The following is a 144,179-nucleotide window of genomic DNA, read 5'->3' as shown; positions in this document are numbered from 1 at the left end:
CCAATGTATTTCATTTAAACATACCTGAGAACCTGGAGATCCAGTACCAATCAGAGCAGATAATATTGACTTGATGGGCCAATGGTCCTCAACACCACAATGATCTATTCTGAATGGGCTGCAGCTCAGGGATAGTGCATACACTTTGCATGCAGAATATACAATGGCACTCAGGGGAAAGGGTATGGGCCCAGGGAAAGTGCAATGGCCATCCGGGGAGTCTCTGGAACTCCAGGCAGGCCAGATTTGGCCCACAGGGCTGAAGTCCAGCATCTCTAAGCTACATGGACCCATTTTCTGACATGGCATAAGGCAGTAGAGGCTGGTGGCTCTAATGTCAGTGGGGCAGTGAATCCAGTCCAGTCCTCAGTAGGAACACTAAAGGAGCTATCTAAGGTGTGGAGCACCTTGGATAGCTCCTTTACAGTTCTGACTAAAGCCTGGAGTGGATTCACTGCCCTACTGACATCTGAGCCACCAGCCGTCACTGAAATAAGGCAGCTTCCTATGTTGTCTAACCATTACCAGTGGAAGAATAAAGAGGCATCAGCAACACCTCTACACAGCTTGAGTTCTTGGAAGGGAATAACAAGTCAAAATAAGACAGAGCAGTCCTTACAGAATAACCTTTTTGTAAAACTTGGACGGGAAAATGATTCCGTAACACACTCCAGTCACATGCCATTAATCAGGAATGACAGTCTTTATTCATGTATATTTGACTGAAGATGCATAATTTTAGACTCCGCTGGGCCTGGATAAATGACCCTAAGTATGGTACTTTTTCAAAATTGACAATGATTGATGTTCGAGCAGGAAATTATGAACACAGAAACAGCCGATTGGAGTAAACATGAAAAATAGACAAGCCCTTTAGTATTGAAAAAGATGGCTCGTTTTCACTTTTCAAACTATTTGCATCTCATTTTTTATCTCCGTCATTCTGTTCATCATGTTTTGATTTCCTCCTCCTCCTCCTCCTCCTCCTCCTCCTCCTCCTCCTCCTCCTTCTCCTCTTCCTCCTCCTCCTCCCCCTCCTCCTTCTCCTCCTCCTCCTCCTCCTTTTAATGCAGCTATATTGGTTACATTCTGCCTCAAGTACTCTCATCATAAACTTGGAGACAGCTGAAAGATCCATTCACATAAATGGAATTGATTTCATATTTGCTTGTTAACAAAAAATGGGGACTTGGGAGTGCATCTTCAATTCAGCAGCAGGAAAGAGAACTTCTCAGGCAAAAAAAAAAAGTGTTGGAGAGAAAACAGGAAGATTTGGTTGCATAAATAAGAAATGCAGCAATAGTTTGCATGAGAGAAAAAGTACCAGACTAAATAGCTCACCCAGGTCAAGACTTTTCTCTTCTCCCAGGCATTTTAACAGCATTTAACGTTAAGTTTGTTTTTAATGGACCCCAGAATTGTTGTTTTTAAATGGATACTGATGTTTTTATACTGTTTTTATGTTTTTTTTAAAATTTTTGTATACTTTTAATGTTTACTATTTTTAATTGTTGTAAACTGCCCAGAGAGCTTCAGCTGTGGGGTGGTATATAAATGTAATTAAATAAATAAATAAATAAATTTATGGCCTCATTAAGAGACTGCAAAAAAGAAATATTCAACTTGGAAAGGGGAATAAGATTCAACTGCCAGTTCAGTAAGTTTCTGAACATGGACTGGAGAGGAGTGCCATCGTGTCTTTCACCTCAGGCAGTAAAATAGGCTGGCCCTGTCACCCACCCCTGGCCACCCCCCAAAGGCCTCTCTCATGGGCTTCTGAGGGAAATGATAACAAACCCACTTCTCCAAGAGAACTTCTAGCAGCACGGTTGCTTCCCCTCCCTAAAAAAAATCTCTCTCCAGCCCTGAAATTTTCCATGATGTTCAGTCACTCCTCTATCCCATGGCCCCAAAATTTGAGACAAAAGTTCTCTGAGGAGAATGTATCAGTCAGCCTTACCAATACTCACTCTAAAGGTGAGAGTGTGTAAGATTTTTCTGTATTTTTATAGGGGGGGACATTTGGGCATCCCTCCCCCATACACACACACCCATTTCCCCCCCCCAAGGAAAAAAAAACAAGTTTTAAGAAAATAAGGTGGGTGGGGATGGGTGGGTGTTTCTCCCCAGTCCTTCAGATCTCTCGTGGGGTGTGTGCCTCTAGTTTTAGTTCAGAGGAAAAGTGTGTTTGTCAATGAAAACTTTGGGAACCACTGACAGAAATCATAACCCTAACGCCGCTTTTACTGGGATTTGATTGGGATTGGTCCCATACACTAAGTTAAAGATGACTGCATGAGTAATCTCTATCTGTGCCTTCTAGAAGATTGCAAAACCGAGGCCTTGAGTGTTCTACATTCGAATCACCTTGTTGACCAGTGGATAAATAAGGCTTTCAAAGACTAAGAATTACTATTGATCTTTTTGACAAACCATTGTGTGCTTACTGTAATGGATGAGCTAGGCCACGAAAATGGAGCCATTACTGGGAGAGAGTGAGGGAAAATATGCCTTAAGTGGTCCTTTCCTCCTTTGTATCCTGTGCCAGAAAATAAAAGCCATCCAAATTTTAACCAGCAGGTCTGTTTGCAAGGGTCATAACAAGCAGAATAACTAGGTGCAAAGTTAATGGGGAAAATGCAAGGTTCGTCTTTGAAAGAAGGGCAGTTTATCTCCATTTTCCCCCCTCCAGGTTTCTGTTGTTCTCAAATCCCCTGAAGTTTTGTAGCTATAAGAAACAAAGAGAATTGCAAAAGAAGCCAAACGTTTCCTTGTCTTCCTTCAGTGGGGAAATAAGTCGTCATAATGCCGTGAGTTGTGCTCTTTGGTTATGCAAAATAGCTCTCTCTTTAGTTGTGGGTGTCAGCTATAGGAAGCACAATGGGCAGCATGCAGCGCTCCAGATGCTTCAGTCTTCCACTCCCAGAAGCCCCTGCCAGAATGGCCAAAAGTCAGGATTGCGGGAAGATGAGGTTTAAAACATTTGGGGCTTCTCCCAATGATAGCATATTCGTGACTGGTCACTCACAGAAGTTTGCGGGTCATTTTGACGATGACGTTAACCTCCTGCACATCTTGTGCTCCTTCCTCCCAGTTATTCCCTTTACAAATAAAAAAAAACTAACCTTGGATATCCAGATTCTTCTGAAATATCTTGGGATTTTGTGAAATATCTCGGGATTTCTCATGTGCTGCCAAAGTTGCGCTACAAAACACGCACTAGAGGGTGCTGTTCCATTCAATGCTATGAGCACCGAGAGGAGGGGAAGTTTTCCATTACAGACCACGTGGTCGCCCCATGTAAATCAGTTCATTACAATTACACAAGAGAAGCAGAAAGCAAAGCACCAATAAGCGGGTGTGTTTTCCCTTTAATCTGAAGAAGCCCTTGGAGATCTGCCTTCTGCCCACCCCCAATACAGAGTGATACACATGTATGAACCAGCCTCTAGTATGGAAGCAATGTGGCAACATTAGGTTCTTCTAGACAGGCTCTCTTCTGGATTTCACCAGCTTCTGATTCCATTTAATCAGGAGAGTTCCTTGTCTGTGGCCAAACCTATGCTATTGCACCTATGCGGTGGAACCTCCTTCCTGGGGATGTACATCTTACCCCTTCTCTGGTGGCTTTCCATCGTAGTGTAAAGACCTTTCTCCCCTCTTTTTTAGCCACAAGCATTTAATTTGTTAGGAACCTGGTACATTAATCCAAATCCATTTTTATCTTATATTATTGCTATTAATTTAAGTGTGTTTTATTCTCTTGTAAACCACCTTGGGCATTTTGTACTTGGAGAGGTGGTATAAATATGATTTATAAAAAGGAAATAAAATAAAACATAAGTGTTGCCTCCCTCAACCCCCTCCCACAATAAACAAGAATTGCAGTAAGACAGAAAACAAGTTAACTACCGAAATCTGACACCATGACAAGCTTGAGTATCAGAAACATGTTAAAAGCAGCCATAACCTGTTCAAATCTGCAAAAGTTAGAAGGAAGGAATGATAATCAGCAGATATTTCACATCGACTCAGTATATTCAACTAAAGCCACATTTTGTCCTATGGTGAATAAAGGAGTTACTGTTCCAATTATGCTGAAAATAGCTTTTGTCTTTCTGCAATTTTTGCTTGATTGCCTTTGTTAATGAATGAAGCCTTTTAATGTAATTAAATTACACGCACAAAAAAATGCTTGGTTCGTAGTATGCAGCATCTGGTTTTCAGCAAATACCAGCTTTCGAACCGAGTGTCATGCCCAGGTCACACGGCTTCCAGTGCTATCAAACATCCTTCTGTTCATGAGTAACTCTGAGAGATCATCCACCTGCTTGCTTCTTGAGATAAAGATAACAGCATTGTTTATCTAATCTTTGACCCTCTAATTGTTCAGAACATCCAGTCCAGGGCTTAGAGAAAGATTCCTCCTAGGAAGCCACGGCTGTTATCTACAGCAGTCAGTGCTGGCTCCAGGATTTTGAGGGCCTCAGGCAAGACACCCTCAATGGACCCCTTCCCTCCATGAGACCACCTACTCATCACCATTGTTATCAGCTGCTGTAGCTCATCCTTTTTCTTATCATTGCTACCACTTGCTTGCATGATGGTCAGTGGGTAAATAGATACTGGTGTGCACTGCCCTTCCTTCTCACCATGACCTTGTCTGGGCCAGAGCAAAAGGCAAGTGAACAAGCAGCAAGTCCAGGGAACTCTGCTGGAATGTGGACCTCTGGCAGCTGCTCAGCTATACCTATCCTTGATGCTGGTCCTGGTGGAAGGGATTCTTCACTCCATAAAGTCCCCTAAGCAATTTAAATCTTTTACAAGGCCTCAAACTCCTGGCTGGCATCAGTTCATGCTCAGCTTACACTGACTAAGGATCTGCTCAGACTAAGGAACCAGGAAGGAAATCACCCTTATAAGAGCCAGATGGGACCTGATTGAGTTCTGGGATCACCTGTTCCTGCTGAACTGAAAACTATCTGAAGGAATGCCTCCTCCCATATGTACCTGCCTGGACCCTAAGGTTATCCTCAGGGGTCCTTCTCCATGAGCCCCTGCCAAAAGAAATGAGCTAGGTGGCTACCAGAAGGAGGGCCTTCTCTGCTGTGGCATCCCAGCTGACGAATGAGCTCCCTAAGAAGGTTTGCCTGGCACCTACACTATATTCTTTCAGATGCCGGGTGAAGACCTTTTTTATTCTCTCCTCATTTTAATAGTCTACAAATTTAATTTTAACTTGGCTGTTTTAAATTTGTATTTTACATTTGTATTTCTGCACCGCTGCTGATTTTATCCTAGTTGTGCTTTTATATTGTATTTTATATCATGTTTTCGTACTGTTTGTTTTATACTTCGAATGGTTTTAATTTTTGTGTACTGCCCAGAGAGTTTCGGCTATTGGGCGGTATAAAAACGCAATAAATAAATAAATAAATAAATAAATAAATAAATAATGTATTCTACCATTTAGCCATCAACAGGGTGGCGCTGTAGAGCAGCAGAGATCAGGTGAGCATTGCCCTTTTCCTGCTGGAGGCCCTGGCATCTCCAGATAAATACAAATTTCTCCTTGGCCAGGTCTACCTTGTCACTGCTCAGAAATGGTGGACCAGTTCTATGATGCTCTCAGGAGTGTTGTTTTTTTTGTTTTGTTTTTAAGTGCAATCATACACAAAATGTGAAGTTCCAGGAAGAAATATGCAATTCCAAAAGAACGCTGCTGCAGTTCAAAATTCAAGCCATGCAAAAGTTGTGTTGTTAGCTGGTGTAAAAAGTGGCAGATAACAACGTGACAAGTGAAGTGAGTAGTCCAGGCTCCTCTAGAAACCTAAACCCTGATTAAGCATATCCATTTTTCTTCCCACTGTTAAAGACATTCCCTACAGACTTCTTCTGCTACTTCTTATAGTCACCTCCCCCAACCTGCTGTCCTACAGATGCTTTGGACTTCAACTCCCATCTGCCCCAGCCAGCATGGCAATGATCAGTAAAGATGGGTGTTGTCACTGAAAACATCTGGAGGGCACCATGTTGGAGAAGGCTGCTCTTGAGAGTATTCAAAAATGCTTCCAACATGAAGGAACTCATTCCAGGATGAGTCACGTGAAGTTGTCAATGTTATGATAAGGGCAGCGGTACCGTATGATATCCAATATTCTTAAGATAGCTGTATTGTGTTTGTGCATTTAGGGTTTTTTTCTCTTGTTCTTTGGTGGGTATGTGTGTGTGTTTCCCTCACTATAAATAAACCTTTGTTGGAGTTCATGAGTGAATATGTGTGGAATCATGAGTGCTATATTCCTGTGATGGAGGTGGGGGAGTGTCAGGGCCCTGGACCAATGTACCCATCAGGTTCTTCTCTTGATGTTTGAGAAGTAGGCCATCACCACTACCACCAGCCTTCAAATGAGTAGGGGAAACACACAAGACCTCATATCTCATTTCTTTTGGATTATACTGTGTCACCTCACATTACTTCTCTTGGGAAACTAAACAGGCCTGGCACAACGTAACTCAAAGTAGCCTGATGTGAAATGGCATTACATGATGCAGCGTGTCAGCCATTCAAACATGGTGTCCCTGAATGAACTGCACATGATCAGTTCCAGAGCGGAATAGATCATTTCTCCCTGTCATTGGCCTGGCCCCTTTTAGTCATTACCAATTAGTAAATTGCCAATATTTACAGAAGATAAGGGACACTTGTTCAATGTTTCTTTCTCTTTCCCCTTCCTATAAGATGTTGATATGGAGATTTAAGCCAAAATGTTTTCCAGTTTTATCTAATATAAGCATCTTCCAAAGCTGCTGCTCTCCAGATGTTTTGGTCCAGAATTTTCATGATCCTGGGGTGATGAGGGTTGTAGTCCAACACACCCACCTGGCATCCTTTGGGTTCCCAGTTCAAGACCTCATGTGGGTTTATGCACAGAGAATACGGTTCCATCTCCAACAGGGATGGGGAGCCTCTCCCTGTGGGCCAATTGTCCAGCCCAGCCCATCTGGTTCATGAGGCCTCTGGTGAAACTCCTTCCTTTCCCTCAAGCCCAACCCCTTCAGAAGGGGGCTGTAGGGCGATTACGTCACAACTCTGTCCTCTGGGCTCCTCTTTCAAAAGGCGAGAGAGGAAAGAAGGTGATTAAACAAGCCCATCGTCACTACTACCATGAAGGGAACTCAAGGGAGGAGTGAAGAAGGCTCCAGCAGAAAGAGGCAGCAGCAGCAGCAATCTCCTGCCTCCCTCTGTATAGAGTTTAAATTCTCAGTGTGGAAGGAGGCATCGAGTAACTGTGGCAGGATCTACACTTCTGCTTTAAAACAGTTCATAATAGTAGTGACAACTGTTGGGGCCCAAGACACACTCCATATGCAGTTTCCAACCCATTTTCAAAGTGTCACATCTTGCTTGGTGTAGATCTGGCCTGATTCTCCTCACTCTGCACAGAGAACTTAAATCCATGCAAAGTGTGGGACAGAGCAATCACTCCTGTCTCCTGTCTTATGATGTCAGGAAGGGGGTGGGGTTTGAGGTGGAAGGATCCACCTCCTGAGGTTGTCCAGCCACTGGGAGCTGAGCTGGATGGCAATCCAGCCCCAGGTGCTAAACTGTTCTCTACTTCTCCTCCGAAGAAGAATTTGGGTGTTAATGAATTGATTCACCACCCTGTAACAACTATATTGCCTTTGTGGCCTTTGTGGACTGAAAAAAAATTTGTGAACCGCCCAGAGAGCTTCGGCTATTGGGCGGTATAAAAATGTAATAAATAAATAAATAAATAAATAAAAAACAAAATGTATGGGTAAATCAGTGTGTGTGTGTGTGTGTGTTTTCACTAAACTTAGGCTTTCAGGGATATCGTCATCAAGTTCTGATGAGCTAGGTTCAGCCTTGAGACTAGTCTGGGAAGCATTGCCTTCACTTTAAATCATCTCATTTGCAATCAGAATCATCCATTCTGGTTGGCTATGTTGCATCATCAGTGATCCCTGATTGCCTGGGATCATTATCTGAAGGGCAAGGAAGCCCTAACATGGAAAAAATGGGACAAAAGTAGCAATATATAAAGAAACAATGGCATAGTGCATGCTAGGAAAAGGTGAACATTCTCAGTACTTAACAGTGCAATACTACGCATGTCTACTCAGAAATAAACCTCACTGAATTCAATGGGAGTTATATGCAGGTAAGTGAATATAGGATTGCAGCCTAAGGGATTCTCAAGGACTACTTCTCAAAAGCCAACAGGACAGTTTAGTAAAGTCCTAGTAAAAGTGCCAACTCTAGATTAGTCTTGACAGGTCTGGCCTTTTATATGCATCTAAGCTGGTGCTGGTGCTGCTGCTGCTGCACCTCCTTCCCCATTTTTGTTTTTTAAATGTGGAATCTTATGTTCGTTCTCCACCCCTATTTAAGTGGGTTTGAGAGTACTTTAAAGAATGGGTTTAATTTTAATTAACGCAGCATTACAGTGAACATTTTATAGATGCACTTAGCGAAATGGGAGGAATATCAGATGAATTGATCTTCATTCATTTCATTATAATCAACAGCAAATGAATAATAATCAGGATCCTATCCACCAGCACCATCAAGCCAAAAAACCCTTTCTATTGATATTTATTTATAACTTTATTGTGGTCCTTGTTAAGGTAAGGGATAGCCAATGCAGGAGACCTTGTGTGATAGATGGATAAACAGATTTAATTAAAAACACATGAGTATAAGAGCAGGGAAGTACATTCAGTACATACATGGATCCACGGTACACTACCAGAATGAAGCCTACAAGCTCTGTATGATAGCCCAGGTCTACACCAAGCAAGATATATCACTTTGATAGTGGTTTGAAAATGGTATATGGAATGTGTCATGGGCCCCAACTGTTGCCAATGCCATTATGAACCAATATAAACCATTAAGTGTAGGTCATGCCATGGTGAACAATCACATCCTGCACAAATTGTTCTTTTGTTGTTTTTTGGGAATTGCAAAATGGAGCTTCCTTGGTGAACACCTGTATAACAGTGTATATGCCTACATCCCCAAGCCCTCATTACATCCAGATTAGATTATTGGAGTGTGGTCTACATGGGGCTGCCTTTGAGGAGTCTCCAGACATTTCCATTGGTTCAGAATGCAGCAGCAAGGGTCTTGGCAGGTGCTCACCTTTGGGAGCATGTGAGACCTATTTTGCCAGAGCTGAATTGGTTCCCTGTTCAATGTGAGCTCTGTATCATTCCCTTTAAAATTCTAGATGGTTTTAAAGTTCTAAGAGGACCATCTCCTTCCATATGAGAACACCTATAAGGAAGGCTCTTTCCAGTTGGCCTGCTAAGGTGTGGTTCCTCAGCAGGTTCCTGATCAGGCCTATCCGGTTTGAGTGTCAAAGAGTCACAGCTAGAGGTGTGAGTCAACACACTTTGCTGTATATTTCCTCAGTTGATTTCATGGTCCTACAGAAGCTTTGCTTCTGGGTTACAAAGGACCCATCAGTGTGGTCCACATTGAGCCTTTTCCATCTTCCAACGCACCCAATAAATTAAGAGAGAGGTGGGCAGCATCTATATTCTCAGAAGCCATTCCATTTCAATTATAGGGCATTTTAATAAAAGGAGCATACTCCCATTCTTCAAGGCCTTGTACCACAGCCAAATCTGAGCGTAAACACAATAAAATCAACCGTGTGGCTGTTTACAACAACCCCCTCATTGTTAATCGGTGAGTTTCAAGTGTAACTGCAAGACTAATTCCATAAAATGTTTTATATAACAGCTGAAGCTCTCCCATTATACAATGGGAATTGTGACTAATTATATATTTTAAAAAGCCTTTTAATGACACTCTCTAACCCTCCGCTCATGTACACTATATAAACACCATCTGTAGAAAGCATAAGACTTTCGGCTACTGTGTGACGCCGGCTTTTCTAAAATGGAAAACTGATACACACACGCACATATATCTTTTCCAAGCCCGTTTAAGACCTACAAGCTAGTAACTGCGATTAAGTGAATCATTTACTTGGTTCAATTTACATTCCTTCTTTATCGCTTGACCGAACACAGGTCTTGTTCGATGCGTTACTTATCGCAAGAAACCTCTAGGCCCGTTTCTTGAAACAGTTGCTCAACCTCTCGCAGTGCCTTTATTTTCCCCCTACATTAAACCTTCTTAATTCACAACTGTGTATTCTGTTCCACACCTTCCATAAGCTTAACTATGATTAAGTAAGCACACGAGAACGGGAGCACAAGGAGCAACGGGCCTCACATTTCCATGCTGAGAATTCTGGGGAGGTGGTTTCATAAGCAGCTGCTATTGGAGAATTCCACGGCACTGCCATTCCCTCATCAGAAGGCCACGTTGCTTAGTATGAAGCATAAACAGTGAAACTGAAAAGCGCTAAAAGGGGAGGGGAGAGGAGGCGATGGACAGTCTTGGAGCACCAAGGCTTTTTAGAGTCAAGCACTCCAACCTCTTCTGACAGTTATACAATGCGGGCGTGTTCTCCTCAGGAGAGTTTGGACTCAAGGGAAGAATTGAACAAAGTGTGTATTTTGCTTATTGTTCAACAAACCCATTGTTCCAGAATACACAAACACACACACACACACACACACCACCAGTTTTAAATGAACACTATACAGACATTTAAAGTCCAGTTCAGCAGGCCCCAGTTTTGCACACTAACACGCACCACTCCTAAAGAAGTAAATAAATGTTTTGCGTGCATTTGACTTCATAGCCTGCAGCAAAAGGCTAATCAAACAGGAACACTGGTGTTAAGCCTAGGTTATTGATTACCAAATGCCAAATCATATTATCTTCTGACATAACGTATTCAGTCATGAATATTTCCCCAGATGTCTTCACGTGTCATTCCCCCCGTGCGCATGCATGCACGCACGCACGTGCGCGCGCACACACACACACAACCTTCATTATGATTTTATTGGGTTTGGTAACCATCCTTTCAATGCAAAACCCACACTATAAAATGACCCCCACACACACTACTAAAATGTGGTAAAAACAAAGTAGGGTGGCCATATAACTTCTTTTACAGAGGGCAGTCCTCTCTTGGAAGAACTGCATCATTCTGGTGGCATCTTCTGTTTGATGGGCTGTCCTGACCAATTCCAGTTTATAAAAGAAAGAAACACAAAACCTGTTTCCTAAGAGTTAGCACCTGTAGACTGAACAGGAGGCATGCAGGTAACTGGTCAAAGTCTTCCACACTATGGTGAAATTTACTGTATTTCTATTCAGTTTTTAATAAGGACTTACTTATCTACAGTATTTATATTTACAATATTTATATACCACTCCCTAACCGAAGATTCTGAAGCAGTAAACAAATAGGATAAAACAGTAAAAACAGAATATAAACATCATTAAATTATATTTGTATCTGTATATATACATTAGCATATGCAAGTTCTGTGCAAATTTGTATCCTCATTCCCCTTCCTTTTTTTGGGGGGGGGGTAATGCATTTCCTCTCTTTTGGCAAATTTATAGGTGGCCACGCAAGCATTTTTGCAATTTTGCCTAATATATACACACAATTTTCCTATTATAATGCATTTTAACATCTTTTCCCTTACACATGGATTTCTTGATTGGATAATTCCATTGCAAAATTTGGAGAAGTGCAAATGTTGAAGGATAAATAATTTTAGTTCACATAAAGGTTCAGCAGCGGGAAATTTGGTCACAAATTTGGAACACATTTCTCCCCCATTCCTCTTTGTTTTTCATGATTTGTCAACCAATGATACTAAGTCTTTACTTGCTTAATCCAGTTGGCCTAATCCAGCAAAAGAGATTTGCAAGAGATCTTCAAAACTGATCTACAAAAAAGAGGCTTCTGGGCACACATCGCCTATTGGATTCACATCTACATTTTTGGTGTAAGTAGTCACGTGTAAATGTCTTTTCAAAGCACATCCACAGCTGGATCAGGGTGGATATTTTTACATATCGTTATTTTTTTTCCATTTTCTTAAAATCCCTATCTCTTTACTGTATCGAATTTGTAGATGTTAAATTGAACGTTCTGCAAGCCGATTTGAGGTTAGCAGGATCTGCTTGAAAATATGCTCCCAACACCACCTCCACTGTTCATTTCAGAATGTACATGTGAGAGAGAAGGTGTGTACATCTTGAAGATATTGGTTTCCCTCCTCTTTGCTCTGCTGCTCTGATTTGGTCAACAGTGTTGTTTACAGTGGTGTGGTAGTGACAGGGCGCACAGGGATGGAGCACCAGCACATTTTTATTAGCAGGGACACTGACGTCTCCTGCCACCCCACCCCTCAAAGTTCCCTGTTCCCTCTGAGCTTAGCTGCAGTCCTCACAGTCACAGAGGCAGGGGGTTGGAATGAATTTTCCAAGCAACAACATATTGTGACTTATTGTAACACACAGTATTTTGTGGTGGCTCAGTCTTGAATGGGCAAATAAGAACCACACGCTTGACCAAAGACCTGCTTCTTCTGGAGATGAAAATGGCTCAAATGGAATTGTTGATGGGGATCAACTGAGCTGCCTGCAGGTTTGGACTTTTCTTACGCCTTTGCTAGACCTACCTTAAAATGTTGTAAACCGCCCAGAGAGCTTCGGCTGTGGGGCGGTATATAAATGTAATTAAATAAATAAAATAAATAAATAAAATACGGGCGAGAGGAGGGGAGAGCCCGCGATGCAACTATCGTGGGCTGTCACCCTAGTCTACACATGAGGCGAGACGAGCTAAAGGAAAGACCCATCATGTCTGCCATTATTATTATTTTAGATTTAAAGGGCCGGTTGCGCAGCAGCGCACAAACAAAAAAAGGTAAGGTTGCTTTTTAAAAAGAGATTTCCTTGCTCCCCCACACACACATCCTGCCCCCCGATGGGTGCAGCTTCTCCCAGTTACGCGTGAGTAATTGTGCAGAGCAGGGGAAAGCCGTGGAACGGGCTACATGCTCACGGTCTCGGGCTCAGCCTGAGACGGTGGGAAAAATTGGGCTTAAAGGGGTAGGCTTTATCCCGGGGCCAGGGTGGGTTGATCCCTCCGTGAGCCTGGGATCCCCTGTGTGTCATCTGGATGCAAAGGGGCAATCCCGGGTATCAGCCCAGGATATAGCCTGGTCTAGCAAAGGCCTTAGAGGCATGGCTACAGGGATGAGTGCCTAGTGCATTTTAAAATTTACTACTACACCACTGGTTGTTTAATCATTTTGTGTGTTTTTTTAAAAGTTTTCCATTCTTTTTATTGCTTATTTGTAATTGTTGTTGCACACTGTTATGTAGGTCCTTCGGATTGGGGGACGGACAGTTTTTGTTGTTGTTTTAAAAAAGCCCAATATGAATATGTGTATAAAAATGTGTAAGGGATAGATGGAAAAGGCATTTTCTGAAACCAACATTCTCTCGCTTTGCTCCTGTCTACTTAGCTAGTTAATGTGCATTGTTACAGATTCCCATGTTCCTGTGATGAGGAGAGGGGAGGGGAGGGAATCTCATAATGTACCAGACGACTACAGTGATAGATTACATGTACATCCTGTGTCATATCCAATTAATTCAAATTGACTGTGCACTGCATTATGTTGTTAGTGCTTGGAAGATCAATAAATATGGAGAGAATCCAACAAGGCCGTCTCCTTTTCCCCCTCTGATTCGGGTTGGTCTGAGACAGATCAGGCTACTGTGATCTGCGCTGCTGCCGCTGAAGGGGGCAGGTGGTACATAGACACCATTCAAACTTGGCCTATTCAATGCAAGCTCCTCTAACTCGCCATTCATGCATCGCAAAACACCATCTGGTCCTCTTTTGCCTCCAGCAATCACAGCTGACCAAAAAACGATAATAACAGCTGTTGTGAAACAAAAGACAAACAAAGCAGGGAGGGAAAAGGTTAGAATGAAGTCCGGAGCTGCAAAATATTCCGTGAAGTGAAAAATGGGGGAAAGGGATCTATTCATACATCTTTAAAAAAAAAAAAAAAGGAGGAGGAGGAGAAGAAATAACCCACATCCATTGTATGGAATCTCCCTGGTTAAACTTGAAATATTTAATCCATCTGTCTCAAAGAAAGAAAGAAAGAAAGAAAGAAAGAAAGAAAGAAAGAAAGAAAGAAAGAAAGAAAGAAAAGGAGGGGGAATACCCTTCAAGCCACAATGGTCAGGTGATAATATATCATGGAAACTCTGCCCCATAAAGGTATTTAAAGCTTTGGTTTGTAGTTAGAAACTAATGACCCTGTTTCAGCTAAAAATTAAAACTCCTTATGTTCTTTCATCATATGTCAGCCTAGGTTAATGTGAGAGCAGAACGTAGTTAACTGGGGTGATAAAGTGGGGGAACCTTGGCAACAGGAGGGGGAGGAAAGTACTTATTAATGATAGGAGGAAAACATTATTTAACAGGTGTTGGACAGAGAGAGAGAGAGAGAGTGAAATCACACACTATACCATTCCAGTGGAGGTGGTATTTAAGGCAATGTTATTATCTTTCTATGGAGTTATAAATACCTATGGCTAGTGGACCCAGTGATAGATTGTACAAACTGCGTGCAGGATTGTACCCCCAATTAAGGAGAGCATTTCTGATCTCTGGCAGGCAAGGAAATTCTAGCGAAATGCAAGCGCAAGGATGTGCATCACTGTGTTTGTGTATACACACACACACACACACACACACACACAGAGAGAGAGAGAGAGAGAGAGAGAGAGAGAGAGAGAGAGAGAGAGAGAGAGAGAGAGAGAGAGAGAGAGAGAGAGAGAATGAAATAATATATTCCAAAGAAGGAAGGACGGACAGAATAGATAGATTTAAATGTATAGGTTTACTTTGTTATTTACTTCTTTAACAGTACAATCCGCTGTGTGGATACACAGAACTAGGTCCCATTGAACCCATTGCGTTCAATGGGTTTTGTTCCCTTATAAATATCATTAGGATTGCTGGGGAACATGGGTGGGAGGGTGCTGTTGCACCATGTCCTGCTTGTTCATCCCTGGCCGGTGGCTGGTTGGCCACTGTGTGAACAGAGTGCTGGACTAGATGGACCCTTGGTCTGATCCAGCATCAGGGCACTTCTCATGTTCTAACCCTAAATGCAGTTGTTTCAATCATGCCTACTCCTGTCCCCACCCAGAACTGCCTGTCAATGGATCTTCAGCCCGTCATGGCACGTGATAAAACTCAGGGTTTATGAAATCCTTTAATGAGTGGAATGGCAGCTGCTTCTTGTTCCAAACTGTGGAAAATAGACTTCCTTTGGCATTAACCCATATCACTTGTGACATTTTCCGAAAGATGCATCCTGGCTCTTCGAGACCACAATTACAAGCTGTAGACACAATTACTGTCACATGCGTTTTAGCCTTCCTTTCTTGAAGGCATTGGTTAAGAAATTCTGAATCTCCAAAAAGGGCTCTGATTGCTGCATTAAGGTAGTTGAAACTGACATATAGGCAAAAGAAAAAAAGAAAAGAAAAAGAAACCTAATTATATTGGACACAATCCCCTGGGAAGTTCTTTCATGCAAGTCCCATTGAAATGAATGGGAACTGCACAATAGCAGTGGTTGTACTTCTGGGTTACTCTCTGTCATTTCGATTTGTCTGCTTAACTCAAACATTTTTCTCGTTTATTTAAATATTGTCCTGCTGCAGATTTATCATGTAGCATATGAAAGCTGTAAATCCTATACACACATTCATGGAAGTAAAGCTCATTAAAAACAGTGGGACTTAGTTCTGAATAAACATTCATTGGATTGCACTGTAGCACTATTACCATCATTGGTGCTCGTCTCATAATTCAGTGTGCTGATTTGCAGCTTTAAATCTCTATGCAGGACAGGCTCAGTGTACCTCTAGAACCTGGGTCTCATTGAAATCAATTGGGCAATTTAATTATGACTGAAATCCCGACGGTCTTAAGAGGAACGAAATATAACTAACTCAGACCAGAATAAACCCTGTATAAATTTGAGGGTCAAATTCATGATGGCAAAATACACACAATATATATTTTCTTGCCTCTGGGCAACGTCCATCAAGCACATTCCATTGAAGTGAATGGTGGGACATGTGATACGTCGTTGCTTGGTAGATTGCAGCTTTATATGCAAAATGGTGTGGCTTTATATTTCACTTTTTTCCAGTTTGTGTGCCTCGTGAACAGTAGCCATGGACAACCCCTCTGCTCATCTTCTTTCAGATTAGGATTCCACTCAGGCTTCTCGCTTGCTGTTTTTAATTTTCATTTTATCATAAGCAGTTTAAGATTGTTGCCAGTGGTAATTTGCAATTTTTATCAAGACCTCTTCATTATCGCTTCTGACAGGACAGATGCTGTAATTAATCATGCAAGACAACTGGGGATAGTGGTCAAACTGCTCTCCTAGTACAGAGGAAAGGGAGGGGGAGGAAGAAGGGGGAGAAAGGCTGTGAATATAACACAGAATCCTCGAGATCGTTTACAACATGAACGTATAATCCATGCTGCCCTGTCGGCAGCAAGGGAACAGTCCATGAAGCATTGGTAGGAAATATTTATTCTCACTTCACTTTGATCAATGATGGCATGTTAAAATAAGCAAGCATGTTGGTGCCCTGAATAGAATCATAGAATCATAGAATAGCAGAGTTGGAAGGGGCCTACAAGGCCATTGAGTCAAACTCCCTGTTCAATGCAGGAATCCACCTTAAAGGATCCCTGACAGATGGTTGTCCAGCTGCCTCTTGAATGCCTCTAGTGTGGGAGAGCCCACAACCTCCCTAGGTGACTGATTCCATTGTCGTACTGCTCTAACAGTCAGGAAGTTTTTTCTGATGTCCAGCTGGAATCTGGCTTCCTGTAACTTGAGCCTGTTATTCCGTGTCCTGCACTCTGGGAGGATCGAGAAGAGATCCTGGCCCTCCTCTGTGTGACAACCTTTCAGGTATTCAAATAGTGCTGTCATGTCTCCCCTCAATCTTCTCTTCTCCAGGCTAAACCTGCCCAGTTCTTTCAGACTCTCTTCATAGGGCTTTGTTTCCAGACCCCTGATAATCCTGGTTGCCTTCCTCTGAACACGCTCCAGCTTGTCTGCGCCCTTCTTGAATCGTGGAGCCCAGAACTGGACACAATACTCTAGATGAGGCCTAACCAGGGCCGAATAGAGAGGAACCGATGATGATGATGATGATGATGATGATGATGATGATGATAGGTTAGATCCAGATTTACACTGGATCCACCATGCTGATGGAAAGTGGACTTCTACACCCCTTCCTTCCCATGGCATCCCCTCCAGCCCCTATACTAGAGAGTCAGGACACCTTGCTGAATGGGGGTGGGAGATGGAGGGACTTGGGAACAGGCCCTTCCTCTTATGGAAGGCAGGTCCTGGACCCAACCCAGTATGTCAGACTGAGACTAAAAGCTCCATCACATTGGGGATTAACATGCTCCTTACCTTCACTTCTCTGCCCGTGTTTTCGTTCCTCAGCATAGAACGAGCATGAGGCCCATTGAGTCTGCTGTTCTAATGGCGCTGCTTCTCCTGCACACAGCTTAAAGAGGGGGGGTGTTGTCATGCGAGGAAGTCCAGAAGGTGCAGAAGGGGCGTAGGAGGCAGACAACTTCATGTGTGGGACCCGAGCAAACTCCATGAGTGCCCAGTAATGAGCATGCAACAAAACACTCATCGGATGGAGCTCTAAGGCTGCAAAGTTATACACACAACCTTGGGAGTAAGCCAACTTGAACTTAATGAAATATGAGGCAACATGGTGTACCGGTTAGACTAGGGCTCAGGAAATCCAGGTTTGAATGCCTACTCAACCATGAAACTCATTGGCAAGTCACCATCTCTCAATCTAACCTAGTCTTTCCCAAACTGATGCCCTCCAGATGTTTGGGCCACCTTGAACCCTAAAGATATTTTGTCAAGGGTGAAGGGAAATGGGAGTTCTAGGTCAAAACATCTGAAGAGCCATGAGTTGCCCACCCGTTTCAGAGGACAGGTGAAATACAAATGTAATTAATGAATAAAGGGCACTTACATATGAATAGACATGTGTTGGACCGCACAGACCCAGGTTCAAATCCAAACTTAACTATGGAAGTCACAGCATGGCCCAGGGTCAACCACACTCTCATCCTAACCTACAGCCCTATAGCTATTGTGAGCGTAAAGGAGGCATAACCCATCTTCTCTCATCACTTCCTAGAACTCCTTGGAAACAAGGTGGAAAGCAAATGTAATAAATAGCTCTGTACTGTCATGGATGGTGCAATCAGACTTCAGTCAGCTTAACATAGCTTCAAGTGTAGCTCATTCAAGGTGTAATTCATACACAACCAGGCTTTTTATAAGGACCTGACATTTACCCAGTCACCCAATTGCAGAAATTCATATGGAGCCCATTCTTCTGAATAACTTAATGGCTTGCTTAGTCAACATGTTAAAGACAAGGTGCAAAAATAAGGCACGCTGGTCATGGTTGTCCCACATGGTGGCCCACATGACAATCTCATGGCAAAATTGAGTCCCATAAGTATGGATCCTCTCAACATCATAATGTGCTTCCCCTGTTTGTTGGAAAATCAAGGCTTAGAGGCAGATAACTAGGGATGTCCATCACTGGGAAATCTCTTTTCTTTTTTAGCTCAATGATTTGTAGTTCCCCGAACTTCAGGATTATTATTTTTTGCACTTTGGAAAGCAGGGGGAAGGGTTAGATTCCACAAGTTGCACGGAGTACGGCCAAATTCATGCAAATTATGCAATTTCAGCCATAATTCGCATAAATTCAGCTGTAATTCACACAAATTGCTTGGAAATTTGTACAACTTGAATAACCATGGGGGGGGGGGGGGGAAAGGTGCAACGTTCTCAGAAAATCTGTGAACTGGCCCAATTCGCTGCAGATGGAGTCAGGTGTTGCAGCGGGAACCAAAACAAAGTCCGGGGGGAGGGCAAAGCTACGACTCATTGAACTCCACCCCCAACCCCAAATGGATTTCTCTGACATCCCTACAAATATCTAGCTGGTGGGTAGCTGAGCATGAGTAGAGGTACGTGGGGGGCGGGGGAGATAACTGAGAGTTATCCCTCATGTTACCGAAATACCAGGGCTCAATAGCGGATTCAGGACAGGCAGAAAGATCCCTTCTTCAAAGTTTGGACACTATCTCCTGTACGTTTAGTTATAGTATCCTTGGTGGGGGCCTGGAACCTTCAGCTTATAAGCCTCAGTCCTAAGGATGGAGGGCTGCTGGAACACTTTTATTTCAGCTCCTAATACCTTGAAACTGTGCTTCTTTGAGCTCCCTCGACAACAGCAGAGTGTTCAATCAGCAAGGCTGTCCCATTGGTGGTGCTCACTAGTGGCAAGGACAAACATGATCTCTGTGTGTGTGTGTGTGTGTGCGCGCGCGCGCATTAAAGGTAGATTGGGAGAGGCTTTGGATCCATTAGATCCAAGACCTCCTTATTCTCCAGAAATACCCCTAGAATGTGGAGGGTGGAAGCTACACCAGCTCTGGAGCGGGCACATCGATCTGCTTCTCTGCTCATTTTGACCTGTGGCTAGTGTGAGCCGGGCAGGACCAAGAAGTGGTGGGTTTCCCCATTTTCTATAGTATTACCCAGCTGCAATCATATGCAATAATGTAATGCATAATGCAATTAATAATGCAAAAGTACAAAAATAATTCATAGACCCACACACCTGGAAGTAAGCACCATTGAGTTGTTATTATTTATTCCATTTATATACTGCCCCATAGCTGAAGCTCTCTGGGCAGTTTACAAAACTCAAGTGGGACTTAGTTCATATATATATGTGCTGTGAACTGTTTTTAATGAATCTAATTAAATAGCCTTCTGTGTCGCAACACACACCAAATCAGGCAAAGGGATTCATATATCTCAGGATATCTGAGAGTGCCTCCTCTTCTAACAGCCTGCCTGGTCCCTGAGGTCATCAGACGAGGTGCTCCTGGTAGTTCCACATGGATCTGGAGTCCGCCTGGAGTCCACTCGGAGTAAAGCCTTCAGCATATTGGCCCTCTCCCTGTGAAAGTCGCTGCCCTCATGGGCAACCTATTTCTGAAAAGCTTGCAGGCTAGAAAGATCCTGATGGCCTCATCCTCCTTCTAAAGCCGGATGGGCAAGCAGAAAAAAAATGACATCCATGAGTAGAAAAGTAGGGTGACCATATTTTGGAAACCAAAAAGGAGGACAACATGGTCGGCCCCCAAGGGGGCGTGTCCACCCGAACATAGCCTTGGTCACGTCTGATTTTACAGCACACATTTAAGACAAATCTGTTCTACATAACATCTTACTGTTAAAATCACTGAAATAAAGAACAAGTGAGAGATTCAATGTATCTGAAATTAACTTCACTCACTCCTACTTTTGTAGGTTTTGCTGTACTTTGACGCTTTTGCTATACTCTGTGTGTTACATTCTCCCCTTCCCTCAAATATCTTTTCTGACTCATTGCAAGCTGCTGTTGTTGTTAACAGGGTTTGCTACTGCCCCCAGATCTGTTTCAAATTTGGTACGGCTAAAGCTCTACCTAAAAGCTATCATGGTGCCAACTTTCAGCTCTTTATCTTTAAAAATGACAATTTTAAAAATAATAATTTTAAAACCTCAATTTTTAAAAAATTCCTAAAAAATCAATGGATGAACGGATCTGTTTCAAATTTGGTGTTGCTAAAGCTCTACCTAAATCCTTTCATGGTGCAAAGTTTCATCTCTTTATCTTTAAAAACGACGATTTAAAAAATAATAATTTTAAAACCTCAATTTTTAAAAAAATTAAAACTTGATGTTGTGCAGACTTCTACTGTTACTTTCTACTGTTAGTTTTACCCTACCCTGTGCCTGCTTACCCTACCCTGTACCTGTTTGCATTCTCTTCCCCTCCTTATTGTTTTACTATGATTTTATTAGATTGTAAGCCTATGCGGCAGGGTCTTGCTATTTACTGTTTTACTCTGTACAGCACCATGTACATTGATGGTGCTATATAAATAATAATAATAATAATAATAATAATAATAATAATAATAATAATAATAAAGTACTGACAACCTGTCCAGATGCATTCATGGGAAATTAAGATGGAAGCAGCTACAGCACTCACTTCAGTTTGAAGCAATCTCAGCTAACAGTAAGAAAATACATACATACATACATACATACATACATACATGTTACCTTTACACTTCTTTTATCACTATGGAAGATGTTATTTTGTATACCTCCCCTCCACCAGCCACCACCCTCACTATCAGACCCTTTGAAGAAGTCGCTTTTCTTTTTTGCTATTCCTTACTTTTCCCCAAGATTATTCTATCTTTTTATTATTATTATTTTTAGCCAAGCTGCATAAAAACACTCATTCTGCCTAGTCTAGCTGAATGCTCATTATTCAAACTTCAAGCATCGAAAATGCCTAGCTCTTCGTTTTCACCTCTGGATCTCTCTTATAATGCCACACTAAAGCATGAGAAAGAAAGAAAGAAAGAAAGAAAGAGAGAGAGAGAGAGAGAGAGAGAGAGAGAGAGAGAGAGAGAGAGAGAGAGATCAGGGAGAAAAAAAGATCGCCCATTTAGTTGAACTATTGGGAAAGATGAGCATTCTCTTGAATTTATGTACGCAGCCGTTTCTAAAAGTGCCCCCCTGGTTTGCCAATGCCCCATTCCATGCAGGGAGCAGTTATTGTGTAAGACATATAAATGGACAGGGCTGATGTTGCACTGTTGCAATCAATGGGAGTTAAGCAGAAGCAGTGCTTGATGGGAATGTTCTCAGTGTGCTTTGGGTAACTTAATAATGATGAAAAAGGTTGCTATTACTAAGACTGCAATCCTATACACATTTGATCTAGTAGTAGACATGAGTAGGATTGCATTGTAAATTAAATTATTTTTTTTAAAAAAAAAATACTTCAGATTGTAATATACCTTAAACTCACTTTCTAAATATTTGTGACAAGAGTTCTGCTTGCAATGGATATACAGTTTATGTGAAGCCAGCTAGTGGCTTAGGAAAAATATACTGAAACAACACGTTTTCCGAAGCAAATTCCAAATGCGGCAGTTCTTATGGGCTATCCTGACCATACAGTTGATCAGGTGCCAGTGGAATTTCTTTTCAACTAGTGACGTGTGGATGCTGTACACTCAGTCATAATACCCCATATGCCCAATGTATTCCGCTGCCACCGGGACTCTTTTAGGGTGACCTTTTGGGGAGGACTGTCCTCTATTTGAAGGATGGTGCAATCCAAGTTGAAGATGCATAAGAGAGAGCAGAGGGGGACCTGAAGTTCTCCATCCATAGTGAGCACCTGGGCAACAGGTGTTGCAGGCACATAGATCTCCTGGCCACAGTCTTCCCCACTATGGTGAGATGTATTGTATTTGTGTTTAAAGTATAGTAATTCTTCATAAATTTGCACCTGTAGATATATGTTTGTAAATGCAAATCTGTACTGTTTTTTGGCCTCTTTTGGGATGATGTATTTTCTCTCTCTTTATTTCCTGAGAGCAGCTGTTAGTAGCTCTTTAGTTCATGGAGCACATGAACTAAGGTGACAATGGGAAGGATTTTCTGTCCTATGTGCTGCTGGTAACATGTTGGATCAGACTAAGGCTCCATCTAGTCCAGAATTCTGTTCACACAGTGGCCAAGCAGCTGTCTGTGGAAACCCATAAGTAGGACATTAGTGAAATAGCACCCTCCTGCTCATGTTCTCCAGTAATGTAGGCATACTCCTTTGTTACTGGAGATAGCTTATAGCCATCAAGACCAGTAGCTTCATCCTTCCTGAAAATTGCTACTCTACACCAACCATCTTGGATTGACTAAGAGCCCCTCAAATTCTGAAGACCACATTCAACTTCTGGTATTCTATAAGTGCCTGTAACTTCATCAAAGGCTTTTCTCCTAGTAGGCTGTTGGAAGATGACTGCATGCAACATCGACATGGATTCTGAAATTTGGATGGCTGGAGTGACCCCTTCAACCCAGAAAAGGATAACTGTACCAACTTTTAATGATGTGAAAAACTAGATACCACCTTGTTCTTACCCTTAACCTTCCAAGCTGAACCTGCCACGTGGAAGGCCCATAGTAGTGAGGTAAACCCTCGACATTGTGGTCTGGACAATCATGGTAAAAGTCATGATTTGAGCAGGCATCCCGTCCTAAGAATTTAGGACTGGCCGTTTATAGTTTTGCAAAGCACTAAGGGGGATTTTCCTTGGGTTTTTTTTTTTTTTACTGAAATGTTTTTATTTTATAGCAAGATAAAAGCATTTGTTTTAGATAAGCAAAATACAAACAACTTAATTTCTGCTATCATAACTCATAAAAAAGTATGAAACAGCATAAAAACACAATAAGCAATGTTGCAATTAAATCATTCGTGTTACCAGTGTTTACATTAAAGCCTCATTTATGAAAACTTTACAACACATGATATGAAAAACTTACATCTTTTTAAAGAAAATATTTACATTGATTATTCAGATGTGGCAATCCTCTTAAATATACTACTGGTATTACAGCATTTTTTAAAAAAACACCTCACATTGTTTTGCCTTCTTACTTTTTTTTGTAATAACAGTTTTATTTAAGTGCATTTCCTTTTTTAAAAAATACAGTGTATTAAATCTGAAAATTGTCACCCAAACACAATAGAATATTCACATTTTTTTTAAAACTGGAATGAGCAGAACAGGGTAAGAATATATTTTATTACAAAGTAGTGTTGTATTTGGAGAAATTATACCTAAGGTGATAAGATGGTCTTTGACATTTAAGAACTTTCAGTTGCATTTTTTCCCTTCAGAAGACATTTTAAAAAGAAAAAAAAAGAGCTTTGGCAAAAGTCTGATTTTTACATTATTATTATTATTATTATTATTATTATTATTATTATTTTCTTTTATGACAGAGAAAAACACCGTCAACTACTCATGTCACACAAGTGTGATTGCATGAAATCCAATCAACATTTTACAGGTAGTTACAACTGTGCTTTTAAGGGTTTAATGAGTTCAAATGAACAAAAAACCCAAAACCAACGGGTTTTGAAGTGCATCAACTAATGTTGCAAGAATGAACAGTTTTAATCTGAAACTGCAAAAAGGCCATTATTATTTTTTCAGTCTTAATGCCCAGGCATATCCAAGACTATCTGATTCACATATTGTAGGTAAAGCTCAAAATAAATTAAAAAAAGGCATCGTATGAAGAAATAAAAGAAGAGCACAGCTTTTTTTCTTAACAAAACAAAAGCAAAAGAACCAAACTGGAAAGAAACCAGAAAACAAATATTTATAGTCAGCTAAAAGATTATACACAGCTACATTGTAGATCTTTATTGCCTATCTAATAGACAGTTTAGAGGCTCATTTTATCTGTTATGCATCCCTGCATAACTACCACCGGCAACGCACAGTTTTCAGCCGGAAATGCTTCGCCTTTGCTTAATGGGGAAGGCAAAGCAGTTTTGCAATGTGTGTCTTCAGAAAATACTGGCCTGTGATAACAGCTGAGTCTGTGTCTGGCTTTGTATTTGGGACTGGTGCTGCTGGGCGGCTGGCGGCGGGCTGCCGATGGCCGGGATGGGGGAGGTGATCTGTGAGGCCACGGGGGAGTGCTGCTGAGGAGAAGGCTGAGACTGATGCTGCATGTGCTGCAGCTGCTGCTGTTGCATTTGCTGGAGCTGCATATGCTGCAGCTGCTGCTGCAGCTGCTGCTGGCTCAGCTGCTGCTGCAGGTGCTGCTGCTGCTGCAGGTGCTGCTGCATGTGGTGCTGGAAATGCTGCTGCTGCATCTGCTGCTGGATCTGCTGGTGCATGTGCTGCTGGTGGAGCTGCTGCTGCTGCATCTGCTGCTGCTGCATCTGCTGCTGCTGCATCTGCTGCAGCAGCTGCTGCTGCTGGCTCTGCAAGGTGGGGCTGGCTTGGGAGGACGCCGGCGTGCCCGCCATGTTGCTTCCCATGGAGCTGATCAGCGAGGTGGAAATGTTTGTGGGCAGGTTGGGGGCAATGGTGACCGAGGCAACAATCTGGTTCATGGGCAGCCTCATTGCCAAAGGCTTGGGGGCGATGGCCCTGGGCAGGGATTGCTGGAGAGTCTGCGGCGACGCGGCCACCGTCGCGTGTTGGGAAAGCGGGCTGTTCAGGAGAAGGGAGGAGGACAGATTTGTAGACGCCAGGGTCTGCTGAACGGAACGGATCGTCTGGGCTTCAGCGGACTCAGCAGCCGCCTGTGGTGGTGGTGGTTTTAAAGACAGAGAAGTTAAGTTAATAGCAGCTGATACAGGGAGAGGGCTTCTATTATTAATCGTATATTGATATCCATTCACCACGGTTGCTTCCCACTTACTTCCACAAAATGCAACGGTAGCACCCAGGAAGTTTCCTCTGTGTTCTCCACTATGAAACGTTCAGGGGGAGAGGCAGGGAGCCTGTTGCAACGATGCCATTCCCCGACCCACGTCACGATCATTCATTGAATGATCAGAAGAGCCCTCTGACGTTTCAAAGAGGCTCTGCTCAGCAGCGATTTGAACCCACCTTTCTGCAGGCAAAGTCCAGCGCAAACTACCCATCGCACCACTACAAACTCTCTCTGCACGAGCTTCTGATACTTCCATCTATAGGAAAATTCCCAATAGCCTGTTCCTGTTCTGTTTATTATAAGGTCTTTTACGAGAGCTGCATCCACTAAATAATGCAGTGTATACAACCTTGGCTTCGCCCGTTGATATTAGAGCTTCTCATAATATTTTCTACACCGCCGCAATGCTTTAGGCAAAACCAGTTGCTTTTGTTTTGCGAACAGGCAGAACTCCCTGACCAATTTATATAGCACTTCTCAGTATATACAGTTCATCCTTCTCATCCTTCTGTGAAATAGTAATCTCAACAGGTCTACTACTGTACCTGCAGCTACTTTTAGAGTGCACTGAGATCTCCTTTACACATACCCCAAGTGGGCAGGTCGCTACCACCTTCATGGTTGCTTCCACACAGGTAAGGGTCCATGTGAAGGTTTGTAGCTTTCTTTCTTCTTTTTTTTATCTTGGCAGGTGCTCCGTATTTTGTATGTCATGATTCCCTTGTTATTTGTATTGTCCAGCTGCCTTGAGTGCATTTTGCTATCTATAGCAGGGGGAGGCAACCTTTTTGAGCCATGGGCACTTTTGGCAATTTGATAAACTGCCCGGGGTACTGCCACAAAATGGCTGCCAATGGAGGCATGACAAAGGACAAGTAACCTGCCCAAAAGACTGAGCACAAGGCAGAGGTGGGGTCCAAGCCCCAATGCACTAAACTCCTTCGAACTCACAGTTTTCAGCACAAACAGAAACCAATTTCACAGCAATCTCAACCACAAGTAAGAAAATGTGTTAATAATAAAAAAAGTGGGAGGGATAGGTCTACCCCTGATCTATACAATACAAGCACACATTTTTGTAGGAAGCTAGGAAAATGCCTTATACTAGGTCAGACCATCAATCTATTTATCTCAGTATTGTCTACACAGCAGGTTTATAGGGACTCAGGGTCAAACTAGGTTAGATATATTGCGTGCCCCTCCAAATGGATATTTAGTTTACTTAAAAGTAAGTATGACAGTCCCAATCCCAATCAGGATCACAGCATTCGGGGGGAGAGGGTTAATCCTTTCTTCCCCCCAGTGCTCTCCTCCCCACAAAAATCCCCATTCATCCCAAATACCAATAGTAGTTATTATTTATTTATTTATTTATTTATTTATTTATATAGCACCATCAATGTACATGGTGCTGTACAGAGTAAAACAATAAAATAGCAAAACCCTGCTGCACAGGCTTACATTCTAATAAAATCATAATAAAACAATAAGAAGGGGAAGAGAATGCACCAAACAGGCACAGGGTAGAGTAAAACTAACAGTATAAAAGTCAGATCAAAATCAAGTTTTAAAAGCTTTAGAAAAAAGAAAAGGTTTTAGCTGAGCTTTAAAAGCTGCGATTGAACTTGTAGTTCGCAAATGTTCTGGAAGAGCGTTCCAGGCGTAAGGGGCAGCGGAAGAAAATGGACGAAGCCGAGCAAGGCTAGTGCCAATGGGATACTTTTATTTTATTTTACGACCACTATTGGGCATGGGCATGAGGGGAGGGGGGGTTTCCCCCACAAGAGCAACGAAGCTCCCGTTCCAATGCCCTGTGCTCCCAGTCCAGATTGGGCCCCCATGCCTCAAAATACCCATAAAGATCTGCAGGCTATGCATTTAACATAATGTGTAGTTTGACCATCAAGCGGAAGTCTTTCTCATCGCTTGCTCTCCCATTCTTTTAAATGGAGATCCCAGGAAAGCAGGTGCTCCACAACTGCGTTATGGTTCCCTCCTTCTGCTAATTTCTTTTTAATTAGGTGACAAAAATCCACATTGAAAGCACTGCTCCTGTACCTTAACCTAAGTCAGAATTATGCTTACCTTGGAAACCAAACTTGCTCTGTAAGCAGCGAGTGCCTTAAGGTATTCCTTCTTGGCAGCTTCGGTTTTCCTTTTATATACCTGTTGTTGTTGTTTTAAAAACACACATTATAATTAGTACCACCTCCAGCATATCAACTTCACCCCATGAAGTAATGCTTGCCTGAAGAGAGACATTAAGATCCCATAAAGTTAAGAATGTCAAAAGGGGCAATACCAGCACCAACTATGCAAAGAAATATCTCCCAGCCTTTATGACTCCCTCCTCCCTCCTCTCCTTCAAAATCCTCATTTTAAGGATGGGGTTGGGTCAAGCATTCTATTGTAAGCATTTATTTATTTATTTCATTTATATTTCACCCAGCTGGCTGATGCCCTCAAAAAGAAAAACACCCTGAAACGATACAATAACAACCAAAACAATAAATACAACAACAAAATATTAAAAAACCAAATAAATAAAAAAAGTTAAGCATTATTAAAGAGCCATCAGCAATGTTAATAATCAGAAGAATGGATTAAAGATCCCATGCCTTCTGGAAGAGGAAGATCTAAATGTATACAGCTCTTCCAAGGGAGATATGCTTAACATCTCAATATATACACTGAGTATGTCAGGTAAATCACCCTAGAAAGGGGATTCCACAGATGGTGGAGGGCTCTTACCCTGGTATCTACCTGTAGGGAAAGGTGAACAAGTGGTTTTTGAGATTGCTTGGAATTTCGAAATGTCCCCTCGCTGCTCATCTGGTTCGCGATCACTGCTTGCTTCATGCAAATGAAAATTTGCGCAAACCGAGCCATGATCGAATGAATGATTTGTGCAAATCTCATAAAATGTGCGCAAATCACTTCAATTTGCAGAAATTTGCTCAATGGACTAAAGCGGGGCTGAATCAATCTACATGGTTCACAGAGGAGGGAACATTAACCCCTCCCTTTCCAGCTCCAATCCACCTTGAAAATTGCTCACTGCATGGCAGTTAAGCAGAGAGAGAGACAGAGAGACAGAGAGAGAGAAAACTCCCATTCACACCAATGGACAATTAGGGCACTGGAAAATAGATCTGGGGCCATGAGAATTCGGCTTGGGCTACGTCCCCATAGATCCAGGCCTAGCAATGCCCTGTACTACTTCAGACTTGGGCTTGTATTCCTGACTGCTTCTCCATGCAGAATTTGTTTTCCCCATGGCATAACATTTCCTCGTGTGACAGGCGAAGACCTGTTTTAAGAAGGTGCTTCTCATCTGCATTTTGTATAAGAGATATTACAGTGATATTTTGCAATGCAAAAGTCCACAGCCCAAGTAACCGGTACATGTTCCCAGTAAATCAAAAGTGCATTTAATCAATGCATCGATCTATCAATAAAAATATCAGAGCCCTACTACTACCTCAATTTGAGAAAGAGAGGCTGATTTTGGAGCCAGCTTCTCAGGTGGAATGACAGCCAGCATTCCTGTGCTACCAACCGGGCTGCATTTCTAATTAATGAAGTCAAAAGGATCAGCCCACTGGTGTTTAATTAGATGAACTGTAAACTTTGGCATCTTTCCATTCCTGACATCATCATCATCCCTGTCTCCCCCAAACTCCAAAGATTCCCTCGGTTACCTGTTTCTGCTCTTCTCCTAAGCTATCCCACATAGACGCTACAATTTTTGACACCTCTCCAAAGGTAGCATTGGGGTTCTGCCCTTTAATTGCCGCTTGTGTGTCCCTGAAGAAGAGGGCATATGCTGAAACTGGCTTTTGTGGTTCATTGGGATCTTTCTTTTTCTTCTTCTTCGGAGTCTTGGGCTTCTTGCCAGAATCTGGGGCAGCCCTCTTTTCTCCTGCAGTCTAATAAAAAGCAACAACAACAAAATCAGTGTCTTATTTCCAGCACGAGAAGTTATAAAATTGACTATACATAGACGAGGCTATTTGCCAAGAGAAGCCAAAATAAAGGAAGACAAACCAAGACAGGTTTTCAAAAATCAAATATTTGAAAAAATAAAATGATAATAATTCTAGCAGACTTGGACACAAAATATATTTCTGATCATAAGGGCTAGAAAATTTCATTTTAAAATTATGAACGTTGGTTTATTTGGAAAGGGCATCCCATTGGGGGCATCAGATTAGTTGTGTGTTTGCATTTTCCTTCTGGTCATGAACTGTAATAAACAGATCTGTATTTGGATCAGATACAGGGAGAGATTCAGGACAGATAAAAGGAAGGACTTCTTCACACAGCGCGTAGTTAAACTATGGAATTCACTACCGCAAAATGAAGTGATGGCCACCAATTTGGGTGGCTTTAAAAAGGGATTAGACAAATTCATGAAGGATAAGGCTATAAGTGGATAAGGCCATCAGTCATGATGGCTATATATTATCCAGTATTGGAGGCAGTAAACATCTGTATACTAATTACTGGGGATCATGAGCAGAAGAGTGCTACTGTACTTGTGACCTCTTTGTTACCCTACAGGCAACTGGTTGGCCTCTGTGTGAACCACTGGAGGCTGGTGGCTCTGATGTCAGTTGGGGTGTGCACACTAGGTTCAGCACCTTGGATAGCTCCTTTAGAGTTATGGCTTATTTTGAAAGAAACTTGGAATGGATTCACTGCCCCACCGAAATCAGAATCCCCAACCTCTGCCTTGTGCTGAGATCTACTGTGTTTCTATTTAAGTTATAATAATTACATTTAAATTTGCATAATATATATGCAAATTTGCATAAAATTTGCATATGCCTGTGTGTGTGCGTGCAAATTTGCACATGCAAATTCTTTTTTGGGCGATAGATTTCCTCTTTCTTGGTGATTCCTAAATGGCTACCCTATCCCTTTTAGACTTCACTGGCATATAAGATAAGTTAAAGAACTAAGATACTTTGTATGAAAGCAGGCAAAAGCAACTCGTTGTTATTATTTCAGCTTTTCTTTTCTTTTTTCTCTCTCTCTCTCTCTTTTTTTTTTTTTGGTTGTTAGGCCTCTTACTATGGCTTTGTTCCTTTTTCCAGGTCACAGAACAATTAATAGAGTCATTCTTCAATCACTACTGAGCTTCAATGAATCCCTCTGCAGCTGCCCTCCATAGCCTGTAGGCAGAGTTCTGGTAGAAAAGGCATAGGATGGATCCATGAGATTAATTTCAGGCCTTTCACATGTGCAACTCCTATGGTCTTCATCAGGAATTCTGCATATATAACCTGCACATCCAATCTCTTTATTTAGCATTCTATTACCTGCTCTAACCCTCAGGCTTAAGGCTAATAACTGCAAAGTTAAAAAAAGGAGCAAAAATGCAGGTGAAAATGTGCAATGCTTAAAACACACACACAGAGGATATATAGATATATACCAGCCACCAAACACCTGCTATTTGTTTACATCTCCAAAATAGATTGCCATTATTGGGAGATATTTCTCAGTTTGCCATCTTTTCTTCGCATGCCCATTTAATCTCAGATGAAAATGAATTTGAGAGCCTACGCAAGACTTCCACGAAGAGGTAAAGGTCAATTTTTATATCTAGACAAATGTATCTTTTGTAAAAATAAAATAAAATACAACAGCAAGGAATGTTAAAATGTCAGAAGCGTTGCAAGCAGATATGGCAAACAGAATTATTGCCTCTATAAAATATGAAAGTTGTCATAAGGAACCTTATGCTAGCAATGTCTTCTTTAAAAAAACCTCTCAGAATAGCAGCAACTTATCTTGATGATTAGCAAATATCATTCAGCCAGATAAAGATTTTCCCTATTTGCCATATTCAAGCACTCTTTTTTTAAAAAAAGTAAACACACACATACCAACCTGACTACGGTAGCAGAAAGCATTTTCCTCTAGTCTAGTACACCCAATAACTTACTCTGTTTGAGTCATCGGCATCTTCTTCATTTATAGAACTTGATGGTGAGGGTGTCGCAGATTTGCTTGCAGGAGGGGAAGGAGAAGTGTGGGGCAAGTTGGCACCGCCTAAATTCAACCCAAGTTGAGCACTCAGCTGGGATTGGTTAATGGTGGTCAGCTGGTTAGGAGGCATAATTCCTGAACGAGTGGCATCTGCCATGTGGACAATGGATCTCATAATCAAAGAGTGGTCCTGGCGATACTGTGGCACGTCTGTGTGACTATGATCCTGAAAAACATACAGGGGGGAAACGTTACTATGGAGGTACTAGAATTATTAAGTCGGTCAGTAGTGCAGATGTTTTAGATAGTCACATAGATGATAGAGTGGCAAAATTAGGATGAGCATATGGAAAAGAGGACAGGGCTCTTGTATCTTTGCCAGTAGTATAGCAAAGAGAATTTTAGCAAGTGTCATTTGTACGCATGCAGCACATGGTGAAATTCCCTCTTCATCACAGTAGTTAAAACCACAGGAGTCCTGTCCTCTTTTGTATCTAGACAAGAGGACTGGGCTCCTACAAATTTCCCAAATTGTACAAATTTGGGAAATTTGAAAAAACAATGGGAAATTTGATGAAAATTGGGAAATTTGTTGAAAATTGGGAAATTTGATGAAAATTTCTGATTACACAGAATGAAAGACACCTCACAATCTGTGAAACAAAGATGGAACAGATTATGTAAAATCCCTACACCCAACAACCCTACCGCCAAAAGTACAGCAGCTTGGAGCTGTCACATTTATTATATTTTATTCCCATTTGTGTCAATGGGAAGGAAATTATTTTAAAAGGCTGAATAGGGTAGGATTGAAAAACACCCTTCCTTGTGATCTAGCTGGCATGAGCCTGCTGGGCCTGGGACATGACAGTTCCTCTGCCATGAAATCCACCCAGCCACCCACACATACTATACACACAGAGAGACGTTAAATGTACAACTGGCAGCTACTTTTTGTTTTCATTTTTACTCTACAGAAGGCACACACCCCCATCTGGAGTTGGGCCATAGCATAGGGGGTGGGTGGGTTGGTGGGCTTTTAAGATCTGGATCAGGGATCCTACTCCTACTGTAGAGTAAAAATGAAAAGAAGACATAGCTGCTATACACACATTTAAAGTCATGTCTATTTTTGGCTTCCACACATCATCTTTGGACTGCTTTGCCATTTGCTGAGGTTTGCCTCTTTCTTTTGTGTGAATTGTTCTGTTGCTCACTATAAGGGACCCCTAATCTAGAATTATTTATTTTTTTATTTTTATTTTTTTATTTAAGGATTTTTATGCCGCCATTCAGCCAAAAAAGGCTCTCACGGCGGCTTACAAAAGTATTTCTTGACAGTCCCTGCCCACAGGCTTACAATCTAAAAGACATGACACAAAAGGAAAGGGGATTGGGAGGGAGGAGGAGGAGGAGGAGGGCTCCTCCTTATATTGAATTATATTGGCAGGGCATCTGGAAGTCATTCAGAATATTATTAGTTTTTGTTATGGGGGGAAGGGATGTTACTTTCTGCATATTAAGTCAGCCCATTTTGCTTTGTTGTCACTGCATTATTGCCTTCAGGAAGAATTGTTAACGTAAAAAACAAAACAAAACAAATGATGAAGAGAATCATAATTTAGTGTGTAGGTATTCAGAGGCCTGTTTCTCACCTATAAAAGGCTGTTTTTTACGCTTACCAATTAAACCAGAACATAAACACATGAATTAACTAATGCTTTACTCTAAGTCTTGTCATTTTGGCTCAATCTGAGATTTTTATTGAAGCTAAATTTTCCTGATTTAAACAGAACCAGAATTCCAATTTCATAGGGAAGCCTATGAATTCTTAACGATTTCATCTTCCAAGATGGTTGCACAGTGATGCTTTCTCCACCAAGACCCTTCTGTTCATTCTTCCCCTTCTATGTAGGAATTCTACATAAGAATTTTAATCTTATATCAATTTTGCTGTGTGGTTTTATCCTGGTCGTGCTTTCTATACTGTATTTTGTATTTCTGCTTTTAACCTGTTGGTTGTTTTATTACGGTTTTAATTTTTGTGAACCGCCCAGAGAGCTTCAGCTATTGGGCGGTATAAAAATGTAATAAATAAATAAAATAAATAAATGAATAAAATGTATTTTGGTAGAATGAGAAGGCATGTCCCGTTAATGGTATTTTCTGCTTACTGAACTCAACAGGTGCCAATGCGTTTACCATGATGATATAGTAACACAACCATCACTAGCCCAATGAAATTATTCTGCTGTATCAGTAGATGATGTTTTTAAGATGCATTTGTCTGCTTTCGCAGAGAGATCAATGGAGTCTCCCCCCCCTTTTTTTTCTTTTTTAATTCTCACAACGTCCCTGTAAAGCAGGGTAGGTGAGAGTTGGTGACTTGCACAAGTCACTCAATGAGCTTCATGGCTGGGAATGGAAGCAGGAGCTGCCATAAATGTGACTCCTCCTCTGGCCATAGCAACCAATAAACAAAAATGTATAGGATCTGCTTTATATAAGTCCAGAACATTGTTTCATCTTGCTCAATTCTGTCTGCACAACGGTTCTCCAGAGATTCAGACAGGAGTCTTCTGCCAGGGAAAACCTACAGAACCTGTGAACCGCCCAGAGAGCTTCAGCTATTGGGCGGTATTAAAATGTAATAAATAAATAAATAAATAAATAAATGTAACACTGAGTCTCCAGCCTTCCTTCTAAGATATGACTTGATGTCTTCTGAGTCTCCTCAGCCCTGCTCCACTTAATTGGCTGGTGCGTCAGCTTTGGGGGTTCTTTGGGGGGGATTACAATTACACGCACGCACACACACACACACATCCCCTCTCTGCTAGAATATGATGCATTACAACAGTGCTTATTAGAAAATATCTGAAATTTTGTTTAGCCAATCACTATAACAACTGGGTAACAACTGTTACCCAGAGGACCTTTTCTTCTGCTGCCCCCAGATTGTGGAATAGCCTGCCAGAGGAGATTCATCAACTTGACAATTTTTTTAAAAGTTTAAAAAAGCAATAGAGACTGATCTATTCCGGCAGGCCTATATCCAGTGAAATTTTAGAACGTTTTAACGATGTTTTAAAGATGTTTTAATCATGTGTGGTATGTTTTTAATCACTTTTTAACATGTATTTTATATCATGTTTTCGTACTGTTTGTTTTATACTTTGAATGGTTTTAGTTTTCGTGAACCGCCCAGGGAGCTTTGGCTGTTCAGCGGTATAAAAATGCAATAAATAAATAATAAATAATAAATATAAATTGGGTCTACTCTGGAACCCTTCAGCAGGTTACTGTAAACTGCATCTACTCTGGATGTTTGGGATCAATCATCTACACTAAAAATGCAAGAATACATATTACATATGTACCAGAATAAAATGTATCATAGTGTAGCCATGGGCCCTCTTTTACAGCTACCATCTAGACAGCACACTTAATAGGTAGGCACACACGTTGTCTGCACCATGATGAGATTTATTGTGCTTCTATTTAAATAGGGTGACCATATGAAAAGGAGGACAGGGCTCATATATATTTAACAGTTGAACAGAAAAGGGAATTTCAGCTGGTGTCATTTGTATGCATGCAGCACCTGGTGAAATATCCTCTTCATCACAACAATTAAAGCTGCATGAGCCCTGCCCTCTTTTGTATCTGGCCACTCTAGCTATACTCCTGCAGCTTGAACTGTTGTGATGAAGAGGGAATTTCACCAGGTGCTGCATGCATACAAATGACACCGGCAGAAATTCCCTTTGGAATACAACTGTTAAAGATACAAGATTGGGGGTGCTCTTCGATCCAGAACTGTCACTTGAGGCACAGGTGAACTCAGTGGCAAAGAGCACCTTTTATCAGCTTAGGCTGATATACCAACTGCGCCCTTATCTGGACAGTGATAGCCTAGCTACAGTTATCCATCCTCTGATAACCTCTCGTTTGGATTACTGCAATGCATTATACGTGGGGCTGCCTTTGAAAACGGTCCGGAAGCTTCAGCTGGTACAAAACAGGGCAGCCCGTTTACTAACGGGGACTGGCCGGCGAGATCACATTACGCCAGTCCTTTTACAACTTCATTGGCTGCCAGTCTAGGTCCGGGCCTGATTCAAAGTGCTGGTAATGACATTTAAAGCCCTAAACGGTTTGGGGCCAGGTTATTTGAAGGAATGCCTCCTCCCATAAGTACCTACCCGGACCTTAAGATCATCTACAGGGGCCCTTCTCCATGAGCCCCTGCCAAAGGAAGTGAGGCAGGTGGCTACTAGGAGGAGGGCTTTCTCCACTGTGGCACCCCGGTTGTGGAACGAGCTCCCCAGAGAGGTCTGCCTGGTGCCTACACTGTACTCCTTTTGTCACCAGCTGAAGACCTTTTTATTCACTCAGTATTTTAACACTTAATTTTAACTTAAATTTAAATTATACTGTTTTAACTCTGTATTTTAACCTTATATCAACTTTGCTGCATGGTTTTTATCCTGGTTGTACTTTTTACACTGTATTTTGTATTTGTGTTTTTAACTTGCTGGTTGTTTTATGATGGTTTTAATTTTTGTGAACCGCCCAGAGAGCTTCGGCTATTGGGCGGTATAAAAATGTAATAAATAAATAAATAAATAAATAAATTACAATTTAAATTGTAATTTCTAAATTTGCACCTATACATATAAATTAACATATGCAGATTTATGCGTATGTGTATCCTCTCTTGTCTTTTAGCTGAAAGCAGTTTCTTTGGTGCCAGTCTACATATGTACCAGAATATGTACAATCTACTGTATTTTTGTAACAGTGTGGATTGGCTTTGTATAAACTGTTTTATTTCTGGGTGTGGATACTACACAAATTGTTGTTTTTATTCCGGGCACCTGGCAAAATCGAATAGTAATGCTACTCTATTCAGCTGGACTACCACCCAGAAAACAATGACGAAAGCTAGAAGACACATGTGCATCTGTAGCCAAAAAGGAAAATACCCTTCTGAACTCAATGTATGCATCTCGGCAGGTTCTCAATGCTCTGAGATTGTTTTAACTCTCATGTGGTCCTGCAGAAAGAATCAGCAATTGTTTTCCCTTGACCCTTTCAAGTGCACCTCTGAGTGGGGCAAACCAATATTTGGCCCTGAATAAAATTGCCTATAAGGCTCTCACCTCTCCAAATGTCAGCATGATATTTTGGGAATGGCTCACTGTGTGTGCATATCTAAGGGTCAATGCTTTTTTTAAAGCCATACAACATTGAAGATTGAAATTGCTGCATAATACATAGGTGGCAGAAATGAGAGTAACCTCAAGGAACTGGAGCCATTGGAATTACTTGCTGATTTTCCGACTCGTATTTCATAGCTTTCTTTTGTAGGCTTTCTGTCTGAAATTATTACCCAGTTAAACTTCCACTTGCCATTCTGCTTAAAGAGCAGAATCCTGTTGCCAAGAGACTACTAAGAGACTACTTTTTTAAGAACCAGAGTAACCACACCATCCAGCAAAACACTGCAACCAAGGCCTTAGCTAGACCTAAGGTTTATCCCGGGATCGTCCCGGAGTCATCCCTGTTCATGTAAATGACACACAGGATATCCCAGAAGCAGGCAGGGACGACCCTGGGACGATCCTGGGATAAACCTTAGGTCTAGCTATGGCCCAAGTCAACACCAAACATTAGGAGTCAGCCTCTGCAATTGAGGAAGGCATACTGTGCCATCTCTAAAGACAGTAACTCTCCTTTGGAGATGGTTGTGATGAGAGGCCTTCTTTTAACCCCAGGGAAACACTAAAAATCTATAGCCATTTGACGACTGATGGTCGCACATTATGGCATGTAAAGCAGATACAAGTGCTCTTCACTTCCTCTGTGCCTATCCCCACCACCCTCCATGCATTGGGATAATGGGAGTTGTAGTCTACCACATCTGGAGTGCACCGGGTTGGGGAAGGTGAATGAACAGCTGTTACAAATGTATGTTTTTTGGTGTGCTGAATGTCAAATCAAAGCCTTCCTGAACAATCTGTTTGATGTGGAGACCACTTTTCATGGCTTGTTATGTTCATGAAATTAATACAGGTGACATCTCCAGCTTTCTGAGACTACCCCAATCAAGTGACTAAAAACCACTTTCTTCTAGGTCTCTTGTTTTTGTTTTGTTTTTGGAAATGTCACAGTGGATGGTGACACTAAGTGAGACTTCAGTCTTAAAAGCTTCTCCTACGATACAGCCAAAGAAGTAGGTGTTCAGCAAAGCCCTCAGGGAAAAATAACTTATGGCTGGCACCTGATCAGTCAAATAATGGTTAAATAGTACAAGCATTTTTAAAAGCATTAATATTCTCAGAACAAAGAAGAGGTTTGAGACTTGTGTGATTTGAAAAGCTGTGATTGTGAAGCAATGATATTGACTTTAAAAGACTATTTTGTTACATTTGTATTCCACCTTTCGCTCAAGGAACTGTGGGCAGCATACATAATATTCCCCTTCATGTAATCCTCACCACAACCCTGTGAAATAGATTAGGTTGAGAATTTTTGACTCGCCAAGCATCACCTAATGAGTTCCATGCATGCATGCATGAGGATGTGAACAGGGATCTCCTGGTCCTAATCCAACACTCTGCCCACTAGTTGATGACTTGTATTACTGTTATGCCTGCAGTTATAGCAAGAAGCCGGTTGGTGCTAGGTTCCAAAGCTGCTAGGTTTGCTTCTGGCTGCTGCAGGGCTAGGGAGCAAGCTGTCCTCACTCCTTCACTTGCTAAAGGAAAAGGAACACCATAATGAAGTCTTTTTTTAAAAAAAAAAAAAAAAGGTAAGCTGCCATTTATACCATGGAATAGTTGAATGTGGTCAAAAGGAGGGCAACCAGGATGATCAGGGGTCTAGAAACAAAGCCCTATGAAGAGAGACTTAAACAACTGGGCATGTTTAGCCTGGAGAAGAGAAGATTGAGGGGAGACACGATAGCCCTCTTCAAATACTTGAAGGGTTGTCACACAGAGTAGGGCCAGGATCTCGTCTCGATCATCTCAGAGTGCAGGACAGGAAGTCAGATTCCGACTGGACATCAGGAAAAACTTCCTGACTGTTAAAGCAGTATGACAATGGAACCAGTTACCTAGGGAGGTTGTGGGCTCTCCCACACTAGAGGCATTCAAGAGGAAGCTGGACAACCATCTGTCTGGTATGCTTTAGGGTGGATTTCTGCACTGAGCAGGGCGGTTGGACTCAATGGCCTTATAGGCCCCTTCCAAATCTGCTATTCTATGATTCTATGGAAATAGCAGATTGTCAATGGACAACATTTGGTTGTCCTGGCAACATAATGGAAATAAGTCACCACTCCTGCTCTGATGCCACCCCAAGAAAACTTAATATCCAAGATCTTCTTTGGGTTGGAATTCTCTATCTTTTAACTATCCTAGACAATCTCTCTTGACAAGGAAGAAGTGTCTGGAATGTCATATGTACAGAAAATGAAGGTCCATTGGTAAGGTCAATTTAGCCATAGGAAGCCCACGATTTTAACCTAAAGCTTGCAAACTGGTGGTGGTTGGGATGGGAGAGTGTGAAGACATATCAGAAGTTCCTGCCATATACCCATGTGACCCACAAGTCAGGAAACAACACAGAAGCTAGGAATGGCTGAAACATTGGTGAGTGAATCAAGGAGGGTTATAGAAAATTAGACCTAAAATGGATAAAACAAGCCCTTCTGTAGTTCAGGATGGGGCATACAATCCTATGCATTTTTAGACAGAAAAATGTCCTACAACTTCCAGCATTCCCCAGCCAGCCATGCTGTCTAAACATGCATAGGTTTGCACCCTAAATGTAACTGATCAATGTCTGACAATAAAAGTCTATGCTAAGTTAATAAGCACCTCTCAGGTGAGAAACCACCATTCTTATAAATGAACAAATGATTGCATTCAGTAATTAGTTGGGTTCCCCCTCACTTAACGATGACAATAAACATGTTCATAACAACAACAAAGGCTTCTTTTAATAAAGAGTTCCAGACACTAAACACATTAATGAACCATGAAATAACTTTTTTATTTGTAATATATTAAACAACATTGCTGTAACAATGTTGTAATCACAACCTCACGCTTTCCCCGTACCCATATCAAGATCGTAAACTGGATATTAAAAATAAATTGTGGAAGTTTCTTTCTAAAAGAAAATTAGATTCATACCGGAGGCACAATTTTATGCAGGAGAATAACCTGAAACCATACCCATTTGCCAGTTTTGAAATAACCTGTTGGTAATTTCAAACTCATTTCTTTGCTAAAATGTTAAAATAGTAACTTTGAAGACAATAAATGTCTAGATTGAAAATGCGATTTTAAAATAAACTTTAAAATAGCTGCTTCATTTGTTCATATATCTGTGAAACAATAAAAGTTCTTGGTACGTCACTGATGCTAGTTATTGTTAATCTTACCTAGTATCTAAAATTAGCAACTCGGGTTCCATAACTTAATTAAAATTGTGATAAGCACATTGGGCAGGACCCAAAGGGCCGTGGAACTATGAGCCCAAGGACGTGTCAGACTTGTTGGGTTCATAGTTCTAAAACAGTAGAAGTCAGAATTCACAAATATATTTAAAATACTTAAAAGGTCTAGAAAAATAAAACAAGTATTTGTCTGGAACCTAACAGATAACAAAGAAGACATCAGTTGAACTTGAGAAGAGTTCCCAGGGATATCACAGCCACCATAAGAACATAAGAAGAGCCTTGCTGGATCAGACCAAGGGTCCATCTAGTCCAGCACTCTGTGGCCAACCAGCTGTCTACCAGGGACCAACAAAGCAGGACATGGGTGCAATAGCACCCTCCCATCCACGTTCCTTCAGCAATTAGCTTACTGCCTCTGATAATGGAAGGCCTTTCCCCGGCCATCATTTGCCCTTACTCCTGATGGGGGAGGGCATCAAGAAGTGACTAGAAGGACCACACAGCTTGATATAGGAGAAGGCAGTTTGTGATATAACACAAGACACAGTCATTCCAAGTGGGAAGTGGATGGGTGGGTTATGGCAGTGCAAGATCCCAGCTGGTTATTCCTCCCAAAAGAACCAAATCCCATCTAAACAAGATTTTACCCATATATATATATATATATATGTTACAAAAATCACATTTTCATGTAGGAAAAACCTGACATTCATACACACTGCAAGAATGATGTGTATACAGTTTACTCTATTTTTAAAAAACCCAGAGGTATTTTTTTTAATAAGAGAGAGAGAGAGAGAGAGAGAGAGAGAGAGAGAAAATAAATGCAGGCTGAAAAGAGGCAATTATTTTACCGTCTGTTTCTTAGATATCAGAAAAGGAATTTCGAAATTCATCAAAGCTAACCTTCTGTTATGTACAACAGGCTAAGCTGAAAAGAATGTTAACAAGTTCAATTTTCATTCAATCAGCACCACTGCTCCTTGAAATGTTTCATTGCAGGAAAGAAATAAAAAATAATCTATATGGTAATTATTAGGATGAATCCCCCAGTAACTTTCAGCAACATAAAAGGTCAGTTCTATTCAAGATATTTTATCAGTCCCTTGCACATACTCCTGTCCTGTCATTTTAAATCTGAACAGCATTTTATTTTCCCATTTACAGCTACCTGCAGAATTAAGTACTTAAGCCAAATAAGAAAAAAAAGAGAGAGAAGAAAATGTTGAACGTTGGCAAAGGCTATAATAGCATGGAGATAAATCGTTCAGCTGCTCCCGCTCAAGCCTCTAGGGCTGCAGATTTTTCTTCTCCTGGTGCACTGTGGGTATTCAAAACTTGTTCAACATGATTTCATTTCATTTCAGGCAGTGCCTGAGAAAACTAAATTACAGAATCAATCATACAGAAGGTCAGAGTGAGACTTCATTACAAGTATTGCATGCTTGCATGAATATCTTTCATTTATGACTGACCCAATATGTCACAATAGCTGTCTAGTAAAAATAATCCACTTTCTGAAATTGATGTACTACTGATGTCAGTGCTACTCAGCAGGCCGGGCAGATTATAGAGAGATGTTTAAAGGGGGGGAAAGAATAAAAAGACGGAACCCTATGGAGCACAAGTAGCAGCTCTATAGAATTGCCATCCTTTGTAGATTAAAATAATTTCTCAGGTGATCATCTAAACAGTCAACGGTACTTTAGTCTATAATGACTTTCGATGGCATATGGCAATTGATTTCCATCTATTTATGTGTGCGTGTGTGTGTGCTTATATATATTCCACATCATGTTAAGTCCCAGGTGTTTTTCTGTACTCAAGCTAGAATTCATTCAATTTTTCCTCAAGTAATTCATTTACGAATGTTGATTTTTTTTTTGTATTAGCATATTATTAAAATGCAAATGCTAATCATCCTGAATTCCTTTTATCTCTCCTTTTCTGTTGTACTTCTCAATATTTGCAGGGGGAGGGAGGGAATCCCAATGTAATAGCATGCATTTAAACTAAGATAAATGTGCCTTTGTTTCCTGTCAATAATAATGAAACTAATCAGCAATATGACAAATTGTCACTCTCACTACATACAAAAGCGATAACAGGCTGGGTAGGGAATCCAAGCCAATACATCAAGCCACCTTTTTTCCCCCTTTAACTAGTAGGGAAAAAATTAATCCATCGACACAGTCATTTTTAATAACTGCTAGGCCATATTCGCTTTGGTAATAAAACAGTTTGCTTGCACTTAAAATGGATTGGAGGATATAGAAACCCTAAGTCAGTAATGGAATGTAAAGTATTATTTATTATTCCGGTGGTCTTCCTGCAGCAAATCTAAGAGAAGCCTGCAAAAGTACTATTATGTAGCTAGCCAACTCTGCACCCTGAGGGAAACATACGAGAACCTTGACATAACCTATTTTTACCCGTGCCTCTGGCGATTTTGCATTCAAGTTTATAGGTGAACATGTCAGGTAGTAGTCAGAATAAAGCCAGAGACGCACTGTATTAATCATAGCTCATGCCCAACCACATTTCATTTCTTCTCTGTTTGTGCTTGAAAATTTCATGACATTTCTTCAAGGTGAAATTCTACTGGACATTTCAACAGGGTCAATCTATAAATCCAATTAAAATAGCTATCATTTGCAGTGGAGCTGTCTAACACGATAATGTTTCCAAAAGTGGCCAGGACTTTACATGGTAACAAAAAAGCAGAAGAAGAACTTTATGTTACTCTAATGGTTTCAGTTTGGATAAAGTATTGTTTGTCTCTTTAAATATGTAGGACCTGTCTATCAATACTGATTAGCAACTTGTGAACAAGGATGTAATAAAATATGACGAGCTGAATGCTGATGCATGTGGGCATTGTTCTGTGAGTGTAGACGAATACCATAATTATTTTATGGTTCCTTATTTAGTTCGTTCAGATACAGTAAGCCCAATTGACCATGAAATGAAATTTCATAGTTAAAATGCCTCTTTTACATGCTTTTTTATTGCTGTAATATATTTTTTTATGGCTCTAAGGAAAGGTAATTCGTGAAATATACAATTTAAAGATGAATTCAATTATTAATAAATATTTATCAGTTTAATAAAGTGCACATTTTCAATAAATAATGACAGACATTTATCACCACATCTTTGGAATGTAAATTAGATATTCAGAATGGAGCAGTCTGGAGAAGAAAACTGAACTCAATGGAGAATTTAGGAGACATTTTTGGATCATGCGTGACCAGCTGGTTGGCCATTGTGTGAGCAGAATGCTGGATTAGATGGACCATTGGTCTGAGCCAGCATGGTATTTCTTATGTTCTTAAAGTAGAGTATTTTCGAGTGACCTAAGCTTGAATGAGATCCATTAGTATTTCAGGAGACCTGCACCCTGGCAGAGATGAAAACTGCTAGAAGTGGTTTGTTGAAATGGATCAATATTGCTACCTGCATTTTTGGACTCTCCTTGGGTGGGGTGGCTATGGAGACTGTCATCCTGTGCATCATTACTTCAATATTTACCACTACACCGCTGGTTAATAGCCACCATAGTACATCTATGCTGAAGGAACTCCACTAGTTGCTTATGCTATTGGGCCAGGTTTGAGATTTTGGTAATTGCTTTCAAATTCCCAAATAACTCAGAACTAGATTACTGAAGTCATCGTCCTGACCCCCCCCCTAACTCAGTTCCTGGCGGTGCCCAAGATTTCAGGTGTCTGGTCCATGATGTCTCAGAATACAGCCTGTAGAGAATTATCCAATTATGACAACTGCGCAAATGACACAGCTTTCAGAAACTAGGGCTAGATGTACACTACTGCTTTACAGTGGTATTGAAGCAGTATTAAAGTGCACTAATAACTGCTTTCATAGTGCTATTTTATTCCACATTATCCCAAATACCGCAACAAATGTCATTATGGCCTTTGCTAGACCTACCTTAAAATCCGCGACGGAGGAGGGGAGAGCCCGTGATGCAAGTATCGCGGGTTGTCACCCTAGTCTAGACGTCAGACGTGACGAGCTAAAGGAAAGACCCATCGCGTCCGCCATTTTTTTATTTTCTAAAAGGGGTGATGCGCACGAATGCTCGTGCACTCAGGTAAGATTTTTTAAAAAATAATAATTTGATTTTCCCACTCCCCCCACCCTGTCCGTGATGGGCACAGCTTCTCTCAGCTATGCGCGAGTAATTGCGCGAAGCCGGGAAAAGCCATGGAACGGGCTACACGCTCACGGTCGTGGGCTCAGCCCGAGACTGTGGGAAAAATCAGGCTGAAAGGGGTTGTCTATATCCCGGGGCCAGGGAGGGTCCCATATGTACCTGCCCGGACCTTAAGATCATCTACAGGGGCCCTTCTCCGTGAGCCCCTGCCAAAGGAAGTGAGGCAGGTGGCTACTAGGAGGAGGGCTTTCTCAGCTGTGGCACCCCGGTTGTGGAATGAGCTCCCCAGAGAGGTCTGCCTGGTGCCTACACTGTACTCCTTTCGTCGCCAGCTGAAGACCTTTTTATTCTCCCAGTATTTTAACACTTAATTTTAACTTAAATTTAAATTTTACTGTTTTAACTCTGTATTTTAATTTTATATCATTTTTGCTGCGTGGTTTTTATTCTGGTTGTGCTTTTTATATTGTATTGTGTATTTGTGCTTTTAACCTGTTGATTGTCTTACTATGATTTTAATTTTTGTGAACCGCCCGGAGAGCTTTGGCTATTGGGCGGTATAGAAATGTAATAAATAAATAAATAAATAAATATGTGTCCCATGAGGAATAATTCCACAAAAGAGATATAGTGTTACCATGATGGGATCATAATGATTTGACACAAGGTGTAAATCTGGCCTAGGTTCTGACTATGCACAAAAAAAGAATCCAGCTAAAGTTATGGTTGTGCAAGCATGGTTGTGCAAACGGTTGCGCATTATGCGTGTTGCGTGTTCCACTTATGCAACCTGTCTTGCAACTGGCTGCCCAACCGCTGGCAGAACCAGTGGAGGAAGCGTAATGGGCTACCACTTGCACAACAGAAAGAATCAGCGGAGCTCCGCTAATGTTATCTGAGTTTGCAAAACGGCATCACTGGACATTGTCCTGAGTATTGTAGCACTCACTTTCTGGAATTCCCTACCGTACAATTTAGACAGGTGACAACGCTTCTGGTTTTTTGGTGCCTACTGAAAATGTACTTTTTCCAACAAACATTCCCAGGAAGATAATGTTGTGTTCTGTACACTGAAATAATATATACTATTTCATTTATGATCTTATACTGGATTGTTTCGTACATCCCTTCATAAACAATGTTAAATAAATAAATAAAATTAACTGTCAGGATCCTTGTGGAAATAATGCTATAAAGTAGGTGTCATCTCAGGTGTTCATACAACTAAATTCACAGTTATACCATACTTTCCAAATGTGTTAAATATACGACACACTGTACAGGTAAAACATAACACATCAAAAGTATTCAAATATGATATCTGCATTTGATTCGCACAGTAATGCAATTGTAGACATTCACCTTGTGGTGGAAAAAGACAACTTTTGTGAATCTCCCTTAAGGCAGCTCCACAAAAGCAATGGTCTCAGAAAGGAACCATATAGATTAGAGAAGCATACAATGGCAAGTTGAGTCAACTGAGTTGAAATCCACGGGCTGGTTGAACAGGAACAGGAACACCTCCTGATTCTTGCAATGTCTGCAAGTTTCCTTTCCTGAGCACCATTTTCAGCAGCTCAACTTTCAAAACAAATGGAAAGGGTTTCTAAAAACAGTCCATTGCAATCCATGTTTTGGTCACCTGCTGCTAGATAACATGTTTCAGTTATGCCTTCCTTTTGCCACTAGCTCATGACTTGAAATTCCATAATTTATATGTCAACCATGGTTCCTGAATCTACAACCTTCCTTGCATCTGAAGAACACCTCTCCAAGCTGTTCATCATATTCTGGCCTGATAAAATTGGTTTTGAATTTGGACTAACTTTCAACATTTTTTTAGGTAGCTTACTATACCTCGTACAATATTTTTTAAAAACAACAACAGCAGAATCCATACCCATCTCATTTGGGAAATTTCACTGCAAGGTAAAGTGGTTGGCTTCAGAAATTGAAATTAGTCCCACTGAACTCTATGGGACATACTTCTGAATAAGATGGAATTTCACTGAAAACAGAATAAGTGAATATTCATTATGGTGCACACACTCAAAATTTCAAGAAGAAGAAGAAGAAGAAGAAGAAGAAGAAGAAGAAGAAGAAGAAGAAGAAGAAGAAGAAGAAGAAGAAGAAGAAGAAGAAGAAAAATCAATTATGTTGATTTCCCTTCAACGTAATCAATTATGTTTGATCAATTAGGGAAATCAATTATGTTTCATTGAATAAATGACTGAGGGTTGGATCCAGATTTCTCTGGATCAACTGTGCAGACAAAAATGGACTTTCCCACCCCCTACTCCCCACAACAGCCATTCCAGTTCTCTGCAAATGTCATGCAGGGAGTCAGGAGATGCTGCTGAACTGGGTGACCTGCAGTGTATGTGGGGATGCCCCATAATTGGGCAGAGGGACCTTCCATGGGCAAAGAATCTAACAGAAAGCAGATCCTGCATCCAGTGCCTAATAGCCTAGGAGTACTACTACTTTATACTGCCTGGTGGTTGTTTTCTCCTGTATACTAGATAGTTATTGGGGGTGGGGGTAGTTCACAATCTTATAGTTCTTTGGCACAATAAGGTACAGTTTGGCCGTCAAAAGAAAGAGCAATTCCTACCATATGTAATCCATTGCTTTGGATGACGCCATCTTGCTCTACGAGGTTTCGAGATATTGTAATGGAAGGAAGATCCAAGCTCTGCGGTGGAAACTGGGGTGTAAATTCATTTCCTTGAGCAGCCAACTGATCAGTTAGGCCTTGGAAGGGCAAGAGTATATCTGCCATCCCTAGGTTGGTGGGATCCAGTTCAGGCGGCGGCGTAATTGGTGGGATCTCAAACTCTTCATCACCAAGACTTGGAGTATGGAATGTTTGCTAAAAGAAAAGAAAAAAAGAAATGTTTCACTGCAATGAAACACTGTTAAATATTGCAAGCTGCCCAGTAAAAGGGACTCCTGTACAACTTAGCTCACAAGCAAACGTTTTGTTTTTTCATTTTGTTTTGGGGAACCACGAGTGTAGCAAGATTCACATATGCCCAATTTTATGGATCCTTCAGATTAAAGATTTAAGTCTCATTATCATATGGCTTTAATGGTGTATCAGTATTAACTGTTTTTTAATGCACACTTAATTAGCAACATCTGTCTTTGTTGTTGGAATGAACATCAGCGACATTGGGTTGTGTTTTTGGAATTTTCTTTTTTCAGGGCTGTATAACAAATTGCTAGTTTATTGATATGTTAGTAAAATAGCACAAAGAACTTACACATTATTCTGGGGCTTCGATAAAATGCTGACAATTTTGGTAGTACACACACAACATTAATCTGGCAGTGAATACTTCAAAACCCTTTTACAACCCATAAATGTGAAATATTAGAATCCTGCTTCAAGTTCCCTCCTATTTCCCTTATGGAGCATAATGGACTCTTTGAGATGAAGGCGGTTGTTAGGGACCCAGGTATTTATGGAGAGCAACAGCTTATAAATGGAGGAGCTTTTGTTGCGTGGTGTTTTACTTGGAGCAAGGAGTATGTGTGTGAATGGCAGGTTTGTTCTGAAAAGCACACATGCCCCGGCCCGAGAGATTTTTACTTTGAGTTATCTTCAGGGTTTTTAAATGCATGTTTAAAGTTACATTTTATTCTAGATCAGGTAATGCTGAAATGGTGCTCTTCTTTGACTGAAATGCTGCTTTTATTTGGAACAGACACATGCGTACAGATGGAGGATGTCTTATTAAACCATCTCTCCTACCAAACAATGAGCCAGGCCTGTGATTCTCAAATTCTTGATATCAGGAGTACAGCTATTTCTGAATTAAAAATGGAGGCATGTTTAATCTTACACTCAAAAGTGTATGTGCGTAGCAGTATTTAAAGGATACCCCTCCACGTGTTCAATGAACTCATGAGGCTGCAGAGGGATCATTCTCACTGGCCATGCTCCCTTTACAATAGTGTACAAACTGGCCATACATTCTCTGATGGGGTCCTACAGATGTATATATGTAGGGTTCCTCTATGCTAACAAGACAGCATAGCCAATCAGGGATCTGCTTGTGTGGAGGGTCCGTATGTGTGAACATCTGTACATGTATAGGCAGTGTGTCAGAATGAAGGGAGTATGCCTAGCAGACAGAAGTCTGCTATCCTATCACACATTCATTGAACATGTTGGTCGGGGGGAGATATCTTCTGGAAAAAAAACCTTGTGTGTATATGACTTTCTCCCAGAAGAATGCAAAGGCATCTTCCTTACAACTTAGAGCTGAGTTAATATTGCCTTCCGGCAACCTATTGTGTTCAACATGTGGGTTTCCCATTGGCAGCTGGTTGGCCACTATACTGGATTAGACCAGTATACTGGATTAGACCATGTGATTCGGCATTGCTCTTCTTGGGTTCTTATGTTGGCTGGAGCAGGTGAACATTGGATTTCAAGAACATCTGAAGGGCTGCTGGTTCCCCCTGCCCTAGAGTAAAGAGAACTCAATGGATCTTCCTTTTAAGTACAAATTCATAGGATCGGGGTCCATACTGCTTCCTATAGAAGGGACTAGGAAGGGCTGACTGGCCATGTGTAGGGGTCAGGATGAGTGTTAAAGGCAGGCATTGTTGGGCACTTGCTGAGGACTCATATTCCAGCAGGGGGCCACTGACAAGAGCCCCCCGGAATTTCTCCTCCTCATTACCATTGCATCCCACTTGCTCACCTGCCTTTCACACTGACCCAAACAAAGATGGTGGTGAGAAGGAGGAGGAGGAGATACCACTGCCTAGTTGCTCATTGGCTTTCAGCATCTCAAGGAAGCAAATGGCAGCAATGCTGAGGGAAAGGATAAGGAACAATAATAGATATTGTCAATGATGGTAAGAAAGAGTCAATGAGGGCTTCTTGAGGGCATCTTGCCCAAGGACCCTCAAAAACCAGGAGTCAGTACTGCTAGTACCACACAGCCAATCACCTGCTGCTGCTTCTGAACTTCCCCATCCATCCATCCATCCATCCACACCAACAACCACCACCAATAACAACTTGGGCCATGGCTAGACCAGGCCTATATCCTGGGATCATCCCAGGATCATCCCTGTGCATCCAAATGACACACAGGGGATCCCGGGAGCAGGTAGGGACGATCCCTCCATTTGCCTGGGATAATCCTTAGGTCTAGCTAAGGCCTTGCTTTCCAAGCAGTACTACTGTGTAGCCAAACACTGTACTGTAAACCTTGTTATAGTGCAAGGGGGAAACTCAGAACTTAAGACGGATGCTTTGGGCTGCAGCCAGTGTGTTGTTTACAGGCATATACTGTTACTTTGGGGGGGGGGGGTTTGCCTACATTAGCTTTTTTTTTTTCCTGCAAAGGTGGATCAGTGAGGTACGGGAGAAGGCGAAAGGAATCTTCCTTTATGTATTATTTACCCTGTCTGAAAGAATGACTTAATGCCAGTTAATTTAAAAATGATATGTTCAGTGAAAGATCTCATTAAGTGCTGGAAATTGTCATCCTTCAAACTGTTAATGATGATATAAATTAATAACCGCTTGAGAGAAAATGGAAACTGAAACACATGAAAAGGGAGGGGGGGAATCCTTTAGTTGCATATAAAACCTGTCAGCTGTCATTATTGGTCTCACACCAGAAATGATGAGGTAGCAGACAGTTAACAGTCTGTAGGAGTAGCACTGTCTTTAGAGATTCAAACAGACTTGGTACACAACACACACACACACACACAAACACACACACAAGTACAGACACTGTAACTTAGTACCAGTTCTGAAAGCTTTGTCCAAATTTACAGAGCATTTTAGAAGGAGGAGGAGGAGGAAGAGGAGGAGGAGGGTACATTTTCATATGGGGGAGACTTGAAGTTCACCAAAACAAAAGGATGGATTGGCCATGGAAGGCGGATGGCTAATGAACATAACCCTATGGCAACATTTGCAGTTTGGTTTGGCACTAATGTGGTCGAGTAACAGATGCAATGGTAATTTGCAACTCATTTGCTACCCCATTACTGCTTAATGAAATCTAACATATCACATTAACAATATGGATAAACACTCATTCCTGATATGTGGCATTTGGCTGTTTTCATTACCACAGTAATTAACACTTGAAATATTATTTCAATAAATATTTAAGGTGCTTCAGGAATTAAAAGGGGGGAAAATGGGTCACTGCCATCACGACATGGAAGAAAGTTACAACACAAAGGCGTCATGTCAATTTTTCAGCTTGGATGGCGTTCTAATGCTAATGCCACAATAATCACTATGGGGCATGATATTAAAAGAAGTAAAATGGCTTTCTGATACGATGTGTCCACACCCAAAATACTGATGTTCACTTAAGAGTTGAGTAATTGAATTTACTTGTAGGGAAGTAATTGCAAAGTTATATGCAAACTGCAGTGCAAATATGAACACTCAAATATATTCTACTTCAGTGCAAACAAAGCAATAGTATTTATGCATTTTATCGATTTATTTATACATTTTCTAGGCTACCTTTCAGGGCAGGAGCCTCTTAAAGTATAAGCTTTAAGCATAATATCGAGGAGACAGTAGAGTTGACTTTGAGAAAGTATTCCATGTAAAAGAAAAAAGAAAAAGAAAGAAACCCATCATGCTTCTGGACATATGCAACAGAACTGTATGATATTGCAACATCTTCTCCAGAAATGATATTTATCATGGTAGTAATATTTTCCTACAAACATGTGGTGGTGGAGTAGAATCGTGTGTGCCCATGGATGTTTTTCAAAGAGATAGAGAGAAAGAGCCAGTGTGGTGTAGTGGCTAAAGTGTTGGACTGGGAGTTGGGAGATCTGGGTTCTAGTCCCCACTCAGCCATGGAAACCCACTGGGTGACTTTGGGCCAGTCACAGACTCTCAGCCTAGCCTAACTCATGGGGTTGTTGTTGTGAGGATAAAATGGAGAGGAGGAGGAGGGTTATGTATACTGTCTTGTGTTCCTTGGAGGAAAAAAGGCGAGATATAAATGCAATAATAAATAAATAAAATAAAGAAAGAAAGAATGTGATGCATCACACTGTATCTCATGCCATGACATCTATAAGTAATGTATGGATAAGTGGATAAAATGAATGTAATCTAAATGGGGAGAAAGCCTCATGTTGAAATAAAATACTCTTATTCCAAATCACTGGGACTATTCACATTGTAAAAAGTAAATGCCTCGATGTCATGCAAATTGGTGGTGGAGAAAGGTACTGATATGTCCAGAACAGTATCATGGTTTTAAAGGGTTATGTTACCAATCACAATTTTAAGAGCTATTAACTTTTCATACATTTCTCTCTTGGATTTCTTTAGGGGGTAAAAACAAAACAAAACAGAAATTCCACCAACCCTCAACAAAAACTGTGTGTGCGGTTAAATGCCATCTGCACTGAAATGTTCAAAACATTTGTTCCTTTTGATAAAAATGCAAATCTGGAGAGCTGTTGTATCAACATATAACAGCCAATGTCTGACACGGTGAATTATCACAGCTGGAATTAAATTGTCTTTGAACAGCTGCTGGCAGTAGAGCTTTCATCAATGTTTGATTCAAATGGAGGAATGAAATTCTACAGAATGAAACATCATGTTGTCATTACAGATGGGGGTTTGTGTTCATTATCACAACGAACAGTGCAGCCGGTGCCAAGCAATCTCCCCTTATCTAAGCAGTCTTGTTGGAAGGAGAGAGAGAAAAAGACACAGAGAGAAAGCCATTGTTTTAAATATCTGGTCATAAAAAGACTACATCCAATACAGCCACATTTACTGCAACAATATATGTCCCAATGAATTTTTCTCCTCTATAGTTTTACTTCCACACAGGGTGGGGGTAGGGGGCATATTCATTGTGGGGTGATGGAGAGGAGAAGGTAGCTGGCTTTGTCACCACAAAAGGTCAATGTTGCCCCTATTTTTAATAAATATTTTTTTGTGCATGATGTTCACCTTAAGCACGACTCAGGCCTTAGCTAGACCTACCTGAAAGTCTGGGGGAGAGGAGGGGAGACCTCGCATTGTGAATAATGCGAGATCTCGCCCTTGTTTACACGTAAGGTGCGGCGACCTCTGGAAGAGAGGCGTCACACCCGCCATTTCTTTATTTTTAAAGAGACAGGAGTGCAGGAGAGCTCGAGCAACTAACTGTGAGTATTTTGTTTTTTAAAAAAATGATTTCCCCTGCTCCCCCCACCCTCCCCCTGATGGGCGCAGCTCCCGGCTCTGCACGAGTAATCACACGGAGCCGGGTAAACCTGCATCAATGGGCCACACGCTCTGCGGTCTCGGGCTCAGCCCGAGACCACGGAAAAAGCGGGGCCAAAGGGTAGGGCTGAATCCCGGGGCCCAGGAGAGTTGATCCCTGCCTGACCCCTGGATCCCCTGTGCATCATCTGGACACACAGGGACAATCCTGGGGTTTGCCCCGGGATAAACACCGGTCTAGGTAAGGCTTCAAATACTTCTTACGATGCATTGCCACGCACAATCTCTCACTGTTAAGGTAAACAAACCAGGGAGTAAAGGAGAAGCAGGCAAATTCATGAGCTAACGCTGCCAGTGTACCCTTTTGCTGTCAATTGGAAGGGTACTTGCTTTGGCCAGAAAGCAGCTCAGTATGGAACTAATGTCACTACCACCCTATTGAATGTCCTTTCACTGGCTGCCATAGAGAGAGGAGGAGAGATTCCTCTTTCGTCTTGGCTTCCTCCCTCCCTCCCTGCCGGAATCTAGTATGGGATTAGCCAGTTGCTCCTTTTTTTGGAAGGAGGGCTGAGAAGGATTTTTCCTCCCTTAAAGGTTTTGCCTACTTCATACTAGGGATGTGCGCCGCTTCTAATAGGACCGGCGAATTAGAAGCGGAGTGGGGTGCTTCGCCTCCCCTTAAGGCGGAGGCGAAGAGGATTGGGGGGCCAGCGGAGCATGGCGAAGAGGATCGAGGTGAAGGCGGATCCTTCGCCTTGATCCGGAGCTCTGCTGGAAAGGTAAGTGGGGTTTACCGGGCCCTGCCGCTGTCGCTGTCGCCCATGTGGCGAGAGTGGCAGGGCCCGGTAAAAAAAACCCTCCTCTCCCTTACCTGCCTCTGTCCGCGGTCCGTCGGCTTCTTCAATTGAGCCCGTGATTCAACCAGGAAGTCTGGGCCGCACTGCGGCCCAGACTTCCTGGTTAAACCATGGGCTCAATTGAAGAAGCCGACGGACCGCAGACGGAGGCAGGTAAGGCCCCCCTCCCCCTTGGTCCCTTACTGGGCTCTGCCGCCATCGCCGCATGGGCGGCGATGGCGGCAGGGCCCGGTAACACCCATCCACCCTCCTCTCCCGGCCTTACCTGGCACCACTCCCCTCCACTGCGGAGCTCCGATTCGGAGCCGGAGCTCCGAGGCGAAGAGGAGCGGAGTATGGGCGGAGCGGCACACCCCTACTTCATACTGGAATTGCTAAGGTGGAGAGTGGATAAATAGGTGGATTGGTTTCAGGGATGTGCGGGAATTGGCAATACCAAAATAGGGACAAAATAGCCCTATGGTACCTTTTTGGTGATTGGCATATCCAGAGGACCTGCTCCTAGGGAACTGTGAGGCTCCCATGTCAGGATATGGTTTGCCTTTGGAGACCCTCCTGCCTCACCTAGCCTGAGCTGTGAGGCACGGGGAGGGGGTGAAGTGAGGTGGTCTCCCCACACTTGCAGAGTGGCATATAAGAAAGGAGCTGGGTTTTTACCCGACTCCTGGCTTTGGAGAGTGCTCGCCCATAAAGCCAGGCAAGAGGCCTGAGAAAGGACACATTGATGCCCACACTTTCACATGCTGATTCAGGGAGGGAGAACTATCCATGTTATTCAAATAAAGAGGCCCTAGTTTAACCCAAGTTCTGGAGTCTATGGCCTTAGCTAGACCTACCGCTTAGCCTGCGACGGAGGAGGGAAGATCTCGCAGTGTGTTTATTGTGAGATCCCTCTTCTGTTTACATGCGACGCATGATGACCTCAGAAGGAGAGGCGTCGCGCCCGCCATTTTTTAAACTTAAAGGGGCAGCAGCGCAAGAACACTCGTGTGCAAACGGCAAAAAATTTAAATTACTTTCCACGCTTACCCCACCCTACCCCTGATGGGCGCAGTGCTCCTGAGGAGTGCTGCACCTTGTGTGCGGCTCCCCGCAAGGAATCGCATGGAACCGGGTCAACCCGCAGAGCCTGGCCACACCTTGGCTAAGCCCGAGACTGCGGAAAAACTGAGGCTAAATGGGGAGGGCAAGATCCCGGGGCAAGGGAGGGATCATCCCTCCCTGATCCCGGGATTCCCTGTGCGTCATGGGGATGCGCAGGGACGACCCCGGGGATCGCCCCAGGATAAAGCCCCATCTAGCTATGGCCTGTGTCTTTATTCTATGCTTACTTCTCCACTCGCAATGTCACTAGCTCCGTATTGAATGTCCTTTCACTGGCTGCCATAGAGAGAGGAGGAGTGATTCTAAAAACAACAGCAAGAACACCCGAGTTGGCACACCCTGCTCCTTTCTCTCACCCCACCCCACTCCGCCAACCCATCCTTACAAGCTAGAGGCCAAATTCGTCACCTCTGTGACCTAGTCAGGCCCCATCAATTCAGATCTGATGCTTCTTCTTAAGCTCTCAGCTGAAAGTCCCTTCCTTATTTCCCCCAGAAAACAAAGGATGCCACCGACTGTGTTGCTTCTCCTTTGTTTTCCTAATAGTGTTAACAACCCAAATTAAAAATTAAATGTTTGTATCTATGACCATAATTAGCGCATTAGCTTCTAATGAGTGCTACTCTGTTTGCTTTAAAGATGTACACCTACTGTGCTTTGCATTTGTTTCCTTCTGGCTACATTTTTTTCCCCCTCCTGTATATAAAAAACAGATTTGTTTCTATTGACATGCTATGTAAGTAACAGTCTTATGGACAGCTAAATTGACTGGTAATGGAGAGCTGTCAGGTTATTTTCTCTCTCATTAAAGTCTTTATTTTGTGCGCCATAAAACGCATACAAAATCCAGCACTTCGCCCACCATCCGTTGAAAGTCTGTAAAAATTATCAAAGCAAACAACAGAATTGGAAAACGGGGAAAGAAAACCCAACACCTACCTCATTTGCAGTAAGAAATGCATTATTTGCTTCTGCCATGTTCATGTAGTTATTGTTGTTGCCAAACTGAAAGAAAAACAAAATACATAGGTACCTACATTTTAATTTTAACATAAACCACAATGAAAATAAATACATTTTAAATGCATAGACGATTTGGAACGCTATAGCTTTAGCAGTGGTGGGACAACAACTCCCCCTCCCAAAAATATAGATGCTATGAGAATCCCATTAATACTGCTGCTCTAGCTGGCTATTTGATAAAAAAAAATGAATTGCCACCATCTTAGCATCCCTCATATTTACAGACAGACCCGTGTGCCCTTCAAATGTTAAGAAATGCATTGGAGGTGGGCAGCAAAAACTGTTACTATGATTTTTCTCTTATTTCTGCTTTGTGAACCCCTTTCCCCCCTTCATATGTTTTAATGTGATTTTAGATTGTAAGCCTCTAGGCAGGGTATCACTGTTTTATTTGTATATTTTGTACAGCACCAAGTACATCGTTGGTGCTATATAAATAAATAATAATAATAATAATAACACTCACAACCTCTGCAAAAACTAACACTCACAGAAAGACCATCAGTTGAAGGGGGAACATTGTGACATATGAACATAAGAAGCTGGCTTATGCCAACGTAGGCCTGGGTTCACACAAATGCCCTACCCGGCATTCAGCTTTCCTGACCATCAGGGGGCATTGAGGGTGTGGCAGGGGAGGAAGTGATGCTACTGCAAGCCCCAGTAATGGTGGGGCTTGGTGGTGCCACTGGCCAGAGGAGGGACTTACCAAGCGATATTAGTCTATGGAGCCCTATCAGTGTGGGTTGTTGTTGAACCATGGGTTGGCGTGTTGCCTGGATGCACTGCATTTTCTGCAGGGTAGGTTATTGTATTGTCCGAATGTAGTGTTCCCCCCCCCCCCCGGACAGGTGTGTTATCGTAACACATAAAGAAACACAGCCCTCCACCCCACCACAGTAGGAAAATTCCTGCAGTACCATGTCACATGTTCACTTGATGTCTCATTACCACATGATGATTGGCCCAGAGAACCCTGGCTATGGGAGCAGTATATAAGTGTAATAAATAAATAAATAAATAAATGATTCAACATGTGTGAATTCATTGGGAAATGTTATTTGGGCTGAAACATATTTCTATCTGCAATGATTCATTCACACATGCAACCCACTCCTGGCTTCTGCATTTCATTTAACATGAAACCGAGCCACACGGATGACAGATGAACAATTTTTGAAGACAAATAAACAATTGCCCTGGACTATTATTCGCCACACACAGATCCCCTTTTCATGGAGACCTTGCCTCCCTATGAAGAAGGAAAAAACAACTCCCTATGTCCTCTGGAAGGGTCTCTTCTCATACTCCTGTCCTCTCCATCCCAACAATATAATCAAATTGCAACAGCGAAAAATCTTCCTTACACACCTCATGGGATGAAAGACAGAAGAAGAGAAACGCATCCTTGTTCAAGAAATAAACTGTGTGGGAAAGTCAATACTTTTGGAATCCCACACCCCCAACCATCTCTTTTCCTCACTAAAAATTATGACCAGCTCAAGTTCCCAGACATAAAATCCTGGAACCTATAGGTGCATCTTTATATTTGTTCCAAATAAATACTGGCACTCCACAAGCTTTGATTGAAACAAGCTGGTGTGTTATTCTATTGCTAGATGCAATGATCAGCCAGGAAGCTTCAAGCAAAGCTGAATCAACTACAATCCCAATTTCACCAGGGGCTGTATTTAAGAAGATTTTAGCCTTGTTTCAAGTTTTATTACTTAACAGTAACTGAATTCACAGCCTTCACAACATTAATATATTATCAACCATTAAAATGGCTTGTTGACTTCAAATTGCCTTATACAGAGTCAGATCATTGGTTTGTCTTGTTTAGTGTTGTCTACATTGACAGGAAGCAGCTGTCCAGGGTTTCAGACAGGCGTGTTACTGAGCCCTACCTGTAAATGCCAGAAATTGAACCTGAGACCTTTCACATGCAAAGCAAATCCACTAGCACTGAGCCATGGCCCTTGCCCTGAAAGGTTAAAGGGATTAAAGGGCTATGTCAGTGTTTCCTCTTTTCTCTTGGTTGTTTGCAACTCACTGATACACTTTGCTCTGATTTAACAAGTCTTGCTAGAAGGCAACCATGTTAAGATGTTTGTAGGGACTATGATGAGAACAACAACATATCTGACAAAGGGATCTGTGAGGCTTTTCTAAATTGTGAACAGAGAGAAGTTTCAGACAATCCTGGAAGTACCAGGAAATTGCTGTTCGTGGGTGCATCGTGTGGATGCCTTTGCCACAATCAGCATGTGCAAGGACATGTTATATGGACCTTACCCGTTAATCCTTAACATGGCAATACACAACCACAGGGTCACTGGCTTCAGCATGACCTGCAAAGCAATTTCAAACAAACCTGCACAAGACCAATGGTTGTGCAAACTGGCCTTGAGATCTTATATGATGTCCACCAACTAATTCTGGAAGCATGGTAAATCTCCCAACGTCGTTCTCATTTGAGGTGTTTTTCTAAGGCAGCCTTTCCCAACCAGCATCGCTGGAAGTTGTAATCCAAAACATCTAGAGGGCACCAGGTTGGGGGTTGGGTACGGTAGACCTTTAACAGAGAGGAACTGATAATGAAAAATGGGGAATGAGTCGTCCTAGTTTTACTTTGTTGGTTGAAAGTCAAAATGGTGTATCTCAGGACCTGGTACCTCCTACTTGAACCTGCTGGATTTCTATTAATCTCTCTCATTATCCCTTTGCTAACAGAACTGCAGCAGATGAAGGCAAGAGACAGGGTCTTTTCTGCTTTGGCACCTAAACTATGGAACATCTCCCCTCTTTGCCTGGCTAGCATGTACAGTCTTGCAGCTTTGTCCTTACTGAACAGCCTTCTCTAAACCTGGACTTTGACTTCTGTCAACCCCAGCCAATATAGCCAATGGTCAGGAATACTGGGTGTTGTAGTCCAAAACATATGAAAAAAGCCTGTTCAATAAGGACAAATAAGTGCAAGGAAGATGGTAAAAAGGGAGAGAACTTTTTTTTGTGGTAGCTGCCCAATTATGGCACCTTGAGGTCCACTTGGTATCAACTAGGGATGTGCTCCGCTCCGATTAGGAGCGTAGAAGCAGTAGCGGATTGGCCTGCTCCGCCTTACCCAGAGGCGGAGTAGGAGCGGACCGCGGACCCCCTAGAAGCAAGGCGAAGAGAAGCGCCCATTTTTCGGAGCTCCGAGTTCAGGCGGAGCGCTCCGGTCGCCATCTTGAAAACATTTCGCCATAGGATTGCATTGCGGCAAATAATCGGGCATAACTACGTTGTTTTTGAAGCTATCGTTCTGGAAATTCTTGTGCACAGAGAGTCGTGGATGGGGGTCATTTTGAGACCACTCTCACCTCTCTGCGTTGTCTGGGTCGCGGGCTATATTTTTGTGAAAATCGGGTCAACCGCGCGGCTCAAACGGCGTTTTCGGCTTTTCGCCCATAGGATTGCATTGAGGGAAAGAATCGGGGATAACTGGGGGGGGGGTTAAGCTATCGTTCTGGAAATTCTTGTGTACAGAGAGTCGTGGATGGGGGTCATTTTGAGACCACTCTCACCTCTCTGTGTTGTCTGGGTCGCGGGCTATATTTTTGTGAAAATCGGGTCAACCGCGCGGCTCAAACTGCGTTTTCGGCTTTTCGCCCATAGGATTGCATTGAGGGAAAGAATCGGGGATAACTGGGGGGGGGTTTAAGCTATCGTTCTGAAAATTCTTGTGCACAGAGAGTCGTGGATGGGGGTCATTTTGAGACCACTCTCAACTTTCTGCATCGTACGGGTCGCGGGCTAGACGTTTTTAAAAAATCGGTGGGAAAAATACCTTTTTCAAAGGGCTGAGGGGCAGAGTCAGCTCCCGGTCATGATGATCCCAAAGTTGGAGGAGGGCATAGGCAAAACAGGTAACTTGGGATTCTGGGAAACTTCTCTTTCTTCATCTGAACGGGCTTTTCCCCGTGTTTTTTAACACAGTAGCCCCACCAAATGCACAAACACAACCTGAAATCATATACTAAGCCAAGAATAAGAGATAGAAACACAGCACTGCTCCCCACCCTAACCTTGGGGAACAACTGAATCGATGTGGTGCAAGGGGATGAGCTCCCCTAGGGCATCTCATCGTGGACGTGCCCCCACTCTCTCCTGCACTGGAAGGCCATTAGAGCCTTCCAAAGAGAGTAAAACGGTGGAGCAATGCCTATCATGAGTTGAAGTGAATGGTCACTTTTCAGTGGTGGAGCAATGCCTGTTCTGAGTCGAAGTGAGCGTTTTACTTCTTCTCGGAGCTGTGGCTGTCAGTGTCTTGAACTGGCAGCTACTTCCCCCTCCCCCGGGCACGTCCCCCTATTGCTGGTAAAAGACAGATATAGCCTTTTAAAAAAAGTTCTTCTTGTTGTTTATTGAGCAACACTGCTGCTTTTAATTCCACCCCTCCTTTGTTTATTGATTGATTTATTCCATTTTATATGCATTACTGGCTTATCCTTGGCTCACTTCCTTATGCCCCCAGAAATGCCAGCTGCATGCCTGCCTGCCTTCCCTCCCTCCTCCCCTGCCCACCTCGCAGGGATGGTGTGTGTGGGGTGCCCGATTTTCAAAAATTCGCCAAAAATCAGGGGATGATGGGATTGCTTTGAAACTTGGCATGCGTGTGTATATCCCCATGAGGTGTCATGGTGCCAAACATGAGGTTTCTAACTTGAACAGAAAAAAAGTTGTATAATTTTTTAGCTTTCAATGCAAGCCTATGGGGGGGGAAACGGAGCTCCGGATCCGGATCCGGAGCTCCGGGCGGAGCGGAGCGGAAGTGGGCGGAGCGGGGGCGGGGCGGAGCGGCCCGATCCGGAAAATGGCGGATCTGCAAGTGAAGCGGAGCGGGGGGTCTGTGCACACCCCTAGTATCAACATTGTCATCCTTCAATACCAATTTAAGACGTTCCTCTACTCCAACGCATCTGATAGCATATGACAAGGTTTTAGAAGGTCCTGGGATTTCTATTGTTAGTTGTTTTTAATTGTTTTTTGTATGTAAATAGTTTTTATATTATGATTAAATTGTATTTTTTTTTAAGGTTTTAAGCTTTGGCAAACCATCCAGAGAGCTTTGGTGGTATAGAAATGAAATAAATAAATAATGTGATATAAATAATTGTGTCAATTTAACATAGAAGTAATCAGAGAATGAGAAAAATAACCATAGGCTGAAAAATTATTTTCTTTGATGGAGTTTCTACTTCAAGATAGTAGTTTAAATAGCATCATTTATTTGGAAGTTTGTTTGCATTAATAATAATAATAATAATAATAATAATAATATAAAATATGAAAACACTGTACACACACACACACACACACACACACACTAGTGGCATAGTTATGGATTATCCTTTGTAAATCGCCCAGAGAGCTTTGGCTATGGGGTGTTATATAAATGTAATAAATCATCATCATCCTTGGGGCCATGGCTATGGGACTGTCAGGATGAGCTCCTGCATTTCACCCTTCCCTATCTGTAAAAATATTTTTTTTAAAAATCACCCTTATTCTAAAAGCATAAAGGGAGATAAACTGAATCTACTAATACAGAAAATGTAGAAAATAATATAGGGTTTTCTCTATTGTGGGATGTCCTCCCCTGGGAGGCCTGCCTGGTGCGGATGCTGGCTTCATTTCAGTGGCAAGTTAAAACGTGGCTTTTTATCAAAGCCTTTAGGCTAAAATTTGCCTAAAGTTGCACATAGTTTTAATTGTTTTTATTGCTTTTAAATTTCCTCCTGATTTTAGCTTCTTAACGGTTTAATACGTTCTTAGCTGTGTACATTATTTATTGTTTTATACTGTTTGAATGGTTTTATCTCTACGCTGCCCTGAGATCTCAATGATATAAGGAAAGGAAAGGAACCTCTCATGCAAGCACTGAGTCATTACTGACTCTTGGAGGGACGCCAGCTTTCGCTGACGTTTTCTTGGCAAACTTTGTAGTGGGGTGATTTGCCATTGCCTTCCCCAGTCTCAGTTACCTTTCCCCCAGCTAACAGGGTACTCATTTTACTGACCTTGGGAGGATGGAAGGCTGAGTGGACCCGAGCCGGCTGCCTGAAACCAGCTTCCACTGGGATTGAACTCAGGCCGTGGGGAGAGTTTCAGCTGCAGAAACTGCTGCTTTACCGCTCTGCGCCACACGAGGCTCCAATGATTTAAGGCCGGATACAAATATTTTAATAAATATAAATAAATAAAAAAGAATAACTAAATCCTGAGGGCATACAAAGCTGTCTAACACCAGCTCAGACTACCAGTCCAGTCATTTTCTAGCCCAATGTTGTCTCTTTTGACTGGTAGGGGGCTCTTCAGAATCTCAGGCATAAATGTCATTCTCGCCACTTTTTAACTGCAGTTCCCAGGGGCTGAAACAGAGACCTTGTGCATGCCAGACATGTGCTCAGTCACTAACCTATGGTGCAATGGTAGAGCATCGCCTTTGCATGTAGTAAGTCTCAGGTTCAATCCCCAGCAGGTCCAGGTAGGGCTAGAAAAGAATCCTGCCTGAAACCCTGGGAAGCCATTGCTGCCAGTCAGTGTTGACAATATTGAGTTAAATGGACCCTTGCTCCACTGCTTTGTTGCAGTATATCATGCACACAATGCTTCTGTGGGATTCATACTAGAGGCTATCTGTGAAGTTAAAGGGAAGAAGTTGTGCTCCCTCTCAACCATCATAATCCAGTGTTTCCCCAGATGAATGCATAAACTGGGGCAAACTAAGGGCTCATCTACACCAAGTAGGATATTGCACTATGAAAGCGGTATAGAAAAGGCAGGAGCCACACTATTGCTTTATAGCAGTATTGAAGTGCACTGCAGGATCTACACTACTGCTTTATAGTGGTATTGAAGTGCACTGACAACTGTTGGGGCCCATGACACATCTCCACCAAGCAGGATATAACACTATGAAAGGGGTATGAAAGCGGTAGATGGTCTGTGTCAATGGGCCCCAACAGTTGTCAGTGCACTTCAATACTGCTATAACGCAGTACTGTGGCTTCTGCCTTTTATATACCACTTTCATACCCCTTTCATAGTGGAATATCCTGCTTGGTGGAGATGAGCCCTAAAATGAGCATTTGTTGCCAAGGTCCAGTGTGTTCCAGGTTATGTCTACAGAGATTTATATTTCACAAATAAACAACAGAAAATGTATAAAATGTCATCAAGGCTTTCAATGCTCCACATTTTCGCAGTAATTTATTCTCTCCCCAAAATCAAGATTTCATGGTGACTTTTTGCACACCGTCTTATTACTCATTATTCATTCAAAAGCTGCAAAACTGACATGATAGACTTTTTCGTGTCACTGAACCGAGAACAAAGTAGGATTTACATGAGAAACACTAATGGTTCTTAAAAGAGCTGTTCTCTCAAACACTAGCCAAAAGGGGGGGGGATCACTAAAAAGGAAATAAAAGACAACTGGAATGGAAAAAAAACATCAGCACAGACTGTATATGCTAAAATTCCACAGAGGTGCAGCAAAAGTGCAGAATCTGGTGGCTTGTGGTCATTTTCCCCAGAAAACTATCCAGTTGACACACGGAAGGAGAGAAAACATAATGAGGCATATTGCAAGCTTGTAGTTGCAGAATAAATAACGCAAAGGTTCCAAACCACATGCTTCATCAGAAAATAACCCTGTACCCAGGGCACTAGCTAGCATAGGAAGCTGACAAAGACTAGGTCAGACTATTTGCCTATTGATCTCAGACTTGTCTTCTCCAACTGACAGAGCTCTTGAGGGTCTACCATCACCTGCTACCTGGAGATGGCAGGAATTGAATTTGAAACTTACTGCAAGCAAAGTCTATAGGCTCTACCACTGAGCGATGGTCCCTCCTGAGCTGGCAGGGAAATGTGTTCTGGGCAACATTTCATGAGCTTCACTACATATTACCTAGCTCTCAACAAACGCAACTGACAATTGATCCTATCGGTAAGGGGAAAATCCAAGGAGAAAGCATGACCAAATCCAAAGCCTTCCCCTGGTTTCTTTTCTGCATTCTTGTTTTGGCCTTTTTTCCCATCCTCCAGAATTTCCAGCCCTTTGTTTCCAGTAGAAGGGGAAATGGGTATGTCAGCTCCAGTGCTGGTATACTTTCCCTCACATTCTCCATGGGGTTGGGGGAATGGAAGGGAAAATTCTCCCCTAATCTGACCTTCATTTTGCTGGCACTACCATCAGAACTCCAGCGGCAGAGTGGCAAGTGTGGTGGAGGTATCCACACCAGCATTGCAGACCCGATCACCTTCTCTACCCAAGGACTTCCCTTTCTGCAGGCAGAGAGGAAGATCCCTCCAGTATCAGAGGCTTTAAGCCTATGTACACCAGTTGCCGGGAATATGTGTGGGAGGGTGCTGCTGCACCATGTCCCACTTGTGCGTCCCTGGTCAACAGATGTTTGGCTACGGTGTGAACAGAGTGCCAGACTAGCATGTTCAGAGGAGGGCAACAAGGATGGAAACAAAGCCCTATGAGGAGAGACTGAAAGAACTGGAAATATTAGCCTGGAGAAGAGAAGATTGAGGGGAGACATGATAACCATCTTCAAATACTTGAAATGTTGTCACACAGAGGAGGGCCAGGATCTCTTCTCGATCAATCCAGAGTGCAGGACATGGAATAATGGGCTCAAAGTTACAGGAAGCTGGGTTCCAGCTGGACATCAGGAAAAACTTCCTGACTGTTAGAGCAGTACGGCAATGGAACCAATGGCCTAGGGAGGTTGTGGGCTCTCCCACCCTAGAGGCATTCAAGAGGCATCTGGACAGCCACCTGTCAGGGATGCTTTAAGGTGGATTCCTGCATTGAGCAGGGGGTTGGACTCGATGGCCTCATAAGCCCCTTCCAACTCTGCTATTCTGTTTCTGTGATTCTATGACTAGATGGCCCCTTAGTCTGATCCAGCATGGCTCTTCTTACGTTCTTATTCCCTTTATCCAGTGGCTCCTGGAATGTCCTTCCAGGAACCTTAGCATTACAACCCAAATAAAATCATCTTAAGAACTTAATCCAAAGGTGCAGAGCCTCTTTCACCTCAAGGGCCAACTTCCATTTTGGAGTAAGCTCTAAGGGGGCACATTCCAGTGGTCAGTGTGGCTGAAGGAAAAGGGGTGTGCCTAAAAATCCTCAAATGTACCAGCAGATTTTGGCTTAAAGCTTTACGACAAGTAACTAAGAACATTAGAACATAAGAAGTACCATGCTGGATCAGACCAAGGGTCCATCTATTCCAGCACCCTGGCCATTGGCCAGGGATGAACAGGCAGAACATGGTGCAACAGCACCCTCCTGCCCATGTTCCCCAGCAACTGGTGCACACAGGCTTATTGCCTCAAATACTGGAGATAGCACACAACCATCAGGGCTAGTAGCCAATGATAGCCTTTGCCCCCAGGAACTTATTCAACTCCCTTTTAAAGCCATCCAGATTGGTGGCCATCAACACATCCTGTCGTAGTGAATTCCATAACTGAACTATGCACTGTGTGAAGAAGCCCTTCCTTTTATTTGTCCTGGATCTCCCACCAATCAGTTTCATGAGATGATCCCATTGGGCTCTAGTATTTTGAGAGAGGGAGAAAAATGTCTCCCTGTCCACATTCTCCATACCATGCATAACTTTGTACTCCCCTTAGCCTCCTTTTTTCCAAGCTAAACAATCCCAGTTGATGTAACCTTCCCTCGTAGGGGAGATGCTCCAGCCCCTTAATCATTTTAGATGACCTTTTCTGCACTTTTTACAGCTCTATAATTTCCTTTTTTAGGTGTGGTGACCAGAACTGTACACAGTACTCTCTCTAAGTGTGGTCACACCATTGAGGTGGTGGGACAGCACCAAAGCTGGGGAACCCCCAAGAGATTAGTGGTTAGCCAACAGGTGCTGGGGCCACAGACTTTTGGAAATCCCTGGAGGATTAGATTTGACTCCCTGGAGGGACCCCTTGGAGAGCCGGATTTGGCCTCAAGGCATACGGTTCTACATCCCTGACCTAAACCACAATAATAATCTTAGACTGAAATAAGTACTGGGTTAAAAATCATCCTCTGAATGGTTAGCATGTGAATGTAATTACTGTAGGATCCACAGCTAATCAGCTGCGAATTGTATCCATTAATTAGTATTGGCCCTGGAGAAATGAAGGGAAAAATCAGTAACAATGTTAACACCGAAAACCACTGATGCCTGCTGAAACGTGGGTCTCCCTGCATCTGAAGTCTAGCAGGTGGCTCCACTGGTCCAGGTAATTTAAAAAGCTCTCACCTGAAGTAGAGAGCAGGAATTACAAAGCACTTCTTACATATCTTTTGTATCTCTATGAGGCTTATTATTAATGGCTTTTAATTTAACAAATTCTTAGCGATCAGCTGGGAATTGCTATAAAGCATGCTAAATAGAACAAAGGGATATATTTATTTATTTATTTATTTAAGGATTTTTATGCCGCCATTCAGCCAAAAAAGGCTCTCATGGAGGCTTACAAAAGTATTTCTTGACATATACACACATACATATACACACACACACACACACACACACATACATTCTCCCAGTAAAATATTTAATTTGGCAGAGACAACACCAAAAGGTCTGTACAATATTGCTCTTATTGTGGAATCTATCTTTCTCTGTTCTTGTTTGTACAATTGCCGTTTCATTTTAGTGGATTTTACATGGGAGAATAACTCAATGGATTACAATTGTATTTTTTTTCTTCAGGGTTTCACCTTCATTTAGCCAGATCACTATATAAGTATTTGAGAACAGATCTGGCAGAAGACCAATGGGTATTAAAGGGCCCTCCAGATGTTGCTGGACTGCAACCCCCATCATTGTGACCATTGTTCATGCTGGTTGGGGATAATGGGAGTTGGAGTGCAATACCATCTGGAGAGCCTCAAGTTCCTCTCCCTTGAGCTAATTTTAATACCTATTTGTTTGTTTAAAACAAGTGAATGCTAATAATCTTTCTTCAATGTCTTCCATTCCATAACAAGCCACCCTGCAGAAAATGTCAGACAACATATTAACCCATGGTTCAACATTATGTATTATCCAGCCTCCAGCTGTTAAGTATGTTCTCAGTGTCTGGCCCATCCATATCCTTTCACAGCTAGGTTTGTAATAATCATCTACAGAAATATCCTTCAATAGGTGCCTATTCTTTTTTTCCAGCAACACAAGATAACTTGCCATTTCTTACTGTCATCTTGTTCCAAGAGGCAGGTGCCTGGGGAGCCTAGATGGCACCTTGAAGAGATGTTTAGAAATTTGGCATATATGGGAATAAAAGCCTCCACATTTACAATATCTCCAGATATGAACCTGCCCGTGTATTGCAATCAATTTCTGAGCCTGTCCTCTGAGTGCCTCCTCCAAGGGAAGATTGGAGGATGGCAAAAAGGAAGAGGACCTTCTCAGTGGTGGCCCCCTGATTGTAGAATGCTCTCCCCAGTGATGGCACCAACATTGTAATTTTTTTTGCTGCCAGGCTGAGACTTCCCTCTACACCCAAGCATTTGATTGTATGTGACGGCACTTTTTAATGTTAGTTGTATTTTGTTTTTTAATCAGGTCTTGGTAGTCTTGTTGTTAATAGTGTCAACTGCTTCAAACACTTTAACATTTCTGTATGTTAAAAGTTTTATATTATGTTTTAGCATATCGTGATCCACCCAGAGAGCTTTTGAGAAGCATAGAAATGTAATAAATGTAGGAGTGAACCCTGTCTTCATTATTTTTTCTAAGGAGGAATTTACATCAAGTTTTTTTGTCTTTTTTTAAACTACATGTCTGTCATCAGGAAGACATTTTTCAGCCAATTCCCAGATTAGCTATGCTCAGGTAAAACAACTCTGAATTCTGGTTTTGTATTAGCAATGTGAGCCAATAAGAAAGGGGCACATTATTTCTCATGGCAATTCCTGTTCATTTATTTTCATAGAACTTCATCCTTATAGAGAATCTATACATGGGCTCCAGCTCATAACAGATACAGTCCTGCATGGACCTCCTGCAGGCATGGACTTCCTGGCTCAATCCTACTGGGAGAAGCTCTATACATACATGCTTTTTGTCATGACCCAAAGCCCTCAGACCTTCCAGGGTGCAGCAGAGGATTCTGATGAGGATGAGACACAGGCTACTTCCTCAGGGGTAGTCAGTGCCTTATTCAGGGCCCTCCTGGCCAGAGGACACAGCTGCATCCCAGCAGAACTTCAGTTAGTTTTAGCTCCCTGCTGAGACAACATCCTCCTATTGTTATAATAGTAGAGAGATACAGCCAGCAGAACCCACTTGGAGTTATCCAAAATCCAGTGCTATAAGCTACTACACTTCTACTGAAGTGAATGAAAGATTAAGCTCTGTGTGTGTGCGTGTAGTTCACAGAAAGTTCTGCAACAGCAAATGGAAACCTCAATCAGTGTTATATATAATATACACATTTCCCACTATTTATGAGCTTAGGTTTCAGTCGTTCCTTATTAAAACAGCCAGTTCAATGGTGGAATGTAACTTTCTTACGAAAACAATGGCAGACTACAGCAGGTTACTTTGTTAATCTTATCTGGCCCACGCAGTGCAAGTTGTAAAATCATGAACAAGAGATGCAACTTATCAAGGCGAAGAGGAAATATACCAGCCATAACTTCACATTTAAGTTGATTAAAAAATATCTTAATAAGTATTTCAAGGATTAAGGCTGCAGGTTCCTACTTTGGTTTCAGCAAGCCCCCCATACACACATACACACACACATGGGAAGGTTATAGAATAGCAAGTTATCTTTTATATATATAAAAAACCCTCTCATACACAAATCCTAATATGAGACCACCACAAATACATTCTACAAATTTGTTGGTTTTAAATCGATATGACATACAATCCCTAACCCTTTCCTTTTTATTCCTATCTATCTATCTATCTATCTATCTATCTATCTATCTATCTATCTATCTATCTTTTTCTTTTCTTTTTTCTTTTATATTGTAAAGCAATGGATAGGGTATGTCTGCTTTTTCTTTTAGGGATGGAGTGAATTGCATTCAGCTTGCATTTTGATTGGAACTTACCAAATTCACTCTTCCTGAACCAAGGTGTGATCGGAACACAGTTATCTTTCATTATTTGCACTCTTCAGAATTTTACAATGGCTACAAAAAATGAGTATATTACTGAAAATATGTTTATTTTATTTATTTATTTATTTATCATATTTATACCCCGCTCCTCAGCCAAAAAAGGCTCTCGGAGCGGCTTACACTTAGCAAAAAAGACAGTCCCTGCCCTCAGGCTTACAGTCTAATAAAGAAACAGTCTAATGTTCAAACATATGAAATAAAACTGCCTACAAATAAGGAACATTTTAGACAAAAAGGCATACAATACGTGTATTTTTCATGCTGACATTCTTTTTTTTAAAAAGCCAATTGTTTCAGAAACAGAATGGAATGAACTGAACGTTAGAAAAATGAGAAACAAACTGGAAGTCTTGCTTATCCAAGCTGGTTTTATTATTATGTATATCCCCCATTTATTTATTTACATATTTTATGAATTTACAAGTCACCTTTTGACGCAAATAGGGCCCCATGGCAACTTTCAAAGCTTAAAACAGTTTTAGAACTTTAGCTATGCTTATGGGTAAAGGAAACATAGTGTTACCAAAAGATGTAATTACAGAGCAGAACTAAATTAACGGCTGTATCTTAATGAGTCCACCATCTTTGCTGCATTTTGGTGGGTTTGCTGGAGCAATCATTGCAATTCTCCGGCAAATACCATGTCTGATAAGGGCATGGATTAAGAACAAGTATTGGATCTGTGTGTGTGTGTTTCCGTATGTGGGGTTTTCCCCCCCACTTCACCATGTTCACAGCTTTCCTGATTGAATGAAATGCCAAATTAAATTAATGGCGATGGCTAAGTCTAGTTTGCTGGTGAGGAGCCACGTAGAAAGTAGGACAGCCGAGACAATAAACTGCCTGTAATTAAAAACGAGAAGCTGGACGAAGTTACTTCAACAAGCTGACTCTAAACAACTACAAAGTATGCTAATATTTTGCTGGCGACAATACAAACAAGCAAGCAAGTTGAAGAAATGGGAGGTTTGCTTCAGTCGAACAACCTAGTCATTGCAGTGGCTTTACAGAAAAATAAATTACTGTGTGTTGCCCTTCATGTAAGATAGCTTCCACTTTTCTTCACACTACAGATTTCACAAATTGTTATGACCATTCCATCTCAGATGCCAGCATTTTAAGTATATGCCACAGATGGTGATCGCTAATCAGTCTCCCCCACCCACCCTTTCCTGGTATAAGCAGCTATGATGAGAGTTCCAGAATATGGGAAAACATTGGTTTAAGTCCTTCTGGCCATGAACCACTGACAGAGTGTCAATGCCTTTTGAAGGCATTCAAAGGGAATTGGGATTGTTGCTCTCAGCATGATGCAAAACGTGGGAAATGATGAGTAATGGGGCGCATATGGACAAAACTCCTGGTCTTCATCTTTAAAAGCCAAACTGGTTTGGGGCAATCCTTTTCAAAGGATTGCCTTCACCTGTATGAATCTTAGGGTGGCCATACGTCTTACTTAACAGAGGACAGTTCTCTGTCTGATGGGGTTACCAGTCCAAGTCTGGTTTAAAGATCCAAGAACCCCTATGAAGGCAGACCTTGAAGTTGCCCATCAACAAGTTAGCACCTAGACAATAGAATGAAGAGACCCATAATTAATCATTCACAGTCTTTCTGGCTATGTCCATTGTCTTTCTATTTAAATTATAGTGATTCCATCTAAATTTGCATATATTCATGCAAATATATGCAAATGTTGAGAACTATTGTCTTTCTATTTAAATTATAGTGATTCCTTCTAAATTTGGATATATTTATACAAATTAGCATATACAAACATCATGCAAATACATGCCCTCTTTTTCAGTAATCCATTCCCTGTGTTTTGGCAATATGTAAATAGTCAAACTAATGAACATTCCTGGTCCTTAATATCAGCTTCAAAGGCTCTGTCATCTGATCCACCATGAGGAAAGATCACATTGGGCATTTACAGAGAACAGGGTCTTTCTAGTGATGGCCCCATATTTGTGGAATTACATCCCCTACACATCTTTGGATGTTTTTAAACAGACCCTGAAGACTCATTGGTTTCCTTTATCTTTCCTTTTATTTTATTTTATTTTTTTAATGCCGGCCACTTATTTCACCTGTTTAGTTTTTAAGTTTGTAAAGTTGTCTATTTTATTGCACTGTTTTAAAACTGCTGATTGTAAGTTCCTGTAGAATTTTACATTAGGGCTGCAAACTTATACTCACTTACCTGAGAGGAAGCCCCACTGAATTCAGTGGGACTTACCTCTTAGAAGGCAGTGTAGGATTGCACTGTTAGAGTTGAATGAGCCATATTTCATATTGACAGATTATGACAGTATTGTTTATTTGTCTAACATAGCCTCATTCATATCTTAGATTTATAATCTGTTATACTGTGAACACAAGTTTGTTTCTTACATAGGGTGACCATATGAAAAGGAAGATAGGGCTCCTGTATCTTTAACAGTTGTATTGAAAAGGGAATTTCATCAGGTGTCATTTGTACATATGGAGAACCTGGTGAAATTTCCTCTTCATCACAACAGTTAAAGCTGCAGGTGCCCTGCCCTCTTTTAAATCTGGTCCCAGTGTAGCTGCCATATAGCTCCTGCAGCTTTAACTGTTGAGATGAAGAGGAAATTTCACCAGGTGCGACATGCATACAAATGACACCTGCTGAAATTCCCTTTTCTATGCAACTGTTAAAGATACAGGAGCCCTGTCCTCCTTTTCATATGGTCACCCTATCTTACACAAAGTGGAACCAGAATCAAGTGTATGCACTTGGTATATGTTTGCTTGTAAACTTCTATGAACTTGCATGGACAGAGTTGTTTTCCAGGTATTGGCCATGCTCATAGTTCAGCAAATACACCACCCTACTATTGCTATCACACAAAGTGAAGGTGATCAATTGAACCTCCCTCCTGTGAACTGGCATTTTGCAGACATAACAGGAATCCTGGGGCAGATCTACACTATTGCTTTAAATCCCTTTATAACAGTTTTATAACACTTTAAAGCAGTTAAAGCGCTTTATAACTGTTATATAGCGCTTTAAAGCAGTAGTGTAGATCCGGCCCTGGTCTCAATTGGGACAAAATGTTCTATATGCCAAGAGTTCCCATTCCATCCTCTGCTTCTCTACACCCAATTCAGACACAACACAGGAGGGTGCTGGGACAAAAAAAAATGCACTCCATGCTAGCAAGCTTATCATGCATGTATAGTATGAAAGAGACAAGGGCAAGTAACAGCTAGGAATAAAGGACATGAGACTGGAGTAGGGTGGCCACCTAAGAATGCTCCAAAAAGAGGACATGCATAACCAAAATAGGTGATGAGAGGGCCCGGTTTCCATAAATTTGCATGTACTAATTTATAAGTATAGATTGCACATTTAGACCTAATTATTATAAGTTATATAGAAATACAGTATGTCCCAAGCCTGTGACTAGATGACCTTCGTCATTTGTTCAGTCTGCTGTCCAGTGGCTGTGGATGGGCATCTTCAAGACCCAGCTCCCCCTTCTGAAGGTCTTTATCTTCATCCTGGACTTGGCCTGGAAGACGTTCAGGTAGAAGACACCTTCAGAACAGAAGGCTTTCCTCTGGCAGCCCTTTAAACAGTGGACTGTCTTCCAGCAAAAGTGGACATATGGCCACCTAGAATGGAGGGAAGATGGCCACGTCAACACACCACTTGGCCATTCTATGTTCTTTTGTCTCAAGCTTTCAATGGATGCATTACGCTCTGCTTTTGTCTACAAGTCCTGTTGTAAGGTGTATCTGCTACAGTCCAGATGGGCAAGACTCTAGGACTTTGGCTGGCCACTAACCTGAAGGACTCCACTGGCTAGACTGTCAACTAACTTCTGTTGAGGGTCATCCCTTAAACCCAGGCCCAGCTCCAGGTTGGAGGGACCTGGTGAGCCCCCAATGTCAGTGTTTGCTGGCTAAGAGCGGAGATTTATGGTGGTCCTTATCAAGTGTGGAGACTGAGCCAGAAAAACTGCAGCTGGGATTCCTCAGTTGGCTGGGATGTTGGCAGAGTCAAATATTGCAGTCCTGGAGTCACAGAGTAGGGCTTCTAGAGTAGGGCTTCTAGTCCACAGCATCTAGGTTCGCCAGGGAGTCCAAACACAGAGAGAGCTGGATGAGCCAAACACAGGGTTCACACATTGCTTCCCCCGTTATCCCTGGGCTGCTCAGAACTTTTTAGCCCTTAACAACCTGACACCAGGTTCTGGCAATTAGCCCTGTAGCTTCCAAGCTCTGGTAGCCTGCCAACGCTGATCCCTCACTCTCATGAGCCTGAGCTCAGCTGGGGCTGGAGGATCAGGACCAGTGCCAGACTATTTTGCACCCTAGGCAGGTGAGCTGCTTTCACCCACCCACCCCCACCCCAGCATACCTGGGCACGGGATGCCATCTCGCCTGCCCAGCCGAAGCAAAGCCAGGACGCTGGAGTGGGATGGGGGGCAGGGGGTGGCTTTGGAACGGTGCGCCCAGCCGGAAGCCGCTCTGGGAGAGTGACTTCCGGGCGCGCCGTTCCGAAGCCGCCCACCAGCCCCCCTACCCCAGCGTTCTGGCTTCGCTTCAGCGCCCACCCAACCGAAGCGAAGCCAGGATGCTGGAGTGGGGCAGGCGGGCATGGCTTTGCTTCGGCTGGGTGGGCGCCCAGCCGAAGCGAAGCCAGGACACTGGGGCGGGCGGGCGGCTTTAGAACAGCGCACCTGGAAGCCGCCCTCTCAGAGCCGCTTGGGAGAGCGGCTTCCAGGTGCAGCATTTGGCACCCCCCTCACCTTGGCACTCTAGGTGGCTGCTTGAGTGGCCGCTATGATAGCACCAGCCCTGCTTGTGATCCCCTTCATTCCTGTAAGACTGTATTAGAGGGGATTTAGCTGGGTCTTGCCTGTCTCCTCTTGCTGTGAGTCCCTTTCACAGGATATGCTAGAATTTGTCCTTCCCCTTCATCCTATGATGAGGAGGAGTCTGGAGGAGGCATGACACCCAAGAATCTTGCTTGGTTAACTGGTGGTAGGTAGTTGTGGTGAACCCAAATTGGTCACCCAAATCTCACTGGGCAGCCTGGTGCCCTTGGCACTTTAATTTCCATCGTGACATTACATCTGGGGCATTCAAGAGCACTGTGAGATATTTAAATTGCAATCTCCAAGCTGCCTGATGTTCATTTTGGGACCCTAACAGCTGCCTGAGGATGTTAGAGGCCTACACCACCCTTGCCCATCCTTTGTGCTCAATATACATTTAGCGTTAAGACTGCAGTTTTATAAAACATACAGGGCAATGCCCTTTTCAATAAGAACATAGAATCATAGAATAGTAGAGTTGGAAGGGGCCTATAAGGCCATCAAGTCCAACCCCCAGCTCAATGCAGGAATCCACCCTAAAGCATCCCTGACAGATGGTTGTCCAGCTGCCTCTTGAAGGCCTCTAGTGCAGGCCCACAACCTCCCTAGGTAACTGGTTCCATTGTCATACTGCTCTAACAGTCAGGAAGTTTTTCCTGATGTCCATCTGGAATCTGGCTCCCTTTAACTTGAGCCCGTTATTCTGTGTCCTGCACTCTGGGAGGATCGAGAAGAGATCCTGGCCCTCCTCTGTGTGGAAACCTTTTAAGTATTCGAAGAGTGCTATCATGTCTCCCCTCAATCTTCTCTTCTCCAGGCTAAACATGCCCAGTTTTTTCAGTCTCTCTTCATAGGGCTTTGTTTCCAGACCCCTGATCATCCTGGTTGCCCTCCTCTCAACATGCTCCACTTCCAAACATAGAAGTGTCCTTTCAATAAGGGTATTAATCAGGTCTATCTCATAATATTTTTTAAAATATTACACATACACTTGTATTATAGATAGATGGAGCCTAGCCATTGAACCCAAGTTTCAATGCATGACATCATTTCATTCTTGGAATCTCAAGAAATGGTTTTATACCACTGTACCTGACATTACTGCAATATTTCCTCAAACGAATTTCAAGCAATATACGATTATACCGCAATTGGACTATAAGTAGCTTTTCTTAGACTCTTATATCAAATTTCACTCACTTAAGCGAAAATTGTGAATTCTAATCTGAGACATTATTTGACTCAATTGCATAGCCACAAATTATACTGAGTTACAATTTTTTTAAAAAAGAAAAGAAATTAATATAGAAAGGGTGAAGCAGATGGAAGTATTTTATAATAATCATAATGAAAGATTAGTCAAGACATTTTTAGGCTAAACACAGCAGATGAATGTACTTACAAGTGTCTTAGTTCTCTGATACATCCATACCTCTCTTCTTGAAGAGGATAGAATCTGCAGAGGACTTTAAGAACTTAATTGCTAGCCATATAATGTGCGTTTCATAATGAATTCCATTCCCTGGAGATGACCAGGCAGGGAGAATAGGGATACTCTTTTTGCAGAAGGGGTTTTAGTATATTTTTTAGTAGTAGTAGTAGTAGTAGTAGTAGTAGAAGGAGATAGAAACATCCCTCTCCCCCCCACCCCCCCAAAACCATAGCCTTTAGGAATGAGAATGCATCAGTGACTGACAACTTGTGACCCTCCCATCAACCCTTAGTCAGCATAGCCAATAGTGAAAGATGATGGGAGTTGTAGGACAAAAACACCTGGAGGGCCTCAAGTTGCCTACCCATGACTTGTGTGAAGTAATGGTTTGTAAAGTGGTAGCACAAACTACTTCAGCTTTCCCCATTCTGGTGCTTTCCAGATGTTTTGGGTGAAGACTCCCATCAACCACAACCAGTGTGGCCAATGGACAGGAATGCTAGGAGTTCTAGTCTAAAACATCTATAGGGCAGCAGATTGGGGAAGGCCGAACATCATCATCATCATCATTATTATTATTATTATTATTATTATTATTATTATTATTATTACTACTACTACTACTACTACTACTACTACATTTATATCTTGCCTTTTTTCCTGCAAGGAACCCAAGGCGGCGTACGTAATACTCCTCCTCCTCTCCACTTTATCCTCACAATAACCCTGTGAGGTGGGTTGGGCTGAGAGTCTGTGACTGGCCCAAAGTCACCCAGTGGGTTCCCATGGTTGAGTGGGGACTAGAACCCAGATCTCCCAACTCCCAGTCTGACACTCTAGCCACTACACCATCACGGCCAATGAACAGATTGCCAGGAGTGCAATATGAAAACTAGAAGGGCAGCTTATGTGTTCCTTCACTCCAATGTTTGTGGTTTGTTCTAGAAAACGACTTCAGAATTTATTTTCTACTAACTGTCTTACTGAGAATCTTATTTTACTCTACCCATATCTCCTTCCTACTAATGTCAGGTTTGGGGGAAGGAGGGCACTCTCCAGCCATGAACCTTGGAAATCCAAGTCATATCAATAACATTAAGAGCCATTTCTTTACATCATTCCCTTTCTCCTTAGTATCCCACTGTGAGCACTTTCCTTCTGAGCCCAGCTTGTAACAACAAAAACAGTAATTCAGATTCTGTAGCAGACTTCTTTCTGTCAAGTTCTCAGTACTGGTATTTTACAGCAACATTTGGGATCATAGAAAATGCCAAAGCAACAAGAGGAGCTGACCCTTTGGAAAATCAGTATATTGTTTGAAGGGTAATTTCGTCCAACTAAAAAATGCAAAATATATAAAAAGTTTACAATCAAAGGATTGTTATGCATAGGTTTATGGAAATGGAGGGGTACTCAGATCCAAAGTGGTGACCATAATTGAAATTTAGGCTGTAAGAATGAGGGAGGTGTACTGTTTATCTAGGGTCTCTTCAGTCTAGTCTTCAAGCCTACTTCCACAAATTGGTGTGAATTTGTGGAAGAGCCTTTTATAGGTAACTTTACTGCTATGGAAACCACTTCCAGTAAGGTCGCTCTTCCACTGAACTGGGTAGCATATATGCTTAGATGCTAAGAAAGCAACAGCCAACTTGGTGATCAGGAGCTTCATTGCTTACATTGCATGTGAACAACTAGCTGGGTTGAACCATGTGAGTGGAAGCCTTGGCAAATATCTGCTGGACCAGCACCATCTATGCTGGTAAAGAACTGGCATGTGAAAACGGGTGGGGTTGGGGCCTTTGACTTAGCTTGGAAGCAACACATAGCTATCTTCTGATACTGTAGTCATTAATAGGTTTTTTTAAAAAAAATATCTGTCCTATTACAGTTCTTTGAGAGCCTAAGACCAAATATGACTCTTAAAATCTATGGGTGAAACTATGGCCAGGGTGCATCAAGTCCCAAATCTCCAGGTTTCCTCCAAACTCTCCATCTTCCAGGCTGAAATATGGGTGAATTAATGTTGGAGGAGGATCTACAGCAACTTCAGCTGGTGGGCTAGAACTCACAAGGGGATTGCACCACCAGTGGATACAATAGGTGGTGGATCCAGAAGACAGGATGACAACATTCCACATAAAGTAGAAACTGCAAGCCAAATATTTGGCTACAAGTGTCAGTTTATTGTCTCAGAACCAGACTGAGGGCCTGTGGCAGTATGTCACACAATCAGTAACAGCGTGCGTGTGTGTGTGTGTGTGTGTGTGTGTGTGTATCTCACCAGAAAGCTCTTAATATAGTGTACTTCCAATGATCCTGTCAGAGGCAGGATTACCTTGTAACAAGCAGAATTATATATGTAAGAGTTTAAGTTTTAAAGTAAAGCATCTGGCTTATATCAAGTTGACACTTCCAGATAAGATATGGCAGTATAACAGGTTATACTTGCAATAATAATTTTTGATTGGCATATCATTCCTCCTAACTACTGTTTGGCATCATTCCAGAGAAGGGTGCAGTGCACTATAAACTGTTATGAAGGATGTCTTTGTATTGTTCAATATTTACACAGTGTGTGTTTTATTTTGTAAATGGGAAAGTGGGAGAAATGGGAAGCATTTTAAGCTGTTCAACTTAGAAAGATTTGCACCAATATACCTCCCTCCCCCTCTCTCTCCATCTATATATACAGAGAGAGAGAGAGAGAGAGAGAGAGAGAGAGAGAGAGAGAGAGAGAGAGAGAGAGAGAGAGAGAGGCAGGTGACAATTTTATTTAGTAATGTTCACACCATGGCTAAATAATCTCTTGAGGTTAAGAAAGAGAGAGAAAGGGGTGGAAGCCTGATTGCTTTTGTGCAGCTGTTCAAACAGATTTCTATCTCAGCTAGATTTGCATATTTCTGAATATTCTCTCTCAGACCCCTACATTTTTGTGAGTGAAATCAATTTTCTGTGAGACAAAAACTGAGATTTGGTGTGATGATTTTAAGCTTTTAAATAAACATGAACTGCGCTGGTATGAAGAAGTCCACCCCTGCTTTAAAGAAAATCCCCTTGTTGCCTGAAAAGAAAAGATTTCCTTGCTTCCATGGATATCAATTGTCAGTGACACATTTTAAACATGCCATGGAGAAAAAAGGAAACAATGAGCAAAGCAAAAGCAACCCAGCCGAAAAAGACCAGGGTCCTAATTATGTAGCCGCAAATGCAGATGGATACTAAATTCAATCGTAGAGAAACGTGATGCGCCAAAGTCAATATTTACAGACGCGGAGTATGAGAAACAACCAAGAATGATATACAACACATTTAATACCATCTTTCAAAAAATTGTGTTGATGAAAAAATTCTTGATGCGCCAAGATACGTGCATGGGGAAAACACATCTGACAAAACCCTTAATATCAAAGCCAATGCAGTTTTTTTTCTCCAGACTTTTTTTAAGCCTCTGCTAATAGTTACTGTTTGCACAACTGTAAGTAAGTATATTACCATCCAGTCGTTCAATCTATACAAATTTAAGGAACATGCATTGCCAAGGAATGACTCATCTATCAGTCTATTATACGCTACAGGACTGACTGTATTAAACAAATCACTCTCCCTACTGTTGAGGAATACAAGCTCTATACAGAGCAGAGGTTATTGTCTAATTTAAATCTTGGCTCGCTTCCCAGTGCTGTACAAGACTCCAATTTGTGGAAACGATGCTCTCTGCTACTGCCAGAAAGCCTGCAGAAAATGGTATTGGGAGGCTTCCAGAAATATGTCTGCAAAATGCCAATCAACAAGTCACCAAAGATTAACAGTATGACTGTACCAAATTAATTTAAATTATGGAAACATATGGCTAGAATGTTTGCATTGCTCTTAAAAGCACCTGTTTAAAAACACACACACACACACAGTTAGTTGCCTTATCTGGATGATATAATGTATCAAAACCTCAAGTCCATCCCTGATTTTTCCTTCCCAATGCATGAAAAAAATTAACTAACCAATTGATAACTTAATGTGGACACTGAGCCAAAAGCCGCCATTTTGGAAACATGGAAGAATGTCCTTTTTTTGTCTTAAAACAACAACTGGGGTGGGATTTACATAGTCATGATTAGTTTGGTTTCTTTCCACCAAATAAGATGAAAATACTTTATTTGCATAATAAATACTTTATTTGCATAATAAATATGGGACAAAATAAAAGAAAAAAATGCATGCTTCAATAGACAAATCCTAAATTGTGTGTGCATTTTAAATGAGATAGTTCCTTTTATTCTCAGGATTTTGACTTGCTCTTTTGAAAGGTTAGGAAAAGTTCTCTCTAGGTCTTTCAGCACAGAGGGATTCATTGGAAGTATCTCAGACATAAAAATTTACACACTAGCAGTAATAGATGTTATACTTTCTTGATGATACCTTCCCATTATTTTTACAGGAATAATGTTCACGAAACATTTAAAACAAAATCAGTGATGAGCCTAGCAATATTACGCATTAGTATATGCTATATTTCAACAAGAGGGGAAATGAGGACGCTAATACATGTTTCTCTCCGCTGCTTTTCTATTATTGCCTAGCTAATGGAAATACATCAAACAAATGTTCTACAAGAGCCATATATATTAAAGTTGACCTATCCATCTAGGAGGAAAGAGAACAACGCTGCTCACTTTTAGCCCAAATATGACACTGATAAATGGAGCCGTGAGGTTCCATCACACACTTTCAGCAACCTGGGCTATGGGCCCAACATGTGACTCTTATACGGGCAATTTTCTTCATTCATCTTCATTAGGCAGTCACTTCAACCACTTCTGAACATCCCTGTCAAAGCTGTACCTCTTTCTTTCTCCTCCCGCCCCCCCCCGCCCCGAAGTTGGGGCTTTCTATACAATTAACAATGAACTTTTAAAGATATTGGTTTCCTTTAGGATAAAAAAAAAGTCTTAGGCCATGGCTAGACCTGCCGATATCCTGGAAATCGCCCTGGGATCATCCCTGTGTGTTCACATGATGCACAGAGGACCCCGGGAGCAGGGAGGGATGATCCCTCCCTTGCCCTGGGATATCGGCATAGCCTTTTCCCCCACTTTTTCTGTGGTCTCAGGATAATCCTGAGACCACAGAACATGTGGGCAGGTGTTGCGGGTTGTCCCGGCTTCTCGTGAGTAACCACAAGGAGCCGGGAGCCAGGGATGGGGTACAGAGTTCCTCAGGAGCTCTGTGCCCATTGGAAGTGGTTGGAGCGGGGAAATTTTGTTTTTTAAAAAATACTTACATTTGGTGTTCAAGCAGCACCGCGTGTAGACAGACGGGGAGATCTCGTGAAAACTGTGGCGTTACACCCCACAAGTCAATTCCCAAATGTATGTCTGAAGTTTGTAAGTCTGTGGTTTTTAGAATGTTGGCCTGAGTGGGTGGAGTTAGAATGTCTGGGGAGGGGGAGGAGCGATATATAAGGGAATGACTGAGCGGATTGGGAGAGACTTTTTAGGTACTCTTAGTCTTTAGTGCTCTCGGTGTATTAGCTCTTGGGGTTTAGAGTACTTGGGTCTGGAGAATTTGAGGTTCAGGGTAGAGAGTGGTGTCTTTGGAGTGTGGTGTGCACATAGTTGATGTATATTAATCAATACTGATAATACTGTGATTCAAGAGTGATTGTGTGAGAGAAAGGAAAGTGCGTATGTGAATGAGTGAAAGGATTGGATGAAAGGTTTCAAAAGGTTTTAAAATGTTTTAATTTGAAACAAAGCTTGTTAACTTTTAAAAATAAATTTTAATTATTTTGTTTTTAACTACCACAAAAATCCCACGTGTCTGGCATTTATCATCTGAAGTTTATACATTTAGCACCCACTCTGACAATAATTCACCTCAGCACATATAATTCACAGCACATTATTTTATTATTAAAATCGTTCTCCATTTAACCCCTTTCTCCACGTAGTTTGGAGGAAGGTGGTTTTTATCCCTTGCCTCAGGCGTATCAAGCGGTGGTGCTTGGCTTGAGCAGGGAGTAGCCACGGCCGGGTCTGTTGTTCAGAGCCTGTATCGTGGCAATAACCATATCACGAGATCCTCCCTCCTCCGTCGCACTCCGTCGCATTGGTCTAGCCATGGCCTTAGACAACATAGCATTGCTCTGGTTTTCCAACTCTCAGTTCTTCTGTATTACATTGTGATGTTGTTGTGATTTTATTCTATGTTTTTAATCTTTATTGTAAACCACTTTTGAGGCTCTTGTAACCAAAAGATGAGATATAAACCTTCTAGGAAAGAAGGAAGGAAGGAAGAAAAGGTGTATGTGTCTGTGGAAGAATTATTACTAACAACCACATTATATTATACTCGTAACTTACCAAAAAGCCAACAGCAGATTATATAAGGCCTCAAGACCAGAGACTTTTCTGGCCCTGGGACAGAAAAACCAAACAACACTTCCCAATGTGGTGGTTAAACAACACAACAACAACTATTATTGTTGTTATTCTTCCATCAGTGTGCATGGCAGACTATAAGAGGAGAGGACTCTGCCCTAAAGAGCTTACAGTCTAACATTTGACACACAAGACTCAACAAAAGAAGGAAAAGTAAGAAGCAGGGAACAGGAAAAATAAGTGCTTGCTTTAGTTGCAGTGAGGTCTTATATATCAGTATATTTAAATAAATGCCCTACCTCGCATTCAGCTTGCCTGACCATGGGGGGCATTGTGGAGGGGGGAATGAGGAGACACATGGGAAAACCCCAGCATTGGTGGGGTTCGCTGACTCCATTGGCCGGAGGAGGCGCTCACAAAGCGTCATTAGCCCACGGGGGCCTCCTCCCGGCCTCTTCAAAGCACGACTCCCTCCGTGTATGCAGTGGGGCAGCTTCAGTGGTTGCCATTTTGAGGGCCAAGCAGGAATTTTGGGACACAGTCTGATATTTATTTATTTATTTATTTATTTATTTATTACATTTCTATACCGCCCAATAGCCGGAGCTCTCTGGGCGGTTCACAAAAATTAAAAACATTCAAAGTATAAAACAACAGTATAAAACCATAATATAAAATACAATAGAAAAGCTCAACCAGATAAAAACAGCAGCAATGCAAAATTACAAATTTAAAACCATGTTATTTAAAATTTATAGATTGTTAAAATGCTGGGAGAATAAAAAGGTCTTCACCTGGCGTCTAAAAGCATATAATGTAGGTGCCAAGCGAACCTCCTTAGGGAGCTCATTCCACAGCCAGGGCGCCACAGCAGAGAAGGCCCTCCTCCTGGTAGCCACCTGCCTCACTTCCTTTGGCAGGGGCTCACGGAGAAGGACCCCTGAGGATGACCTTAGGGTCCGGGCAGGTACATATGGGAGGAGGCGTTCCTTCAGATAACCTGGCCCCAAGCCGTTTAGGGCTTTAAATGTTAATACCAGCACTTTGAATCGGGTCCGGACCTGGACTGGCAGCCAATGAAGCTGGAAAAGGACTGGCGTAATATGGTCTCATCGGCCAGTCCCTGTTAGTAAGCGTGCTGCCCTGTTTTGCACCAGTTGAAGTTTCCGGACCGTTTTCAAAGGCAGCCCCACGTATAACGCATTGCAGTAATCCAAACGAGAGGTTATCAGAGCATGCATAACTGTAGCTAAGCTATAGGGTTTGCTGTGTGTCTTTTTGCCTGCTTCACACTGTAGGTGAGATGGGAATGCGTTAGGTTGATTTGATGGGTTTTCTTTTGGTCCAAGTGATCACATTCCTCTAGGTAGGTAGGTTTGGGCAGGCTATGTTTGTCTGGATAGGGATGGTCATCATTCTGAGGCATCGTTGGTGGTGATAGGAAATGCCTGAGGGCCTCCCAATGGGGTTTTTGCAGCCCCAGTGGGGGGCTAAGGACAGCCGGTGGGGCCATCTCCCCTTGCACACCCAGTGTTTCGCGGCCCAGGGAGATGTGACAGGGGATACCCCCCCCTTTCCCCAAATGGGGAAATCCTGAGAGGTGCTGATTCTCTAATCGACATCCAGCAGGCAAACAATGTTTTGCCTGATTACACTGACTGGCATAATGAAGTAGCTTCCCGAGGACCCACCCACCCCCTGTTTTGCAGATCTAATTCAATAAATGTGGCCCGATTTTGAATCCATACATTTGTATCATCTTTTTATTTTTATTAGCCTCGTGTGGCGCAGAGTGGTAAAGCAGCAGTTTCTGCAGCTGAAACTCTCCCCACGGCCTGAGTTCGATCCCAGCGGAAGCTGGTTTCAGGCAGCCGGCTCGGGTTGACTCAGCCTTCCATCCTTCAGAGGTCGGTAAAATGAGTACCCAGTTAGCTGGGGGAAAGGTAATAATGGCCGGGGAAGGCAACGGCAAACCACCCCGCTATAAGGCCTGCCAAGAAAACATCAGCGAAAGCTGCCATCCCTCCAAGAGTCAGTAATGACTCAGTGCTTGCAGGAGAGGTTCCTTTCCTTTCCTTTATTTTCTCACCTCCTACTCTCACAAACAACATAACCAAAATTTGTTTCACATGACTGGTACCCCAAATCTCCCTAATGCAAGGGCCTCCTCTGATCAAGACTAATGTTCAGGCTAACAAAAATTGCAGACATATTCACGAACCATCTATCCCATCTTTAGTCCTGAAAAGGCAACTACGCATTCAAATTAGTATGTACATGGCAAAATGAATCTGCCTTCTATTTTCCTTATTCAATCACTGTTTCTAGTGAGCTGGAACCTGCAGGTTTAGCATACTTAATCGAATACAATGAGAGTTTCATTACATTATGAGATTTATGTTATGTCCCCATTATTTTCCTTTTTCAATGCCCCAGTAATAATGGTGGGTGATTTGATTATTCTGTATTAACTAAAATGAATACCAATTCGATATAAAATAGCTATTACGTTTGAGGAGAATGAAGGGAGAAAGGGAACTACTAAAGGGAATATACAGTGACCTCCAAGAAAACCATCCTAACTTTATAATTACCAAAGAGAATTATCGGGGAACCACTGAAAAAGCATGCAAGCTTTCCTACCAACATATCCCGGATATTGAGGAATCGGCATCAACTAGATAAAACCACAGTTTTAAATCAGATTTCACTTCACCGGACACAAATTGCAGTCCTCGTCCATCTTTCCAAAAGTATAGCCTCAATAAATGGATTGATTAAAAATCTACTAAAGTTTCTCTCTTAAAATCCCATTCTATAACCATAACTCACAGAGGCTCCAGGGTGTTGCTTTTATTATTTTTTCCTTTTTAATCACTGGATTGGTTTTTACTATTCAGGGTTTTATTGCTGTGATCTGTCCTAGGAGAGCTTCTGCCCTCCTCGAAATATTTTAAATAACATGAAACTTTCTCCAAAACAGTTGATCTCACATTGTGCCCTCCCTGGCAGGTGCCCAACCAAGCCTACCCCCAATTTCGGTCCTGGATCAATTACAGGGCATGTCTAGACCAGGTGGGTGGAGGGGAAGGATCTCACGATATGCTGATCGCAAGATCCTCCCCCTCTGTCTACACACAACGCGCAATGTCCCGGGAGGAAGAGGATGTCATGCCCGCCATTTTTTTTTATCGAAAATGAGTGCAGGGGTGCTCCAGCAACAATATAATTTTTCTTTTAAAGAAAAAACCTTCCCACTCTCCCTTACCCCACGGTTTCTCAAGAGGAGCCGGGAACAAACCGGGGCAGCTGTCCACACATCCCATGGTCTCGGGATCATCCCGGGACTGCAGGAAAAACTGGGATTAAAGCCATCCCGGCTATCCCGGGGAAAGGGAGGGATCATCCCTTTGTGTCATGTGGATGCACAGGGACGGTCCCAAGATAATCCCTGGGATATTGCCCCATCTAGACATCCCCATAGACTTTCAGAAAAAGGAGGTTCTTCACCAGCTGGCAGGCCAGTAGTCTAGGGGGAAAGTGAGTAGGGATTTCCAGAGACTAGTGCTGGCAACCCTATTTCCCAAGTGAGTGTGAGTTAGGAACGGTTGAACCATAACTCAAATAAATGGTGGTGGGGAGAGGGAGGTTCAGGGAAGAACCAGGAGCAGAAGCTAACAAGTCCATATAATTGTGCTTGGGTCTTCTCCTTACCGCCCACCCCATTCCTAAGAAATGCCTGCAAGTTTTCTATGCATTAACCTTTTCTTCCATGGAAATATGTCCTGAAGCTGCACAGAGAGAATAGAAGCAATAACAGCACTCAGCATGAGAAGGCCATGGGAAAATAATTATGTTTTCAAGGCCTTCTTAAAAGCCTGCAATGACAGAGCATGGCGGGCCTCCAATGGGAGTTTGTTCCAAAGGTGTGGGGCCACCACTGAAAAGGCATAATAACCAAGATGGTTATGTTGCTCTTCAAGCTTATTTATTTATTTATTTATTTATTACATTTTTATACCGCCCAATAGCCGAAGCTCTCTGGGCGGTTCACAAAAATTAAAACCACAGTAAAACACCCAACAGTTTAAAACACAATTACGAAATACAGTATAAAAAGCGCAACCAGGATAAAACCACACAGCAAAGTTGATATAGGATTAAAATACAGAGTTAAAACAGTAAAATTTAAATTTAAGTTAAAATTAAGTGTTAAAATACTGAGTGAATAAAAAGGTCTTCAGCTGGCGACGAAAGCAGTACAGTGTAGGTGCCAAGCGGACCTCTCTGGGGAGCTCGTTCCACAACCGGGTTGCCACACTGTTACACTGTACTAAAAATATTTTCTTACTGTAATATAAAACCCAACACCATCACTTAAAAAAATAATAATACTCAGGGCCCATTCATATGTTACTGGGGCATCATGGATGCCACTGATTCTAGAGGGCCTCCAGGAACATTTTTTTAAAAGTAGCCATAAGGATTGGGTGAATAACATGATTCCTCTCCATGGCAGTGGTTTGCACATAACATAAAACCGTGGATCCTAGTTTAATAAAACACAATGTGAATGACCAATATGATCATGCATGCACTTTATTTGCTCCTGCTTTGCTCTTCCCTTCTGGTAAACAAACCAGAAAGGAGATAGCTTCTTGTATACAAACCCAGCATTACAGTTTATTCTGTCCAAAGAACCAGGGATTCACAAGCCAACAACAAACCCTGGCTTAAATGTGGCATATGATCCTAGCTTGGATGATGATGATGATGATGATGATGATGATGATGATAATAATAATAATAATAATAATAATAATAATAATAATAATTAATATCAGATGTTCAGATCTCATGCAAAGTAGGAATGAAATGGCTGCATGCACCAGCAAACAGTTTGTTAATATTGTGATTTATTTAGCCAGGATTCCTGGCTTAGCGTAATACGTAATGTAGTCAGCATCACCAGCCCCCAACGGAGGAGTAATACTAGCAGACAAGGAACATGGCTCTTTCTTTCAACCCCTTTGATCTCAGTCCTTTCAAAGACCTCACTGGAGCAGCACAGGGTCCTTCAAAACTATGTACTGCAAAAGCAACCTAAATAAGGATGTATCCATCAACTCGAAAACATAAGACACAAATATGATCCTTACTCTCGATTGCATGACAGGTCCTTACTAACCCATTGGTGCAAAAAAATTAAATATTGGGAAACAATATCCCAGCTATGTTTACAAGTAGGCAAGCACCTGCATTTAAAACAGCAGGGAAAAGATACTACATATGCATGACGTCAAGAAAGACTGAAGTAATTTGCACTGATCGGTCTTGAGGACACTATTAATTAAGTTACTCCATGACTGTTCAACCTGGCTGTTGCATACCAGCGTGGATGCTAAAAAGAGAGATCAACTCTGGTGCTTGATAAACGTGTTAAAAACTATTTTATTCTTTAAATCCAAAAATGCTCTGCTCAACATTTCAAATGTATCATCCTTCGTCAGGAGCTGGAAACAGTTGCTGTGCTAGCAGGAGCTACTGTGGCCATAGCTAGACCTAAGGTTTATCCCTGGATCGTCCAGGGGTCAAATCTGTTCATCTAGGTGACACACAGGGGATCCAGTGCTCAGGCAGGGGCGAACCCTGGATGATCCCAGGATAAACCTTAGGTCTAGCTGTGGCCCCAGTCTCACTGGTTTTCTCACCCGCAGTTATGGCGTTGCAAACCAGCCCCAAGAGAAAAGTGTTGCAGTTCATCTACATAAACTACCAAGGCTCAACTTTATGCACCTATTGAGGAAGTGGATCCCTTCCCACTGCCATGTGATCTGCCTTTACAGTTCAAACTTAGCATATAAATTAGGGGCCCTCCTGGGGTCCCAATCCGGCCATTCGAGGTTCCCCGTATAGCCTTTCCTCTTCCTCCTACCTCAACCACTTTCTCCCAACCACCAATTAATTGGTGGTATCCTGACTTTTATGCAATATTTGTATTTATTGGATTTCAGTATGGGGGGGGAGTGGAGTTGGACATTTATTATATTATTATCAGTCGCTTTTATTAATAATGCATGTGCATTGTTATTTGTATTTCATTCTGGAAGCAGCATTTATTTATTTATTTATTTATAATAATAAATTAAGAAAGCATTCTCAATTAGTCTTAATGGCTGTGATGGTGTAACAGGAGAAACTAATCCTCTTATAACAATCTTAGACCAAGGTTTACAATTTTTGTCTCATGAATCTCGGACCATTTTCTTTGGCAACACCTTATCTTCGGATTTTGCTTCTCTCCAGACAGTCATATGATTCGGTCTCTGTAACTTTTAAAGAAGTGCCTTGAAACTTATGTATTTCCCTATGCCTTCACCCATTCATTGAGATCTTTTTTAATATATATTTTTAGTAATGTTCCCTCCCTTAGTTTCATTCAGATGTCATATTTTCAATCCTCCATGAGGATTGTGAATGTGGCCTTAGCTAGACCTAAGGTTTATCCCAGGATTGTCCCGGGGTCATCCCTGTTCATGTAAATGACACACAGGATATCCTGGGAGCAGGCAGGGATGACTCTGGGATGATCCCAGGATAAACCTTAGGTTTAGTTAAGGCCTGAGACTTGTGGTCATGCACTGCCACCTCCTCCTGCATACATGGCTAGATACATTATTTCCTGGTTTGATCAAACCATAGTTTGGCATTACATCTGAACCAGCAAACGCTTGTTTGAGTCAGCCCTCCAGACCAGAATTTCAAAACAGAATCAAACCATTGTTTGCAATCTTGGTTTGGAAGCAAGGTGTCCCTGGGTCCTACTTCACAGAGGACAGTCCTCTATTTGTAGACATCCTCCACTTCAGGGGTGGGCAACTTATGGCATGCCAGATGTTTTGGCTTACAACACCCATTGCCCTTCACCACTGGCCAAGTTGGGAATTGTATGGCAAAACATCTGGAGGGTTACAAGTTGCCCACCCTTGCCGTTTGAAGGGCTTTCCAGTTCCAGTCTGGTTCAAAGATAAAGAACCATGATAAGAAACAAGACGACTTTGAAATTGCCCATTAGCAGTTGGCATCTAAGACAGCAGACTGCGCAAGTACACAGATCAGCTGATTACAATCTCCACTACTATGGTGCTATGCCTTGAATTTCTATCGAAGGCCTAATCTACACTTACAGCCCTTTTGCAATGGAAGAGGGCTGCTTCCGAATTTCCCACTTCTGCGATTGGCACTCATGGGGCACACGCAACTGATCTTTCCCGCAATTACAGGAGTGTCATTTCGGGAGCACATGGATCCTGTTATGGCACTTGCGCATGTACATCGGTAGAAGTGGGTGGGGCTAGGGAAATGGATACAGGGCACAGGTTTTTTTAATTGACTCATGAGGGATGTGCAGAAGTGTAAACGCGCAGCAACACACACGGGAATATGAACTGGGTCGAATATGTGCTGCTGCGCAGAGATATGTTTGTATTTAAAAAAAACCAACACACAATCAGTGGTAACTCCTGCACACCACCGATACCCATGCACAACTGATTGGCTGTTTGGAACTCCCGGCCAACAGCAACAACTTCACGAGGGAGAGCACACCAGTCACAGACCTCAGGATTGTTGCAAAAGAGGAGGGGGGGGGGAAACCGTGACAAATCCAGTCAGGGATATCCCAGAATAACTGAGTGGTGAACTCGAGATCACAGCGAGATCATCTGTGTGTCATGTGGCCCAGGAAGGACAACTTAAATATTATTCTGGAATAAACAGCTGGTGTAGACAAGGCCTAAGTTACAGCAATCATTTCTAAATTTGCCTCTATACATATAAATTTGCATGTGCAAATATTATGGAAATCTGTGGAAGGCTCACTCAAATCAGTTCAGATGTAAATGGAAAAATAAGCAAGTCATGTATAGAGGGGACATGAAACCAATTCCTTGGGCTTGGAAGAAACATGACCTCTGAATTTAGCCATTGTTTTTCCTTACCTCCTTCTCTTAAACCTCTCCTTCTGTGTCTTTTTATTTAGACAGTAAGCTTCCAATCAGGGTTTTCTTGCTTTTAATTATGCATCTTATAGCGGACATCGCTGTATCCACTCTAAACCAAAGTCCTGTGAAAAGTACTTTTCCCATTTCAAACTTTGTTTACTTTATTTACAATGTCCTTTCACAAGCAGTTTATTTATGGAGTCTCTATCATTTATAATGTAGTATTGTTTATCTCAGAACTTCGAGGAGAGGTTATCACTACAGGTTAATGGATTTATGTTGGGAGAAGCCATGATTAGAATAGGGTTTCCTGCAGTGACCTGTACTCCGCATTATACAGTGGAAAACATAACAGCTTGATTGTTATCTACCATCAGAATGGATAGTAGCAGCATTATACACTCAGTGCACCCAGTTCAGGAGTGTTTACAATATTGTGTTTATGTTTCCCATGTGAAAGTGCTGGGCAAAATGCACACTCAAAATAAATAAAAAAAATGCCAGGAACAACAAAAACAGTAGTTACTATCCATCTCCCTAAACAAACAAGTTTTATAGAAAAGTAAAAAGATGATGCGAAGTTCCAGAAAGGTTGTTCAAATGAGGTTCTTGCATGGGTATTCAAAATATTATGTGTATTTTATATTATTTTACACCTCCCTAACCTGGTATCCTCTGAATAGGTTGGACTGAAACTCCCATGATTCCTAGCCAGCATGGCTATTGGAATTATGGCAGCTGTAGGCCAACAAATCTGAAGGATACAACGTTGTGGATATCTGTGTGATGCCATTTGCTTTAGTTCTGCTTGGCATGTCCTCAGAACGAAGTCAAGCCAAAGGTTAAAGAAATCTTGATTGGCTAAAACATATGAGTTTTAGTCAACTAATCTATTGAATAAATTTGCATAAAACTAATAGCTCTGAAGCAACCAATGTTCTTCTTTGTGCCTAGATCTCCCTTCCCGAACCTGGTTCCCTCCATATATTTTGGACTTCAGCTAATAGCGTGGCCGCTAGTCACGAGTGCTAGGAGTTATAATCTAAAACATTTGTAGGGTACCAGGTTCAGGAAGGCTGATCTAGATGTTACACATGTGTACCGTTGTGGGTATTATTTTAGAGGAGGCATTCCTTCTTTTTGAAAGAAAGGGGGAGAATGCCTCTTTTAAGACAGTGCATGCCAACGATATAACAGTTTTTATAAAATATATATGAAAAATCTGGGCACTATTTTAGTCAATTAAATGAAGTAATTCTAACTGATTAATTAAGTATTGCAGCCCTAGCTTGGTGGGGAGTGGGGGTATTTTCTTTCACAGGTAACATTTATTTATTTATTTATTTATTACATCTATATACTGCCCCATAGCCAAAGCTCTCTGGGCGGTTTACACCAGTTTAAAACAGTAAACATTAAAAAAGTATACAAAATTTTTAAAAAACCATCAGAAAAATCAAACCAACTTGGAAATTTTAAAAACACCAAATGTTACTTCACTCTCTGATCAGGCCAAGGTGTCAGTTGTAGGCTACCTCCCATGTCGGATGGCTTTAAAAGGGGTTTTGACAAATTCCTGCAGGAGAAGGCTATCAATGGCTACTAGTCCTGATAGCTATATGCTACCTCCAATATCCGAGGGAGTACGCCTATATTCACCAGTTGCTGGGGAACATGGGTGGGAGGGTGCTGTTGCACCTGTGTCCTGCTTGTGGGTTCCTGGTCAACAGCTGGTTGGCCACTGTATGAACAGAGTGCTGGACTAGATGGAGTCTTGGTCTGATCCAGCATAGGTCTTCTTATGTTCATGTTACTTTAGCATACCTGCCTTAAGATGTTACAAGCAACACTCTGGTCTGCTTGCACGAATAAAAAAAACCCTCTGGAAAGATAACCAGAAGTCACAGATTTTCTTGCCAAACTGAGCAGAAATTCTTTTCTGTCCTTTATTTTAACACATCCTAATCCACGATAATAATAAAAAAATACCATTACCTCCTATACTAAATCTGACATACGGACTTGGGATGCTTGAGAAATTTGATCTTTATGAAATCCAATACAAACTGATCAGATGTACACCTCCCAGACTACTATGCATCTCAGAATATAGGTATCCACTGGCTTTCACATTTCCCAAATGTTCAGATACAGCTATCAGCTCAATGAAGTATCAACATGCATTTAAAATGCATGTTTTGAAAGAAAATATGTCTAGAAATATGTATTCAAATGTGACATTTTTATGCAAGTTTGTTTTTTAATCTCCAGATTAATGCAGAAATGTGTTGGAATGAACTTACGAGTGATCGAATGTGAAAAAGACATGGACAAGAAACTGACTGAATTGTCCCTAATACAGGAACTTTGACTTCTGGAACTTTGACTTCTAAGTATTTAGGGTGGAACTGAGGATACTGGTATGGGATGAGGGAAGAGTGGAAGCATGGTGGTGTCTGAATAAATCATAAAAGATAACAGATAAGTTATTTTCTTTCTAAATTATGAATCTCATATTGGTGCCAGGCAAAAGAGTTGGAAAGTCAGTGGTACAAGCATATGGAGGAATTCAAAGGTTTCCTTCTCCCAATGGAAAGAGCAGCTCCTTCTGTCAGAGAAAGGGAACCTTTGAATCCAACCCATAATTATCCAAGCACTGATGGTCAGTACAGCGCAGTACTCACACAGGAGCCAACAAATTGTAGAGACTATGGGTCCTCAAGATACAAAACAGAAGTAAACAAAGCTGCAGGCACATGTGGCTGTCAGAAAAGAGTGATGTATGAACTCCTGTCTTGCTAATCTGCCCATTCTGACTAGGGCTGGAGAATGAAATGCACAGAAAGCAGAGATACTAGCCCTAGAAATTTAAGGATGCTTTGATTTCTTCCACCACAGCAAAACTCTCTGTGGTATTGTGGTAGGTGAATTACATGTTGGGAGTTGTAGGAGAGGCATGGAGGGGAGCTGGGAGGAAGAGGAATTGAAGGGTGGAGTCAGGAAGATTGGAGTATGTTTGTTAGAGTTTCAGTTTCAGTCTAGGCCGAGAATAAAGGAGTGTTTAAGAAGATGTCTCTGGTGTCTTAAGATTCTTGCAATACAACAAATTGGCGATGAAGGTGGGATGGTTCTTCTACCTTTGACTCCCCCACCACGTTTCCTCCAAACTCCGGGAGCTCTTTAAATCTAAAACAACTCTGCCAACCAACCTGGCTAGCCACAAACATTTGGTGGTCACCAATTTGGAGAATGCTGGCCTAATGGCTCTTTAGTGCTTGGAACCCCCTCCCAAACCAAATCCTAACTCAAAATACATCAGTTCTGCAAAACCTTTGATTTAAGTGTGGTGTAGTGGTCAGAGTGTTGGACTGGGGCTCAGGAGATCCAGGTTCTTATCCACACTCAGCCATGAAGCTCAGTGGGTGACTTTGGACCAGTAACAGACTGTCAGCCTGACCTATCTCACAGAGTTCTTGCAAGGATAAAATTGAGAGAAAGAGTATCATGCAAGCCACCTTGGGTTCTTTGCAAGAGGAAAAAAGGTGGGATATAAATGTAATTAAAAAATGTTTAGAGAGAGAAGAAGTCCTACAACACCCAGCATCCCTCTAGCCAAATTGTAGGGGGGGGATCTGTCTAATCATGCATAGGATTGTGCCTTTAGATTATGTTTGTGCCTCTAAAATATATACACATCCATGGATACATTTGGTTTGTGATTGTTGGGCAGGGCTATTAATACTACCTACTTTAATAGTTTGCAATTCCTGCTCACTCCTTATCTGCACAGCTACACTACAATAGGAACAACATGCAAAAATCCCTCCCACCCCCTGCACAGGCAAAAGAATGCAGCAAAATACAAAAAGGAAAAAAGAGACATCTTCACGTTTCCTTGTAAAAAATAAAATTAAAAAAAACCCAACTGCATTCAGCGATCATAATATAATTAGGCTTTCATTTCAAGTATTTCAAGGCACAGTTAACCTTAGACAACTGTGCAGAAACCTTTTAATTAGCATGTTATCTTTGGTGCAATTAATACCTTGTCGCTCATATGTTATCTTCAAATTAAAAAGTTTTACTATCTAAGCCGCATTAATTAACCAACAAGCTCCAAAGGAGCATCAACAGTAATACAGTAATTGGTATTTTTATATTCTGTATCACGGGTGCAGAATCTCGTTCAGCCCAGGACTGAATTCCGTTTTAGAGAAGCTTTTGGAGGCTACATTCCACTGGTGGGCAGAGCCAAAATACCAACCAACACCAGGTTGTTGAGGGTCATAGAATCATAGAATCATAGAATAGTAGAGTTGGAAGGGGCCTATAAGGCCATCAAGTCCAACCCCCTGCTCAACGCAGGAATCCACCCTAAAGCATACCTGACAGATGGTTGTCCAGCTACCTCTTGAATGCCTCTAGTGTGGGTGAGCCCACGACCTCCCTAGGTAACTGGTTCCATTGTCGTACTGCTCTAACAGTCAGGAAGTTTTTCCTGATGTCCTGCCGGGTCTTTGGACAAGACACCCTCAATGGTTCTACCTTCTCACCCCATTGTCAACAGCTCCTTATACTGTCCATCCTCTTTCTCATCATTGCTACAGTTTGCTTGCTTGATAGGCAGAGAGCCAGTGAGTAAGTAAGCAGTGGCCTCTACTGGTTTTTCTTCTCGCCACCACCACCAATGTTGCCTGGTCCAAAACTAGAGGCAGGTGAACAAGCAGCTTGCAATGGTGAAGAGCAGGAGCAAGTCCAGGGGGCTCCTGGTTGGTGGTGGGACTTACCATGCCTACTCTTGACACTGGCCCTCATACAAGCATTTTTTAGCCTGAAGCTCTTACTCCCAGAAACTAATGCCAGATCTACACCAAGCAGGATACAGCACTATGAAAGTGGCATGAAAGTGGTATATGGAGGCAGGCTCTACACTACTGAAGAGCACTGACAACTGTTGGGGCCCATGACACATGTCATATACCACTTTCATACCGCTTTCATAGTGTAATATCCTGCTTGATGTAGATGTGTCATGGGCCCCAACAGTTGTCAGCACACTTCGATACCACGATAAAGCCGTAGTGTAGAACCTGCCTAAGCCTTGGGAGAGGCATTTCAACCATTCAGTATTGGTCAAAACTGAACAAAAGCTGGGAAAACGTCAAACCATAGGGGATTGGGGGAAAGAAGCATGGCCCTCTGAGGAAACATGGGGAGCCACACTGGGCCCCCAACAGGGCTGGATCTGGTCCCCAGGCAGTGAGGTTCTGCACCCCTATTCTATGAAGAACACATACTTTAGAGCTTCTACCAAGCAGAAATTTCTTTCTAAAGCATTACAGTCGATCTAGCCTTCATGCTAGATGCACAATCTGTTAAGGCAGATTCATGTTATTAACCCTATCTTGCAAAGCTATATTACAGATAGAAGCCAGTAGCTTCCTTGCAGGTCATCCAGACAGTTCAGGGCTGAACCAATATCTGACTTGCAGTGCATAGCACTAACTGCCATGCTACAGCAGTTCTTATTATTCTGGTTCAGAGGCAAATCTATGCTGCCGTTGGAGAGTGGCCATGCCTTAGCGGTAGAACACATCTTTTACATTCCAAAAGTGCTGGGTTCAATTCTTGACACCTCCAGTTAAATTATCTCAGGTAGCAATTGCCAGTCAGAGGGTACAATCCTGAGCTAGTTGGCTATCAAAACCAAATCTAATTAAAAGATGATATCAACTTATATTTATTTATTAACAATATTTATATAACGCTTCCTATTTGAACCAAATCCCAAAGCAGTTTAAAAAATAATAAAACTAAGCAAAACAAACAGAAAAGAACACAAACACACACACACACACACACATCATGACGCTGATATAAAAATATCTCACAGCTGGGAAAAAGCCAAAGCTAATTTTTTATATATATAAAACACAGTATCATTGAGGCCTGACCTACCACAGAGAAGATGCAATATCACTGTATAAATTTGTATTATTTATTACAATCATTATTATGTATTTATAATATTTGAAACAAATCCTGAAGCAGTTTACAAAAGAATAAAAACAAGCAAAGAGAAAACCAACAAAAAAATGATCACACATACACACACACACACACACACACACACACACTTGGGCCATAGCTAGACCTAAGGTTTATCCCTGGATCGTCCAGGGGTCAAACCTGTTCACCTAGGTGACACACAGGGGAACCAGTGCTCAGGCAGGGGTGAACCCTGGAGGATCCCAGGATAAACCTTAGGTCTAGCTGTGGCCACACACACACACACCAACATACCATGAGGCTTATACAAAGTTGCCTCGTGGCTGGGAGAAAGCCAACACCTAAAACACACAAGAGTTAAGGCCTAAGCTACCACAGAAAGGAGATCATTCCACAATGCTGATGCCACCACAGAGAAGGACTGTCTCCAAATTGACACCAACAGGAAATTTGTAAGGTAGGCCTCAAAAAGCAGGGCCTTCCCTGAAGATCGTACTGGCCTTGCACTACTGGACATGGCCATACTTTATTTAGTGGTTCTTGGTTTGGTTCGGTTTTTTTAATGCAAGAAGATATTCCTTTCAACTTTTTTTCATACAACCTCTCTCATTAACTAAAATTTTTCCCATTCCTTGGTTTTATCCAGAGACAAAAAACAGCATCGTATGAAATATGCCTGATTTTGTAATCTGAAACTTCTTCGATTTGATCAGCACAAATTCCACCTGGGCGATAACATCACTAAGCAATGGCGGCAAATTAATGTTCGCTTAACTTCTTCCAGCTTTGCTACTTGAGCACCGCCTTGTGAATAAATTCAAATATGAATGTTATTGTATGCACAGCTGCCTCAGTGCTCAGCATACAGAAGGTCCCAGGTTCAATTCCCAGCATATCCAGATAGGGCTGGGATAGACACACATCTCAAATCCTGGAGAGCTCCTGCCATTCAATCTAGATAATATTTAGCTAGAAGGATCAATGCTTTGATTCGGTATAAGGCAGCAGCCTATAAACCTTCCTAGATCCATGAGTAAATCTGCCCTTCAGCTACATAAATGGAATCTTGTTGAAGGTGGGATAACTTGGTTATAATAACTGGAAGGGCACTACATTTGTCTGTGTGCATGAATACATATTGTGTTAGTTTCAGGTTTTGGGGGGCGCTTCAGCAAGATACACTGAGTGGGCTCCCTCCCTCAGTGAGTCTGCTTCCTCACTGCTATTGCCATTAGCTGCTATTGCTCTTCATCCTCTTTCTCATCTTTGTTACTACTTGCTTGCTTGACAGGCAGAGAGCCCGTGAGCAAGCAGGCAGTGGCATCTTTTGCTGCAGCTTCTCACCACCTCCACTGTGTGGGCCAGAGCGAGAGGCCGGTGATCAAGCAGGTTGCAATGGCGAAGTCGTGGAGGAAATCCAGGGGGTTCTTTTCTGTGAGCCCCTGCTGGGGTGGGCCCTCAGCAGGGGCCCAAACATGCCTACCCATGTTGTCAGCCATGACTAGAATCATAGAATCATAGAATAGCAGAGTTGGAAGGGGCCTACAAGGCCATCGAATCCGACCCCCTGCTCAATGCAGGGGGTTGGACTCGATGCAGGACTACATGTGTGCATGCACAGAGCCAGCTCCAGAAATGTAAGGGCTCTTGCTAAGTATCCTCAGCTGGGCTGGGTGGACACCAAAAAAATGGCGGCACTGTTGGGGCATTCTTGCAATCCCATCATATGCTTGACCTTGCCACTCCCTGGAACCGGACCTACACGTGCATATGTGCATGTGATTTTTGCCTCAAAAGTACTGATTATAGAGATTGTGCTGTGATTGCTTTGAGTATGTCATGAACTTAATTGTGTTACGTTGTATCAATATCCATTGTGAATCCAGTTTCAATGCAGTAACTGTGGGAAACAGATATTGATATATGCACAGATATAGATCTATATAGATATGCACAGATATGGCTTGACATGCTTCTACTGCACAAGCAAAGTGAGGCATAACATTGGCCACAAGCAGCCATTCACACAAATAAGTCCAGATCATCATATCTCAGTTTAGTAAACTGAAATATGCACAAACCTTTTGCTTGTGTGCTCTGATCTCATGATATCCTTTCTTTCTTTCCTTGCTTCTTGCCTTGCTGCAGTAAGCCAGAAAGTCTTTGATTAACCATAGTTCTCCATTACATCCAAATTTAAGACCCTACTTTGATCCCAAACTAGTAACCACAGTTCCCAGTTCCAATGTAAAAGGAAACTACGGTTAGCAAAAGACAAAGGGCAGGTCTACACCAGGGGAGGGGAGGGGGGAGGATCTCACAATATGCTAATCGTGAGACCCTCCCCCTCAGTCCACATGGGCTGTGCGACGTCGCAGACATCGCACCTGTTGCGGTAGCCATTTTTTTAAAAAAAATACACAAGAAGAGCTGGAACACACTTGTGCTCCAGCGAAAATGACCAGGTTAAAAAAAAAACACCAATCCTGATCCCTTCCCCCCACCCCACCCCCCACCCCCATGGGCACGGAGTGCCTGAACAGCTCAGTTCCTGGCTCCTCAAATTTACTCGCAAGGAGCTAGGATGAAACCAGGATGTCCGCCCACACCTCCCACAGTCTCGGGATGATCCCGAGACCACAGGGGAAATCAGACTAAAAGCCATCCCGGTTATCCCGGGGAAATGGCAGCATCTTCCCTCCCTGCCCCCAGGATTCCCTGTGCATCATGTCTCTGCAGAGGCCACCAGTGAGGGAGGAAGCAGCAGCCAGGCACCTCTCCACCGTGCCTGGGTCCAGCTCCAGCTGAGAGCCCCCTCCCTCCTGCTGTCATCTGTAACTGCTGAACTTTGCAACTAAGATTGTAGTGCCTGAATTTGCTTTCCTTTTCCCCCTCCTCCTCCTCCCTCCCAATCCCCTTTCCTTTTGTGTCATGTCTTTTAGATTGTAAGCCTGTGGGCAGAAATACTTTTGTAAGCCGCCGTGAGAGCCTTTTTTGGCTGAATGGCGGCATAAAAATCCTTAAATAAATAAATAAATAAATAAAATCCCCGGGATAAGGCATGATGTAGACATGCCCAAAGAGACCTAATTGAAAAGGCAGAAGGGAAGGATGTGTGTGCCTAGGCGTAAGGCTTGTTTTGCCTTATGAAGCCAAGATATTATCCAAACCAGGCAATTCTCTCCCTCCATTGCTGGTGCTAGTTCTCTCCCCATTATGGTGGATCTGCAGCTGGCAGTAAAGCTTCACATGGACAAAATGTTGTAATAAAGTGATGAAGGTAGCCATTACATGAGATATAACAATGCCAGAGTTGTGGTGTGGGATAAGCAGGTTAGAATTCTGCATAAATCCACCCACCTGCTTTACCAGACATGGGCTACAAGCCAGAGAACCCATTTAACTGACACTCTAAGCCAACTTGTAATGTGCCGCAATAAGGCTGTTAAGCTTACTCCATGTTTATGGGCAGATACCGCTTTTGTACTAAAGTATATATTTTGAAATAAAGATTTTTTTAAAAAAAAAACTGAACTCCACTACATTTGAATGTTGACAGTGGTAAATGGATGAAATTCAAGATATGAGGAATTAATCTGTATCATATTTCTGTTCTGTGTTACGTAAGCATGTTTGGCATCCTTTTCTCTTTTATACTTAACCTCCTACATATTTACTTGATTCTCAATAATTACTATTCTTTGAGCAAAATGCTTATGTATTTTATAGAGCAATGCACTCTCACAAGTTCAGAGCATTTTAATAAATCTCTGCCAGAACTGTATAAATTTGATCCTTTTAAAATTTAATACAAATCAGACTAAGGCCACAGCTAGACCTAAGGTTTATCCTGGGATCATCCCAGGTTCGTCCCTGCCTGAGCACTGGATGCCCTGTGTGTCACCTAGATGAACAGGTTTGACCCCTGGACGATCCAGGGATAAACCTTAGGTCTAGCTATGGCCTAAATCAAAGCACAAATACCCAAGGGAGAAACAGATACTTTGCATAGTTATTGAGAGCCCGTTCGGGGAGAGGCAGTGCAATTTAACACATACTAACTTGGGTGTAAGTCCCATTGAACTCATTGGGGCTTACTTCAGAGTAGATATATTTTGACCAGAGGTGGATACAGGGAGCATACAACTCCCCTATTAAAACAGCTCCACTGGCTTCCAGTCTGTTTCCAGGCACAATTCAAAGTGCTGGTTATGACCAATAAAGCCCTATATGGCTCAGGTCCAGATAATCTGAAAGACCGTATTCTCCCTTATGAGCCTGCCCGTGCTTTGAGATCTTCTGGAGAAGCCCTTCTTTCAGTCCCACCATCATCACAGGCGCACTTGGTGGGAACATGGAAGAGGGCCTTCTTGGTGGCTGCTCCAATGCTTTGGAACTCTCTTCCCGGGGAAGCTAGGCTGGCTCCCTCCTTGCTGTGCTTTCGGAAGCAGGCTAAAACTTGTTTGTTCCAGCAGGCCTTTGGAGAGTAATTTGGTCCTCCATCTATGTTAAAGACTTGAAAATTGTTGTGTACTGTAAATGTTTAATGTTTTAATATTGTATTTTTTTTTACATTTTTGTACTTTTCTTTTCCTAGGTTTTAAAATGTATACGTTTAAAATGTTGTAAGGCCACCTTGAAGCCCAGTATTGGGCAAAAGGTGGGATAATAATAATAATAATAATAATAATAATAATAATAATAATAATAATAATAATTAGATAGATAGATAGATATGTATAGGATTATATGTGGGTAAGTAAACCCAAGACCATCAGCCCTGAATTAGGCAAGGAAATAAATAGCTACATGTTCAAAACTGTTTGGATGTTTAAATGTTTATTAGATTGTAAGCCTATGCGGCAGGGTCTTGCTATTTACTGTGTAATCTGTACAGCACCATGTACATTGATGGTGCTATATAAATAAATAAATAAATAAATAAATAAATAATAATAATAATAATAATAATAACAAAACTAGCTACATGTTCAACAGAGTGCTGCTACAGCTAATTGAAATTGTGGCACTGTTGGATACTGTCCAAAGTTACTTTACTCATTACTTTAGCCATGAAGATTATAGAGGACAATTTTTTGTTTATGTAATCTGACATCATAAATGGAAAGCAACTGTTCTAAAATCAAAGGTAAATATTCCACAATAGTAATCATCATAGAATCCATTGGTAACATATGTTTTTATTCATAGAATCATAGAATAGTAGAGTTGGAAGGGGCCTATAAGGCCATCGAGTCCAACCCCCTGCTCAATGCAGGAATCCACCCTAGAGCATACCTGACAGATGGTTGTCCAGCTGCCTCTTGAATGCCCTAGTGTGGGATAGCCCACAACCTCCCTAAGTAACTGGTTCCATTGTCGTACTGCTCTAACAGTCAGGAAGTTTTTCCTGATGTCCAGCTGGAATCTGGCTACCTGTAACTTGAGCCCGTTATTCCACGTCCTGCACTGTGGGATGATCGAGAAGAGATCCTGGCGGTCCTCTGTGTGACAACCTTTTAAGTATTTGAAGAGTGTTATCATGTCTCCCCTCAATCTTCTCTTCTCCAGGCTAAACATGCCCAGCTGTTTCAGTCCCTCCTCATAGGGCTTTGTCTCCAGACCCCTGATCATCCTGGTTGCCCTCCTCTGAACACGCTCCAGCTTGTCTGTGTCCTTCTTGAATTGTGGAGACCCGAACTGGATGCAATACCCTAGATGAGGCCTAACCAAGGTCGAATAGAGAGGAACCAGTACCTCACACGATTTTGAAGCTATACTTCTATTAATGCAGCCCAAAATAGCATTTGCCTTTCTTGCAGCCATATCGCACTGTTGGCTCATATTCAGCTTGTGATCTACAACAATTCCAAGATACTTCTGATTTGTAGTATTGCTGAGCCAAGTATTCTTATGTTAGTATTAAGAACCTGGCTCTAAAATGTACAGGAAAGGCCTAAATTAATTTCTTTTCTTTTCTGAGTTTGTCTAGCAACTCTAATGTTCTTTCAACACAGTACTTTGTGTTTATTAAGGGAACACTCAACTATATTATTATTTTCTCACTTCATGAAATTTTCAATAAAGGGGGGAAAGTGAGGGAGAAAACCTTAAGATTCCTATTTTGTAAACCACACTGCCATTTATATTCAAGCCTGTATTTTAATATACCATCAATATTTAACTACTTCATGAAATGAAGTGTGACTTTTGTAGTGAAAATGTCAGTCTTTGCAATTCATTAAATTCATTTAAAGCATAGATGTCGGCATTTTTCCCCCATCCTGGAGAAATAAAGGACTATTAACCGAGACATAAATTTTAAATTTAGTGTGTGTTTTTTCAACCTCAAAATTAACATTCAAGGTTTGCTGTGGATTTTACAAACGTAAACTATTGTGTTTTCTTCCTATTATCTCCAAGCTTAGTAGATGTCAGTCATATAACATATGCGACTGTTTATCACAGTTGGATGTGACCAGTAGGATGCCACAAAGGATATTAAGATGTCATGTGCTATTATGAATCTGTGGAATTCCATGTGTTGTATTAAAAATGCTTTATTTGAAACTGTGGCATCTGGAGAAATAAACCATATGTGAGTTGAAATTTAATCTCACATATCCCAGCACAGTTTGTGAATGACATACTTCTCTTTCATAAAAAAAAATATTATTTGACAAGAGTTCTTGTACACAGAGGAAGAGTTATAGTTTCCAACTTCAGAGAAGATTATTATGAGATTTGGGGAGGGTTTTTGTGTGTTTTTTAAACCACATCTAGCATACATACCTGAGAAATATGGAAACTGGGTTTCCCCTCCTGGGATTTATACATGTAAAGCAGGAAAAAGCTACTTGTTTCTGTTCAGTACATGTATTCAATTACCAAGCCAAGAATTTGACATGCTTACCAAGAATTTGACATGATTAAGAATTTATGTTATAAAGTGATGACAAGCATATGCTTAATCACATTACTCCCATTAATTGCAGCACCACGGCCAACCTGATACATTTTACTGCCTACGGTGAAGTCCAAGTTGGTGTCCCCTCTTCATTCCATGTGCTGAAGCTGACAGTTGGATCTGACTTCAAAACTGGTGATGAGATAATGTCCTCATATACACCAAAGCCAGCATAAGAACATAAGAAGAGCCATGCTGGATCAGACCAAGGGTCCATCTAGTCCAGCACTCTGTTCACACAGTGGCCAACCAGCTGTTGACCAGGAAACAACAAAGCAGGTCATGGTGCAACAGCACCCTCCCACCCATGTTCCACAGCAACTGGTGCACACAGGCTTACTGCCTTGGATACTGAAAGGAGCACATCACCATCAGGGCTAGTAGCCATTGATAGGCTCCTCCTCCAGTAATTTATCCAACCCCCTTTTAAAGCCATCCAAATTCACTGCATGTTATGGTAGTGAATTCCATAATTTAACAATGCACTGTGTGAAGAAGTACTTCCTTTTACTTGTCCTGAATCTCCTACCAATCAGCTTCATAGGATGACCCCATTGGGTTCTAGCATTAAGGGAGAGGGAGAAAAATGCCCCCCCTATCCACATTTTCCATGCCATGCATAAGTCTGTACACCTCTATCATGTCTCCCCTCAGCCTCCTTTTTTCCAAGCTAAATAATGCCAGCTGTTGTAACTTTCCCTCAGAGGGGAGATGCTCCAGCCCCTTAATCATTTTAGTTGTAGTCTAAAAGGAAATGGCTGAGGGCTGATGAGGAACAGCTGTGGGGCAGCTGCCTCTGCCCCTACACAGAGAAGGTGGGGGGGAGAGATCAGTTGCCTGAGGCATTCACTTCACTCTACCTAATGTTAGGGCCAGTCCAGGGCACCACAGGCAGAAGGGATATGAGAACTGTTGAATAATCTTCCACTGGACAAAAAGGTTAAGGCCTGAAACACCCAGATTTTAACTTTGCCTAAGTTGCTAACCAACACACACAGCGAGTGGCCTCTACATTTGAACCACTGACTCCCCAACACCTTCAGAACTCTGGATTGCATATAAAGGCCAAGAGTTGCGTAGGATGATTTGCAACTGGCAGAAAGTCCAGAAGAGGAGCTACTAAAGGACCAATCAAAACCATTGGGCAGTCATTAATGCTTGTAATCCAAAAGAGAGTTAGTTATGCCCTCAGAATGACACAACGTGATGGCAGAGCATACTTGCAAGGAACATTCTGGGGAGAAAATTGCAGCCAGCAGTGGGACCTTCCACTTTTCATGCCAGAATGCCCCTTCAAATGTCATGACACCATGCCTTAATAAAGATGCATAGCCCTGCCTTAAGAGCCATCGTTATTTTGTATCCTAAGGAAAAATGGAAGCTATGCCAGCATCCACCATGAGCAGTATGGGGCAATGGTGAGAGGAAAGGAAGAGGCAGGGAGTTGGGAAGCAAGTAACTTATTAGGAAAATAGGGTTGTAGAACAGACCTCATGGAAAGTTTGCTTTTGTGTAATTGCTAGACGACAATGACAACAACAACAACAGGGTCTGGCCGACGAGACCACATCACGCCAGTCCTTTTCCAGCTTCATTGGCTGCCAGTCCAGGTCCGAGCCCAATGCAAAGTGCTGGTATTAACATTTAAAGCCCTAAACGGCTTGGGGCCAGGCTATCTGAAGGAACGCCTCCTCCCGTATGTACCTGCCCGGACCCTAAGGTCATCCTCAGGGATCCTTTTCTGTGAGCCCCTGCCAAAGGAAGTGAGGCAGGTGGCTACCAGAAGGAGGGCCTTCTCTGCTGTGGCACCTCGGCTGTGGAATGAGCTCCCTAAGGAGGTTCGCTTGGCACCTACAATATATGCTTTTAGACGCCAGGTGAAGACCTTTTTATTCTCCCAGCATTTTAACAGTCTATAAATAAATTTTAACTTGGTGTTTTAAATTTGTAATTTTGCATTGCTGCTGTTTTTATCTGGTTGAGCTTTTATATTGTATTTTGTAGTATGGTTTTATACTGTTGTTTTATACTTTGAATATTTTTAATTTTTGTGAACCGCCCAGAGAGCTCTGGCTATTGGGCAGTATAAAAATGCAATAAATAAATAAATATATAAATAACAACAACTGGTGTATCGAGGATACGCATAGCTGGGCACCTGTTGAGGGCCCAAGCTCCCAGCTGGGCTCCACTAACTAGTGTGCCAGGGACTTGTTCCACCTCTTTACTCTTGCAACCTGCTTGCTCACCTGCTTCTCATTCAGGTCCATGACCACAGGCGGTATAAAAGCGGAGCAGCAATTTCCAATGCCTTCCTCACTGGCTCTCTGCATGTCAATCAAGCAAGTGGTAGCAACAATGAGAAAGTGAATTATTATTATTATTATTATTATTATTATTATTATTATTATTATTTATTTATATAGCACCATCAATGTACATGGTGCTGTACAGAGTAAACAGTAGCACACTCACGAAGGGAGTGACTTGCCCATGAGCTCTAAAAAACTTGGAACTGGCATAACAACAGTATAAACTCTTTCTTATCGAGAACCATGTGCATGTAGCACTGCAGGGGACAAGACCGGGTCATAACCAGAACAATCCAAAAAAGCAATGACAGAACTGTTTCATCCTATGCAGCCCCTAAAAAGCTTCATGGATTACCTAAAAAGCTTCATTTGTCCGGCGAGGTGATGTTTGCCCTGTCCTGGACGGGGTTGCACTCTCCCTAAAGGATCGGGTCCGTAGTTTGGGGGTGCTCTTCGATCCAGAACTGTCACTTGAGGCACAGGTGAACTCAGTGGCAAAGAGCACCTTTTATCAGCTTAGGCTGATATACCAACTGCGCCCTTATCTGGACAGTGATAGCCTAGCTACAGTTATCCATGCTCTGATAACCTCTCGTTTGGATTACTGCAATGCGTTATACGTGGGGCTGCCTTTGAAAACGGTCCGGAAGCTTCAGCTGGTACAAAACAGGGCAGCCCGTTTACTAACAGGGACTGGCTGGCGAGATCACATTACGCCAGTCCTTTTACAACTTCATTGGCTGCCAGTCCAGGTCCGGGCCCGATTCAAAGTGCTGGTATTGACATTTAAAGCCCTAAACGGTTTGGGGCCAGGTTATTTGAAGGAACGCCTCCTCCCATATGTACCTACCCGGACCTTAAGATCATCTACAGGGGCCCTTCTCCGTGAGCCCCTGCCAAAGGAAGTGAGGCAGGTGGCTACTAGGAGGAGGGCTTTCTCCGTTGTGGCACCCCGGTTGTGGAATGAGCTCCCCAGAGAGGTCCGCCTGGCGCCTACACTGTACTCCTTTCGTCGCCAGCTGAAGACCTTTTTATTCACTCAGTATTTTAACACTTAATTTTAACTTAAATTTAAATTATACTGTTTTAACTCTGTATTTTAACCTTATATCAATTTTGCTGCGTGGTTTTATACTGGTTGTGCTTTTTATATTGTATTTTGTATTTGTATTTTTAACTTGTTGGTTGTTTTATGATGATTTTAATTTTTGTGAACCGCCCAGAGAGCTTCGGCTATTGGGCGGTATAAAAATGTAATAAATAAATAAATAAATAAATAAATAAAAAGCTGCCTTCCCATCCTTTATCATATCCACTAGCATTGTCTGGGTCAAGCTTGTACCACGTGTGACCCATTAAGCCAAATGCAGCACATTAACCATTTATGGTGGCCCTCCAGGGCTTTATTGGCTTCCTGGTTTTGCTGCCTGACTGGGGGTGCAAAAGCAAAGTTCGGGGAGAGAATACTAAACACCTTCAGGACACAATGGCTGGTGGCATTCATTTGGAAAGGTGAATCACAACCCATGCAGCCTGCCCCACATGAACTAACATTTCAATGTATAGCATGCTTTGACTCATGAAACCGCAAGAACTCCTCTCAAAGTCTTCTGTAGGGACAGCAGTTAGAAAAAGGTGGTGCATTAAATCCAGAGCTCCGAAAAGACACATCAAGACTACAGAACAATGAAGAGAAACACCTGTAGAGCAGCAATTATCTATGACTATACAAACAAGCTCAAAGTATTTGTTGTGTAAATATCTTCTATGATCAGGACACATCAGGTTACTTATTCTGAAATAGACTTCTCAGTACCAATGTCTATAGGAACAAGATTGCCAGAAGACAAGAGGCAAATGATAGCAAGAGTCTGTTGCACTCCACTCTAAACAGGTAAGGTAAATCTTCAAAGCAGTGACTGAACAAAATTTCCACTAAGGAAAACCAATTGTCCTTAACAACAGGTAATTGACAATGTCATGTGCAGTTTGTATTCCCAAGAATTCCATACCATGAGATTCAATGGTGTTTGACTGCATCCAAGATGTTAGGGACCAAGTCATTTTCAGTGACAGCACTGCAGAAATGAACTGCCCATAATTGCCATCAGAAACTCTAAATGCCCTGTTTCCATAATCAAACTAGAGTTGTAATGTGTAGATTACAGAAACCCATGTTGACTTGGAGGCTGACAATATTCAGAGCTGGGCATTTAAATTCATATCCAGATTTCATGAGCCCAATATCAGCAAACATAAGCCACTGAGCTACATTACCAGCATTTTAGCATGAAGTCATTTGAGGGCACGAGCAACACTGATAGTACTAATTCCAAAATCCAAAAATGTGCAAGCTTTCAAGATCTCCAGATCTCTTCATCAGGCAAAATTAAAAGGACTGAAGATCTTCACGGCTTGCACATTTTTGTGATTTTGGGGTTGGCCTAATAAAGATATAACATTATATGCATTTTGGCATTTTTCTTATGGCCAACATTGCTGCCTTTGATTTTGGTATTATTTAGTAATGAATATGAAACAAGGTTGGCATTTGCTGGGTAAAATAGAGAAAAGTGCCTTTTCCCCAGAAAACAGAACTGATAAAAGCTAAAGAAATAGATAGACAATAGATTAAAGGCAGACACACTGAAATATTGGTAATAATGTGATGTTTTAACCCTGGATAAAGGAACTTAGAAAAAAGAAGCTGTAATCTCATTCTAAAGTGGCTTGCTAGGCTATCATAAACAAAATAAGGAATCACTCAGAGGCCCTTTCAGAAGACACCTTAGACTACAATGGTTAAGGCTTAACCACTGTGATTTAAGGTGTCTTCTGAACTGGGCCACTTTCATTTTACACATCCTAGTAAAAGCATGTCCTGCACAGAGATTACCTCTGCGTAGAAATTTGTGCAAACCAAGCCTCAGAAGTTAAGAAAACTGAACACTGTTTACATATACTTCCTCTGTTCTCCTTAAAGTATTTCTGTTTCAGGAACATGCCAAGCCAACATCTGATTCAAAAGAATCACTTTTGATGTGGCGAAGTCACAGAATTGATACTTGCTGCAATTTTGGCATTGCAAAGTATTTTAATATACTACTCCTTACCCAGTGACCCCAAACTGAAGAGGCAGCACTGAAAAGATTAAAAAGTATGTGAAGTATCTAGAGAACGTCTCACTACCAGTTTGCTGAAGACAAATATGGGAGGGCAATTCCTTCATGCCCAGATTTGTGAGCTTCCCTGATTCATCAACAACAACATCATCAGTTAGCATTTTTACTCTTCAGCTGAAAAAGAGCTCCAGAGCAGCTTATAAAGATTAATAATAACACACCACCTAAAAGTCATGGCACAAAAGGAAAAGGGATTGGAAGGGAAGAGGGGAAAAAAGCATACTCAGGCACTACTGATTTTGTTTTCATTCTTTTCCTGATAGGGAGGGGTGAAGCAATCTCTTTGATTCATTTCCTCCTTGCCATGATGTTCTCCCTGGGAGGCATAAGGAAGAGAGAACATCAACCTGGTCTTCAGCCCCCTGGACGATGGCAGAGGCCAGGGTGTGCTACTCTTGAGTTCTACAGTTCCAGGTAGGGATGTCAGAGAAACCCGCAATGGAATCAAATGAGTTTGGATTTTCATGAATCCAATCCACCCACAGCGGACCAGCTTTTCCCCAGTCAGGGGAATTCCACAGACTTATGGACCATTTTTTTTTTTAAAAAAAAAATCCCAAACTTTGCGCAAATTTAGTAAATGAAAAATGTGCAAACTAAAACAGAGACAGCTGGAAATGTGCATTTACCCCATAGGCTGAAGCATAAAAATGCGCATTTGGGGGCGGTTTACGCGTATTGGGGGATTTGTACATTTCCGCAAGTGCATTGCGAATTTGCAGAAATTTGGAAGACCAGTTCCATTGATGAGCAGGCAGCAGAACAAAAAGCACCCGACCATCTGCAAAACACAGAACAGGTTTTACAAAATCTGTACATCCCTAGTCCCGGGGAATGTCATCAGGCTGGCTATTGTTGGAAACGGAGGAATGGACTGCAGCTCAGTGGTAGAGCATATAGTTTGCATGCAGAAAGCCCTATGGTCAGTTCCTGGCATCGTCAAGAAGGGCTGGGGAACACATAAGGACATAAAGAACATAAGAAGAGCTATGCTGGATCAGACCAAGGGTCCATCTCGCCCAGCACTCTGTTCACACAGTGGCCAACCAGCTGTTGACCAGGGAACCACAAGCAGGACATGGTGCAACAGCACCCTCCCACCCATGTTCCCCAGCAACTGGTGCATACAGGCTTACTGCCTTGGATACTGGAGGTAGCACTTACCCTTCAGGACTAGTAGCCATGGATAGCCTTCTCCTCCAGGAATTTATCCATCCCCCTAGTGTTGTTGTTGTTGTTGTTGTTGTTGTTGTTGTTATTATTATTATATTTATTTGTATCCCGCCTTTTGCCCAATGCTGGGCCTCAAGGCGGCCTTACAAAGTTTAAAAGTTTAAAACATACATTGGGGGGGGGGGAACAAAACCATAAACTTTTAAAATACACACCAAAATTATAAGACATTAACATAGATGGAGGGCCAGATTATTCTCCAATTCTTCTTTTGAAGCTATCCAGATTGGTAGCCATCACCACAACTTGTGGTAGTGAATTCCATAGTTTAACTATGCACTGTGTGAAGAAATCCTTCCTTTTATCTGTCCTGAATCTCCCACCAATCAGCTTCATGGGAATACCCTAGGTTCTAGTATTATGGGACAGGGAGAAAAAAAACCTGCCTGAAACTCTGGAAAGCCTCTGCCGGTCATTTAGGTGATACTAAGCTGGATGGACCAATACTCTGAGTCAGTATAAGGAAGGTTCTGTTACGTTCTTTAAAGAACCATCTACTCAACTGGCACTGTATAATGATACCTTCCAGATACTAGGGATTCTTCCAGACAGAGGGCTCTTAACCTACCAATCAAAAGGCATCATGTAGCTATACTGTCTTTTCCTATTTAACCTCCTTAACCATTTAAATGAAAAAGACAGAAATAGTGGTGGCAAAACATGAGAGGGTTATGAATGTAAGACAACGTTTTCTGTCCCCCGTAAAATTCCACACAGAGAGACACTGTACCGCAAGCACCTCCTGTTTTAGACATAAACTTGCAACTAATTGCTAGTTACTCAATGCTCATATCATCAGCCATTTTTAAAATATAACAGCTCAAGCCTCAAAGCATTCTGTTATCACAGCCTCTCTAAAATGAACAGAACAGAGTCTTTGCCAGAAAAAATGATTTGAGATTCCAGCTGCAAGGCTAGAGAGAGCTTCTAATTACATGCAACAATGCAAAAGAAAAATACTCATTCTTGTGTTGTGGTAAGAAACCATAACCGCAAAGGATCTTTGAAGAATACGTCTATGAAACTAGAATCTTGTTCATGTTACATGGTTATAGTCTTTGTTAAGACATGTAAAACATTCTAACAATCTGTATTGTATTGTCCAAATTACTTAAGACCTTAATAAAATTAATATTTTGCTATAAAAAGCTTGTCTGTCATAGACTACCTTATTAATAAATGCACCATTTAGCACACGTATAGCCCTATGTATAAACTTTAGTAAGGGAATCCTTAAGCCATTACAAATGAAGCTATTTATTTGAGCAATGTGATTACTGTACAACAGAGTAATTAAAGAAGAGCTTAGTCATGAAATATCTACAGTTTCCAAAATTAGAAGAATTGCAAATCCCTCAAACTAGGGACGTTGGTGGGTTTTTTTTAAAAAACGCTCCTGAAACTGTAGACATAAGAGACAAAGTGAGCACATGGTAAAAGCAGATATATAAAATGGGCTTTGTGTGTCATCGTACAATATGTGTAATTCATCCACACTGCACAGTGAGAATAATACACTCCATTTACTGCATTAGTAAATGAATCCAGTAGATTTCCTCTCATGTGAACAGTTATTATTCACAGGCGACTTTATTCAGCACCTGATTTACATTCCCCAGCTGACATATTTCATAAAATGCCGCTGTACCAAAGGTATAGTAAACGGGTTTTAAAATATGAGCCTCTATCCACACACATAGGAGTGGGTTCCTGCTCCCATCCCTAACCTGCAGGCATTCACACGACAGTGTTATCTACAAGTACTTACAGATCAAACAGCACTACCACATCACCCAACAATCCCACCAAATGGAATTCATTTGAATGGAGACCATTCACGCGTGCATCCAGGAGCCACTGAGTGATCTGAGTAACGTGCATTTGTGAATTCAGGATTGAGATTCCTTGAAGTGTTCTCTTCACAGGTTTCAAACTTTCAATGATGCTGCATCCTATGCGGCATGGGTGGAGAATCTCAGGCTAAATCTGGCCCTCCTATGATCCCCAGATGGGCACGCAGCCTTTCATTGTCCTTACCCTTTGCTGCAGGCTCCGCTTCTGTCATTTCCAGCTTTTGTGCAGCTTCCCCCACCCCTGTTCTAAAGATTGAAATAGCCTCTCCGAAGATTTCATTACTGGGAGTAAGGGCACTAACCTACAATATCCTTGTTTTGCTGGTATTGGCATTTAAAGCCCTAAACAGTTTGGGGCCAGGTTATTTGAAGGAACGCCTCCTCCCATATGTACCTGCCGGGACCTTAAGATCATCTACAGGAGCCCTTCTCCGTGAGCCCCTGCCAAAGGAAGTGAGGCAGGTGGCTACTAGGAGGAGGGCTTTCTCCCGTGTGGCACCCCAGTTGTGGGATGAGCTCCCCAGAGAGGTCCGCCTGGCGCCTACCCTGTACTCCTTTCGTTGCCAGCTGAAGACCTTTTTATTCTCTCAGTATTTTAACACTTAATTTTAACTTAAATTTAAATTTCACTGTTTTAACTCTGTATTTTAATCTTATATCAATTTTGCTGCGTGGTTTTATCCTGGTTGTGCTTTTTATACTGTATTTTGTATTTGTGCTTTTAACCTGTTGGTTGTTTTCTTATGGTTTTAATTTTTGTGAACCTCCCAGAGAGCTTCGGCTATTGGGCGGTATAAAAATGTGATAAATAAATAAATAATAAATAAATAAATTGTTTGTTTGTTTGTTTATTCGTATTTTTGGCCTTACTCCTTTTGTTCTGCCCACCACTGGAATGCAGCCACCAAGAGCCTTTCCAAAATTGAATTTGGTTCTCTGGCTGAAAGAGACTCCCCACTCCTGCTAAATGTCATGTAAAAGTGAGTCTCAGTTAATACTGCTTTTTAGACATCCTTATCAGAGGAAAGGCCACAGCTCACTAGAAGGGTGTCCATGTGTCCTACTTCACAAAGGGCAGCCCTCTATTAGAAGGTGTCATATATTTGAAATACCTGATGAGGGATGTCTCCTGTACATTATGCTCAACATACAAGGCCCTCCTCCAAGGGTATCACCTAGGGTGATGCCACGACACAGGCTCTGAACAACAGACCCGGCCGCGGCTGCTCCCTGCTCAAGCCAAGCACCACCGCTTGATACGCCTGAGGCAAGGGATAAAAACCACTTTCCTCCAAACTAAGTGGAGAAAGGGGTTTAAAATGGAGAAGAATTTTAATATATATATAAAATAAAACACTGTGAATTATATGTGCTGAGGTGAATGGTTGTCAGAGTGGGTGTTAAATAAGTAAACTTAAGATGATAAATGCCAAACGGACACATGGGATTTTTGTGGTAGTTTAAAAACAAAACAATCAAAATTTATTTTCAAAAGTACACAAGCTTTGTTTCAAATAAACCATTTAAAAACCTTTTTGAAACCTTTCATACAATCCTTCCACTCATTCATATACACACTTTCCTTTCTCTCACACAATCACTCTTGAACTTTCTTTATTATCAGTATTGATTAATATACATCAACTACATGCACACCACACTCTAAAGACACCACTCTTTACACTGACTCTCAAATTTCCCAGAACTTAAGTACCCTAAACACAGACAGCACTAAAGACTCTAAGAGTACCTAACAAGTCCCCCACAATCCCCTCAGTCCTTCCCTTATATATCACTCCTCCCCCCTCCCAAGACATTCTAATTCAGCCCACTTGGCTAACATTCTAAAACCCACAGACTTACAAACTGCAGACATACATCTGAGAACTGACTTGTGGGGTGTAACGCCACAGGTGACTATATGGAAAGGAGGGCAGGAGCTCTGCCCCTTCACCAGATAGAAAAGAGGGCAGGCCTCCTGCAGCTTTAACTATTGTGATGAAGAGGAAATTTCACCAGGTGTTGCAAGCATACCAATGACACCTGCTGAAATCCCCTTTTCTATATAACTGTTATATACAGCAGCCCTCTCCCTCCCTTTCATATGGTCACCCTAGACTGTAACCAAGAGAGAGGGACTTCTTGGTTGTCCCCACCCCCACCCCAGCTATGGAATGATCTCCCTGATGAAGCCTGCCAGGCACCAACATGCTAAGTTAAAACTGCGCTCTGCTCTCAGGCACTGGGCAGCATACAATGAGTTCTAAATTAGGTCTTGGATCATCTTTGTCTGATGGTCTGAATGGTAATTAGACATATGTTGTCTCTCTCTGTGTGTTATCTGTTTATATGTTTGTTTTATGTGAATGCTTTTCTTTTCTTTTTTCTACTTCGCATAATGTATTTTATTTTATTTATTTATTTATTTATTTATTTATTTATTTATTTATTTATTTATTAAACTTATATACCGCTCCCATAGCCAGGGCTCTCTGGGTGGTTTACAGATGTGTGCTGCCCTCCAGGGCCATCTTTATTTGGGTTCAAAAGAGTGGTTTTCTGTTTTTGAACGGTGGCCTTAGCTAGACCTAAGGTTTATCCCAGGATTGTCCTGGGGTCATCCCTGTTCATGTAAATGACACACAGGATATCCCGGGAGCAGGCAGGGACAATCCAGGGATAAACCTTACATCTAGCTAAGGCCTCAGATTCCACCTCTGCCTTGGGCAAGTTATTTTCTTTTAGTCTCACTGGTTTGCCTTCTAGGAAATGATGGTTTTGCGATGGCCCTCGCCCACCATGGCTGCCATTTTATAATAACAACCGTGACATTCTCTCAAAATTCCAAAGTGGTGTAGCATTCAAATGATATTCATGGAGCTCAACATAGACAGCCCACATTTCAGAACTACCTGTACATGTTGAATGAAAATCCTAACAACAGAGAGGCACAATACATTGGGGAAACTACCTACAACTGACTATGGCTTATAAAGAAAAAAAATGGTTCAAGTGAATAGACCCTAAAGAGGTTTGCTAGAATATTTAGAAACTTATTTAAAAGTCTAGAGGGTTCATTTATTTTAAGAAGTTTGTAGCTTCCCCGGTTGCTGGAAAGATAATGAAAAACTTGGTTGAACTCTGTGCCCCAAGCAACATTTCCTACTCTGCAGCTTGATCCATTTTTGCAAGTAAGGTGACTCTTGCCTGTAATTGCCATGTTGAATGAATGAATGTGTTAATTGGTTAAGCTGGAGGCTTTAACATCAAAAGATACAAATAGCACATAACAGATTGTCAACGATATCAAAGCAACAGAAACAGACTCAATTATATATACAAGATCATTCTGACAGCCACATTAGATTTTAATAATAACAATTAAAAAAAAAACCCAGATATACTCCTAATAACTGCAGCAAGCGGGATATCCTTATGATTAATTGCCAAATCCCTGCCAATGACCAAATGACTTATTTCTGAGTGACAGATGATAATGGATTCTATTCAAAAGGAGGGATAATGGTACTTCTTCAAGTAAAGAAGGAAGAAGAGGAGAGGAGATGTAAAAACTTCCCAACGAACAGGCATCTCTTGTATAGTTTATACACATGCCAGAATGCTGAATAATACGGCAGCATTTTTTACATGTACCCAAAATGGCATTTTAAAAAATCCCATGGAGGCAACAGGAGCATGTCAAACTGCCCTAATTCCATGCAGTTTATTTTTATAATGCCATCAGACGAGCATCACAAAGGAAGGGCTAGTGCTGAAACTCAATACTCCGTAAGGATCCAAATTAGCCACAATGATCCATGCCTAGAGTTTGGGCACATGCAGATTGGTTTACTGCAATGTGTTCGATGTGGGGCTGCCTTTGAAGAGGTCTGAGAACATACAGCTACTTCAAAATGCAGCCACCAGGCTGTTGATGGGAGCAGGCCACAGAGAGCATACAACTATTTGGGCAATCATATACATCTTACAGAGACCACATAACCACTTAAAGGAACTGCACTGGCTGCCTATATGCTTCCGGTCAGAATTCAAGGTGTTGGTAATGACATTTAAAGCCCTAAACGGCTTGGGACCTCGCTTACTTGAGGGAGCGCCTCTCCCTATGCCTGCCCGAGACTTGAGATCTGTTGGAGGAACCCTTCTCCGCATCCCACCAGCACAACACATTCGCTATGATGGGACAAGGGAGAGGGCTTTCTCTGTTGTGACACCCCAACTGTGGAATGCCCTCCCCTTGGAGGCCCGACTGGCACCAACACTGATTTTATTCTGGCGCCAAGTGAAAACATGGCTTTTTAAGAAGGCCTTTATTGGTTAAATTCACTAACATGGCACATTGTTTTAACTGTTTTAATAGTTTTACTGCTTTTAAATTATATATTGTTTTAACTTGGTTTATGGTTTAATTTGTTTTTAGCTGTGTATATTTATTGTTTTATACTGTATGCTTTTATCTGTACGCCGCCCTGAGATCTTAATGATATAGGGCGGGATATAAATGTTTAAATAAATAAATAAATATCCTGTCTTAATAAACTGAGATATAAACAAGCTTTTTGGCCACACGTGCAGGCCAAACAAACCAGGAAGTCTTCAATTAAGGGTGCAACCTTATTCCTTTTGAAGGAGTGTTCCAAATAATCTCTGATCTCCTTGGGAGCTCTCTCAGGTACTGCAGGGCTCTCCCCACACAACCTCCACCATCCATTAGGACCATGATCCATGGTGCCTGAGAGTGATGGGAGAATTGCTATCACATACGAAGCATTAAAATATCATGATAATAAGGCAATCAGTATTCCCGTTTTACAGACACCTTGACTAAGGCTTCCCATTGAGTCCCTTCCATGGGATTATCTCAGATTCATTCAAGTTTCACATCCTGTTCACTCAGGGCATAATCCTATGCATGTTTAGAGAGAAAATGTCCTACAGCTCCTGGCTGACTGGGCAACACTGGGACTTGCAGGACTTTTTGCTGTCTAAATATTATTTATTTATTTATTTATTTAATGAATTAATTTCTGTACCACCCATAGCCATAGCTTTCTGAGCAGTTTGCAACAATTTATAAAAGTACAAAATACAACGTAGTCTAAAACATTTCAAGATAAAAAAAATAAAACAATGTAAACAGCTAAAAACAATTTTAAATAAACAACATTTTTCCCCTAATAGACCTGATATAAAAATGTGCATAGGATTCTAAAATAGATAGTGATGTGCAGTCTTGAGTAATGATACCCTTTGGGTCACTCCTAGCTGGGGCATTTCATTTCTGAACCTCTCCCCATCACAAAATTTACTGATTCACCTTCAGGCTGGACCAGCATGAAGCCTGCTTCAAATTCCTCTACAAGACAGCTGTTATCACAGGGTATGCCATTTGCACAAAGCAATGCAATAAAAACTTGGAGCACTTCTCCACCAACACCTGAAAAGCCAGTGTGGTATAGTGGTTAAAGTGTTGGACTGGGACTCAGGAAACCCAGAATCTATTTATTTATTTATTACATTTTTATACTACCCAATAGCCGAAGCTCTCTGGGCGGTTCACAAAAATTAAAACCATAATAAAACAACCAACATGTTAAAAGCACAATTACAAAATACAGTATAAAAAGCACAACCAGGATGAAACCACACAGCAAAATTGATATAAGATTAAAATACAGAGTTAGAACAGTAAAATTTAGATTTAAGTTAAAATTAAGTGTTTAAATACTGAGAGAATAAAAAGGTCTTCAGCTGGCGATGAAAGCAGTACAGTGTAGGCACGAGGCGGACCTCTCTGGGGAGCTCATTCCACAACCGGGGTGCCACAGCGGAGAAGGCCCTCCTCCTGGCAGCCACCTGCCTCACTTCCTTTGGCAGGGGCTCACGGAGAAAGACCCCTGTAGATGATCTTAAGGTCCGGGCAGGTAGATATGGGAGGAGGTGTTCTTTCAAATAACCTGGCCCCAAACCATTTAGGGCTTTGAATGTCAATACCAGCACTTTGAATTGGGCCCGGACCTAGACTGGCAGCCAATGAAGTTGTAAAAGGACTGGCGTAATGTTCAGAATCTAGTCCTCACGAAGCCATGAAACTCATTGGATGACTTTGGGCCAAGCACTGACTCTCAGCCTAACTCATAGGGCTGTTATGAGGATAAAATAGAGAGCAGCAGGATTGTGTATGCTGCCTTGAGCTCCTTGGAGGAAAGGTGGGATGTAAGTGTAACAAATAAATAAAATAAAAGTTTCCACCCCACCACCATACTAGCCACACCAACAGCTGTTGCATGAACAGAGTGATTTAAATTGACCTCTGTGTGGCAACAATAATATGCAAACAGCTCCCAGGTAGTCCTGGTAGGCAGTCAATCAAAATAACCAAATACATGAAATCAGCTATCCAATTTCATGTTGAGCTCAGCCGCCTGAAGATGAGTAATGAGTAATAGTATCAGGGAAGGCTTCAGAAGAGTGGTGACAAGAGATGAATTTCTAGACCTTATTGACAAACTGGAAACAAGCAAATCACCAGGCTCAGATGGTATCCATCTGAGAGTCCTTAAAGAACTCAAATGTGAAATTGAAGATCTTTTAATAAAAAGAAGATATCCCTAAGATCAGTCTGTGTACCAGAGACCTGGAAAATGGCCAATATAATACCCATTTTTAACAAAGGATCCAGGGGGAGTTCCAAGAAATTACAGGCCAGTTAGGTTAACATCTGTTGCAGGCAAATCAGTGTAAAATTATTAAAGCTAAAATTATCGACCTTGGGCTCATCTACACCAAGCAGGATATCACACTATGAAAGTGGTATGAAAGAGGTATATAAAAGGCAGGAGCCACACTACTGCTTTATAGTGGTATTGAAGTGCACTGACAACTGTTGGGGCCCATTGACAAATACCATATGCCGCTTTCATACCACTTTCATAATGTTATATCCTGCTTGGTGTAGATGCGTCATAGGCCCCAACAGTTGTCAGAGTTCTTCAGTACCATTATAAAACAGTAGTGTAGTTCCTGCAGTGCACTTCAATGCCATTATAAAGCAGTAGTGTGGCTCCTGCCTTTTATATACCGCTTTCATACCACTTTCGTAGAGGAATGTCCTGCCTGGTGTAGATGAGCCCTTAGCAGTCATGGCATAAGAGGAGACATCCTTATGGATTGGTACTGATTAAATAACTGGAAGCAGATAGAATGAATTTATTTATTTATTTATTTATTTATTTACATTTATATACTGCCCCACAGCCGAAGCTCTCTGGGCTGTTTACAACAATTAAAAATAGTAAACATCAAAAGTATACAAAAAATTTAAAAACATAAAAACAGTATAAAAACAACAGTATCCATTTAAAAACAACAATTCTGGGGTCCATTAAAAACAAACTTAACATTGTTAAATGCTGTTAAAATGCCTGGGAGAAGAGAAAGGTCTTGACCTGGCGCCGAAAAGATAACAACGTTGGCGCCGGGTGAGCCTCATCGGGAAGATCATTCCACAGTCGGGGGGCAACCACTGAGAAGGCCCTCTCCCTTGTTACCATCCTCCGAGCTTCCCTCGGAGTAGGCACTCGGAGGAGGACCTTAGATGTTGAGCGCAGTGTACGGGTAGGTGAATGAATGAATGAATGAATGAATGAATAGACAGTTCTCACAATGGTCCCTCAAGGATCTGTTTTCGGTCCAGCGCTTTTTACTGTGTTCATAAATGATCTAGAGCTAGGGGTGAGCAGTGAGATTACCATGTTTGCTGACAACGTATCATTATTTATTATAGTTCAAGCAAAAAGGGATAGTGAAGAGCTGCAAAAGAATACTTTCAAACTAGAGAGGTGGGTACTAAAATGGCAAATATAGCTCATGGTATGCAAGTACAAAGTGAAGCACATTTGGAGCAGGGATGAGACATTCCTAACTTCACATATGGGGTCTGAGCTGGCTGTGACTGACCACGAAAGGGGTCTTGGTTTTGTGGTGGATTGCTTGGGAAAACATTGACCCAGAGTGCGGTTGCTGTAAAACAGAAAGAGAAAAAGGCAAATTCCATGTTGGGGATCATAAGAGACAAATTGAAAATAAAATGCCAATATCGTATTGCCTTTCTATAACTCTATGGTGCAACCACACTCGGAATACTATGGAGAGTTCTGGTTACTGCACCTCGTACTGAATATTAGAGAACTGGAAAAGGGAAGCCCAATGCTGAAGGGATTAGAACAACTCCCCTGTGAGGGCATGTTACAATGTTTGGGGGATTTCAGCTTAGAAAAGAAAACGTGAGTAAAGGGAAACGTGATAAAGGTATGTAAAAGTAGGCATAGGTGTCATCCAATGAAACTGACTGGTGGGAGAGTCAGGAGAGATAAAAAGGAGGAAATTTTCACACAGCACATAGTTGACTATGGAATTTGCTACCACAAGACGTGGAGATGGCTGCCATTGTGAAACAGCTTTAAAAGGGGGTCACACGAATTCATAAGGCTACCAATGGCCACTCGTCCTGATGGCTATATCGTATCTCCAGTTTCGGAGGCTGGATGTTTCTGCATGCCGGTTGCTGGAGAACATAAATGGGCGGGTGCTATTGCACTCTGGGCTTCCCATAGGGATCTGTTTGGCCACTATGGGAACAGAATGCTGTACTAGATAGAGCCCTATTTAGGTGTTTTGAAAGTGTGTTGATCGCACAAGGAGGGTGAGTGTGCAAGCCCCGTCCCATCCGTAGTCACTCTGGTCATCCACTATGTGTAGAGCGTGACTGTCTGAAGCAGAGAACCTCATCTGTCCTTGGGGGCTGCCCGTGCGATTTGGAACGCTGATTATCCAGCATTCCAGATCACGTGGAGAGTTCTCACGGATAAAAGAGAGCTTCGGCTATTGGGCGGTATAAAAATGTAATAAATAAATAAATAAATAAATAAATAAGACAGTTGCCCACCATGTATACAGGGCACTGAGAGGGTTGAGGCTGGAGGTCTTCCTCTCTTGGCATGTTTAAACCCCATGCTTTGAGAATGCCTGAATAAAGCTTAAGCCTTTAGTCTAATTCAGCCAGGGCCGGTGCCAGACTATTTTGCCCCATAGGCAAGGCGAGCTCTGGGTGGGTGGTGGGGCTACCTCACGGTGGTGTGTGAGAGGGGGTGTCACTTGCGCTATCCCAGAGCTTATTGGGGGTGTAGCCCCACCTCTTATTCTGAGGGGCAGCCCATGGGCACCACTTCTTCCACTCTTCCCCAAGACACACACCCCCAGCTCTGGAAAGGCAGTCCGTCTGAGCCTCCTTCGGGGTACAGCAGCAAGGCTGGGGCACACCGCTTCTGCCCCCGACCATGCAGCTGTTCCTGGGGGGGAGTCTCTGCCCCGCAGTCCCTGCTTGGTCTCCAGTGGCTGCAGCTGTTCCATAGGGGCTGCCTGTCTCTTCACCCTCCTCACCCGCCACCCCGGCCCACAGAACCTTCGGCTGTTCCCAGCCCGCTCCTCTTCCATCTCCTCCACATCATCTCCAAGGGTTTTGCAACAAGCAAACCCCACCCCACCCGCGGAGAGCAGAAATGAGCGGCGCCTCTGATTGCAGCTGCAGAAAAAGGCTGGCCACGCGGGGGTGCAGGCAAGCCAAGCCCCCGAACCCCCAAAACCTCCGACCCCCAGGAGTGGGGAAAGGAGGTGCTCTGCACCCCTATTAATATTTTTATTTATTTATTTATTTATTTAGCACCAACAATGTACTTGGTGCGGTTCAAAATATACAAATATATGTATATTTGTGATGTCTGTGATGTCTGTGCCCAAGGCGGCTGCCTAGTTGGCCTTAATTGTAGCGCCGGCCCTGGATTCAGCAAGTTAATTCTTATGTTCTAAACTGCAAACACTGTATTGGCAACAACTAAAGTCGTACAGCCCCTCTGGCTAAATGCATAGGCGACAAACGCTTACACAGTACAAGCTGTAGGCAGAAATGTCTACTTGGACTGGTGCTGGAAGAAAATGAGCAGGATTTTTTATTATTATTATTCTTTTATTTTTAAAAACAAAAAGTCAACTCTTAGAAACCTCCCCAAAGTAACACAGATACAAGGAGGAGGAAGAACAAACATATGTGGAGCAGGAATAGCCCCAGAGAAAACAATATTTTAGGGATTCCTGTTTCTAGGAATTGGGCAGGCTACTCTCTTTTCGAACAGATGAATAAAATGCTGCTCACCCTTCTTACAAAAAGTTACCACAGAGCATGGGAGAGAAACAAAAATCGTTTATTTCTGAATTGCTACACCTGATGAAGTGAGGGGTTTTAGTGCGGTTGTAAAAGAAAGTCGCTCTACGTACGTTTGTTTAAAAACCAATGAAACATGCACACAATAGCAGCGGGTAAACTAAGGCGGCTGCTTAACAGATTGTTTAGTATTTTGGTGGCTGCCTAAATATTTTCAATACAAGGCATGTAATTGACTCAATAACTAGGAAGGGGGAAGGTTGTTTATTTTAAACGCTCCTAAACTAAAGCCAATGCCCAAAATTACTTCTCCATCAGCAGAACCATAAAAGGGCTGAAGATTGAAGCAGCATGCTGAACAGCTGGTATATTTCAATACAGAGGGTTTTCTTTTGCAACGTTTTCATGTGGCAATATTCTTTACACAGCCATACACAGTCTTTAAAGTTAGAGGCCAAGGAGACCAAATGATCCTTGTTCAAGATCACTCTCTATCATTTTGCAAATTAGAGCTATGTTCAATTAAAATCGAATTGCATCGTGAGCCAATCTGCGATGCAATACCAGGGGTGGGCAAATTTCAGGCGGAGGAGACTACAGCACCCCTCCTCAAGAACCCATACCTCAGCCCAGATGCCATCACTGCCAAAACTACTGCTGAATTCACCATGGTGGCACAAAAAGCAGGCATTTTGCAAAGAAACAAGACATTCAGGGAGTGTATCTTGTTTGCAAGCCAAGTTCTGTTCCTGGAAGGCATCCGGGAGCAGGAATGGGCTTCCAAAAATGGTTTGAGCTTCCCATGTTCTTTGTTCCCTGCCCGGACCCTAAGGTCATCCTCAGGGGTCCTTCTCCGCGAGCCCCTGCCAAAGGAAATGAGGCAGGTGGCTACCAGGAGGAGGGCCTTCTTTGCTGTGGCACCCCGGCTGTGGAATGAGCTCCCCAAGGAAGTTCGCCTGGCACCTACACTACCCTATTTCTTCGATTGTAAGATGCCATCGATTGTAAGACACACACTAATTTCAGTACCACCAACAGAAAAAAAAAACCCTAAGACACACCTGCGATTCTAAGATGCACCCCATTTTTAGAGATGTTTATATGTGGGGGAAAGTGCGTCTTAGAATCGAAGAAATAGGGTATATTCTTTCAGATGCCAGGTGAAGACCTTTTTATTCTCCCAGTATTTTAACCTTTTATAAATTTAATTTTAACTTGGCTGTTTTAAATCTGTATTTTAAATTTGTATTTCTGCCCCACTGCTGCTTTTATCCTGGTTGCTGCTGCTTTTATCCTGGTATTTTATATCATGTTTTTATACTGTTTGTTTGATATTTTGAATGGTTTTTAATTTGTGTGAACCACCCAGAGCCTTGTGTGGTGCAGAGTGGTAAAGCAGCAGTTTCTGCAGCTGAAACTCTCCCCACGGCCTGAGTTCGATCCCAGCAGAAGCTGGTTTCAGGCAGCCGGCTTGGGTCGACTCAGCCTTCCATCCTCCCGAGGTCAGTAAAATGAGTACCCAGTTAGCTGGGGGAAAGGTAATAATGGCCGAGGAAGGCAATGGCAAACCACCCCGCTATAAGGCCTGCCAAGAAAACGTCAGCGAAAGCTGGTGTCCCTCCAAGAGTCAGTAATGACTCAGTGCTTGCACGAGAGGTTCCTTTCCTTTCCTGAACCACCCAGACAGCTTCGGCTATTGGGCAGTATAAAAAATAAATAAATAGCATTTTTCTTTCTTTTCTTTTCTTATTCCTTTTCTTTTTGCTGCAGCCATGGCAAATTTGGCAGCTATGGAGCCAGGGGTGGGGTGCAAAAACAGGAGCGGGCACATGGAGCCCACCCCAGGTTTTTGTTCATCCAAAATGATACCAGAAACAGGGTCCCCAGAGGGAATGAACCCCCATATTGGCCTTTACATGCCGTTACATGCAAACCGAATGACCTCATGAAGATAATACTTACGTACTTTAACCAATGTTGCTCACAGATCATAAATTTTTAAGCACTACCAAATCCTCCTTTCTCCACAAGACCAGAGAACTAACCCAATGACAATCAGAAGGGCTATGACTTTTGTGTTTGGCAAGCTTCACTACTATATCAGACCAGAGACACCATGGTCATGGTGGTGCTCAGTCAGAAATTGCAGAAAACATCGCTACAAGCATAAAAAGTTCATTACATTCCTCAACCATGAAGTCACTGGGTGGTCAGTGATTATGAGAACTGTCATCCAAAACATCTGGAGAACATTAGGTTGCCTGTTCCTCTCTCAGACAGACATCTCCTTGTGTCTCCTCCTCCTTAGAAACTTTAAAACTGGCATCGCGCAAACATTTTAAGCATTATATTAAGCATTGTGCAGGAAGGCTTGCATGTGGTGGTAGCCTTGCATTGTGCAGGAAGCCTTGCATGGAGTCTTTGTTGTCTCATCTGAACCTTTGTCAGGCAAGGATTCACTCATGTATATAGGCTGGTTTGTTTCCCAGTGATACTGTCGTCCAGATCCTTTTTCATGCCCTCTTTTATGAAGACAATTGAATCGTTGCCTGCCGTCTTTTGTCCTTTTGGTATAGCGGGTGCCTACTATTCCACCTCAGTCTGTTGCCTTGTGATACAATTGCTTTGTAGGAACAAGGATCTACGTCCTACGCTTTGGGCCATTTCTTTGTGTCAAGTCCCCCCAGAGCCTACATTATACCATGCTGTTCTTGGTTGGGTTTGTACACATCCCTTCATTCTTCATAATCCATTTTTAGCAACATAGAAAATCTTTTTGCTGCTGGACAGAAGTTCAGTGGTGTGCATATGCTAGCTTAATTGTTCTCAAATCCATTAGCTACTGACAGCCAGTCTAGTGTAGTGGTTAGGATGTCAGGCTAGGATCAGGGAGACCTGATTCTAAAACCAACCCGGCCATGAAACTCACCAGCTGACCATGGAACCTTGCCTGAACCAAGCTTCAGCCCTTTTGTCAAGAGGAGACCATTCTGCCCAGAGAGATGGAATATTACAGCAGAAACAATGCCTATCTGTCCCATAACACAAAGTTCAAAATGTTTGTAGAAACATTGCAAAGGCTACTAATGCACCTTATCCTAGACAAATTGGAGCCTGGAAATAGTGGGCTGCAATGGATACTTATCAGAGGATTCATAAGACTAAGGCCGTTGCTAGACGAGGGTTTAGCCTGGGCTGATACCCGGGCTCACCCCTGTGTGTCCAGATGATGCACAGAGGATTCCGGGGTCAGCCCGGGCTAAACCCTCCCTTGGCCTGGGATAACCGGCACCGGTTGTGGCCCGGTATTTCCACAGCCCCGGGCTGAACCTGGGGCTGCGGAAGGTCTAGCCGGTTCTGCAGCTTTTCCCGGCTACACAGCTTACTCGTGAGTAGCCGGAAGAAGCCGTGCACTGGGCACAGCGCTCCATAGGGCTGGGGGGGGGATCGTGGGGGGGAGAGATGGGGGCCAGAGGGGGAAGAGCAGACCCGGTGGGAGAGATGGGGGAAAGAGCGGAGCCAGGGTGGGGAGATTGTGGCCCAGGGGGATCGGAGATCATGGCTGGGGGGGGCAGAGGGGGCACCGGACATGACGGGCGGGCGAGTGGGTGAGCTAGCGGGGTGGGCAGGCAGGGGATCGGACATGGCGAGAGAGTGGGCAGGCGAGCAATCGGGGGAGCGGGGGGTCGTCAGACATTTGGGGGGGAATCGGGGGCAGGGGGAGTGGGGAACCCTTTTTTTTAAAAAAAAAAAGACCTACCTTGTTGTTGGTGTACTCCTGCGCACATGGTCCTTTAAAGTTTTTTTTTAAAATGGCCAACGCGACAGGGCTTACCCTTACCCCGTCGCATGTCACATGTAGACTGGGGTGACAGCCCGCGCTAGCTGCAGTGCGGGCTCACCCCTACTCCCCACCGGATTAACAGGTAGGTCTAGCAAAGCCCTAAGCCAAAAGCCAACTCATATTGGCTTCACAAAACCAAGCCCTTCCCAAAATAGCTACTGTACACACATGAAATACAGTTGCCAACAAGCAATCGGAGATTCTGTTTCACGTAGAATGCAAATGGGAAGCCTGTTCACCTCCAGGTGTTGTTGGATTCCATCAATCTCAGACAGCATGACCAATGGTCAGGGATATTGGAAGTCCAACAACATACATTCCCCATCCCTAATGTAGGACATCTAGCTAGTTTTGTGGTGTTTCAACCAATAAATTTCATCAAGAGATGGCTTAATTGATCAACCAGTTTAATAGATTTCTGTCAGGGTTTACTATCAAGCATATTCAAAGCAGTTAAGACTAAGGCCATGGCTAGACGAGGAGGGTGGAGGGCGACGATCTCACAATTTTATGATCGCGAGATCGTCACCCTTGTCTACACATGGCAGGCAACATCGCGGCCGCCATTTTGAATTTCGTTTTCTTAAAGGAAAAGGAGCGCACGAGTACTCCACCGAAATCATACGTTTTTTTTTTAAAAAAAAAAACTCATGCTCCCCCCCCACCCCACCCCCAATGGGCACAGAGATCCTGAGGAGCTTTGTGCCCCATGCCTGGTTCCCAGCTCCTCGAGTTACTCATGAGGAGCCAGGGAAAAACCGCAATGGCGGGCTACATGTTCTGCAGTCTCGGGATCATCCCAAGACTGCAGAAAAATCGAAATGAATGGGTAGGGCAATGTCCCGGGGAAAGGGAGAGATCATTCCTCCCTGCTCCCAGGATGCCCTGTGCGTCGTGTGGGATGATCACAGGACGATCCCCAGGATATCGCCCCGTCTAGCCATGGCGTCTGTCAAAGTTTAAAGTAATTAGAACAACAAAAAAAACAATCATGAAACAAAATGAAAACAGAAATCATAACATTAGAGTAAGCCAACTTAAAACAGCTCAATCTCATAGGAATAAGCTGGGTTAAAAGGAAGACACTTAGGCCATGGCTAGACCAGACCTATATCCCAGGATTGTCTCGGGATCATCCCTGTGCATCCAAATGACACACATGGGATCCTGGGAGCAGGCAGGAATGACCCCTCCATTTGCCTGGGATAATCCTTAGGTCTGGCTAAGGCCATGTTCTCAAAACTGTAAACATCAGATTACCTCCTATGCTCCTGCAGCTCAGCACCGTGTCAAAACAAATCATGAAGAACCAGCCCAAAGTTATTCGTAAAAACGAATGACTTTTTTGGGGGGGTATGTGTGCACACTGTGTTTTCACATGATCTAATATGTTGAGGTTTAACTACCACAGACCATCCAGCCTGCCCAAGCACTATCACATTAAATGTAGCTAGTTGAGGATGTCTGTGGGTAAGCCAGAAGGTTTGCCATTGTTGTGTAATAGCTGTTACCTAATATAATAGCCAATGGAGTAGTGTAGAGTTGCAGTTCTTGCACGTTTGCAGTAGCTGTTACCCCAGGGCATTGTGTGCTCTGATAGCTAATTTCTCTATTACACAGAAACCTTTAGGAGCCCTTAAGTAACAGCTACATACACTGGCATTCTTCTCAGTATATTTAAGTAGCTTCCCGTTGATTTAACAAAGTCAACTTCCTGCAGCGGATGCTCTTTCTACTCAAAGACATTAGAAATACCTAGTAACCAACACCTAGTTACCAAGTGCACAGCGGTTTTCCAGGATCCCAGGTGTCTTGTTTGCATCATAAATATTTGTGGCATTTTCCCTAAGGTAAATTAGCTTAACACAAAATAGTTGCCAGCTTTCTTCGTGTTAGGACATAAAGGGAGCTTGCAGTTATCTCCTTAGCTAACTGCAGAACTTCACAGAATAGCCCCCCCCCCCCAAAAAAAGCCAGAATTTCAGCTGAATACCATAGACCTTTTTAGCAAAGAAAACAAAGTGGGATTGACTTAAAACAGTGGCTCAGTTCAGACAACACGTTAGTCAACGCAGTGTGAAACTCCACTCAACAGTTGAGTTTTTAGAGGACACTCCCCTCACATGTTCTAACTCCACCGTTGTGTGACAGGTAACTCTGTAGCCAGTGGGAAAAGTCAACTCAACACACTAGAAAACTCCACGGAGCCTTTCACACAACATACACAACACAACAGTTGTGCAGGAACTCTGCACAGTGTGGCTATTCTGCATGGAGTATTTCTTTAAAAAACAACAACACTCCACCGTGGAGTCCCACCAGACAATACATTGCTCAACAGTGGTGTAAAAACCACCGTGGAGTTCTAAAACCACCATAGAGAAACGTGTTGTCTGAAGTGATCCAGTGTTTCCCAAGCATTCTATCTTCAGGGGGAACCTTTTCTACATCAAGTTGTCTGCTGATGAATTGCTGCATGACGCTAGGAAGTATTCTAGGTTCTAGTATTCGTAAGCCACTGGACTTGTGTGAACGAAGAGTGCAGCATAGAATACATCTAACAGTCCTCTGCAATCTGTACATTTCAGGGAAGATTAATTGGAACACAAGAAGTAGCCTCATCATGTGTGAGTCCATTGGTCCATCCAGCTCAGTAAAGGCTGCACCAGGGGTGTTGAACATCTTTCTGCATGAGGGCCAAATTCATTTTCAGAGAAGCTCTCAAGGGCCAGTTTTTAGTAGTGAGAGAGGCTGAAGTCAAAAGAAGTGGGACCAAAAACACCAACATATTTTAGCTTAAAGCTCTTATCTCCAGGAACGAAGCCTTAAGACAGGCATTTACAACTTTTAGAATGCGGGGGGGGGGGGGGAGAGAAACTGCACCAAAGGTGGGAATCCACCAAACAATTGGCACTTGGGGGAAAACTGCCCAGAAGCTGGAAACCACCAGCAAATGGGTGGTTGGGGAGAAGAGGTGGGGCCTTCTGAGGATACCAAAGGGTTAGACAGAGACCCCTGGATGGCCAGACTTGACCCCCAGGTCAGAGGTTCTGCATCCTTGCTTTTCATGCAAAGCATATGCTCTACCATTGAGTTATAACCCTTCCTTCAAAAAACATAGGAAATTATGTTATACTATGTCAGAGTACTTGTTCATTTAGCTCAACATTGTCTACTCTAACTGACAGTGAGTGGTAAGCATCTTAGGTGCAGGTCTTTTGAGTGGAGATTCCAGTTCCTCCAAACCTGGGAGTTTCTGCACTGCAGTGCCTGCACACCGCTGCTAAGCAACCTTCCCACTCCTTTCAGTAGTGATGGACAGTGGTCTTCTAGCAAAGCTACTGCACTCTTACTGATTGTCTCATTGGAGATCCTCTGGTACAGATCTCCAAAGAAACCCAACATTTCCCACAACACAGTTTGAAAACAATCGACTTGAAGCTATAGTTCTAGAAGCGTTTTGTGGGGGGGAAACTATATATAAAGCACCTTTTAATATATAAATAAGGAAGAACCAAATAAAAGTTCACTGAAAAAGCTAACGAACAAAAAGAGTTAGTGAAGGCGTTTAAACTGTGGTTATGTAGCCTCCACGGTTAGGAATGGTTCACATGACATGCTAAACCATAATGTTTAGATCATCACCATGGCTTAGCGTGTCATCTGAACAGGGTGAAAGCCTTTGAGCCTTTCAATGTTTCCAACACACACACACACACACACACACACACATGTTTTTTCTACCATGGCTGAAACTGTTCATGAAAACTGCCCCTTACTTTTAGATCAGCCGTAATTGTTTATTTCGGGAAGTGTTGGACTACACATCTGCAGTGGCACTAAACTATATGGCTGAATGCAGGGCAACCCCCAAGAGACAATGGTACACAGAGAGAAACTGCTGCTCTCCATCTTAAACAGGCTCAGGGTGCAGGCAAGCTCCATTGTCAGGAAACTAGAAGAAATTAAGTTGCCCTTCCTGGTTATAGCAAACATGCAGGTAAAGGGTCACAGCAGTGTACCTATATAGCCAAGCTTTGCACTGCAAGATACACAAACACCCGTTGGCCATCTGCTCCTCCTTTTATCTCCACCATCTATTTACCCAACTGTAGTGTTTGCATTGAACATTTTAGATACTGCAGCTGCAAAACTCATTTGCTGTGTCTTGTCTTGTGAAACACCATATATATTACTTTTCCCCCTCTCTGAAATAGGTCTATTTATGGAAGAAATGTGCCCTAGCATACAATAATTTAGCTTATGTCACACACACACACACACACACACACACACACCGTCTTTTCCAGATCAGTCCAGTTGTGTGTGTATGTGCGAGTGTGCGTGTGTATAGTATGCATACTAACAAAGATGAATCATGTTCCAAAAAAAGAAGAGCAATGTAGTCACAGCATTGCAGACCAAGTGAACAGGGCACCAACATTTCTGTTGCATTTAAGCATCATTACTATTATCACTCAACAGATCATCTCTTGTGGTGGAAGGGGACATTTCTGAAGCCCAATACCACCTCTCTTTCTCTCCTTCCCCTCCTTCAGTTGTTTTATAGATTTATATGCCACCCTTCTCATCTCATGAGGCACAGTGAAACCCTTGCTTCAGATTATTATTATTATTATTATTATTATTATTATTATTATTATTATTTATTTATATAGCACCATCAATGTACATGGTGCTGTACAGAGTAAAACAGTAAATAGCAAGGCCCTGCCGCATAGGCTTACAATCTAATAAAATCATAGTAAAACAATAAGGAGGGGAAGAGAATGCAAACAGGCGCAGGGTAGGGTAAACAGGCACTGGGTAGGGTAAAACTAACAGTATAAATTCAGAACAAAATCAAGTTTTAAAAGCTTTAGGAAAAAGAAAAGTTTTTAGCTGAGCTTTAAAAGCTGTGGTTGAACTTGTAGTTCTCAAATGTTCTGGAAGAGCGTTCCAGGCATAAGGGGCAGCAGAAGAAAATGGACGAAGCCGAGCAAGGGAAGTAGAGGCCCTTGGGCAGGCGAGAAACATGGCATCAGAGGAGCGAAGAGCACGAGCGGGGCAATAGTGTGAGATGAGAGAGGAGAGATAGGAAGGAGCTAGACAGTGAAAAGCTTTGAAGGTTAACAGGAGAAGTTTATATTGGATTCTGAGGTGAATTGGAAGCCAATGAAGAGATTTCAGAAGCGGAGTAACATGGTCAGAGCGGCGAGCCAAGAAGATGATCTTTGCGGCAGAGTGGTGAACAGAAACCAACGGACTGATGTCTGCTCACTGTTTGCCTTGCTGCTATTGGGCCACTCTTCACCCCTGTCATCACCGCCATGCTACATAAGAACATAGGAAGTGCCCTGATGCTGGATCAGACTGAGGGTCCACCTAGTCCAGCACTCTGGTCACACAGTGGCTGACCAGCCGTCAACAAGGAACCAACACAGCAGGACGTGGTGCAACAGCACCCTCCCACCCATGTTCCCCAGCAACTGGTGCACACAGGCCTATTGCCTCGGATACTGGAGGTAGCACATAACCATCAAGGCTAGGAGCCATTGATAGCCTTCTCCTCCAGGAATTTATCCAACCCATTTTTAAAGCCATCCAGATTGGTGGCCATCACTACCACCAATGCTTTTGGCACTCCCTCTTTGACTTGCTGCTGGGCATGGTGCCACCACCGCTTTTGCGCTTCCTTGGCTGGTTGGCCTGCTCACCCACTGCTGCAGCAGAGAAGCAGGCATACATGCACTGGTGAGATTGCACACAGTGCCACCACTGATGCAGCAACAACAACAACAACCAAAGGACATGGAATAACGGGCTCAAGTTACAGGAAGCCAGATTCTGGCTGGACATCAGGAAAAGCTTCCTGACTGTGAGAGCGGTATTACAATGGAACCAGTTACCTGGGGAGGTCATGGGCTCTCCCACACTAGAGGCCTTCAAGAAACAGGCGGAGTCAGGTATGCTTTACGGTGGATTCCTCCATTGAGCAGGGGGTTGGACTTGATGGCCTTATAGGTCCCTTCCAACTCTACTATTCTATGATTCTGATTCTATGACATGGGGATGAAGAGCTGGAGGGTGGCAGCAGCTCCTCCCACTTCAGGTGGTGCAATGGATTGTGCTGGCCCTGCTTCAAAAGGGTGTTCCACAATGTAAGGATACACACCGCAAGAGCACCTTACAGGAGGGAACGTTCTCAGCTGCTCCACACAGTGTGTGTTGGGGTGGGGTGGGGACTGTACAGCATGGGTAGAGCAAATGATTTTCATGCAGAAGGTCTGAGGCTTGGTCCCTGGCATTTCCAGTGAGAAGAATCAAGCAGACGTTGATGTGAAAAAGGACTGCTTGAGACACAGAACAGCCATTGTCAGAGTAAACAGCACAGGGCTGGATGTGTGTGTTTTTTGACATAAAGCAGCATCCTCATTTTTTTATTTTTATCCTGCTGTATGTTTTACACGGGAGGAAGAAAAGGAGGATCTATCTTGTGAATCTCTCCTATTGAATTGAGACAAATGTATTTACTTGAAATGTATTTAAGCACCAGTCCTAAAGGGACTCTCCTGGTTTGCAGTTTGATCTGTAAGAGTGAACTTCTCAAATCAGTCACTCCACAGCAAACGTGCCCTCTGGATGTGTTTCACTGCAGTTCCCATCATCCCCAGTCAACTTGGCTTAATACTGCACAACCCACAAGTTCCCAAACATCAATCAGTTCATAACCACAGACACAGAGTATGATACAGCATGCAATTATATGGTCTTAAAGTTCGCATCATTTGCTCTAAATAAATCCCATTAAATTCATATTATTCTGAAGTGGCAAAGGACTGTAACCTATGAGCAATAATAGACACACAAATGATGTATTTTGAGTTATTGGTCATTGTATTCAACCGTATATAGAAGACTATATTTCCTATTAGATGTGGCTCCAGGTTGTTGGCTTTAAGCTAGGCAAGACATACCATGTTATTGCGTTAGACGCAGATTCAACAAAAACATGTGAGTACTAACATTGCCACAACATTGTTAAGTACAGTGGATACACAGGGCAACCTCGTGAGTATCAGCACAGGACGATGTATGCAAAAATTCACAAATACAATGCAAAAAAATAGGTGCATCAGTACACAAATGCAATTCAATATTAGATGACAAAGCAACCAGGAGCGGCGTGGATGACATCAGCAAAAGAAAGAAACAAGATTCATTTGAGGAAGTCTTTGGCCAACCAGCCAGCTTTAAAACTGCATAACGAGATCTGTAACCACAGTCTTCAAATGTCTTACTGTGGAGTAGCCCCATAGGTTAACAGGCTCGCTCTAAAAAGTGCCATGAATGTCATAGTCTTGACATCTTGATCCTAAGCACATTCTCTTGTAAAGGTTATTGATTTCAACCGTCCTTATTTCCTATTGTGTTTAGGACTACAGCCCAAATCATTTCCATCTCTCATCATGGGTGCAAGTTGGCATACAAACGTCATTTGTAAAGGTGCAAAAAAAGTGAAACAGATTCCTAATAGGTCAAAAGGGAGAGTGATGTCCTAAGGAATCAGATCTGATCGCTGTTCCCCACCTTCCTTCCTCACCACGACAAAGATAATACATTGGGAAATGTTTTGCCTCCACAAACTTCTAATTTTGGAGCTATTCGCATTTATAAAACCAAACAAACAGCACACAACCAATTGTTTACAAGGATTTTTTTCATCATCACTGAAAATAAATGCCCACAGCAAAATGCTCCTAGGATATAGTGTACAACAGATGGGATTGAATTAATACAAATGACAGCAAGCATTGAGCTGCACTCTAATTGAACTTTATACATTTGGCTGCCCTAACAAATGATAGTGCAGTTGTTCAAAGTATATTAAAAAAAAAAAACTTAAATCTCAAGCTGATGCTCTAGCAGCTACAGTCTATCCCCTAATTTGTATTTAGAGCCCCTCCTCTCTCTCTTTTTTCATGCTATCAACACAGAAGCATGCTTATACTCTCAGCCTTGCATTTCCCCGAGAGCATGCGCAGGAATGCGATATCCAGGAGCCGTTCGATATCACCTGGTGAAAAGGCATATGCACATTTTGGCTAGACAGGACAAGGCCAACATGAGCTTTCATCAAACGTGACCACCCTGCCCAGCCAAGCACATTCAACTTTAGAGCCTTCTTAAACAAGACTTTGCTTGAAGTGTGACATTCTCCCACACAGCCATTTTCAAATGAGAAACTTCTGACAACAGCCTCAGATGTATTTTTGAAAATCCCATTTCCCCCCACCCCACCCTCAACTGGCTTTCCTTTTGCTCAAACTTTTGTCTAGATAATCACTATCATCATCACCATCCCAACTCTCAGTTAGCTGTCTGCATACCATCTTTCTTTCTTTTTCCCCCTAAGCATCTCAGGCAGTACCTCACAAGGGACCCCAGAGGTTGGACAAACACAGCATAGAGAGGGGAAAACTGGCTGAGAAAGGGGTCTTTATATACACGTATGAAGGCTCAGAGCTAATAACTCAGTGTGCTATTGACACAGCGAAATGCAAACAGTCAAGTCTCTTTCAGAATAGCATGAGTCATGGTATCCCTCTTAAGTTTGTGTTTCCCTGTTCTTTCCCAGCTGTTGGCAAAAGCAGCCTAGCAGTGGTTGAAACATATTTTTGCGAATGCATTTAGCTGCAGGGGATGTCCTTCCCTTCTGGCTGCTACATGTACCCTGTCATCTATAACCGCCACAACAGCCATGCAAATAAGACCCAGGGCTAAGCAGTACTACAACTTCTCCAGCAAGCTAACAAGTCAAATTGCAAGGTTTGTTTCCTTTTACGTAATTAGTAGTTGTGGAATCAGACATCCACCTAACTAATCCCCATTCCAAACGGCACTTGGATCCTAAACGCGTTTACTTAAATGTAAGCTCCATGGCTTTCAACAAAACTTCCACGTAAGCATACTTTGTTAGAACCAAAACCTGAGTTCACGGCTTAGCAAAGTGGTGGAATGTGAGGGAGAAAAAAGTGGGACCACTGAGAACTGGAAAGAGGGGAGAAGGGGTTTCGTCAACGGTGCACAGTCTATGGCAACCTTTGCATTTTTTATCATAATCTACAAAATGAGCCGAAAAGAAAGAAAGAAAAAACCTCAGGTCTGATCTCTACAAAAAGCAAACCAGCAAACAAAAAATGAGACAGCAGTGGCAGCCGGTCCCTGGCTGCAAATCCCAAAGTACTGCTAGTAGCCTCAGCAAAACTGTCCATTGTTCCAGGTTTCCAAGAAAGACAGAAAACTACATCGTTAAAAACTGCACAAGCCCATTTTTGCCCAGATACACCACACACACACACTTTCCCTTCATCAGCAGTTCCCTCACGACCAATGAAACAGTAGCCGCAAGTAGCACATTTGTGTGTGTGTGTGTGTGTGTGTGTGTGTGTGTGTGTGTGTGTGTGTATGCAATGTGTGTTGACAGGGAAACTGTGCCTTATTTCAAAAGAACTGGGAGGAAATGATAAGGAATTACCCTTCCAAATCGGGGATGGGGCGGATGTGGGGGAGCCAGAGATGGTTTGTACATGCCAGAGAGAAAAAGAGAAGTGGGGGGGGGGGAGAGAGAGAGAAAGTGTTGGGAGAACAGTTTGGAAAGTTTTGATTAAATATCGCTGTCCAAGTCAAACAGCAGGGAAACAAAGTTTTAAGATCAAGTTACTCCAATATGTGGTTGGTTGGTTTTTCCTTGTTGCATCCCCGCTTTACAACTCTGATAAACTAGAGCACCCAAAGGTGCAGCCAGGGTTGGACCTTGGGGCCAATATCCAGTAGCCCTGCAACCCAGGGGGTCACCCCCCCCCCAAATGGCCACTCAGAGAGCGGCAGGTGCTGAAGGCATCAGGGCAAGGGGAACAAACTCCCATTTTATTCCTGCAGACGCGATGAGGCTATGATTTCGGTGAGTTCAACATGCAAATCTGCACATGCTCAGAGTATTGCCATGATTATTTTTAATCCGGATCGGCAAACAGGTTAACTGTTGTCGTTCTAACGTATCACAACTGAAGTGATGGCAGCCTAAAGGGGAGAGAGGGTGGGAGGGTGGGGTGGAGAAGAAAACCATTAAATCCAGGGTCTGAAATGATCTGTCTGCACCGCCCAGAGCAGCGCCAGGAAACAAACCAAACTCTATAAAACTATGACAAACTAGAGCCCCGTCAGAAACAAGCGAAACTATATCACAAACCAGAGCATCACCCGAAACAAAGGCACTGGGGGGGTTGGGGGTGGGGAGAGAGAGATTAAAGAAGTAGTCACCTTGTTGTAGTTGTAGTAACCCAAACACTGGCCAAAGTCCAGGTTGGAAGGATCCCCGGGAAGAGCGCTTCCAGATGCAGCTGGATAAAATCTTACATCCATGTTGGGGCTGTTTCGGGTGGGGAAGGGGGTCGGGTCGCGGGGGGGGGGGGGCGAATGGAAGAAGAGTTCAGGGGAGAGGGAGGAGGGCTTCCTTGTGGTCCAAAGGGGGGAAGTTCGGAGCGGCTGGAAATAGATCCACCTTCCCCAGCGCCGTGGGTCTGGAGGGCACCGCGTCGATCAAGTTGTTTTTTGGGGAGGGGACGGGATCAGCGAAGGGGAGAGAGGCGAAGAGGCTTCCTGGAGGACGAGGAAGGAGGGAAAACAAACAAGGGATGGGATGCGAGAGGCGGGAGGGGAGGGGAGGGGAGGGGAGGGCGGCAGGTGAGCAGGAGCGAGGGGGAGGGGAGGGAGGTACAGGTGAGGGAGGAGGAGGAGGAGGGAGGGGGCGCTTTGGCGTCCTGGGGACAGGGGGGGCTGCTGCCTTTCTCGGGGCTCTCCCCACCCCCTCCAACGGCAAGCCCCGGGGTTTCGCCTCCCTGCCTCCAGGACCGGCTGCACCACACAAAGAAGCCACGCGCCAGGCTCGGAGGAGAAAGAAGCGGCGGCGGCAGCTCGGGCTCTCTCGCGATCTCTCTCTCTCTCTCTCTCTCTCCTCTTCCCCCCCCCCCGCCCGCCTCAGGAGAAGGGGACGGCGACGGGGCGCGCGGGCGGGTGGCCGGGCGCGCGCGCGCGGGCGCGCTCAGGTCCCCTCCCCTCTTCGGGAAGTCTGTGTGTGTGAGGGGGGGGCAGAGAAAGCCGCTCCGAACTCCTCGACTTGGGGGGGGGGCAAGAAGAGGAAGAGGCGCCAAGGAACTGGGGGGGGTCGGCAGCTCCCTCCCTCCCTCCCTCCCTGCAAGGACTGGGGGGAGCCCCACAAGCTGGGCGTCCCCCCCCCCCCAGGGATGGGGACTTCTGGGGTAGGGGAGAGTACAGGGGCTGGGACCTCCAAGACCTCCCTTTCTTTTCCCCTCGTCGCTTCGCTCTCCGCAACCACCACCACCCCTCTCTCTTCTTCCCCGAACCGCCCCCCCCCTTCAGTAGCTGGCACTCTTCTGGGCCGGCGAGGGTCGCCTCGCGCGCAAACAAGGGGCAGGGCGCGCGCGCGTGTGTGCTTTCGCCAGCCGGAGATGGCCAGGCCCCGGGGGGGGGGGGGTTTGGCAAGCAGAAGGGTGAATTTCTCGGTACTGACGGGCTAATGCCTTGATTGACTGACTGGCGTATGAAGGGGGCCTCGCACGTGTGAGTGGGGACGTGCAGGACACGCACCCCAGATGGAACTTCCCTGACGCCTCCACTTTTCCAGTCTACGGCAGCTCAGTTTGCCAGTCCTCAAAAACAGGCTCCAGAAGCTGGAGCTAGTGCAGAATGCTGCAGCTCGGCTGTTGTCTGGAGCTGCCCCTTTCCAGCATGGAACTCCTCTGCTGAGGGAACTGCACTGGCTGCCTATTCGCTACCGGGCCAGGTTGAAGGTTCTTGTACTTGTGTACAAAGCCCTAAACAACTTGGGACCAGGATACCTGAGAGAGCGCCTTCTCCCCTACCAACCTGCCCGGTCACTGAGGTCATCCGAGGGCCTGCTCCTGGTGGTTCCACATAGATCCGTCCTCCGATTGGAATCCACCAGGGGAAGAGCCTTCAGCGTGGTGGCCCCCCTCCTGTGGAACTCCCTGCCTCTGGAGGTCAGGCAGGCTCCGACCTTGTACTCCTTTCGGCGCCTCCTGAAAACATCTTTATTCCAAGAAGCCTTTCTTTAACATGCAGCCTTGGATTTCTGTGTTGTTGTTTTGCTTCTTTTTAAATTTTGTTTCAACTGTTTTATTCTGTTTTTATTTTCATTTTACCTTGTACACCGCTCCGAAATTTTTTCAATGAGGAGCGGTATATAAATATTCTAAATAAATAAAATAAAATAAATAAAGTGAGGCGATGCTGTTACCTGCACATAAAAATATAAGAAGAGCCACGCTGGATCAGACCGAGGGTCCTTCTAGTCCAGCACTCTGTTCACACAGTGGACAACCAGCCGTCTGCCAGGGACCAACAAGGCAGGACATGGTGCAACAGCACCCTCCCACCCATGCTCCCCAGCAACTGTTTACACAGGCTTACTGCCTCGAATACTGGAGGTAGCACACAACCATCAGGGCTAGTCGCCATTGATAGCCTTCTCTTCCAGGAATTTATTTATTTATTTATTTATTTATTACATTTCTATACCACCCAATAGCCGGAGCTCTCTGGGTGGTTCACAAAAATTAAAAACATTCGAAGTATAAAACAACAGTATAAAACCATAGTACAAAATCCAATATAAAAGCTCAACCAGATAAAAACAGCAGCAATGCAAAATCACAAATTTAAAACACCAAGCTAAAATTTAGTTATAGACTGTTAAAATACTGGGAGAATAAAAAGGTGTCTAAAAGCATATAATGTAGGTGCCAAGCAAACCTCCTTATATCCAACTCCCTTTTAAAGTTGAATATATCCAACTCCCTTTTAAAGCCATCCAAATTGGTAGCCATCGAATAATAATAATAATAATAATAATAATAATAATAATAATAATAATTTATTTCTTACCCGCCTCTCCCTTTGGATCGACGCGGGTAACAACATTGGAACAGGAATCAATACATCTTAAAAATTCTTGATTTTACATTGATCTGGATAAGCCTGCCAGAAAAGGCTAGTCTTTAAAGCTGCTTTAAAATCACACAGAGAGTTAATTTTATGAATCTCCACCAGCAGGCCATTCCACAATCTGGGGGCGACAGAAGAAAAGGTCCTCTGGGAAACTGATGTCCACCTAGAAGCCTCACAACCACCTGCCCAGGTGAACTATCCCTGGCTAGAACTGAATCCTTGACTGAATTTTCATATTCCTCGATGTTGCTTTGGATCTGATGCATCATCAGCTTCATTAACTACACTCCATTTTTTGGTGGAGTTAAGTTCACGCCTTCTGTTGCCAGTCCATCCTATTTGGTTCTCTTGGAAGTCGCATGAACATTTTAAAGCAGGGAGCAGTATTGTGTGCATCCAACCTCATAGGTTCTTTGTAATGTCTGAAAGAGCCCCCACATGTACAACTATACATCTGGAGAGCTTTCTTTACACAATCAGGTATCCAACTTGGAGAGAGTCCTCTGCAGCTGCAGTTGTATATCTGGGGCTCTTTCAGACATCTTAAGGAATGCATGGAGGTTGGCCATGCTTCCCAGATTTCCGTAACATATGAATAGGGCTATGGATGAGAAATCAAATGATGGGCATTCAGATCTAATACTTTATATTAAGGATGCAACTGCAACAGCCCCCTCCCGCTTATGATTCCCACCAAATAATGTGCATAGGCTTACTGCCTCTGCTACTGGAGGAGGACTTGGAGCCATTGATAGCTTTATCCTCTGTTAATTTGTCTAACCCCCCTTTTAAATCCATCCAAATTTGTGGCCATCGCTACATCTTGTGTTAGCAAATTCCATAGTTAAACGAGGCCTTGTGTGAAGGACTTCATTTTATCTGTCCTGAATCTCCCACCAAATTCTCTTCGCTTGTCCATCCTGACTCACAACTGAAGGTGGGTCGACCTATGCCAACAGCTTGTCATCAAGTAACGGCACATAAGTGGGCCTTCTCTGTGGTGGCACCCATTGTCAGAAAAACTCTCCCATGTACGGCCTGAGAGGTGAAAACTGCTAAGCTTCAGATGCCTCTTGAAAGCATACTGGTTTACTCAGGCCTTCCTTGACTTATAATCACAATGCTCTGTTTTACTGTTTTTGTAAAGTCTTTAATGTATTTATGACTGGTTTTACATTGGTTTTTATTTTGTTTGGTTTTTTTATGTATCTTTTATGTAAACTGCTTGGAATTCCTGTGATATAAGTTCTATAAATAAATAAATGTGAATGTGAATGTACTCTATGGAACAGCACTGTAGCTGAGGTGATATGACATGATATGAAAGTTCCCTCTGTGACTGCTCAGTCATACACTCATTCATACTCTTTTGATGCTGAAGCCATCAAGTGACAATTGTGCCTGTGCAAAATAACATATATATTTTTCAGGGGAGTCAGTTGACATACTCAACTGCAACTCATGATGTATACTTCAATTGCACTGGACATATGCAGGATGCCCTGATGGTAGGGGTATGGGCATACACTGTGTGTGCATTATGGATTTCCCACACCGTTTAGAGTAGAAAATAGCATGAATCTTGCATATAGATGGTCCAGGCTGAGAAAAGGAAAGCTGCAATAGCACAGATGTGTATTCAATTATTGTTCATGTTGCATGCAATGAAGTCTGGGAAGGAACGAGCCATGATTACAGCTGGAAGCAAATTGCAACTGTGTAAAATGCAGGGAGAGAGATGTAAGATTCATGCAAGTCTAATAGGGAAAGAGTAATACATACGAGTTACGAGGAAAAAGGAATGAGAAGGATCTGAGTAGCATTAGGCCTGAAGTTGAGGGCTTATCAAGTGAGCCCAAATCGCCAACCTCATCAATTGTTTTCCAAAGCACTTATGTGTTGATGTTGTGTTTCGTCAGTTTCACTTTATTTTCCTTCATCGCTGCCTATTCCATTGTTATTTATTATTTTGTATTCAAAAGATGTGTCAATTCCTAGGCGTACATAAACCTTTCAACTAACATTCTTTTCTTTTTGCAAAATGCTCTAGATGAATAATTTCCACCACTTTCCCTTTAAAAAGAAAAGAATAAATTGCAGCTTCAACACCTGTTGTAATGTGCTTTATTGATTCATACAGATGTCTGGCTACCTCGATTTAAAGGAAAGCTACAAACTTCTCGTTTCCTATATTCTCCAAGTATGCAATCTCTCTCCCCCTCTCTCTCTCTCACTTTCTCACACACACAAACACCAGCCCACCTTCCAATGTTTCTTCTGTTCTATGGTGTAAAGAAATGTGTGCCTGTATGAAGATGCTAGAGGCCTAAATAAGAGAAAACAGCAGCACATGGAAATCATCATGTGGGGCTGGTGGAAGCTAGCAAGAACTCACGCACACATGGACACTTTGGCAAAACTCAAGGATGGTGTCAAGAGTAGGGATGATCAAGCACCTGCTGAGGACCTACACCCCTCATGACAAGGGGGAAACAGAAAATGGGGAGAAGTGAAGCAACAATGGCTTTTTCGATTGTATGCCTCCCATGTCATATGGTTCAGGAAGGTCTCCCAGCCCTTCAGAGAGGCTTGGGGTGGGGGGTAGGGGCATTTTGGGAGGTAAAAATTAATGTGAAGCATGCTGAAAACTTTCTTAGGTTCACTTATTTTAGGATTGAAGCCTATGAAATGATTGGTCCTTCATCACCACCACTCAAATTAACCAAATCTGGAATCCATATATCAGAACCTTTTCTTATGCACTACCCATGTTGGATAAGTACTGAATTTTTTTAAAAAATATATTTGCACCTAGCAGAATTAAAACAACCAGGCTTTGTACCGTGAATGGCATACTCCAGGCAAGGATTTCTTTTGTAATACGTAACCTTGGGGAATTAAAAGAAGAAGTGAAGACAAGAGTACCCTCCAGATGGCTTCGCATAAACTTCTAGAATCAATCAAGAGTTTAAATCTTTCCCTTCACAGACAGCAAAACGCAGACAGAGTCACAAGATATCCAGTCAAACATCATTCAGGCCATGCTGCCATGTTCAGCATCCCCTGACCCTGGTCGGCAAGCCCAAATTGAACAGGTGTAGCGAACTGGTTGTGTGAATCAACTGTCACAAGGGCAAATTATAGATGCCTTCTATTTCTTGGACAGCATACTGGTGATTTGTGCTTGCAGTGGCTAATTAAAAACATAAAAAACCTGCCATGGTACATGAGAGAAATTCCTCTAGTTCAGCCGGTATGTCTCCTGTAACCTCATTCAAAGGAGAGCATTCGGAACCCCCTGAAACATCATCAGTCTGATAACTGGGGCTCACATAACAATATTATATAGGTCCAAGAGCTGTTGTTCAACTCATTCATAGCTCAGCAGCAAAATCCCATGGTTTGCAGGCAAAAGTCTCAGGGTTTAATTCTCTTGTTTTTCTGGTGAAAAGGATGTTAGGTACAAAGAGAAAGACTTTGAAACAGGAGTGGGCAACTAGCCAGAACAGACAATTATGAGGGAGGTTGTGGGCTCTCCCGCACTAGGGGCCTTCAAGATGCAACTGGACAGCTACCTGCCAGATATGCTTTAAGGTGGATTCCTGCACTGAGCAGTGGGATAGACTCCATAGCCTTATAGTCCCCTTTCAACTCTACTCTTCTATGGCCTTAGCTAGACCTAACGTTTATCCCGGGGCCGTCCCTGCCTGCTCCCAGGATCCCCTGTGTGTCATTTAGGTGCACAGGGATGACCCCGGGACAATCCCGGGATAAACCTTAGGTCTAGTTAAGGCCTATGAGTCTACGATTACAGGAGTTGTAGGTGAAACATTGTAGTGGGACACAACTTGACCACTCCTGTCTTAAATCCTTAGATTGAGGGTGGGGGCTGACATCATTTGGAGCAGGCTTCCCCAAATTGGTGCCCTCCAGGGGTTTTGGACTTTAACTCCCATCAGCCCCAGCACACCTGGCCAATGGCCGGAAATCCTGGGAGTTGTAGTCCAAAACCTCTGGAGGGCACCAGGTTGGGGAGGTTGGAGGGCATCAGGTAGGGAAATCCCCACCCCACCCAGGCACATTTTCACCCACTGAAAGCAGACTGCCCAGTCGGCTGCCCCAAAATTGAGGATATGACACATTTTCTAGTCGAATGCCCAATGTATGCGGAATTGAGGAAGCAATATCTTGAGCCTTTAATTCCTAGGTTTAACTATATGCCGCCCAAAAAGGCAACTCAGATACTTCTGTTAGGCTCTGCTCATTATATATCATTTAGGACTGCAAAGTTTGTACATCGGGCGCTGGAGGTGAGGAAGCTCCTGACTACCTTATAGAATCAAATTATATCCTGTTGATAACATATGTTGGTTAATATAGTTTAAAAATAAATAATAATAATAATAATAATAATAATAATAATAATAATAAATAATATGACAACCTGGCCGTCTGCGATGTTATTAATGTTATTAATGATTGTATTACTCTTTCGGCTGCGGTGAGTTGGCGGCTGGGCGTGCAATTATTCTGTTTGTATGCGAATGGCCTACCTGGCTAATATGCAATAAAGTATTTATTATTATTTTCACCCAGGCACCAACGTTGTTTTTCGGCTGGATGTTGGACGTTCAAGTCCTTTTCAGCACTTCCTAAAAATATCTTTATTTCAAGAAGTTTTGCTTTACATCTTTTTTTTCTTCGATATTTTATTTTATTCTTTTTATCTTTCATTATTCACTGCTCTGGAATCTGTCTAGATTTGGAGTGGTATATAAATGTTGTAAATACATTTTAAAAAAAATTAAAATGGTGTTTTATAATGTGAGATGTTGCAGAGGAGAAAGGAAGAAGAGTTAGTGGGATGCAGGTCTCAGCAGCAGCCGTATCTCTGCCAAAACATCCAGTTTCAGCCTAAGAATTCCAGTGCCAGCATTTCTTAAGAAAGGTAAATTATAGTCTAACATCCAAGTAACTAATTTAGGAATTGGCTATAAAATAATACCAGAAATGAAAAAGAGATTGATTACACTGGCTGACTTTTTATTATTATTTTTAATGTTGTTTAAGATATGCGTTGTTAAATTGCGTGAAACCCCGGCAAAGAAATCGACAATGTGGCGTCCCATTCTCTCTCCAACCCATTTATATGGATCGATCCGTGTATGCCTAGGATGTGACATCCCTTTGCTTTCTAGCAGGTGCATATTCTCTATGCATATCGTACTGCTTGTCTAGAGTGGGACATGCCCTCTTTTCTGGAACTGTTTCAAGTCTTCCCTCTCTTCCCCCATCCTCTTCCCAGCATTTCAGCCACCTGTTTAGTGAGTTCATACTCCAAAGGAGATCCATGCAATTAGAAACAAGGAAATGAAAATAAATGACCTTGTTTGTTATTTATAACAAAGGGAGTCTGCAGAATTAATCCAGCAGAGCTTGACCTTCTGACCCAGGAGAAAGAGAGAGAGAGAAAGCACAACCTATCCCTTTGTGTCAACCTCACAATACTCCAGCCGCAAAGCATTGTTGAGTAGCAATTCCTCTTTATGATGGATATTGGAGGAGCAAATTCAAAATATTAAATGTTTGATGAGTTAGACTGGAGAATTGGCATGAAAAAAGCACGTCCAGGCAAAGTCAAGTGAGCTGTGATGGAGTTGATATCAAGGCCTAGAAAATATATGTTCTGTAATTCCTGGTTGAGCAGTTTTATTGCAATCTGAATACTAGGAAAGCTATAGACAAGTCTAGAGAAAACTGAAAAACAAACCAAATCCTATCCATGGTCTAGCATTGTGTTTATTTTCTGGGATTCCTCTAAACTTGTTTATGGGCTAAGCATCACCTGCAGCCCTTTCACAATGGAAGAGGCATGCTCCCAAAGGTTGCCCGCTTTCGCAATTGCTCCTCACAGGGCACATGTGACAGATCTGTGCCACAATTACAGGAGTTAAACCAAAACACACGAAGGCTGCAGTTGATAATAACCAATTATAAGGAATGCCAATAGGCAGACTACTGCATAACAGTTCTAACTAGGGATGTGCTCCGCTCCGATTAGGAGCGTAGAAGCAGTAGCGGATTGGCCTGCTCCGCCTTACCCAGAGGCGGAGTAGGAGCGGACCGCGGACCCCCTAGAAGCAAGGCGAAGAGAAGCGCCCATTTTTCGGAGCTCCGAGTTCAGGCGGAGCGCTCCGGTCGCCATCTTGAAAACATTTCGCCATAGGATTGCATTGCGGCAAATAATCGCGCATAACTACGTTGTTTTTGAAGCTATCGTTCTGGAAATTCTTGTGCACAGAGAGTCGTGGATGGGGGTCATTTTGAG

The 144,179-nt window shown here is 42.6% G+C and overlaps 1 protein-coding gene across 1 annotated transcript; it reads right to left on the bottom strand.

Moving 5' to 3' along the window:
• Positions 1-24,544: 24,544 nt before the first annotated feature.
• On the bottom strand, positions 24,545-135,226 carry TOX3 (TOX high mobility group box family member 3). The gene is made up of 7 exons (XM_063141163.1): positions 135,125-135,226; positions 55,212-55,277; positions 46,690-46,947; positions 31,379-31,648; positions 29,127-29,354; positions 27,511-27,591; positions 24,545-25,291 (listed from the first exon to the last, which is right to left on the bottom strand). The coding sequence occupies exons 1-7, from the start codon at positions 135,224-135,226 to the stop codon at positions 24,545-24,547; spliced, it is 1,752 nt and encodes a 583-aa protein (XP_062997233.1).
• Between the last annotated feature and the right edge of the window lie 8,953 nt (positions 135,227-144,179).

The sequence above is a fragment of the Elgaria multicarinata genome, chromosome 14, assembly GCF_023053635.1.
Source record: "Elgaria multicarinata webbii isolate HBS135686 ecotype San Diego chromosome 14, rElgMul1.1.pri, whole genome shotgun sequence".
In the NCBI taxonomy this organism is placed as follows: Eukaryota; Metazoa; Chordata; class Lepidosauria; order Squamata; family Anguidae; genus Elgaria; species Elgaria multicarinata.
The sequence above is the reverse complement of the archived record's forward strand: the minus strand, read 5'-3'. Positions and strand labels throughout refer to the sequence as shown.

Excerpts from the sequence above, each read along its gene's own strand:
- TOX3 (XM_063141163.1), bottom strand. The coding sequence starts at position 135,226 with ATGGATGTAAGATTTTATCCAGCTGCATCTGGAAGCGCTCTTCCCGGG. Across the intron at positions 55,278-135,124 it reads GTTACTACAACTACAACAAG|TTTGGCAACAACAATAACTA; the intron begins GTGACTACTTCT and ends TTTTTCTTTCAG. Across the intron at positions 31,649-46,689 it reads AAAGCAATGGATTACATATG|GATCATAGTCACACAGACGT; the intron begins GTAGGAATTGCT and ends TATGTTTTTCAG.